At 42.3% G+C, this 125,240-nt stretch overlaps 24 protein-coding genes across 24 annotated transcripts; 15 read left to right on the forward strand and 9 right to left on the reverse strand.

The window, feature by feature from the left end:
- Positions 1-21,365: 21,365 nt before the first annotated feature.
- Positions 21,366-26,244, forward strand: K441DRAFT_556486 (uncharacterized protein; the record flags this gene model as incomplete). Its single annotated transcript, XM_067643329.1, has 5 exons — positions 21,366-21,658; positions 21,896-21,915; positions 22,272-22,649; positions 25,768-25,822; positions 25,947-26,244. Coding segments are annotated over 5 exons (1,044 nt in total), but the record flags the coding sequence as incomplete, so codon positions are not given.
- A 1,516-nt stretch (positions 26,245-27,760) lies between these two features.
- K441DRAFT_695855 (uncharacterized protein) lies at positions 27,761-29,829 on the reverse strand. Its single transcript, XM_067652841.1, has 4 exons — positions 29,610-29,829; positions 29,278-29,562; positions 28,861-29,229; positions 27,761-28,815 (listed from the first exon to the last, which is right to left on the reverse strand). Exons 1-4 carry the CDS (start codon positions 29,758-29,760, stop codon positions 27,887-27,889), a joined length of 1,734 nt encoding a protein of 577 aa, XP_067504838.1. The 5' UTR covers positions 29,761-29,829; the 3' UTR covers positions 27,761-27,886.
- A 942-nt stretch (positions 29,830-30,771) lies between these two features.
- K441DRAFT_556465 (eukaryotic phosphomannomutase) lies at positions 30,772-31,775 on the forward strand (the record flags this gene model as incomplete). Its single annotated transcript, XM_067643328.1, has 3 exons — positions 30,772-30,873; positions 30,987-31,441; positions 31,526-31,775. The coding sequence occupies 3 exons, from the start codon at positions 30,772-30,774 to the stop codon at positions 31,773-31,775; spliced, it is 807 nt and encodes a 268-aa protein (XP_067504839.1).
- Positions 31,740-34,109, reverse strand: K441DRAFT_609721 (S-adenosyl-L-methionine-dependent methyltransferase). Its single transcript, XM_067645514.1, has 4 exons — positions 33,877-34,109; positions 33,302-33,788; positions 32,480-33,231; positions 31,740-32,391 (listed from the first exon to the last, which is right to left on the reverse strand). The coding sequence occupies exons 1-4, from the start codon at positions 33,985-33,987 to the stop codon at positions 32,209-32,211; spliced, it is 1,533 nt and encodes a 510-aa protein (XP_067504840.1). The 5' UTR covers positions 33,988-34,109; the 3' UTR covers positions 31,740-32,208.
- A 1,741-nt stretch (positions 34,110-35,850) lies between these two features.
- K441DRAFT_423818 (ankyrin repeat protein) lies at positions 35,851-36,102 on the reverse strand (the record flags this gene model as incomplete). The annotated part of the gene is made up of 1 exon (XM_067641566.1): positions 35,851-36,102. A coding segment is annotated over one exon (252 nt), but the record flags the coding sequence as incomplete, so codon positions are not given.
- Positions 36,103-37,104: 1,002 nt separating this feature from the next.
- K441DRAFT_557014 (uncharacterized protein) lies at positions 37,105-39,370 on the reverse strand (the record flags this gene model as incomplete). The annotated part of the gene is made up of 6 exons (XM_067643356.1): positions 37,105-37,465; positions 37,528-37,640; positions 37,715-38,503; positions 38,555-38,813; positions 38,848-39,032; positions 39,086-39,370. Coding segments are annotated over 6 exons (1,992 nt in total), but the record flags the coding sequence as incomplete, so codon positions are not given.
- A 9,851-nt stretch (positions 39,371-49,221) lies between these two features.
- K441DRAFT_658766 (uncharacterized protein) lies at positions 49,222-50,564 on the reverse strand. Its single transcript, XM_067648412.1, has 4 exons — positions 50,187-50,564; positions 50,093-50,133; positions 49,970-50,045; positions 49,222-49,923 (listed from the first exon to the last, which is right to left on the reverse strand). Exons 1-4 carry the CDS (start codon positions 50,195-50,197, stop codon positions 49,356-49,358), a joined length of 696 nt encoding a protein of 231 aa, XP_067504843.1. The 5' UTR covers positions 50,198-50,564; the 3' UTR covers positions 49,222-49,355.
- Positions 50,565-50,669: 105 nt separating this feature from the next.
- On the forward strand, positions 50,670-53,646 carry K441DRAFT_609727 (uncharacterized protein; the record flags this gene model as incomplete). The annotated part of the gene is made up of 4 exons (XM_067645515.1): positions 50,670-51,088; positions 51,145-51,897; positions 52,028-52,789; positions 52,817-53,646. The coding sequence occupies exons 1-4, from the start codon at positions 50,836-50,838 to the stop codon at positions 53,644-53,646; spliced, it is 2,598 nt and encodes an 865-aa protein (XP_067504844.1). The 5' UTR covers positions 50,670-50,835.
- A 1,000-nt stretch (positions 53,647-54,646) lies between these two features.
- K441DRAFT_658769 (uncharacterized protein) lies at positions 54,647-55,955 on the forward strand. Its single transcript, XM_067648413.1, has 2 exons — positions 54,647-55,870; positions 55,933-55,955. The coding sequence occupies exons 1-2, from the start codon at positions 54,761-54,763 to the stop codon at positions 55,948-55,950; spliced, it is 1,128 nt and encodes a 375-aa protein (XP_067504845.1). The 5' UTR covers positions 54,647-54,760; the 3' UTR covers positions 55,951-55,955.
- Positions 55,940-58,720, forward strand: K441DRAFT_658771 (uncharacterized protein). The gene has a single exon (XM_067648414.1). It carries the CDS (start codon positions 56,063-56,065, stop codon positions 58,322-58,324), a length of 2,262 nt encoding a protein of 753 aa, XP_067504846.1. The 5' UTR covers positions 55,940-56,062; the 3' UTR covers positions 58,325-58,720.
- A 414-nt stretch (positions 58,721-59,134) lies between these two features.
- On the forward strand, positions 59,135-59,788 carry K441DRAFT_79960 (uncharacterized protein). Its single transcript, XM_067654456.1, has one exon. It carries the CDS (start codon positions 59,159-59,161, stop codon positions 59,378-59,380), a length of 222 nt encoding a protein of 73 aa, XP_067504847.1. The 5' UTR covers positions 59,135-59,158; the 3' UTR covers positions 59,381-59,788.
- A 2,545-nt stretch (positions 59,789-62,333) lies between these two features.
- On the forward strand, positions 62,334-65,745 carry K441DRAFT_658772 (uncharacterized protein). Its single transcript, XM_067648415.1, has one exon. It carries the CDS (start codon positions 62,581-62,583, stop codon positions 65,320-65,322), a length of 2,742 nt encoding a protein of 913 aa, XP_067504848.1. The 5' UTR covers positions 62,334-62,580; the 3' UTR covers positions 65,323-65,745.
- An 848-nt stretch (positions 65,746-66,593) lies between these two features.
- On the forward strand, positions 66,594-69,031 carry K441DRAFT_556230 (Pkinase-domain-containing protein; the record flags this gene model as incomplete). Its single annotated transcript, XM_067643316.1, has 4 exons — positions 66,594-66,645; positions 66,692-66,722; positions 66,772-67,088; positions 67,146-69,031. 4 exons carry the CDS (start codon positions 66,594-66,596, stop codon positions 69,029-69,031), a joined length of 2,286 nt encoding a protein of 761 aa, XP_067504849.1.
- Positions 69,032-70,053: 1,022 nt separating this feature from the next.
- On the reverse strand, positions 70,054-70,834 carry K441DRAFT_79988 (uncharacterized protein). Its single transcript, XM_067654457.1, has one exon. The coding sequence runs from the start codon at positions 70,705-70,707 to the stop codon at positions 70,147-70,149; it is 561 nt and encodes a 186-aa protein (XP_067504850.1). The 5' UTR covers positions 70,708-70,834; the 3' UTR covers positions 70,054-70,146.
- A 127-nt stretch (positions 70,835-70,961) lies between these two features.
- K441DRAFT_556432 (uncharacterized protein) lies at positions 70,962-72,992 on the reverse strand (the record flags this gene model as incomplete). Its single annotated transcript, XM_067643325.1, has 1 exon — positions 70,962-72,992. The coding sequence occupies one exon, from the start codon at positions 72,990-72,992 to the stop codon at positions 70,962-70,964; it is 2,031 nt and encodes a 676-aa protein (XP_067504851.1).
- Positions 72,993-75,724: 2,732 nt separating this feature from the next.
- On the reverse strand, positions 75,725-77,338 carry K441DRAFT_658776 (translation initiation factor eIF3 subunit). Its single transcript, XM_067648416.1, has 4 exons — positions 77,160-77,338; positions 76,976-77,067; positions 76,222-76,916; positions 75,725-76,169 (listed from the first exon to the last, which is right to left on the reverse strand). Exons 1-4 carry the CDS (start codon positions 77,176-77,178, stop codon positions 76,154-76,156), a joined length of 822 nt encoding a protein of 273 aa, XP_067504852.1. The 5' UTR covers positions 77,179-77,338; the 3' UTR covers positions 75,725-76,153.
- Positions 77,339-78,361: 1,023 nt separating this feature from the next.
- On the forward strand, positions 78,362-84,156 carry K441DRAFT_658778 (clathrin heavy chain). The gene is made up of 8 exons (XM_067648417.1): positions 78,362-78,553; positions 78,612-78,632; positions 78,706-78,732; positions 78,791-79,162; positions 79,221-80,648; positions 80,699-83,494; positions 83,543-83,662; positions 83,726-84,156. Exons 1-8 carry the CDS (start codon positions 78,515-78,517, stop codon positions 83,957-83,959), a joined length of 5,037 nt encoding a protein of 1,678 aa, XP_067504853.1. The 5' UTR covers positions 78,362-78,514; the 3' UTR covers positions 83,960-84,156.
- Positions 84,157-85,144: 988 nt separating this feature from the next.
- K441DRAFT_658779 (pyruvate carboxylase) lies at positions 85,145-89,475 on the forward strand. The gene is made up of 6 exons (XM_067648418.1): positions 85,145-85,514; positions 85,567-85,859; positions 86,079-86,653; positions 86,770-87,234; positions 87,285-87,818; positions 87,867-89,475. Exons 1-6 carry the CDS (start codon positions 85,364-85,366, stop codon positions 89,422-89,424), a joined length of 3,576 nt encoding a protein of 1,191 aa, XP_067504854.1. The 5' UTR covers positions 85,145-85,363; the 3' UTR covers positions 89,425-89,475.
- A 1,253-nt stretch (positions 89,476-90,728) lies between these two features.
- On the forward strand, positions 90,729-91,815 carry K441DRAFT_635015 (uncharacterized protein). Its single transcript, XM_067646420.1, has 2 exons — positions 90,729-90,836; positions 90,895-91,815. The coding sequence occupies exons 1-2, from the start codon at positions 90,772-90,774 to the stop codon at positions 91,736-91,738; spliced, it is 909 nt and encodes a 302-aa protein (XP_067504855.1). The 5' UTR covers positions 90,729-90,771; the 3' UTR covers positions 91,739-91,815.
- Positions 91,816-91,982: 167 nt separating this feature from the next.
- On the forward strand, positions 91,983-94,673 carry K441DRAFT_557018 (ankyrin; the record flags this gene model as incomplete). Its single annotated transcript, XM_067643357.1, has 2 exons — positions 91,983-93,296; positions 93,357-94,673. Coding segments are annotated over 2 exons (2,631 nt in total), but the record flags the coding sequence as incomplete, so codon positions are not given.
- Positions 94,674-96,350: 1,677 nt separating this feature from the next.
- K441DRAFT_635024 (mitochondrial 37S ribosomal protein mS41) lies at positions 96,351-97,430 on the reverse strand (the record flags this gene model as incomplete). Its single annotated transcript, XM_067646421.1, has 1 exon — positions 96,351-97,430. One exon carries the CDS (start codon positions 97,428-97,430, stop codon positions 96,720-96,722), a length of 711 nt encoding a protein of 236 aa, XP_067504857.1. The 3' UTR covers positions 96,351-96,719.
- Positions 97,431-97,889: 459 nt separating this feature from the next.
- On the forward strand, positions 97,890-99,170 carry K441DRAFT_556882 (kinase-like protein; the record flags this gene model as incomplete). Its single annotated transcript, XM_067643350.1, has 2 exons — positions 97,890-98,085; positions 98,149-99,170. The coding sequence occupies 2 exons, from the start codon at positions 97,890-97,892 to the stop codon at positions 99,168-99,170; spliced, it is 1,218 nt and encodes a 405-aa protein (XP_067504858.1).
- Positions 99,171-100,382: 1,212 nt separating this feature from the next.
- On the forward strand, positions 100,383-101,452 carry K441DRAFT_80209 (uncharacterized protein). The gene is made up of 2 exons (XM_067654459.1): positions 100,383-100,620; positions 100,688-101,452. The coding sequence occupies exons 1-2, from the start codon at positions 100,484-100,486 to the stop codon at positions 101,061-101,063; spliced, it is 513 nt and encodes a 170-aa protein (XP_067504859.1). The 5' UTR covers positions 100,383-100,483; the 3' UTR covers positions 101,064-101,452.
- A 439-nt stretch (positions 101,453-101,891) lies between these two features.
- Positions 101,892-103,845, forward strand: K441DRAFT_80194 (uncharacterized protein). Its single transcript, XM_067654458.1, has one exon. It carries the CDS (start codon positions 102,016-102,018, stop codon positions 103,756-103,758), a length of 1,743 nt encoding a protein of 580 aa, XP_067504860.1. The 5' UTR covers positions 101,892-102,015; the 3' UTR covers positions 103,759-103,845.
- Positions 103,846-125,240: the final 21,395 nt, after the last annotated feature.

The following is a 125,240-nucleotide window of genomic DNA, read 5'->3' on the forward strand; positions in this document are numbered from 1 at the left end:
CGTACGCTAATTTACTTTATAATAGTTCCATTAACTACTTTATTTAATTAGCGAAGTTATACGCGTTAATTAGTTAAATCCTCTTAATTATAGGTCCTATTGTATTAATTTTAGGTTATAGTTTAAATCTAAGTTAAGGGTCTTATCCGTAGGTTACGTAGAACAGCGTTACGCCTATTAATTCGTTTCTTATATTATTTATAGTAAACTTAGCTAAAGGTAGCTACTTTTCCTAGTTATCTTATAAGTAGGAGCAGTATATTTATAGGTATTATTCTATAATCGTGTTTATAATTTTAGTATAACTATTTATCTCCGGATAAAATATAGTTAAGAGTCGTATTTATATACTTAATTATTTATATAGGGCTTACTAAAAGTCTAAAACGAACTAGCTTCTGTAGTTGGATATTATTAAATTAGAAAGTCTATATAGCTTAAAGACGTACTTAATAAAATATTTAGCTACTAATATTATATTAATTAAGTCTATAGGAATTATATATCGCATTTTTATAAGACGGTTAATAACTACTATAATATTTATAAACCCATTACTGTTAGGCAGGTTAACTATAAAGTTAATTAAGATATCTCGCCATCTTTATATTAGAATTAGCAATGGTTAAAGTACTCCTTGCTTCTTTATATGAGAGGTCTTTCTATATACGCATATTCTGCATACTTAAACGTATTTTTGTATATAGTTGTGCATTATAGGCTAGTAATATACTCGTTAGATAATCTTATAGGTCTTTATACGGCTAGGGTGCCCTACTATTAGGGAATTATATATAAATTTGAGTATCTTAAATTATAAGGGTTTGGAATTTGGGACTACTATCCTCTATTAATAGTATAACCAATTATTACAGATTTCGCATTTAGCGAGTATAATATCCTTATATTACCGTTTCCCTATTTAAATTACTTTTATTATATCTGCTATTTAGGGGTTATTCTTATATTTATACTTTATTAATAATAATTCATTGCTTAACGTCCGATTTAGATCCCTATTAGGCCTACGCGGACTACTCCTTATATATATATAGGGAGAAAACTCTATTTAAGAAAACCCTATAATCTATCTCCCTGCCTTTTGGGACTCGCCTATAAGTCACCTATAGTGCTCCTACTACCTTACTTTTTAACCTCCTTAGGAACCACTGCTGCCGTAATAAGCCTACGGACGCGCTAGTATCGCAAACTTTACTCTACTACTGTAGAGTTATTAGGGGGCGCCCATTGCTCGCCCCTCTACCCTTTATTACTATTTCCTTTATAACCCAGAACTGGTTTAGTATATTTTAGTTAATAAGCCACTAGGTAACCGCCTTAAGGCCTTTTTATATTAAGAGCAGTATATTATAGTTCTCTGTGCCAGCTATTAAGAGTATTACTTTTTAGTTAATATATAAGGGGCATAATAGTATTGCGTGTTTTAGTGTCTATCTTAGCCAGCTATATTTATATCTTAGGCTATCTACTAGAACACCCACCTAGTAGAGCTAGTCTTTTAGTCCTATTATTTCTATTCTTAAGAGTATTGCTATTATATTTTCTGCCTTTGTTAGGCCTTCTTAGAGCCCTAAAGTATTTACCCCTTATAGCGTTATCTATGCTATAGCCTGGGTTCCTCTTACCTTAGTTAGCCTCTGTACCTTTAACTCCTATATACCTCTTTAGCGTTGGTCTAACCAGTATTATATTACAGTAAATAGTTTTCTAGCGTTCTTTTATACTCTACTTTAGCTCCTTTCTCTCTCTTACTATTATTTTTACTAGCCTCTTACGCGTCTCCCTTCCTCCTCTATATGGGCCTGGGCCCTAAAGTAGCACTATTTTTCTTCTGCTTTCTCTACCTATCTCTCTAATATGTCTTCCCTACTTTAGGGTTATTAGTTTATTCTCCTATAGGGCGCCCTAGGGTCCCTCTATAGTTTATTTAGGCGTNTCTTAATATACTTTATAATATTANAGTTNNNTTTATTTTACGCCCTTTATATTNNAGCGGCTTTAATATATAGTTATAGGGGGGGAATATTAGCTTCCTTCTTAAGCAGTGCTGTAGCCGTTTGCTTATATCCGCCTATTATACTTTAGAGGTAGGCTATTTAGACCTTTTAGAGTAGTTTAAGGAGCGACTTAGGGGGGCCTTTCTTAGATTCTCTAATGGCCTAGATACTGGACCTATATGTTATAGTTAGCCAGATAACTTCTATATATAGTAGGCGTAACCTCTAAAAGCATAGACCCTATATAAAATTAACGATCCTAGATAATGCGATATACTATACTTGGGCCTTATAGGCCGCTTACGCCGTATATGCGCTCTACTAGAGCTTGCTGTCTACCTATACTCCTAATACCCTTAGGCTATAAACTGGTTAACCCCTAAAGCCTTAAATGTAAATTATATGCTAAAGATCTATAGATTAGTTACGTTTTCTTATAAAATGGATTAGCTGGTATTTCTCTAGTAAGAATTAGACTTTATATCGTCTTGCCTATTCTATATAGGTATTATAAGCTTTCTCTAGTATTCTGCAATTCTCTATAGCTATTAGCCCGTATATAATTAGGTTTATATTATTAATAAAGCATATCCCCTAGGTCGCCCCCTCCTTAAAGGAGTTAAGTAGGTTGCTTATAAAGAATAAGAAGAGTATAGGTAAGAGGGGTAATTCTTATAGTATTCCTGTTATAACTGTAATAGGGGGGCTCTAGTATCTATTAAAGACTAGTAATGTTTCTTTCTAACCTATAAACCCTTAAATAAATTATATAATCTATTCTAGGAAGCCTTTTACCCTAAGAATGTATAGGAGACGCTCGTGGGGTACGTTATTGTAGGCGCTACTAATATCTAGGCTAAGCATTAATACTATAAAGTCCCTTCGCATCGCCTATGTAGATTTAATAGTAGTAGCGAGTAGCATAAGTACTAATAGTGTTAAGCGGTTTTTTCTTGCCCCTATTTAGCTCTATAGTAGTAGGGCGTGTTCCTTAGCCGTGTCTACTATGCGGTCCGCTATTACCTTTTCTAAGATCTTGCTAAGGGTGTTTTCTAGGGCAATAGGGCGGTAGCTTCCTAGGATTAAGTAATCTGCTTTACCTTTTTTTTATAAGATAACCATTATTATAGATCTTCCAAGTTACGGGTAGTAGCCTATAGTAAAGTATACTCTGGCTATATCTATAAGCTAGGGTGCTATAAGTAGTCCACAGGTCTTTAAGGCCTTATTTAGAATCCTATCTGGTCCTAGTACTATATTATTTAAAAGGCGGCTAATAATTCTAGCCATTTCCTCTATTGTTATATCGCTGTTAACCCACAAGCAAGTTACTAGTATTTTACCTATAATGTTACTAAGGTCTGCTAGAACTAGTTAGGGGAAGAACCTTTTTATAAGGATCTTTGCCTTCTTATTATTATTATTAGTGGCCTATAATTCCCCTACTCTTTGTAAGGGTAGTAGGTATAAGTCTTCTACTAGTCGCCCTACCTTTTTCTTTACCTATTTTGCTATAACCTACAGGCCCTTATTATAGGGGAGGCTTAGGTTAAAAGTATACTTATTTATAAACCGTCTCTAGTTATTCCTTGCTTCTTTTTTTAGGGTATTCTTTAACTAGTTTCTTATGTCTTTATATCGTCTCTTATCTTTAGGGTTATAGCTACTTATATATTTCCTTCTTACTTGTTGTTGGCTAGCTATAAGAACTGTGCATTATACGGACCATGCGTATTATATATAGGGGCTTAAGACCGGGCAGTGCTCTTCTAGCCTATTTTTAATTGCTACCCGGATCCTTTCTAGTCTTCGGTCGATTTCCTTAGGGGTAGCTAATAAGCCTTGCTTGTTTGGTATCGGGTAGATTTCTTCTAAGTTTTAGAGTTGTTGTTTAACTATATTAAGGAAACTGTCTGCCTTAAGCATCCTTATTGCGTATCTTTTGCTATTTAGTTGCGCCTTAATGTCCAAATCTAGCTATATCTGGATGGTTGTACTTTATTAATTTATTAATTTCTATATCCTACTTATTAATTTCTAATTTATTCCTATTAAGCTCCGCGTTTAAAAATATAGGATATAGTTTCTTAAAGTGTTTAGGGGGCAGTAGAATTTATAATTAATTTATAATCCATTTGTTAGAGGCGTTTATAAGTAAGTCCTATAATTATTATATTAATAAGTTAGGCTTCTAATTAAGTTTGCTAGGTTAGTATATAATCTTAAAGTTAAATTATAAGAGGTATTTAGCCTAACGAATTTGGCACTATGTTAATTACTTTATAGTTATAAAGTACTGCAGGTTTTTATAATCCATTAATACGCGTATTAGGAATAACGGTCCTTTAAGTTTTAGACGCTATTATTTAAAGTATCTAATAATTATAAGCAGTTCCTTATTATATATCTTATAGTTTAATTTAGTAGGGGTAAGTTTCCGGGAAAGAAAGGCTACTAGGCGTAGCTTGCCGTTTTTATTATATTGCGATAACACTCCTCCTAGTATATAATTAGATAAGTCTGTTTTAATAATCTATTTAAGATCCGGATTAAAGTAGATAAGAATTGGAGTAGTTATAAAATAATATTTTAGGTTATTAAAAGCTTATTTACATTTAGTAGTCTATTTAAATCTTATATTCTTTCTTATTAAGTTTACTAATAGCTAAATAATTTTTAAGAAGTAATTAATAAATTAATAGTAGAAATTTACAAATCCTAAAAATCCTAAAAATCCTTAAATATCTTATATACTACTAGGACTTTCCTAGTTTACAATTATAGCGATTTTCTTAGGGTCCATTTTAATTCCGTCGCGGGATATAATTAGGCCTAAGTATGTAACTTTAGACGTATAGAACTTATATTTCTTAATATCGCATTATAAGCCCGCGTCTCGCAGGCGTTTAAGGACTATTTAAACGTGCTTCTAATGCTTAGAAAGCAAAGACGAATAGATTAAGATATTATTAATATACGCGGTAATAAATATATTAAGGAATTTACGAAGCGTATTATTAACGTATTATTAAAATATACTAGGACCGTTCTTTATACTAAACGGTATTACTAGGTATTTAAAAGGTCCCTATTGCGTATGGAAAGCCGTATACTTTTTATCTCCTTTATAGACACGGATTTAATTAAAGGCAGCGACTATGTTAAGCTTTGTAAAGTATCGTGCTTTCGCTAAGTAGTTAAGCGTTTCTTAAAGCAGAGGAATTGGATATCGGTTTTAAATCGTAATTGTATTTAAGGCTTAATAATTAATATAGAACCTTAAGCCTCCTTTAAGTTTCTTAATAAATAATATAGGTAAGGCGAATAGTAATTAACTAGGGCGAATAAATCCTTTCTCTAGGTGCTCTTTAAGGTATTATTATATTATAAGCAGCTCTTTTTATAATATACCGTATAACGGGCCGAACTTTAGTATTATACTAGGTTCAAGTTCTATCTTAAAATCATACTCGTCTTAATGTAGAGGTAGTTAATCTATAAATCGTTTCTTAAACGTATTAATTAGATTATAATATTCTTTAGGTATAAGAGGTTAGGGGTTAATATATTGCTTTAGTTTTAACACCTTTTTAATGTCTTCTAATATTATAGTAAAGATCTTATGGTCTTGTTTTCTTATTAATAAATAAAAGGGTGCGGCTTGTACCATATAAAATTTAAGGGGTTTTAATATATCGTCTTCGCATTCTTTACCGTAATTAATAGTTATAACTTTATTGTATTAGTTTAAGGTTTATAGCAAGGGTAATTTATATTATATTAAATTTAAATAGTTATGTACGTATTTATAGGGCAAGTAGTATTTTAAGTAATAACTTCGACAGTAGGTCGTATAGAATTTTAGTATTTCTTTAACCTAGCTAATTAAAGGGTTATGTCGTTTTAGCTATCCGTGTCCAAGTATTACCTTATAATACTTTAAGGGTATTATAAATAAGGAAACGTATTTAAGGTATTTGCCTATCTACATCTTTATAAAAGCGTAATACGTTAGTTCGCCGTGTATTAAAGGCTTACTATTAAAGCCTTATAGGCCTTAAGGCTTATTAAGTTTCTTTAAATTTAAGCGTTAAGTTTTCGCGTAGTTTGTATTAATAAAGCCTATGCTAGTAGCTCCGCTGTCTATAAGAATTTATACTTCTTTCCATTTTTTAAGTATTTAAATTTCGCTGAGTATATTAAGGGAGTTGTGTTATATATTAGCGCTAGAAGAGCCTAGACACTTATACTCTTCTACTTCTTATCTTAAGGCGCAACTTAGCCCTAGGATAATTTGTTTTCCAAGTTAACTAAAGGCAAGATACTTCATAATAACTAAGTACAATTTATAGAATAAGTATAATTTATAAAATAAGTGCAACTTAAGAACCAAGAGGAGCTACGGCGGACTTTTTTAAAAGGGTAAGTTTAACAATTTCTTTAAATATGTCCCTTTTTACCATATCTAAAGCATTCTCTATTTACGGCTCGTGTTCTTTATTTGTTAGTTCCTAAGGGTATATAGGATTGGGTGGCATTAAGGTCTATAGGGTTATATATAGGGCTTTTAGGTCTTAGAGACGGATCGCGCTTTAGGGTATATACTGGTTTTATAGAGTTTTAAACATAAGGTATAGTTGGCTTTAGGGAATAAGTTTATTTATTATATTAAAGGTCCTTATTAATTTATTAATATATTATAGCAAATTCGGGTAAGTCCTTTAGCAGTTCTCTGCCTATTAACTATACTCTAATTTTATCCGAAATAGCTTAACGGGGGGTAGTAACTCTAGCGGCTTTATTCTAATATAGTTTATTAATAAGGCCTAAAAATTCTAAAAAGAAGCTAGTAAAGTCTCGGTTCTGTTATTATAAGTTTTTAAGTTTAATAATAGCTGTGTATTTACAGCTAGTGTTATTATATATTTATTCTAGTAGAAAGATAAAGATTTTAAAATTAACGAAGGTGCCGTTACGGAAGAATAGGTCTATAGTTTATGCAGCGTCTTTACTTAAATAAGATATTCTATAGCTAATCTTGCTAGCTTTAGTAGGGTATTAGTTATAGTTTATTAAAAGTTTAAGATGGAGCTTAGTTATAAAGGGACGTAGGTTATTTTAATTTTTATTAAACATTAGAGGGTTAGAGAGCTTTTTAGATTTTATAATAGGTACTAGGTTCGTTATAGGTACGGGTTAGGCTGCCATTACTAGTTTAGGGTTTATATTTAATAGGTCGGGTTCGCATATAGTTATTTTAATTTTGTTTATAGGTGTTACTATTAGGGTCTCTAATATAAGTACTTTGGCGTTATAGAGTTCTTTATATATTGCTTTAATTAATTGTTAATGCTAAGCTTTTAGTATAGTTCGTTACTAGGCCAAGGCATCTATAAAGGACTATTATATTATATTCATTTATTCCCTAACTAGGGTTATAATAGTTATTGTGGCGGATTTAAGTTCGTTTACTATTTTAAAGGTATTAGTATAGATATAACGTAATATAAGGGCGCGGAAAGACTTTAGGGAAGATTTAAAGGAACAATATAAATTCTATCTAAATTTAAGGGTATATAGCTCTTGCTAAAACCAAGACGTTACGTAAAGAAGAGAAGGGAATAATAAGAGAATTATATAATTAAATAGTTAGGGGCTTAGTGGTCGATGCGTGCGTATATATGCACGCGGTCTTTAACAGACTTTAGTAGAATTTAATTAATCTAGCAGAATTTGGCAGAAGTTAATTAAGCTAGTAGAATTTAGTAGAATTTAGTCAAAGCGTCGGAATTTATCTATTAAGTATTTCACTAAGACATTCCTACTATAACTAGGCTAGTCCCGTTATATTACCGTATATACCCACAGCTTAGCTAGTTGTATAAGGGAGTTTAAAAGTCTTATAGGGAAAAAAATTCCGCTTAATAATCGTATAAGATAGAATAGCTAGTATTTTATGCTTAGTGTAGTGTTAGCGACTCAGTCAATCGAGGCACGAGCACGGCAAGAGGGACGCGTAAGCCTATACGATTGGTAGTCTATAAACGAAGATCTAAAGCTAGAGAAAGGAAAGGAGACGGAGGGCGGCACCGCTTGACGTTATATACGATCCTCTGGTCACGTGACGGCAACTATCTAGAACTATATACAACTATCTATAACTGTCTACAACTGTCCGCTATAATCCACCGGTTTCCACCAGTGCTATAACATTACCCCCCCCCTCCAAAAAAGCCTGCCCTTAGGCTTTATACATCCGTATTATGTCTATAGGGTATTCTTATCTTTATACTTAATAGGCAGCTTATCGTCTTCGCTATTCTAGCACTCCATCTACTTATTAAGGTACTTTAGGGGTCCGGGTTCGTTAGGGTAACAACTATAAAATTCCTAAAGCTTATAGGGGCTACCTATAAAGTTCTATATAGGGTACTAAATAGGGTCTAGGTCGTACCCTTTCTAACTAACACGATATTTTAACGTTCCCCTTACAAGCTTATAGGCTAGTATTTCTTTAATTTCCCATTTATCGTCGCTATTAACTTAAATTAGTAGGGGAGGTTTATTCTTTTATCTAGGTAATAGGTTATTTACGGCTTTCTATAGTTTATCCGGAGAGAAAATAGGGTAAACTTTAATTAAATTTAGGAGCTTTACTTTATACGCGTTACCTATCTTCTTAAGAACCTTATATGGTCCTGCTATCTAATAGTCTAGCTTACGGCTAGGTCGTTCCGTCTTCTAGTTCTTTATTATAACCTAGACTATATCTCCTACGGCAAAGTCAGGCTCTCGCCTATGCTTATTCGCCTACTGTTGCATTAATTTCTAAGCCTTTTCTAAATTTATATAGGCTACTATCCAGGCTTCTTCTAAGCGCTTGGCGTACTGCTGGGCTTCCTTATAAGATAGTTTTCGCGTATAGTCCGGGGTCCTTTTGGTCTTTCCTAGTTAAAGCTTATATAGGGTAAGTAGCCCATTTCTAGCTAGATAGGGGCAAATCCTATAGAATCGTAAGGTAGGGTCGCTTGGGCGTAGTCTATTAGGGGTAGTAGTTCGGCCTAGTTATCTTAGAAGTAGTTAATAAAAGGCCGAAGTCTCTGGTCTAAGTATTAATTTATAATTTCCGTCTAACTATTTGTTTAGGGGTGGTATGCTATAGAAAGCTTTAGCTTAATGCCTAAGATCTAGGTAAACTCATTCCAGAAAGCTAAAATAAATTACGGCCTATAATCGGATATAATAGTATCTGGTAGTCCGTAAATTTGGTAAACGTAGTAGATATATAGTCGGGCCGCCTCTTTAGCATCGATATTTTTATAATAGGGGATTAAGAACGGGCGCTTGCTAAAGCGGTTAACTAGGATTATAACTATATCGTATCCGTTACGGTCTGTAGGTAGTTCGTAAAAGTCTATAGAGATATGCTGCTAGGGGCGTTCTAGTATTAGGAGTGGTTTTAATAGTCCTAAGGTCTTATCTTGTGGAATTGTAGATCTATGGCAGTCGTTATAGTTCCGTATATAGCGGTTAATATCCATAACTATTCTGGGCTAGTAGTAGCGGTCGCCAATAATCTTACGGGTCTTATTTTTTCTAGGGTAGGCCGTAGAGACCTGGGTATGAGCTTCGGCAATAAGCCGGGTCCGTAAGTTCTATTTCTTAGCTACTACTAGCCGTTCCTAGTGCTTAAGTAGTCCGTTTTTGAGGGACCATAGGCTAGCAACGTTCTTTACCTTTTTACGGTACTCCTATAGAGAGGGGGTCGTTTGGTTAGCCTATAGTAGTTTATTAATAAGGTCGAGTTTGGAGGAGTTAATAGGATATATCTCGGCGCCTAAGGAGTCCGTACTTAGTTCTGCCTATATCTAGGGGTTAAGGTATTCTAGTTATAGTAGCGTCTGGGTCCATAATAAGATCTTTATAGCTGTCTAGTTATCTAGGTCTTGCTTACGCCTTATAAGAGCGTCTATACGGTTTATAGCGCCTAGTCTATATATAATTAAGAAGTTAAACTAAGATAGGGTATCCGCCTAGCATACCTGCCGGGCCGTAAGGGCCTTAGTTGTTATAAAGTATTCTAGGGCCTTATAATCTAAAACTACCTTAATCGGCTTAGGGGTCCCCTCTAGCTATACACGCCAGTGCTAAAAGCTAGAGATAATAGCCAGTATTTCTTTATTATAGATGTGGTAGTTTAGCTTAGTATCTATTATAATCTTTAAATAGTATGCAATAGGGTACCACTCTCCGTCCGGTTACTTCTAGGAAAAAATACTAGCTATTGCGCTGTCTAAGGTATTAGTTTCTAGTATTAAGGGCCGTTCTGGGTTAAAATAGGCAAGTAGGGGAGCCGATACTAGCTATTTCTTAAGCTTATTAAAGGCCTGCCTATATATAGCGTTAAAATAAAAGGGCTGGTCTTTTCTAGTAAGATGGTTAAGAGGCTGGGTAATCCTACTATAGTTCTTAATAAAGCGTTAGTAGAAGTTATAAAAACCTAAAAATAATTATACCCCCTTTACGGTCCGTAGGGGTGCCTACTGGTTAATTACGGCCGTCTTCTCTGGGTCGGTTTTAATTCCATTTATACTAATAATAAAACCTAGGTACTTTATGCGCTTAACATTAAACTCTAACTTCTTAATATTAACCTAGAGGCTAGCCTTATAGAGCCGTTATAGGACTTTATAGACATGCTCCTCGTATTTTAGCTCGTTCTTAGAGTAGATTATAATATTATCTAAATAGGCCGTATAGAAGTTGTTAAGGTAATTAAAGAGTACATTATTTATATACCGCTGGTACGTAGCTAGCCTATTAGTTAGTCTAAAAGGGAGTACCTTATATTTATATATTCTATAACGGGTCTAAAATATAATAAGATCTTTAGACCTAGGGTCCATCCTAATTCAGTAGAAGGCCTGGCGGATATTAAGTTTTATAAAAACTTTAGCTCTACTTATTTAGGCCGGAGTCTTATTAAGTAGGGGCAGCGGATAGCGGTCCTTATAGGTTATATTATTTAGCTTATAGTAGTCAATACAGAAGCGGAGTCCTCTATTTAGCTTTTTAATAAAGAAAATAGGCGAGGTAAAAGGGGCTTAGCTAGGCTTAATAAAGCCCTTATTTAGGTTATTAATNANATACTACTTTATNGCCTATAANTNNNTAATANACTNCTTNTAGAGGGGGCTAAAGCTAAGGGTATTTTCCTTACCCTGCTTAATCTTAATCTTATAGTTATACGGTCGGTAAGGTAAAAGTATATTAGACGCTACTTTAGAGAATACGTCCTTAAATTTCTGGTATTAAAAGGGTAGCTTTTATTCTACTAGTTCTTTATCTATAAGCTCGCTTTCTTATCCACTAAGCTTACTTCCCTTTTCCTTAATTATTTAATTAATTTTATATAAGCTTGTTATAAAGGCGACGGTATTAGGCTAAACTAAGTTCTGGTAGAATCCTACGGCACTAATATAGCAGATATTAACTAGTAAAAGGTCCGCTAGTTTCCTTACAGCCGTTTTCCGGACCGTATTTTACGGTCTAGGGTTTATAATCTTTCTTAGCTCCTATTCTATTTTCCGTAGATTATCCCTTTAATCTATTAGTTTAGTATAACGTCCGATATCCCTTACTATTCTTTATAGCTGTATAGGGCCTAAGCTCTCCATAGGGGGCTTTTTTAGGTCACTACTAACTTCCTAGGTCTTTAATGCGGGTGGCGTAATATAGGTAGTCTGGGGGCGATGTAGTATATAGATCCATTGCGAATTAAGCTATATATCTTTCTTAAAGGCCTAGTCCCTACGCATAGCATCGGCCTAGTAAATAGTATTAATCTAGGGCCGTATAAGGTTTTCTATTATAATGCTAATTTCTTTTATAAAGGAAGGGGTTNGGNGTANAGTTTNNGGCTAGNTAAGCNNTNTACTCCNTANGTTAAGCTATAAGCCTAAATAGGCTAGCTATTTTCGCCTTAAGATTATATTATAGCTACCTAGGTCCGTAATAAGGAAGGGGACGTTATATTGCCTTTATCTATTAATATAGAGGTAAATCCGCAAGATAGTTGTAATAGGTGGCCCTATCCGCCCGTTGTACCCGCGGATAGGAATTAGTTTAGGTAGTTCTTTAATAGGTGTATTTAGAAAGTTAGCCAGCTTTATAGCATACTAGGTGTCTATTAAGGCAAAGGCATTTACTCTAAAGTTAGCTAAAGTAGAGGTTAAAACTTAGTATCTATTACGAAATAAAGTATAAGGGATAGTGCAGCTTTTTTTACTAACTAGCTGACCTAGATTAACATCTAATATATTAATCCCTTTTAACCCTAGAGAGGAGTCTTTCTCTAGAGTTTCTCTTTTTCCAACTGTTGGTCATACAGGGTGACTCACCAATAACGACTACTCGAGTAGGTTACAGTGATGTTGGTTAATAAAGCTTTTTAATTGGAATAAGGAAGGGCGAGGAGCTTAAGGCTCCTCGCCACGCTAGTGCCGCGGCGACACGTGACGACCGCTTGCCTCATTCCCGACACTGGCAACTCTTCTTTTGTAGTTGCCATCTATATATAACTACTGCTTGACTAGCGTAACAAATATCGATCCTCCTTACTTACTATTGCCATTGTAATATAAGTCTCGCTATCCTAAAATTTACCTCTTAGCACGTGGTGCTTTCTTACTAAGGAGTCGTTAGTAGATATCGTGTTAGGGTCGTTAGGGCCGCCAAGGCGCTAGCTATAAGTAAGCCAATAGCGATTTTCCATGCCGGGTATAGAAAATCCTAATTAGCTGGTTAAAATTAGGGTCTATAGAGCGTTATGCTCTTACTCCCTTTTAACCTAACCTTTAACTCGTACGCGTAAAGTATTTGTATTAACAAACGTTTCTAGAGCCTTGTTTAGGTTTGCCTTCGTTATTATATCTACTAGGTTATCTTAACCGTTAATCTATTAAATTTTAAAGAGTTCTTGCCGTTTATAGGATTAATAAAGTGCTATAATATCGATTATAAGGCGCTTCTCCTTTATAGTATTAAGCTTAACTAAGCACTTATAGAGGGAGTATAAGTCGGTATATACGATTATAGGGATAATAGGAAGTTTAAGTCGATCTATAATTATCTTTAGGGTAGTTCCAATTATAATTGCTATGTTAACTCCGCTAACTATTCTATATATCTTTAACGCTAGAACGCTTTAAGTAATACACTTACTCTTAGTTAAGCTCTAATAAATAAGATTACCGTAGATCGTGAAGTTATTCTCTCCGGTAGATTCGTTCGCAATAATAATCTTATATCCTAGCTAGGAGCTAAAATCTTTATTATTTATAAATGATCCATTAATAAATATAAAGAGCTTAGCGGTGGGAAGATTAATAGGTACGTAGAGTAGTCCCCAGTTGAGATGGTTTATTTGCTAAAAGAGACACTTATTTAGGGCAAGAATATTATCCTTAGTTAGTTCCTAGTGTTAAGCGGTAATAGAGAGATTAAATAAAGCCTTAGGTTAATAGATAGAAGTAATATAAGCTCTATAAGCGCGTTGCTCTACATATCCTTGTTTTAGAGAATTAACGTTAATAACGTTAATTTTCTTACCTTGACCCTTCTAGCACAAAGTAATAAAATCCTCATTTAGGGAGAGGACACATCTATTAAAGAGTAATGGTGTTGTTAAATTAAGCTTTTCCTTTAGCTTTGCCATAAGATTTACCTTTACTAGCTCGTCTTCTTTAAGAGCTAAGAATTAGTCATCTCCTAAGATAATTATATTATTAGTTTATATGCCGACAATTCCAAATAAAGTTCCTGTAGTTATGATAAGGAAGTATAAATTAAATATAGAAGTAGTTATCAAAAGCTTCTCTTTATAGTGCTTGCTATAGGTAGCCTACTAGTAAGTTCCTACCTCTGCGATTCCATATAATGGCTTAAGTATAACCATAATTATATCTTCAGAGTATTAGTGGCGAATTTACTCTAAAAGGTATGCTAATATTAAGCGCTAAAGGTATATCTCTAATTGGGTATAGGCCTGAGTAATATCTTATAGATAGACTGCCATTCCATTCTTTATTAAGGAGGGAGCTAGTATAATAATAACTCGCTAACTGGCTCGTTAAATTATAGGAGATTATATAAGAATTACCTCCTTACTATTATTGTTATAGCCTTAGATAATAAGCCTTAATTTCTTAAATAGGGCATCAGTAGCTTTGCCTTTAATCTCGTTAACTATTCTTAACTTAAAGATACGAACTTTATTAAACTTAGTAGGGTTATACTTCTTAAATTTAAAAACCCCTCTTATAATAAGACTATCGATCTCCTGCTTATTGGATACTTAGAAAGGAGCTCCTAAAGTTATAATACGACCTTCCTTTTAAAGCTATTTTGCGAGTTTAAAGTTAGCCTTCTCCTTAGCTGTTATAAAGGCTATTAATAGCTTAACTCTATTCTTAATGGCGGTAATAAATTACTCTTTAAAATTAATAAGATATTAGTGATTTTATAATCCCTTCGGGCGACCTCTACCGCGTTATAGTTGCGGCATATCTACTACAATTATATTAGGATTATAGTCGCCTTCTAAAGCACGTTAATCGTAGCTCTTCTTTAGGGTATCTTCTATAGTATCCTATAAAGGCTTAGAACTATTATCTTTATAGTAAGGCTTAATAACAGTTAAATGGAATTAAGTGGGTCTATAAGGCATCTAAATAGTATAAGTTTAACCATTAATTACAATAAGTTAATATAGGCCTAACTATCCTCCCTTTTTACGCTATACGCGTACCTTAAACTAAAGTGGTAGATTAAGCGTAGTTAAGGTGTTTAGGCCATTTCTTATTCCTAATACGTTATTAACCTAGCGTATAGCGTAGAGACATTATACCTCCTTTATTACCTTATAAATAGCTTTAGCTCATTATATAATAGAGGAAAATAGTAGAGAATTGTTAGTTATTTAAGGGTAGGCGCTAAAGACTAGTAATATAGGTACAAGTCCATCCGGGCTAGTAAAATTATTAATAGCTTTAACAGCTATTTATAAGGTAAGTTCTTTACTAGCATCCTCTAGTTTTAAAGAGATAATCTTATATACGCGGCGTAATAGCGCGTAATATCGTTTTACTTTTTTAATACTATTATATACCTTAACAGGGACTTCCTTAACCTTAATTGCTATTGCCTTTATCTATTATTAAAACTCTATAGATAAGAAGTTCTTTCCTATATCATAGACGATTTAATTAGGGGGTCCTAGGTAGATATCAATCTAGCATAATTAAAGGGTATCCTATACGTTCCTAGCTGACATATCCTTTAAGAATTGTGCGGCTTAGAAGGAGGTTAAGAAGTTAACAACTTAGAGTACTGGCTTACCGCTAAGATATATAACGTTAACAATAATATAGAAGTTAAAGTCGTAGTTATCTTTAAGGGTGAACTTAAATCGGCTAGGGAACTTTTAGTTTATTTGGCATTAATAGCAGTACTTTATAAGATGCTTAATTACCTTAACCTTAACTTTATGGCCTACCTGCTAAAGAACCCTAAGTAATTAGTAAACGGATAAGTAGCTAAAACAACGGTATAGTTAACGTAACTCTAACTTAGTTAAATGGCTCTAAGTAATACTCTTTTCTAGTTAATAAAAGAGTAACTAGGGGTAACCCTACTTACGTATAACGGGCACCTAATTATCTCCCTAAATAAGTATATTCTTAAGGTTATTAAGCTTAATGCCTAATTTATCTATATCTTTAATACAAAATAGAAATAGGGTGTTTATAGGAACAACGTAAAAGGTAATATACCCTAAGGGGGTTTGGACCTTAATTATACTAATAGAGATCGTAGTACCCTTACCAAAACGAATTATGTGTTAGCCTACCGTTAAATAGTTAATCTAAACAAAGCTATTAAGCTGCTAAAGGGCTCAAACTTAAGGTTCTCCTATTATAGATACTCCTACAGCTCTAGTATCTAGTATAATACCATAAAAGACATTCGCCAAGTATCTGTTATTAAAGGAGAACGCGGAACTCTTCCTTAGCTTATTAAAAATATCTAACTTCGTAATAAAATGGAGCGTAGATTGGTTATTAAGAATAGTAACAGTTTATATACCATCTACCTCACCATACTTAGTGAAGTATTAGTTAGGTAAGTACTCCTCAATTTCTATATCTATAAGGAGCTATTTAGCCTTATTAACCTCACCCTTAAGATCTTCTACGCCTTTATATTAAACTAAAAAGCTTTAAAAGTAGGCCGTAGTAACCTTATAATTTCTAACGTTTCTTATACTCTAGCGGAACTTATTATATACCTCCTTTTATTTATTAAGAGAATGCCTAGTTAACTAGCAATTCGGTTTCTTATAAACGTAGCACTTCTTCTAGTAATTACTTTAAAATAAACCTTTACAAGGACCTCCACCTTTACCTTATAGTCGTTAATTATACCCTCTACCGTATTACCTACCCCGGCCACTATATGTTTAATTAATCTAGTTATAATCATATTAGTCGGGCGGGTTAATTAAAGTAGGTTAGAGTTAGGCGTTAAATTGCTATACTTCTTAAGAGCGTAGAGCGGTGCTAATAGAAGATCTTAATTAAGCATATATTCCTTTATAAGTATTTACAAAATTAAAGAGAGCAAGGTTATATTCTTTAACACCTTAACATACGCTAATAACTTAATCACGTAGGCTAAAGTCCTCTTAATATAATTCGGATAAACCACACTAAATCGTCTAAAGTTAATTAAAGAGCTTTTAAAGATAATTAAGCCGAGGGACACCTAGGTTTATAGCAATAATCCTTAAAAAGGTAGTCTCTCTCCATTCTAATATATACTACTACTTATTCTCTTCTATTTTAAAGTAGCATCTTAACTTATATATTATGCGGTTAAAATTATATCCTTTTCCTACTAAACGATTATAATAGAAGGTACTAGCTCGGCCCTTAAGCATAACGGAATAGGCGTTATAGTATTAATTAGACTCTATTCCTACCTTCTAGCAATAGTTATAGAAGATACGTAGTTTCGAATTAAGAATATTGTATAATTCCCCGCTAAACTTCTTCTCCTAATCCAAATAGAGCTTCGCAAGCTCTATAAGCAATTTTAAACTACCTCCGATTTAAGATTAAGATAGAGAAAGTAGGAGTTATATTGCAGGCTGCAGTAGGGATATAAGTCTAGTCGGTAGAGTCTAAAGGTTAGTAGATCGCGAAGTAAGGGGATCTTGTACTTACTCGTGTTAAGAGGCAGTAATTAAAGTTACGGGTTAAATTAGTAGATTCTAGGGAACTGAAGATAGAGGTAGAGGCGATGGATATAAAACGGAAGAACTTATGCCTAGAGTAATAGAATTAGAACGCGTCTCTTATAGTGTATTACTTAGATTCTATTATAAGTTAAGCTTCCTTATAGTGCGTAGTTGGTGCTTAATCTCTTATACAGTCTATTTGTGCTCTTCTTTTACGTTAAGAACCTACTCCTAAATATTATCTCTAATAGTACCCCCGTCCTTAGGGACAAATACTTTATTCTCCCGAAGAAAGTTACGGAAGTCCTATACGATATCCTTATTTACGGGGGCCTATGTTTCCTTTGTCCATCTAATAAAGTCCTCCTTTATACATTCCCATAGCGCGGTATTATTATATTTACTGTCCTTATAATATGCCATACGGTATAATAAAAATCCATTTAAGTCTTGTTTATTAGCGTTTGCAAGGTCAATTATAGCTTTATTCTATATCTTTAGGTTAATATCTTCCTTATACTTCTTTAGGTAGGTTAACGCCATAGTAGATATAGAATTAACGGGGTGTCGTACGTCAAAGGTAGGTAGGATTTTCGGTTTTATAGGATCTTGTAGGTTTACTATTAAGAGGTAGGCAATTTAAGATGTTATTTAACGCGTTTTAGACGTTAACTTAGGACCTTAGGTTTAGTAACACTTCTAACCTAAAGTACTCGACCAAATCTTCGTAAACGCGGTTATTCTACGTAATAGACGCAACTTGGTATCTCCTAGTACTCAGTAATACTTCTATTACTAATTTTCCGCAAGTTTAAGGTAGTACGGTATTGCCGGGATCCATTCCATATAAGCGCATATAGCACCCCTACACAAGACTGTCTCTTCTATTTAAAAACCTAGCTACTCTATAGTTAACTGTATATTCAACTACTAATTAGTGTTAGTCACATAGGGTGACTCACTAATAACGACTACTCGAGTAGGTTATAGTGATGTTGGTTAATAAAGCTTTTTGATTGGAATGAGGAAGGGCGAGGAGCTTAAGGCTCCTCGCCACGCTAGTGCCGCGGCGACACGTGACAACCACTTGCCTCATTCCCGACACCGACTCTACGCTATCCTCCTAGATTAATAGGACCTTATCTACTTTTATATTTATTAAATAATTCTTTATATAGTGGCCTTTTTAACCGTAAGAAAAGCAAGCTCTTTAATTACTAAGGGCCTATATACGGGGGTTGCTATATATAGGCCGAGTATTCGCTAGACCTATAGTAGGGCTAACCGCACGGCTAGCTGCTAAATTGGCGGCAGGCTATATAGGTAGTGCTGCGGGGGTTACTAATTATGCTAGGGTATTACAGGCCGTTCTTATATTACTTATAGTCTAATTTAAAGGGTTTCTAGCTTTATACTATTCGGCGCGTGCCTTAATTCGGCGGAGGCCTTAGTTAATAGCTAAGCACTAGTCCGTAAGTTCCTTTAGCGTCTATATAGTAGTAAAAACTAGTAGTATAGCTTGCTATAAGTCTAGGGTAAGCTTATTAAATAGGCCTAGCATTAGATCTTCCTAGGGAATTCGAGCCTAGCCAGCTAGGTATAGAAAGCGGGTCTAAAAAGCTAAGAAGGTCTCCGTTGTTTTTATATTTAGGCTTTTATAATTAAGTCGGGCGTTCTATACTTTAAAGGGGTCCTTATAGATAGAAGATAGGTACACAATTATCTCTTCTCTAGAGAGGAAGGGATCTGCTAAGTCCTATATATATTAAGGACGTAGGTGCGTTTATACGTCCCCACCAGTACGGCCAAAGACGTAGGCCATTTTAGCCTAAGTGGTAGGGAAGTGGTCCGTATTAACTTCAAGCTTATTCTATAATTAAAGCTTCCAATTATTAAATATAGGGTTGGTTCCGTCTATAAGCAACGGGGGGTCCGCAACCTTTGCGGACCGTAATGATGCTAATGCTATACGTTAGGCTAGGGCCTTAAGGACTGTAGTAAGTCTCTAGGTATCTAATAACTCTTCGCTAGGTATAAGGGGTTCTCTAGCTTTAAGCAGCTCTTAAAGTCGTTTAATTTCGGCATTAGCTGCTATAAGCTCTACCTAGGAGTTTAAGTTAGTTGCTATTTTACTATCGGAGGTATTTAAGGGTCCTACAGCTGCTTTACTGGCCGCTATAGTTCTTAGCATAGTAATACGGTTATTAGGGTAACTTTTAGTAGGATTCTTATAGGGGTTCTAGTCTATGCGTGTTCTGTAGATCTTATTATTCTTTTCTATTCTTCTAGTTCTGTTTTATTCTTCAAGTTCTAGTAATAGCCTTTAGGTCTACTTCTGTATTCTATTCTTGTTTATAGTCCGTAGATATTTTTTAAGTTCCTTCTTAGGAAGAAGAGTAGACGAGCTTTAGATAATATTAGCAACTTAGTTAATCGAGGCACGAGTACGGCAAAAGGGACGCGCAAGCCTATACGATTGGTAGTCTATAAACGAAGATCTAAAGCTAAAGAAAGGAAAGGAGACGGAGGGCGGCGCCGCTCGACGCTATATACGATCCTCTGGTCACGTGACGGCAACTGTCTGGAACTGTATGCAACTGTCTACAACTGTCTGCAACTGTCCGCCATAATCTACCGGTTTCCACCAGTGCCGTAACACGTAGCAATTTAGAAAAAGTTTGCCCTTAATATGCTTAAAAAGGACTATCTTAGTCTAAAGGACTAGGAGGCGCTTTATACGATAAAAAGCTTTCTTTAGATATTCTACTAGGCAACCCTAAAATGCTAGGGATATAAAGCAACGCTTAAGAATATACTTTTTATAATAAATGTTATAATTAAGTACCTTAATAAATCCTAGGTTAGTTTATCTCCCCTCTTTATTTCCTAGCTAATATATAATAAAAGGAGTATATATCTAATAAAGAGTTCTCTAAACGCATTAAAAATGCTTAGAATACCTTTAATAGGTATTACTATAAAACGGATAACTCGCCCCTTTACGCTACTGTACTTATTCTTTATCTAGCCCGTTATATAAGATATATTAAATAGGTTTAGAAAAAGGAGTGGCGTAAGCCTGTACTTAATAGCGTTAAAGAGCTTTAGGAAAGATATNNGAATANGAGTTCTATNCCTAGAAGTATATTATTATATAAAAAGCTAGCTCTAGCTTAAGACCTTAACGAGTTTAATAAGATTGCTAAGGATCTTAATAGTATAATGTTTTGACTAAAAAGTTAGGATAAGTATAAGGACTTTATCTCTAAGACGCTATATAAGATTTTAATAACTATACTTTAGTAGTGGTCTTAAGAACAGCAATAAAAACGCTGGCCACGGCTCTCGCTTATAGCAATCGAAATTCTCTTAATTCTAGCAATAAGTAATAAGCTAGAAAGAGTCTTTTTAGGAGGACGTTATATGGTATTATAGGAGAGAATGCAGATAGATTCTGAAACTCTTAAGAAAACAAAGTATTTAAAGAATTGGCATTAGAGAAGAACTATAAGAGAAATAGGTAGTTTTTCTCTAAGTATATAGCTATTATATAGTTAAGGGGAAAAGGTAGATAGGGACCCTATAATACCTTACGCCTATCTATCCCTTTACACGTTAGTTTGCGTCCTACGGTATCAATAAGGGCCTAGCCAATAAGAGGCGCGCATTGGGCGCCCGTGTGTACAGCTGGGCACGATGTTCCTAGGCTTGGCGCCAAGTGTAGGACTCCAACGTGCGAAGGGATAATATCCGCAATATCCGCAGTATCCGCAATATCTGCGATATCCGCAATATCTATAATATCTGCAATATCCGCAATATCCGTAATATCCGCAATATCTGCAATATCTGCTAAATTCTGCTAGAATCGAGTCATATTCTACCTGGTTGGGGTAGAAAAGCTCCGCACAGGGCACTTTTATCCTTATCGATTGCGATATTTATGCATATTCTATTGGATAAAGGATATTTTATGCTCGCTTATTCGCATTATTCAAAACCACCCTGGGTCAGACCAAGTGCGAAAGAACAGGGAGGAGTCCAGATCCCTTTTCTCTGTGACTCACTTTGCTGCATTCCTTGCGAGTGCATATGAGCACTTCTCACAGAAGATAGATGAGCCGTTTGATTTTATCAAGGCTTCCAGGGTGGACAATCCGGTACCACGAGATCTGGATGAGCATTTGACAAATCTACTCAAGCATGTTAGGAATTCTGGAGATCTCATTGAGTTTGCAGCTCCTACTATCGCGTCTAGTCTCTTGCTGGATAGCTATCCTCCTAACTCTCATTGTAGGTCAAACAGCCGTAGTAGCATGCAAACATCTAACAAGTGGATAGTGTTCCCCCCGGAGCAAATATTCGAATCTCTATACAGAGATGCATTTCCGAAAGAGAGAGTAATCTCGTTCGCGGATTCTGAAGACGTCATTCTTCGGAGTGGCCTTATTAACCTGGTCCGTACGCATTTGAAAAGCTTCTTTGAGCAGTTAACACACAGTTCCATGGCAGTCGCGGAGATTCACCGCAGCAATATGAGTCGATTTGAAGATCATTGGCATGGTATCCGAAGCAGCAGCACCTGCCTTTGTTGTCTACGTCGAAGACCGCAGTACAGCCTGTGTTGTGGGTATATCATATGCGAGAACTGCGTCCTAGTTTTTGGAGATGTTGATGAAGACGACCCTTGGATGTATGAAATACATCACTGTTTGCTTTGTAAGGAGAAAATGCCTCAAGAGGCAACTATCAGAATCCATCCTCCTACTGCTGGGGTAGGAATTCTTTCCATTGACGGCGGTGGCGCGCGAGGTGCATTGCCACTTGGGATGATGAAACGTATACAGGATCGAATCGGTTTGCCTATTCCCTTCCAGAAGTTCTTCAAAGTTGCTTTTGGAATCAGTTCAGGTACGCTATTATCATTCATAGATTGAGCTAACTGACCATTCCAGGAGGTCTGATCGTGCTGGCAATGTTTGTTAACGGGCGGTCCATCGAAGAGTCCACCGAGACCTTTGAACGACTCGCGAAAATGGCCTTTAAGCGTCGAAAAGTGTTGAAAATTCCTATCTTTCGTAACTTGATTGAACTTATGATCTCGTACTTTACTGACGGACTTTACGCGCCTGAAAACATTGAAGCGGCGCTGAAACAGGTTTTTGGAGATGATAAGAGCACTCTAGATATCTCGCATGCGACATCTACGGGAACACGCATTGGTCTACCTGTAGCCACCGTTAATGGTATGCCATCTCGCCGCATCTTCACAAACTATAATGGAGTAGGAGAGCGCGAAAAGGGCCAAGGTACGTCTCATTCTGTCGATTTAGGTTGAATTTAGCCTATTACCCTATCCTTGTTCCTATACCGGTTGTACTACTACCCCCGTTTCAGTTACAGACCCCCCCTCCCTTTCCTATTTCAGACACCTACCTCATGTATAAGTAGCTTCTTTTCTTTATAGTTTGAATAGACAGAGTCCTCATTCTTTACTTACTCATCGGTGCACGGACTACCGATCGACACATTCACAGGGTTGCAAATCAATCAACGAGGCTTCAATATTTGTCGAACTGAGAATGACGTACTTATCACTGTTTGTGATACCTAGTACCCTATGTCTCATTACCCCGCTATTTACCATCATATGTCTCATCGAATGTCTAATTACCTGTTTCCACTACCGAATGACGACTACGTTGTCATTCTATTTGTCACCTATCTGGTGTATATATAGAGGCCTTAGAGCCACATTCAATACTACACACGAGTCCTCATTTTCGGACCTTATTTTCAGGTCAACAATATTGAATTGAATTGATTGCCAAGACTCAATCAATTCAACCAACTGAGAGTCTACTGGCTTGGCAACTCAATCAATATGCAAGTCCCGATTGAATTGAGTTGATTGAAAATATTAAAACTTTTTTTATATAGGGGTGTTACTTAAGAGGATATAAGGCGATGCTCTATCCGTGCCAAGGCTTTGGCTTATTCAGCCAAAGTGGACTCGTCCACACTCGCCGCAGGCGAGTGCCTGCACTTAATACGATATTACCATTAATACGATATTTTTGATCAACCGTCTGATTATTATCGCGTTATACAACAACAATAATGTCGGAATTGCAGATCCAGATAGATGATCAGATTGATCAGGCTCTGGAGTCTATAAGAGACGTTAAAAAGCCTAATTATAAGCAGCTGGCGCGTGAGAAAAATCTTCCTTATTAGCGGCTTTTTGCTCGCTTAAAAGGTCGTATAATACATTCTTAACGTCCTTTTAGCACATATAAGTTCTTAGAGGCTTAAGATAGCGCTCTTTACGATTATATAGCTTGTCTTAATAAGCTTAAAATTTGCGTACGGCTACTAATAATTATAGCGTGTACAAATTACCTTCTTTAGCGCAGCCATGACGGTCTAGGACCTCTACCTTTAGCCAATCCACAATAGGCAAAGCGATGGCTTAAACGCAACCCCAAGCTTTATCTTCGCCGTTAGTAATCCCTTAATTTTAATCGCGTAATTACACACAATAAAGAGGCTATCTTTAGGTGGTTTAATAGCTTAATTAAGATTATTAAGCTATATAGAATTACAACTACAGATACTTGGAACTTTAATAAAATAGGCTTCCGTATTAGGATTAGTAAAGATTAATAGGTGGTTACATTTAAACCTTATTAACGCGTCTATCTACCTACACTAGATAACCGTACAACGCTAATAATAACTAAGTATGTTAATGCAGAGGGTAGCGCAATTTCGCCTATGGTTATTATTAAAGGTGCCATATTACTTAAGCGCTACTTCACTAATCTGCCTAATTAATATCTGGTTATATATAGCAGTAGTGGTTACACCAATAATAAGCTTAGTCTTAAGTAGGCAAAGCACTTTATATAAGAGAGTTAAAAGCTTCTTAAAGGAATCTATTAATTGCTTCTGTCTAATAGCTTTAATTTTTATTATACGTAAGAGTTTCTAGAGGTCTTAGAAGACAATAAGGTTATCGTATATCGGCTTTCACCACATACCTTACACTTTCTTTAACCACTTAATATTAGCTACTTTTAGCCGTATAAGCATTGGCATGCTTAGGCTGTCGATTATGCTACTTATATAGGCTATATGTTATTTAATAAGGTCAAGTTTCTGGCTGTAATTGGATTAATTTAAGCTTACACTTTTAAGCCTCGTACGATATAGAAAGGCTAGCAAGATACAGGCTTAGTATCACTAAATGCAGAGCGCATCCGAGAGAATATCTAGCAAGACGTTGCTAAGTTTAATGCCGATTATGCAAATAAAAGCGACAGCGAGGCTAATAATGAGGCTGATAATAATGCTGGCGATATACTACCCCTATAAGAGCTAAGAACTCCATTAACTATCTATACGCTTAAGCGTAATATTAATTATTGCCTTAAGAATAAGGAGCTAAGTAAGAACGTTAAGCGTACGCTATTCGGCGCATATAGTATATCTATTGCTAGCGATTAAGTAGTTAGTAAGCTAAGAACTATAACTTTAATTGTGCAATTACACCGATCTCGCTAGCAACGGTCTTATATAATCTTAAAGTCATTAATAGGAGCTATCTATTTACATATAGTATAAAAGATAGTCTAAAATTGGCTTTAATCTGAAATAAAAGAGCTTTAACTGGAGTATAGTTGGATGAAANGCATGCCAGTCGCTAAGAAGAAACGTTATTTTTAAGCTTATCAGCCAGTATATAATCAATTACAGCTTATTTAGGCGTCTATGCGCTCTACAGGTGCTCTATCATACGAAAATTAATATAATAACTGGCGTGGTTGAAGCGTCAATTAAGGTTAAATCCAGATGGTTGATTAAAAATATCGTATTGATGGTAATATCGTATTGAGTGCAGGCACTCGCCTGCGGCGAGTGTGGACGAGTCCACTTTGGCTGAATAAGCCAAAGCCTTGGCACGGATAAACCTGAAATTTTATTAGTTCTTCTTACTAAAATAAGTTTACCCGAGCATCACCCGCTATCTCCACGTGATATTATCGCCATAGGCGGGAGAGTTTTCATCCGCTACCCGCGGGAAGAAGGAAAAGTACGGGCATGATAGAAACAGCATGCCAAGACTGGTAATAATTACTTATATATGCAGCAGGGGCTGCAGGGAGGGCAGTAGGAAGCGTTTTAGATGTTGCTTGGTATATGCCTAGGTAGGTCCTTCTACATTACCGCCACGCCAAGACTCGTAATAGTTGCTGACTACTAGTTGAATTCAGTTGAAATAGTTGCCAAGATCTCAATATTGAGTCAATCAATTCAATCAACTGAGCTTCCTGCTTACAAAGCTTTCAATTCAACCAACTCGAGGCCTCAGTTGAGTTGAGTTGATTGATTTGCAGCCCTGCTCATTCATTCCATCCTTAAATTCGATGCATCGTCTAACCAGAGTAGAAGACCGCGTCATAAGGCCAGAAGACGGATCTGGAAGCATCCCCTTGTGGGAAATGTGAGTATGTTGAGATTAACACAAGGCAAGGCTGACGTGAGGTATAGAGCACGTTCTGCTTCTGCTGCACTTGGGTATATTGCCCCTTGCTTCGTGTATTCTGCCACTGACACTTGAGTTACAGATTCTTCCCTCCGAAACATATCCCTTCCGTCGGCACATTTCAAGATGCAGGGCCTTTTGTAAACGATCCGTTAATCTTAGCGCTCTCTGAGATGGCAGCGTTGCTTCCCTTGAATGAAAAACCTGACTTTGTCATCTCCTTAGGAACCGGCGAACCGCGCCATACTGACGTATCGGAGAACGTGTCTGACAATACGCGGCAGAAAAGCGTCCTACGGAGGCTAGGCGAGGTCTTCTGGGAGAAACTGCAGGACAAGCAGATTAGAGAAGCGATCCAGACCCGGGTAATTCCTCACTAGAGCCCTAGCTGGCGCGCTTTTAAGAGACGGTAGGAGCCTTGCCCGTAGAACGACTACTACTTGCAAGGCTGCCTCTTCCTCTACGCAACGATCGACTGGTTAAAATAATAAAGCCCTCCATCGAATTGGCGATAGGTAGAAATAAGAGTAATAAGGATAAGGCAGTAAGGCGACGTGAGGAGGCGACGCGTAGAAACGCGACGCGTAGAAATAGGACGCATAGAAATGGCGATGCACAAGCCCGACCCTTAAAATAGTATCCGGAAATAAGGTGGTAGATCTTGACAATTTAGTGGCTTCGGCTCGCGTGCGCTCTTACCCAAATTATCACCACCAAAGGCCTATACTAACTCTACTGGTTTAGCTGGTTACCCGGTTAATTAGAGGGCTTCAAAACCAACCAGCTGGAAGCCAATCAAAGCTCCGAACCGGTTGCGATTTTGGAGCTTTTCCAACCAACCAACCAACCAACCAATAAGCGAACCAGACCAGTTACAGCACTGATCTCTGGACTAATAGACAACGCAGCACATTGCTTAATTGCCTCCTTGTTCTACTTTGAGCTGGACTCGATGAAGGGAAATTTGTATGCTCTGGACGCATCTTATGCTCCTTACCGGTTAATGATCCGGCATTCCGGAAGCTAATGGAACGGCTCTCAGCCGAATCAGCACAGTTTCTGCTAGACGATTGCCCCATTTGTACGGTTGATGATGCTTCCTGCTTGAGTAAAGATGGAAACTTTCGAAAGAGCATCGAGCTAAACACTGCCGGCAAGTTCGCCATTTCACTAAAGAGAGGATAGGCTGAGCCTTGGAATGTTAGCGGCTCACCGTTCTCCATAGAATCGCTGGTTGCGGCACAAGGTTTGAATGCTCCCTTCGGTAGGCCTGATCATCGAAAGAGGAAGGTTTCTGATGATTTTGATCTTCCAAGGACGAAGCGAAGGTGCCTTTAAACACTAACAAAGGAAGGTAGAATGTCATGTGTTTCAATGTGCTAGCCTTCGACGCTCCACATGAAACGGGCAAATTGTACATGTGCATCAGAGAATTTCTTAAGTTCATCTATTCATTCTTCAATGCGAAATTCGACCAATCGTCTTACGATGTCTTGTGACCTCGTAACTTGTTGGTCACCGAATTTGGAATCATGCTCGGAACAAGGGCTATAGTATGTCGATTTCCAGGCTCAAAATGACGAGTTAAGTGATAATTTTACCTTGACCTAGTCGGCGGGACTGGCATACGTGCCCGCTTCGTGGAGAGTCTCCTTTCATGGCCTAATGGACTTCGCATCGCAACAACGCCATCAAGCTTGTGCCACTGTCGAAACTCATGAAAGGCTTTTATCCAATCCTTGGAATCCCACAGCAAAGCTAGGAAGTTATCGTCAGCCTTGGGTTTGCTATGATGCGCAAATTCATGCAGGGCGGCCACGCCGGTCGATACATCCCAGGCGAAGCGATGACGAACCCGGTTAGTGCAGAACGGCGCCGCGCATTTATTACGATCACGCTAATGTTATTTGGGCTTATGCGACAACTGGCTAAGCCTCAAGAGCTGTAGCTAACAAGCCTGACCTTATTTGGCATAGCCAATGTTATTGCGTCAGGACGCTCCAGATTTCACTTGTCAAAGTATTACACTTTTTGATTCTCCAGCTTTCCATTTCCATCCCAAGGCCATAATTTCCGAGCTCGTTCTTCGGTGGCCTCCTCGTTGCCGTCCCTAAATTCATCCCTATTGCAGCTCATCCACTCCTCAAACGCGACTATATGCGCCTCTTCGGCCGCTTCAAACGCTTCGGCCGGACGCCAACCATCCCCGTTTGAGCCTAGTGAGTCTTGTAGCCACAATTTTAATCTCTGCTGGACCCCAAAGTCTTCATATTCCTTCTTGTGCTTCAACAATTCTTCCTGTGATGGCTGGTAAGCGCATTCACCGGGTAATCCAAGTTCTTTCCATTGCTGCATGAGCTCGAACAACTCTTGTCGTATAGCGGCAGCGCCCATGGACCATGAATTCGGCGCAAAACGGAGAAGCCTGAAATAATTCTCGTCGCTGACCTTGGCTGAAAAGAGCGCCGGACTCCAGGCGCGAAGGCCGACTGCGAAAGTCTTTTGGCAAATTTCATCATCCTTTTCCTGCTTGGATTTCGACTCTGCGCTTTCCATATCTTCGAACATGCTCGGGATGAAACCTGCCCTTTGGGCATCGCGCACAGAGGAGTCAATCATATCTGGCTCTTCATTGGCGTAGCTGAAGGCGGGCTCGATACTGGTGGATTGCCAGTCTATGATTGCAGTGATTCGGGACGGGTCCTCTTCAGATACGAAAATGTTCCGGGCGTGGAGGTCAGGATGATAAAGTGTTGGGATCGAAGAATTGCGTACTTGGGGGGCGTTTGGTAGTTGATTGGTGACGATGCTTCGGCATATTTCTAGGAGCCGTAAGTGTTCACTGACAGACCCATGATAAGCGAGTTCATTATCGCCAGCGTGTGGATTATCAGGCACCTGAGCGATGCCGGCATCAACAAGCGCTGAGCTGTATTCCTCGATATTTAACCCTGATAGTTGTCAGATTTCATTTCCGTGATCAAAATGCGGCTTACATGGGCCTCGGTTCGGTGGATTCCTGTTGTATGAGCGTGGTAATGACGGATCACAATCCCAAAAGCGTGTTCCAGTATGTGCGCCGATACAGAAATTTTCCCCCAGGCTAACTTTCTGCGAGGATTCTAAGGAAGTGTTCACAAAATAAATGCTTCCATACGCCGGAAACTCCAATTGAGTCATTTGCTGGATTATCTTGGTGAGGGCTTTGATACACAGCATATGCTGATGTGTATTCATTTTTGGCCAGACTGCATGGAGTTGGATGCCTTGTGCATGCTCCATTATGATGTATTCGCAGCCAATCCTGCTCGTGTCATCGCTCCAGTCTCGGATCCTTGGTATTGGAATTGTCGTCTTCGCTCTTACTATTAACGAATCAGATTGGCCCTTCTCTCAAGCTGGGGCGCACTCACGGTACTCCATTGTTGCAACTTCCGAACTCACTGTGTAACTGCCAGGTCCGGCGATACTGAATGGTATTCGTGCAACAAGTCGCTCGCCATTGTCTAGAGAGAAGACAAACACGCGGTTAAATCCGCCTTCCTTTTTTTCGCAACGATTGATCCTCTGAGCTTTAGGACTCATTTCAATTACCCGCTTACAAAGGGCGTAGAAATTAAACTGCACATGTCGTACTTCGCGTTGAATTCGATCATGATGCAGCCAGCGTCCGTCAGTGTATTCGTAAGGATGTATGGCTGATGGTTTGTGAGGAACCGGCTGAAAACACCTAATGTTGACATACCTTCTTCTGAAAGGGGTGGAGCCAAGAGTGTGGAGGCGACGTTTGAAATTCGGGATGCCTGTGCCCTTGAAAACATGTGTAGCTTCGTTCCCGCCCTTTGACTTAGAAGTCCTTTAAGCATTGTTGATAAAGCTTTGAGAGTTCGCGTCATGGTGGCAGTTGGAAGGTAGACAGTGGACGTCGCGCTTTGGAAGCCTTGATGCCTATCGCTAATAATACTAAATTACACGCTAACACGTAGTATATCCTTGCTCTTACGCGTACCGCTAGGCCTAAGAATACGTCTCTAATATATAACCTAAAGTAGAAAAAGTTTAAGGTAAGGAGGATATAATACTGTCGATCGGTAGTCCGTGCACCGATTGTAAGAAAAGAATAAGGACTCTGTCTATTGAATCGTGGCTCTAGAGCCTCTATATATACATAAGGAAGGTATAGGAAATAAGAAAGAGAAGGGGGGCCCCCTTTGGTGAGCGCCGTATGCTTGGCTACAAGAACCTTGCTTCTGGCGGACTCGAAGCTATTCGCGATCGGCCTTCCTCCGCAGTGTCGTGACCTTTGTCAAATATCGTGAGGGTTCCAACAGTCCGATATTGCCAAATTTTATCGGCAATTGCAGAGACAGTGTTGTATTCGCGTTTTAGCGGAGGCATAGACAAAAGAGAGAGAAAGAGGAAGCGTACATCAGGCAAGTTCTAATTCTCCTAGCTAACCGGAATAATTCACTAGGGCAACCAAAATAAGGGGTCACGGAAAAACTTGGCGTCAGAAAGTTTAGCGCGGTGCTTTTTCTTTGGGTCATCAAGGAGTGGACACAGGGATTGGTGGCACTAACCAATAGCTATCCAATTGTTTTTATATAAACTGTCCAAGGATCACATATTTGAAACCATCTGAAGGAATTCAACCTCAACATTGCCAAGATTTTCTCAGGGTCCACCACGATCCCCACGTTTTCAAAGCTACGCGAGAGGTTGCGGTGAGAAAGCATCCCTGTCACACCACAGGGACGGCCCCTCCAAATCGAGACAAAAAACCAACCACCAGCGCCGCTTCCCCTCTTCACATTCCCAGAGTGCTTTTACTCTTTAGAAAAACATCAATTGGATCTCACAAAGCCCTTCTCTTTCTATCCTCTCAACTTCGTAAACATCCATCCACCATGGCAGAAGCAGGATCCGTCGTTCCGCCCCTCAACCAACGCCCGGTGAAGAACACCGTCTGCCTCTTCGACGTCGATGGCACTCTCACACCTGCGAGACGAGTAAGTCTCTCGAGCCTCTCTGGTCCCGTCTATCCCAGTACCCTAGATATATCCTCCAGCAACCTCTCAATCCGCTTCCCGCACAAAATCTCACCCGGCTAACCCCCAACCAGACCGTCTCCCCCGAAATGCTGCAACTCCTCTCCTCTCTCCGCCACAAAGTCGCCATCGGCTTCGTCGGCGGCTCCGACCTCGCGAAGCAGCAAGAGCAGCTCGGCACTTCCTCAATCCCAGTGACGACGCTCTTCGACTTCTGCTTCGCCGAGAACGGACTGACCGCGTACCGGATGGGCCAGCGGCTGGCATCGCAGTCCTTCATCGGCTGGCTCGGCGAGGACAGGTACAAGAAGCTGGTAAACTTCCTGCTCAGGTACATTGCGGATTTGGATATTCCAGTCAAGCGCGGCACGTTTGTCGAGTTCCGGAACGGCATGGTAAACGTGAGTCCTATTGGCAGGAACGCGACTGTGGACGAAAGGAACGAGTACGAGCGGTACGACAAGGAGCACCATATTCGGGAGAGGATGGTTGAAGTGTTGAAGAAGGAGTTCCCGAATCTGGGACTTACGTGGGTTGCGCCCTTATTCTATACGCTTTGCCCTACCTGCTGGTATTTTTGCTGGAGGAGTTGGGCAGCGCTGACTGCTTCTAGCTACTCTATTGGCGGCCAAATCTCCTTTGATGTCTTCCCCACTGGCTGGGACAAGACGTACTGCTTGCAGCATATTGAAGCAGAGAAAAATAACCCGGAGGGGGTGGAGTATACCACCATCCACTTCTTTGGCGACAAGACGTACAAGGGTGGAAATGACTACGAAATCTATACCGATTCAAGGACAATCGGACATAGCGTGAAGAGTCCCGAGGAGACAATGGCGGAGTTGAAGAAGCTGTTTTTCTGACTGCCAAATGGGGAAAAAGGTAAGGATAGAGGGGCATTCTTATGAGGGGAACAAGAGAAGTATGACTTTATGAGGATTGGCATCGTGGGTTGCGTGCATCATAGACCCTATATCCCGCTACGGCAAAAGTTATTCTAATATGAGGATGAGGACTTGAGAAGCAATTCTTGCGTTGAAGCTGTGTGATGTTCAAATAATCGGCGTTAGAAGCTATTGAAAGCCATTCGAAGCCATTTAGGCGTTCGTTCCCCACCAAACTTCATAGATCCTATCTAAACCCTTAACATGGTCAACCATATTACGCTCCAACTCGGCTTCCTTCTCTGCATCTTCCTCATTTCCATCACCGATTTTACTAAAATCACTCATATACTTCAATATCCTTTTGTCGCACTAGCGACTAAAATATGTTTGACTGCCACCTAGTTTTGATCTATTCCTTCTTCGCCGCAAGCTTGGCATTTGAAGCCTTGAGAGCGCCATGCAGACCAAACTGGCTCGGCACACCTTCAATGCGATGAGTGGAGTTGATGTTCTTGACGAGGGTGATTTGGTAGCAGGTCGCGCTACCTTGGCGGGAGATGATTGTGGAGTACGCAAGGAAGTACTCCCAGATCTGTGATGGTGAATGTGTTAGTCATATCGCCATTACTTAATCTGTGCTCAGTGAAGTATGGGTTGGAAGGAATTTCGACGTATCTTACCCTGAACCATCGTTTGCCATACTTGGCAATTACCTTATCCTTGTTGGCCATCCAGTTTCTATACCACTTCCACAGGGTGGTAGAGTAGTGGACACCGACGGTATCAATCGATTTAATTTCAAATCCTGCGCCTTCAAGCTTGTCGACGAAGAAACCAAGAGGGGTAGAAGCATCAGCGCCGGGGAAAATATACTTGTTCATGAAAAGACCCCAAATCAAATCCTCGTACTGCCAGCATTTTCTCAGACCAGCGATTTGAAGGAAGAAGACACCGTCATCATCAAGCATGTCATAAACCTGGCGGAGGAACGTAGAGAAGTGTCGGACGCCGACGTGCTCGGCCATTTCAAGACAGGTGATCTTGTTGTAGCGGCCCTCAGGGACGGGAATATCGCGGTAGTCCATGCATAGAATTCTGCTCTGTTCTTCAGTGACACCAGCCTTTCGCAGGCCGTTGTTTCCCCAGGCAGTCTGGTTGCGGCCAAGCGTAATACCAGTGACATGAGCACCGTAGTTAGCGCTAGCATATTTAGCAAGCGTACCCCAGCCACAGCCGATATCAAGCATCCGCTCTCCGGGTTGCAATTCAATTTTCTCGCAGACGATGCCGAGTTTATTATCTTGGATCTGCTCAAGAGACTCCTCGCGGTTGACGTCGGAGATGATGCCAGATGTATAGATCATGCGAGGCCCAAGAAACCAGCCGTAGAAGTCGTCGCCACGGTCATAGTGGTCGCGAACTTGTTCTTCGTCTGTATAATATGTAAACCTCTAGCCATTACAAACCATGTTTGACCGTGCGAGTAGTAGGTATTTACGGACCTTGTGAGCGTGTATGCATGATAACTTCTGGCATCATGCCGGTCAAGAAAAACTTGATCAGGCTATACGTAAATTTGAAGTTGGCCCAATCATGGCGCTGCTCCAAGATATCCAAACAGTCGCCATTGAAGTCCACATCGCCGTCAAAGTACATCTCGTGAAAGGTTTCCATTGGGATAGTCTTCTTGCCAAAATATTTCTCGCGGTCCTCCTGCTTGTGAAAGGTGAGGTAGTGATCAATTGGCTTGCCAGGGAATGTAGCCTTCTCGTTCTTGCGAGGCGAGAATGTCGAAGTAAGGATCCAGAAGCCGGCAAGAATGGGGATATCCATAATCATGGCGAAGACTATCCATGTCTTCCATCCTCCACCAACTTTCCAGGCGCAGTAGAGTGGGACGAATCCAAGCAGGGAGAATAAGACAGTATTGGAGAAACTTTCGCTTCCAGGGCCGTCAGCTGGAAGAGTGGCATTCTTGATAGCTAGATACTATATCGTAGCTAGAGTTAGCATCTATTCATTCAAAATCATGCTTCAATGGCTCGGTGAAATTAGGAAGAAATTCAATGAAACCTACTGTAGTCGTTCTAACACCGCAATCTTTGGATGGAGGAGCAGGGCTTGGGGCTGGGGGGGTCTCTATCCACTCGAACGACTCCGCTGAGGGAGTCCCATTCATTTTAGACATTCTGAGAGCGTGGAGAGGGCTTTGGGTGGTGTTGTTGTGGAGGCGGTGGGAAATCAGTATCAGGGTTTCGCCAAGGAGCTCTTGCAGGGATTCTAATTCGGTTACTCCTACTTCCAATTACGGTCGTTGGGGACCTGGACAGATAATCGCTTTGGAACTCTATGTTGGCGACACAAGACAAGCGAAGTCTGCATCGCACTCACCCGCGCGCTCAGCCTCGTCCCGCCGCTTTTACCATCCTCACCCTTCCACCACCGTCCACTCACCCTCTACTCACCACGACCCATCCGGCCCTCCTGCGTCGCACCATGTCTCCGTCGATTATCACGATACCGACACATCTTGCTATCCACCCGTGGCCCCCGCCGGTGATTGGTAGTTACAGTGTGAAGGGTGGTTTACAATTTACCGCAAGGTCTGCTCGTCCTACTCTCCATTCCTGCCTTAATCTCTTCAGTCCCCCCCCCCCCCAAAAAAAAAAAAAAGGTCTGGATCTGTCGTCCATCTACATGAATTCCACGCACGTCATGTGATCCCTAGGCCAAAGGGCTAGTCGCGGGACTAGAGTGCAAGTGAAGCTTTTAAGTAGCTTATGTACGGAGACTAACGGAGACTATACATGTACAAGAACAACAGCATCATGCTCCAAAATTGCATCACGCAGCGGCACTTTGAACGGCGTTGAAATGAGATGGAGAAAATATCAAGAGATTGGCGAAGATATGTCGCTATGAAGGTTGGCGATGCATGACGTCAACATCGACAACGTGGAGGAACACAACCAGGGGTGCAACATTAGAGCTGCTCTTCTTCATGCTAATCAGGGAGGTTTCCAGAAGGGGTCACAGACCATTGCTGCGAGGTCGGTGCAAGTAATATTCCGACGGCTCCTTGGAAAACTTCAGCAGTAGTCGCGACTTGTAGGATACTCACACATAGGTACAGCCAATATATTCCTACAGAGCTAGCAAGCCGTGGCATATTCGCCATTGCGTACGTTCACTAAAATTCCCCAGGGCTGCCGAGCCACCCGAAAACTATGCGCACCGATCTCATCTACTAATGTGAACTAATAAACCATGTAATGAGTTTATTTCTTCCTTCGCCGATATCTTAAGAATTCAGATCTGGGCCTCTTGGTTGGGCATCTAAGTCTCATCATTGGACTTCTTGCAGCCCTTACCTCTAACCTTGCTCTTAAGTATAGAACCAGCACAGTCTGAATGCTAGTCTCGACTCCACGCAACGCGTGCATCTGTCATCCACTCTCAATACCCTTATATTTAGGGTAGTTTTCTACTCACACATTCCGTAAATCGCGGTGCCAAAATAGATAGTATTGATCATACTTTCTCCGGAGCCTCGTATGTTCACTAGCGAGGTTGAACTCGGCGATAGCGGAGATCGAGTGCTGTGTTGAGGATTTCGAAGTCTGAAGTCGGAAAAAGCTGGATAGTAAGCAGGGGTTATGCCATAAAAATTAGAAATTTTCTTTGACTGCGCGAAAGACAGCCGTGGACGGGGAAGACCACTCTATAGTTCACTCGCTGAGGAAACCAGAGTTGTAAACCTAGTCGGCCCAACTCTAGTTCTGCGACCTCAGACTGAACAGGATTGTAATGCCATTGCTGGAATTTCCTCGGATTTCTCAACTGGATCACTGCGCGGAGTGGGCATGACTAGATTGAGGGTTGGGACGCCTCTTGCAGCAGGCGACTCCGACTCCCGCTCCGGCTCTGGAAGTATAGTAACTTCCGTGTAAAGGGGCGTTGCGGCTTCGCATGATGAAGCTTTAGAGGCATCGGCATAGCTTGGCAGAAGCTCCGTCTCCACTTCCACTTGTGTAGAAGGCTCTGGTGGGCACAAAAGCTTCGCAATATTGCCATGCTGGTAGATCTGAGTAAGTTGAATGGGTGTCCAGCCCTCAAGATCCTTCGTTTGAACCTCAGCGCCACGATAGAGGAGAATTGAAACGGACTTGGGATGGTTCATCATCGAAGCAAGGTGTAGAGGGGTTCGGCCGATGACATTCTTTGCTGAAATATTGGCATCGCGATCCAGAAGTAAAGAGACAATAGCCGAATGGCCTTTTCTCGCGGCTAGGTGTAAAGGGGTGTTTTCGTATCTGTCCTGGCTGTTCGCAGACACGCCATTGCCCAGGAGTTTGTTCGTGATCTCAACGAAGCCCTTTTCAGCAGCCCAGTGCAATGGCGTCCGCTTCTCAACGAGATATTGGCCGGTAATGTCGAACCCGTTGTCAATCAGATTGTGAGCTGTCAGGAGGTTCCCATTCTTAATTGCTCGGAGAACTGCTACGCCCTCCTTCTGGGCACCGTGGTTGAGGAGCATCGCAACTAAGGAGGAGTCTCCATTCGATGCTGCCGTGGTGAGGGCCTTAGAAAGTTCAATGGCTGTGAACTTATAAGACCCCTTTGCAAAGAGAAGATCAGCCACATCAGCGTGCTGACAGAGGATTGCCCAGTAGAGATTCTTCGGTCCCGTTGGTGCTCCTTGTTCAAGAAGTAAAGAAACCACATCAATCCGTCCAGTCTTTGCAGCCGCCGAAACAGCATCATAGCCTACTTCTTGAATGCTGATACCATGNTCCAGAAGCGAGGACATGACTTTCATATTCCCCTTCTCCGCCGCATAAACAAATGCCGCTCTTGCCGCGGTTTCAGTTGCGAGGGGAAGCTTGTCTAATCCAATGAGACCACGCGTGAGAGCAATCCAAATTGGGTTCCTCGGGTACAGTCTCGCAGCTTCCTTAACAGATTCTGGTAAATGGTTCATATCCATGACAACCTCACACCAGGCCTTGAATTCTGGGGCAACATCTTGATTTTTGATAAGGAATGATTGGACTTCCGACTCTAGCGGAGGCGCGTGCTTGTATAGCCCACTGTTTGATACATGATCCGGCCAGTGCTCGATTGTGTATTCCCTCAACAAACGATGTTCGACCTCCTCGTTTGAGGCAAAATACTGCAGCTCGTTTCCATCAGGTATCTTATCTGGATCGGAGAATAGATTAACCAGGTAGGAGATAGACGCCGATGCAAGGGCAGCGTTCGTTTCATCCGGGCGGAAATCATTGACTTCGCGTTTAGAGAGGCCCTCTAAAAACTCTCGAACGGACAAATGAGCGAACCGGAAGCTAGTCGCTCCGTCATTGATAACGAGGTTTGCGCAAACGTCAAGGATTTCTGATGGTGTGTATACTGTCCCAGGGTTTCTGCAGCTGATGGATGCAAGCACGGCAAAGTTGTCAAGACTTATGGATGATTTGGCTGATAATAACCATTGAAAAGTCAATCTGGCTAGCTTTGCAGCATGTTCGCCTGATTCTTGGATATATTGGAATATTTCCCAGTAGGATCCCTCTAGAGTCTCTGGGAGGTGACCCAGACGGGCTTCGATATCGGCAGCGACCTTTAGCGTACGCAACGACTGGATCTGCAAATCGACCCATCGGAACCTGATAGAAGGATTTGGATTAGCAACTACCCCTACAGCAAACATCAAAGAGTCAGGTCTCACATTCCGTGCGCTCCGCTGATTAGTGTGGTTGCAATCTTATCTCGGAGTGAACTGGGTAATTTGCCGTGAAGAAGCTTAACAGCATCAAGTCTCTGATTACTAGAAGTGGTCAGCTATTATCATCCTAGCGGTGTTGTGCTCGGCTAAAGGAGATCGTACGAAGAAAATGAATGTTGATAACATACACAAAGGCGTTGATGTCTTTCCAGTTATCGGTAGCGCTTATATAGAGGTTTGGAGAATCTTTGAGATGCATGACGATGTCGATGTTGTCCCGGCTCGATATAAAGACCTTTACGAGGCTCTCTGAGTTTTGGGCAATTTTATTCAGCGCGTCTAGAAGCTCCAAACGGTCCATTGGGTTGACTTCGTCGAGGGCGTCCAACACGAAAGTAACAGATGGGTAGATGTTTATAAGCTCGATCAAAACTTGGGTACTTTCATCACTAGTCCAAGCTTGATCTTCGAACCCTTCAAATCCGTCGATCGCTAATTCATATTTGACACGAACTGGCTCAAGAATAGGAGACTTGGGGGAAGTGGAAGCTAATTGCCTCACCAAGCAATTGAGAATCTTGTCGCATTTGGCCCGTTCGGGTTCCGCAGGATTGCGCATGCAATAGAAGTGGGCCACATGTGCTGAGCTCTTGATGTCATCTATCACCAATGAAGCGAGTTTCGTTTTACCGGAACCCGGAATCCCGTGGACCCACAGGACAGATGATGAGCTCTCAGCGCGCCAATCTCGGTAGGCGGGTTTCTCGAGGAGCCATTTCCCGGATCCCTTTAATCGATCCCGGGCAATAGCCTTATGATGGACAGGATATGGAATGGTAGAGATTGCTTTCAAGATCTTGATCCGCATTTCCATTTGGAGATTGTCATGAAGATCAGATAGGTGCATATCCATCCTGCTAATGGGGGTTTGGAGCTCCTTGAGAAGCTGCGATAGCTTTGCGTCTCGCTGGTCGTGTTCCTCCTCCAACTGTTGATGCTGCGTGAGGAGGGCTTCGACATTCTCTGCGACTTGCTGCATCTTCTCTGCTTCTGCAACCGTGGCAAGTCTTTCCACTTCAGCTTGTTTCTCAGAGACCATTGAAGACCAGGATTCGACGTCTTTGGTGTTAGTAACAATGCTTTTCGCAATCCGTACGGCTGTATTGTAGCCGTAGTAACGGAGTGCTTTGGCTAATATGGTTAGTATAGCGGCATACAGCTCCACAAGAGCTTTTCGGAAGCGCTCCGTGACATCTAATGAACTGCTACTTGATATGAGCAGAGAAGGTCTCACACGAGGAACGTGGATATATGATGCATTACCTTTGCAGATAGAGGCGTTCCATAATGGCACACCGCGCAAGCAGATTTGATATTAATTCAATGGATTGTAGCATAGTGCCATATATTTGGACATCGTTCACCGTCACCTGAAGGAAGAAACGAATGGCCGCCCAAGGCAAGGCTGCATGACCTGGGTCATATTGCATCAACGTATCGCCAACTGCCTGGAGGCATTTATTAGGAAAAATAAACAGAATAACTGCCCTCGGAGTCTTACAATGAATTTTCGGACCCAGATAGCAACCTTTTCAATGATATCTCGCAGGATAATGTTCCTGTCGCCTCGTATGATCTTCCATCGCTTTTTGAGACACTCCGCTTTCTTCTCATTAGAGGCGGCGAGAACATCTTTGAGCAGTTGTTGATATTCTTGCTTTCTAGCCGATGCAACATCAAACCTCTCGCGGTCCTCTTCGCTCAACAGCATAAGAGCTTCCTCCCATACATCTTTCTTCGCTAGTTCCTCGGCCGCGGTACTCGTAGGACTCAAAGGCGGAGACATAGTGACAGTTTACAACAACACAAAGACGGTGGCTGTGATTCTTCTCATTATTGCCGACTATTTGCACGCAACAAAGTGTCGTGTGGAGAATGAGACCCGCGGAGTTGGCTGGTCTTGGCAAGGGAAAATAAAATAATTGTCACTGACGTTCATTCCTTGTTATTTGCGGACAGAACACCCTTAATCCGATCCTGCATCTCCACAGTCACCCCAACCCCTACCAAATATGTTAAAGTGGGTTCCAGTTAGCGTGTATTGCTTCTTGTCGGGTGGAACCTCTAACACTCTTCTATATAATTGTCGCTTCCCCACCCTCTTAGATATATATGCTTAATAAAAATAATCATTAAACTATACCTATTTTAACAGGTTATGAGCCCGGAGACGCTTCTATCGCGTAGCGACCTATATACTACGTCTTAAGATACACCTTAGATATACGCACTTTAGATATTTTAGATATGCGCACTCTAGATACTTTACACTCTAGATACTTTAGATATACGTACTTTAGACTTTTTAGACATGCGCACTTTAGATACTTTATACTTTAGACACTTCGGATATATATACTCTAGATATTTTAAATATACGCACTCTAGATACTTTATACTCTAGATATTTTAGATATATGCACTCTAAACACCTTAGATATACACTGTTACGGCTTGTATAAATGCCTCTGAACTGAAGCTTATAGAATGCTATATTACGAAGATACTAAGCTAAGGAGCAGAGAAGGTTGAGGAAAGGACACGTCTATATATAGGCGCCAAGTCTCCAAGCGAGCCCCTAACTAGGGTCTGTAACGGTACCGTGACATCACCCCCTTCTTTAAGAAAGCCTGCCCTTAGGCTTTATATAAGCCCCTTATTAGAAAAAAAAGAGAAAAAAAAAAAATTTGGTATCTAGGCGCTTGATTGCAATACTGGTTAACCTAGGACTTGCAGCAGTCCTGCAGCTCCTGCTGCTATAGAGGTATATCACTATACCTGGTTAATATGGGGCAGGCAGCCGTTTTGCAGCTCCTGCTGCTGCGAGAGGTATATCACTAGGAGCCCTCCGTTGGTCGTCGTTCCTCCTTTAAAACTTTAATACCTCCTAGCTCTACTATCCCCCCTTTTATTATAGCGCGCCCTAAGCCATAAAAAAAGGCCCCCCTAATCCCCCTCTTATAAAAAGGTAGGTAAAAAAGTTTTAATAAGGGTGGGAGGGTTAGGGAGTTATAACTCGCATACATATCGGCACGAGCTCTTATCCGTTTGGTAGTAGTATAATACCAGCAATAGGTTATTTAGGTGGTAGTATAATGCTAGTAATAGGGTCGTATTCTAGGGAGCAAAGCTCTACCTAGTTATATTTAGGTCGTAGGCGTATTAGCGCGATGGGTTATTAGGGTATAGTTCCGCAAGCATATTAGTATGGTGTCTTATTAGTAGTAGTTCGCAGGCGTATTGGCGCGGTAACTTATTAAGATTATAGCAGTACGGTGCTAGTAATAGGCCGTATTTTAGGGAGCAAAGCTCTACCTTATATATAGGTGTTACCGTAGGCGGAGTAGCAAAAGTCGGTTGGCTGTAGGTAGAGCAGTAAGGGTTAGCTAGCTGCTAATAAAGTAGTAAGGGTTAGTCGGCTGTAGGTAGAGCAGTAAAGGTCTATTATAATAGCAGGCATATTGGCGCTATTATTTAGTTGGGTTTACATTTAAATTACGTTTAGGTAGTATTTAAATCGTATTCAGGTCGCAGGCGGATTATAGGCGTAACAGCACAATCAGTCTGTTGGTTAGACTATAGGCGTAGTAATATAGTTGTTATTAGGTCGTGATAGTAGGCATATTGGCGCTATTGTTATCTAGTTGGTTAGCTATAGGTAGAGCAGCAAGGTATTGTTTGGTTAGATAATAGTACGGTACCAGCGTTAGGTAGTGATAATAGGTCGAATATTCGGAGCTTAATTTATTAGTTGGCCAGTGGATTGCAGGTATATTGGCACGATTAGTCGGTTAGGTATGCATTTAAATCACGTTCAGGTTGCATTCGAATCGCATTCAGATCATAGGCGTATTAACATAATCGTTTAATTAGTTGGCTGTAGGTAAAGCAGTAAGGTATCAGTTCTTATAGCAGTACAGTGCTAGCGTTAGGTGGTAATAGTAGGTCAAGTATAGAGCTCGTCTATCAATAGGTTGTAGTTCCATAGGCGTATCAACGCGAAGCTTATCAATTCAGGTAGCAGTACGGTGCTAGCGGCGGGGTCATATTCCAAGGGGCAAAGCTCTCCCTTATATATAGTTATTACTACAGGTAGGGCAGTAGAAGTTGGTTATAGACTACAGGTAGAGTAGTAATAGTCTATTATAGTGCTGCAAGCAAGGCAGTAGAAGATAGTTTGCCGTAGGCGAAGCAGCGGAGGTTAAATTAGTATTAGCTATAGGTAGAGCAGCTAGAGTTAATTATAGTACTGCAAGCAAGGTAGTAAGGTATTAGTTAGCTACAGGCGAAGTAGTAAAGGTTAAGTAGTAGTACGGTACTAGCATTAGATAGTAATAGTAGGTCAAATATAGAGCTCGTCTATCGGTTAGTCGGGTAGACTATAGGCATATTAGCACAATTATTTAGTTAGGTTTATATTTAAATTATATTTAGGTAGCATTTAAATCGTATTCGGATTATAGGCGTAATAGCACAATTATTATTTGTTTAGGTAGTAGTACAGTACTAGCGATAGGGTTTAGCTTATAGGCGTATCAGCATAAGAGCTTGTTAATTAGGTAGCAGTACAGTGTAAGCGTTGGATTGTAATAGTAGGTTGAGTATTTAGAGCTCGTCTATTAGTTAGTCGGTGGATCGTAAGCACATTGGCATAATTATTCGGTTAGTAGATTATAGGCGTAACGGCACAATCGGTTTGTTAGTAGATTATAAGCATATTAGCACAATTAGTTAGTCAATAAATCGTAGGGATATTGGCACGATTATCGTCTGGTTGTGATAGCAGGCGTATTAGCGCTATTATTTAGTTATACTATAGGCATAGCAGTACAGTCGTTATTAGGTTAAGATAGTAGGCATATTAGCGCTATTATTAGTCAATTAATTACAGGTATAACGGCACAATTAGTTAATCGGTTTATATTTAAATTGTGTTTAAATTATATTTAGATTATAGGTATAACGGCGTAATTATTATCCAGTTCGTCCAAATTAATTTTGTTGTTAAAGCTTACACAGCTTAGTATTAACCTCATTATTAGAGTGTATAAATGCTTAAGGTAAAGCTTATATAACTTAATATTAACCATAGTTATTTCTTAGTATGCGTAGCTTAGTGTTAGTTAAAAAGGATCACCGTAGGTGGAGAAGAAGACGATTAAATCAGTTAGGGAGGTAGTTAATTATTAATAAACTCATACGGTCGTTATTAAAGTCGTAGTTTAAGACGTTGTTAATATTTAAAGGTATTAAAGAAAGGATACGCTTTAATATTTAAGAGTAGTCAACAAATAGCAAAATATGCTTTTGTAATGGCGAGCTATCTTATTTATAAAGGTCGTATAAATAGCTATTAAGAGGAAAGCGTTAATAGTTTGTATAAGGTTATAGAGATAAATAGGCTTATCTATAGAGCTGTTGGAAAGTACTATAAATTGGAATAATTCTCCTAATCTGTTCTCCTAATTAAGAGTGCTATAAATTACTTAAATTCTCCCCTAGGTTCCTAGTACCCCTATATATAGAATATAGATATATTTAGCTGTAAAATCAAAGGACTACCTAGGTCAATAGTAAGGTTCGGGTCGATTGCGTACGGTAGTTATTAATAAGAACTTAATGGGTGTCTATAAGGGCGTTTATAGACAAGTTAGAGAGTTATATTACAGGTATATCAGCGCAATAGGTTATTAGGTTTGCTTTTAAATTATATTTAGGCCGCATTTAAATTACATTCGGATTACCTTCAGATCATAGGCGTATTAGCGCAATTGTTAGTTAATTAGACTATAGGTATATCGGTATAGTTAGTAATTAGGTTTAGGGGTTTAAAGTAGTAGTATAGTGCTAGTAAGTCCTTCTTAGTTAATTTCGTCTCTCCTTATACAGCTTAGTATTAATTAGGGTGGTTATTACAGCGTAGTCTGTATATCTATTAATATTATTTATCGCAGCGTTACGGCTAAGTCTTAATTAATTTTGTTCTCGCAGCCTTAGGGTAAATCTTAACCAAGGTTGTCTCTAAAGCTTATATAACTCCGTATCAGTTAAAAAGGTTAGGGGGAAGAATAAGATATTCTTACCTTTCTAGGCAGTTATTCTTATCCATAAAAGACCTTCTAGCTACTTAAATACCGGCTCCTAGTATTAATGATAGCGACTTAACGCGTTAACGACGCGCAGCTAGGGGTATTCAACGCGTGTCCTCTCAGAACACGCGGAACAGGGGTAGGAGATTATCCAGGCCTTCCCAGGCAAGGTAAAGAGGGAGCTTTAAAATGAATAAAGTCCCCCCTAGGTAGGTAAGCTTAGTATAATATTACGGCTCGTATAAATACCTCTAAACTAAAGCTTATAGAATGCTATATTATAAAGATACTAAGCTAAGGAGCAGAGAAGGTTAAAGAAAGGACACGTCTATATATAGGCGCCAAGTCTCCAAGCGAGCCCCTAACTAGGGTCTGTAACGGTACCGTAACATACATACTCCAGATATTTTAGATATTTAGATATACGCACTCTAACTTAGATATATATACTCTAGAAATTTTAGATATCCTATTAATTAAAATTAGCTTTTCTTACTATATCTTAGTTGCCTATTACTATTTATTAACCTTAAATTAGGTTTTCTATTAATATCTTAGTTATTTATCACTATTACTATTCCTAGTACCATTGTTATTATTATTATTATTATTATTAGTCGTTAAATCCTTAGTACTATACTAAATACTAAAAAGGTAATAGTATATAAGCTAAAGAACATTGTTTCCTACCTTTTTACTAAAATACTTACTTCTCTCTTATAAGTTATTATAGCGATTAAATACTTTAAGTCTAATATTAATCTCTCTAATATTTAGATACTTAAAAGCCCTATAGACTATAAGAAGTAGAAGAAAGGTACTAGGTAGTGGCTAATTAAGAATAACTTTAATTTGGACGCTTTAGTTAACTTAAAAGCTAGACTAGCTATAAACTAACCTTAGGTTAAGAGAGACGCTTATAATAAACTTATTAAAACTTATTAGGCGGATCTTAAAGCTTAAAAGAGAAAGCAACTTAAGGGAGTAAACTGTATCTTTATAACTTATAGCACTTATAAATAGAATCTTATTAAAGACTATATCGAAATTAAGGATGTAATAGAAATTTTATACGTGGAATTTAAGCTAAAAGAAGACGCGATATACGCTAAAATATACGCCAAATGGTAAAACCTTACTCTTGTAAATTATAAGAACGTTAAAGAATACGTTATTAAATTTAAGGAGATATACTTAGACCTTAAGACCTAAAACTATATTATAGACTGAATAGACCTACTCTCTAAGTTTATTAATGGTCTTAGTCCTACTTTTAATAGCTAGTAAGAATTATTTTACCTTATATACTCCCTTACTAACGAGACCCTTACTCTCTTAAAAGTTTAGGGTTTTACCTATATATAAGAGTAACTTATACTCTAAAGTTAACTAGTAGCTTTCTAAGCATACATAAATTAAGCCTCTTACCGCTAGCAGTATTACGATTAGTAAGGCTAATAATAATATAATAGACTATATTATAGGCTATGCAAACGCGTTAGCTACTAGGAAGATAGATACTAGATTCTTTAACCCTACTTAAAGGAGATCTAGCGAAAGGAAAACTTTAAGAAAGCCGCAAAGATAAATACGCGCTCTACTTATAGAAGGGACTTTAGAAAATAATAAAGAGCCTATTAGAGCAACTCTTTATTAGGATCTGTATTATTACCTATAGCACTATTAACAATAATAATAAATGGTAAGCCTTTTACTAAGTTAAGGCAATATATAGGAATAGCTATTTAATTAACTATAGTTTAGTAACGAATAAGGTAGCTATAAAAGCTTTAACTCTATAGTAAGCTAACTAGGCTATAATTATACCTTAATAATCGTGGCCGAAACTCCTATATTTTTAATTCTATTAGATGTTCTTTACTATAGATCTATCCACTCTTATATTATCTTTTATTTGTTCCCTTTAGACTCTTTATAGCTAGCATATTATTTTTCTTTTATAGTCTTTTACTGCTTATATAAATCGCCCTTTAACCTTTACTATTAGTATAAAAACTATTAGCCTACGTATATAACCTATAGAAGAACTTACGCTATTTTATATATAACTTACTTCGCCAACTATACCTTATTACCTATTAGTAGTGGGTTCCCTATATTATTTATATTCCTCCTTACTCCTACGCCTCTAAGCTTACTAAATAACTTTATTTTATAGCTAAACTAAATATTAACCTCTTCTCTGTAATTATTATTAATACTAGGTATACTTAGTATATATTTTAGTTAAGAGAGCTATTTATTACCTATTAAGATCTTTAAGCTAATAAGAAGATTATTATCTCTGGAATTGGAGAAACGTGTTTCCAGTTAATAGGAAAGGGAGATATATACCTAAGACTTATAGTTCTAGGAGTTAAGAGAGAGCTTATTTTTATTAATGTCCTTTATATCCCTAATTTATAAGCCAACCTAGTATCTAATTTACAGCTTATTAATAATTAAGTTTATCTTTATCTATCTAACCTTAGATGCGATTTTCTCTATAACTTAGAGCTTATAGCTTACGCATTTTATAAGTCCGGCCTCTTCTTTCTTTATACTTAGGCCGACTATTAAGAAGGGCTTATAGCCTTTATAGTTAGCTATTAAACCAGCTATATATTATATAGCAGCTTACAAAACCTAGCTAAGAGGTTATAGCATAAAAGGCTTGGTTATATTAGCCCCTAGAACTTATAAAAGCTCTAAAGAATATTAAAAGGGATAGACCTTATTTATTTACTAAACCTTTATAACTGCACCTGTAAAGCCTACCTACGTAGTAGAATACACAATATTATATATTGGGATTCTCTTATTAATTATAATACTAAGCCTTATAAAGTTATATTCTCTAATATTAAAGGACCTATAAAAGTAGCTGGCTATAATAGATTAAGATATTTTATTACTTTCTAAAATAGAGTTAATAAAATAAGTAAAGTCTACTTAATAAAGTATAAGGCTGAAGTCCTGTTCTATTTTTAATAATATTAAATAAAGGTTAAACGACGAGGAAGTCTTATCTTATGGCTATATAGTAATGGCGGAGGAGAATATCTTAAATATGCTTTTTAGCTAGAACTTATAAATAAGGGAATTTAGTTTTTATACTTAACCCTAAAGAGTTAATAATAAAATAAAGCCTTAAAATGACTTAATTATATAATATATAATTAAGCCTTTACCTTTATAAATAATTGCTTACTTTTTAAGAACTTCTGGCTAAAAGCAGTTAAGTACGCTAACTTTATATAAAATATCCTCCCTATTAAATTGTTAAAAATATAGACCCCCTATAAAATAGAGCAAGGCGAAGTCTTTAATTACTCCTAAATTCGCACCTTTAGGTGCAATATCTAGTATAGGGCCGGCAGTTAGAAGAAGTTTAGCTCTTATATAGATAAGAAGGCAAGATTAGGGAACCTTATTAGCTTTAAGGGTAAATATATTATTTAAATTTAAGATAAAGAAACAGGACGGCTTATATATGCCTTAGCTATCTACTTCTAAAAGACTATTTTAACAGTTCCTAGTAGTAATAAGTATTAAATTTAAGAATAATATATTAAATATAACTCTAATACTCTAGATATTAACGCTTAGTTTAAGGGAGAAGAAGCTCTACTTAATTACGCTACCCAACGCAAATAGCATTAAGAAGAAAAACAGCTCCTTAAGAAAGCTTAAAAATTAAAACGCCTTACTACTAATAAGATACCCCTACGGAAGTTAAAACGTCTAGCAGCTACTAATAGGCCTTAACTACCTCTTAAGTATTACAATTCTGTCGACATTAGAGAAAACCCACCTATTATAGTATTCTTAGTACTTATCCACTTCTTAACCCCTTCCTTTAAATACCTCTACGCTATACTTAGTAACTCCCCTATAGCTAAACCTTATAAGCTAAGGTTATAGAAATAATCTACCCTTAACGTTAATAATAATAAATAGTACTCTGCTAGTAAAGATAAAATTAGCTTTTATAAAGTAAATAATACCTAGATACTTATTAACCAACCTCTTAATTATAAAGTTTTTAATACCTAATAGGTTTTTAAGTACAAGCGGGATAGTAAAGGAAGGATTATATAATATAAGGTAAGGTAGGTAGTAAAGGGTTATAAATAATAAGCTAGGGTTAACTTTAATAAAACCTTTGCGTCTATTATAAAACCTATAAGCTATAAAGCGCTCTTTGCTATTACAGCTATATAAGACCTTAAGATTAAATAAATAGATATTAAGACTGCTTTCCTTTACAAAAGTATTAAGGAGGAGATCTACGTTAATTAACCTAAAGGTTTTAATAATAGAACTAGACGGGTTTGTTATCTAAATAAAGTACTTTACAGTCTTAAATAGTTGCCTTAAATTTGGTATTAAACGCTCTTAGAGTTCCTTATAGATACTAGTTTTAAACCCCTTAACTCTAACTCTTTAGTCTTCGCTAAAGGTTTTATATATATTACAGTCTACGTTAATAACCTCCTACTTATTAAACTAGATATTATTAATATTAAGATTATTAAAGCTTAACTTAGCGGATGCTTTAGTATAACCAATCTAGGCCCTATTGCTTATTACCTTAATATAAAAGTAACTTAAGATTAATAACTCCGTAAATTACGGCTTAGCTAATTCTCTTACCTTAAAGAGGCTATTTATAGCGCTGGTTTTTAAAACTATTCCTTTTACTTTATGCTAATAGGAACCTCTTATCTTTAACCGGTAGCAATAGATTATTAGGCTAACTCTACGTTTAAAACTTAATACTAATTACTAGTTGGCACCCTAATATATGCTATACTTAGTACTTAACCTAATATCGCCTTTGCCGTCTTCCTTATTAGTTGCTTTACTTTTAATCCTAATAAGTTTTATATATAAGCTATTTTTTAAATATTTTCCTACTTACGTGGTATACTTAACCTCTAACTTGTCCTCTAAGGAGAGATATAAACACTTTAGGGGTTTATAGACTTTAGCTAGGTAGATAACTTAGAAACTTAAAGATTAACGTTAGGATTTGTGTTTAATATTAGAAGCGGTATAATTAGCTAGTCCTTAAAGCACCAATTTATAGTAGTACTCTTAACCTATAAAGTAGAGTATATAGTATAGATAGTTGCAGTAAAAGAAGCTATTTAGTTATAATAACTCCTTTAAGAACTATCTCTAACTAACGAATCCCCTTACGCAACGATTATTTATACTAATAATTAAGGTGCTATTGCTCTTATAAAAGACCCTAAATTTTACGCTTAAACTAAGTATATTACTCTCTAATATTACTTTATTTAGGAGAAGATTATAGACGGAGATATTAAGCTAGAATATATATAAACAAGTTAATAAATAGCTAATAGTTTTACTAAGGCGCTGCTAAAAGATACATTCTATATATTTAGAGATGCTTTAGGTTTAGAGAGATATTAACGTCTCTTATGACCTTTATATTGTTACCTATATTTAGCTTAAGGGGGGCTGTTGAAGTAGGTTCCAGTTAGCGTGTATTGCTTCTTGTTGGGTGGAACCTCTGACACTCTTCTATATAATTGTTGCTTCCCTACCCTCTTAGATATGTATGCTCAATAAAAATAATTATTAAACTATACCTATTTTAACAAAATACTCCTCTATCGACCCATATTTCTTAATTATATGCTGATGCACCTATGGAACCAAGTCTGTTGGACACCCAGCAAAGTGCTCTGTTAAGCCGATTGATTGAATTTCCTTTAACCTTTCTTCCTTCTCAGGCAAGAGTTCCGGCTCCGACAAGAGGTAGTCTTTCTCTACCGCCTCGATTGAAGCACCCAGCAAGAACAGCACAAGCATGACTGTCAAGCCCGTACGGTCTTTGCCTTGTGTGCAATGAATCATGATTGGCCAGTTGGAAGGTTCTACAAGGACAGTAAATACTTGACAGACCTCATACCCGCAGACATCGAGCGAGTCAATAGCTAGTCCTACTAGCCCTTCCTCCCGCATTAGTGGGCTTAGTACTTTGATGGCTTCAAGACGGTATCCAAGTACCATTAGCCCAACAAGCTTGCCAAATTCAGTCCAAGAGAGCTTGCTGATAAGCATCCGTGAGAATGCGCTCCCGTTGAAGTTGATTTCGTGATAGGTGATACCGGGTATCTTCAAGGGCTCTGCTACTTCATCATTTGTTTGAGGAACTGCCGCTGAGCTCTGGATTTTCACGTCCCGTTTTCGCGCTTGCTCGATGTGCTCGGTCCTGGATAGTTGTGAGAAAAACCTGCAACAGCCACGGCCAAGCTTACTTTGTGCGCAAATCAATAATAGTTCTGATGCCGTATTCATTTACAAGCCTTGTCCGGTCTTCAGGGGAAGCTTCGTCTGCCACTTATTAGTAAACGAGAAGTAAGAGAGTGTGGCATAATTACCTGGCCGAGCGCCACGGTAGAATTTTCCCGTTTTCAATAGGCTGTCCCGTAGAATTAGCAGTCTGATGAGATGATGCTGAAGTTCAAAGCTAACGTAGAATCCATTGTGGTGTTTATCATGTATCCAACATCCCGAAAGTTGAGGATTGTTTTTAGGGGCGACTTCGAGCTCTCCATTCCGAATGTTTAGACCTCGGAAGCAATACAAGAGATTTGCTGAAGATAGATAACAGCCAAAGTTGCACTTCGGATCCTATCGTGCTAACAGCTGTTAAGGTGAGCCTTTTCCGGATTCCGGGAAAGGATAACGCTCGACCAACTTGGTGGCCATAGCTAGAAGTACCTTGCGTCGATCTTATTACTCCAGCTTCAGTAACTGACGCAGTGATATCAGACAGGGCGAGGATGATGCTTGCCCTACGACATGGAAATCTTGGGACCGTGTGGGGTTGCGCTCGTTAAAGCAGCAGTTTTATTGATGATGCTTTAGTAGTAAAAACCACTACACTAGGGTGAAGCTCAATACCAGGTGCATGAGATCCGCGTGGTGATGTCATGACAGTCTTTACTTGAATCTTTCACTACCACAAGATATGTATTACTCACTCCGCCATAAATGCAATTTACTCTACTCTCTAAGGAGGATCGAAGGATCCCAATTCCTCAAATCAGGAGTCCTCTACCCTACCTGAACAAGCTCAGCCTCAAGAGACTACGTCATATTCACTAAACCAGGAAACACAATGGCGACACAAACACAAACGGTGCCCGACGAAGCCACCCACAAACCGATACACGTCAGGACAAACCTTCAAGTGAGCGGCTCAATGGCGCCAAAGGGTATACCTTGTCCGGACCCCTCGGTTCACAATACAAAGAACACAGCCTTACAAGAGCAGGCATCCACCGCTGCGCTGTACGTCACCAACCTATCACGAGGAACGAATGTACGAGACAATTACCCATTGGACGCTGACAACAAGATATCTTCTGCAGGTAACGTTCTCCATCACTCCACGACGATCTTTAACTTTATTGACTTGACTATGCAGGAGCCGCTGCTAGCCTCAAATACGCCCGAGCCCAAGACCTTCCGAGCTTCCCCGTCGTTGGTATCGACACTCAAGCCTCAGCAGGCGCAGCTGCAACTCTAGCGAATGCAAACAAGAAATCCATCGAGCAGTGGAAGCCGGATAGCTCGGAAGCTGCAGGCAAAGCTGCTTTTCTCGCAAAGGACTACAAAACGGCACCGCTCTGGTCGCCCGAGGCAAGCACTGCCGGTTCCAAGGCAGCCCTGCTCGCGCACAGAGATGCAGGGAGATTGAACTTGTGGATACCGGAGGCAAGTGTAGACGGAAATTCTGCAGCCAATATCGCCATGCGAAAGAAGGGTCTCAGCCCAGAAGTGGACTATGGATATACTCAAGATGGCAAGAAGAGAGCTCTTATGGCTGCTACTGGAGCCGTGTCTGGCAGAAGACGGGCGGAGTCTAGCCCTATTCCTGTGGATTTGCCATCTTACCCGGATTCTGCCAATTCTGCTCAGAATGCACTTAGCGCAGCGACAATTGCGCATCGGCCCTTAGTAAATATCCAAAAGGACTCACCGCGTCTCGGGTCTGGTGCTGTAGAAGCAGCTCGGATACAGCATTCAAGAAGCATTCCAAGAGCGATGTATACCGAACATCCTCCTGTAGCCCTAGAAGTAGAGGAGCAAAACCGGCAGAACGCGCTTCGGGCTTCTGCCATATCAATGGCGAAACAAATGTATGAAGTCCAACAAAGGCACATCGGTGAAGCTGCAGGTAGGTCGTCAAGATCACAAGGCCAATCCGCTGCGACTACTGCGCATGCATCGGTGAAGCTGCAGGTAGGTCGTCAAGATCACAAGGCCAATCCGCTGCGACTACTGCGCATGCATCGGTGAAGCTGCAGGTAGGTCGTCAAGATCACAAGGCCAATCCGCTGCGACTACTGCGCATGGCCGACAACCCTCCACTACAGATTCGAGTATCAAGCAGCAGGCAATGCAGTACACAAACCTGCAAGAAGCCGCACAAAAGCTCGCTGCCGAACGTCTTGTCAAGATAGGGACGGACCAAGAAGCAGCGTTCCGCAGCTACTACGGTTATGAGAAGCAATCTCGATCACGGTTATCTATGCGTCGTGGGAGGAGACGAGCTGCTAGCGATCCTGAACTGGTCGACTTAGATGACAAGGAGCAGTCTAGGCGCATCCGCTCCCAGATGTCTCAGTTCAGCACGCAACTTGCCGAAATCGACGTGAAGAAGCGCCAGCAAGACCGCCGGAATCTCCTGGCCGCCGCAGAGCGAAAGGTACAGGTTCAAATGCATGGTATGGATGAGAAAGTGTTCAATGAAACTGGAAAAATGTCACCTGCTATGATAGAAGAATGGGATGCCAAGGCTAGGGCAAAGGCAGCTGCTGATAGTGAAGCACGGATGGCTAATCATGGCAAGGTACACGTCGGTGGTGGTAAGTTCCTTGATCAGTCAGAGATTGATGCTGTTGCGGCGGCAAGGATACAGCCAACCCTAAATGAGATTAACGACGCGGCCGAGAAGCAGAGAGCTAGGGACGAAGAAATAAGGTTGGATCAAGAGGAGCAGAAACACCAAGCGCAAATTGAAAAACAGCGGGCAGCTGAGCTAAAGGCCGAGGAGAAGCGTGTTAAAGGTATGTTTGCTATTCTTCCTAGCATAGGTGAGGATAATGAAGCTAATCATAGGTGTAAAGCTAAGGAAAAGGCCAGCTCACGAACAGAGAAGGAAGCCGAGCGCGCCAAACGTGCGGAAGAGAAGCGAATTCTGAAGGACAATCGCAAATCGAAAGATGCTCCTAAGCCCACCACGGTTGAGCCTCCAGTCGCCACCTCTCCTACTCTCCCGGTAGCAGACACAGGCCCCGACCTTAGCACCTCCGTCGCCGCGGCTGGTGCTACAACTGCCGCAGATAATGATGACGACGAGATTTACCGTGACCCCGAACCGGTAACACGAGCACCAGCTCTTACCGTCCAAGAGCCCGAAGCTAGGGAACAAATACCCTCGGAGCCCACCTCTCCCATCTCTCCTACGAAACCTGGTTCGAAGGGCTTCAAACACTTGTTCAACAAATTAAAACGGCGTTCCAAGCATTCAAACTCTGTTTCCGAACAATCTAATCCGGAGCCTGGTTTCATCGGCGGTGCAGCTCTCACAGGTGCCTCTTCAGGCTCTACCGGTGCGGGTCCAAACCCGAGCACCTCAAATCCGCCCCAGAAGACCAACATTGCTAGCACTGCGGTGAATTCAAACTCGAACCCGTACCACTCCCCAAGCGTCAGCTCGTTATCCAGTGAGGAAGACGATCGCGGCCGCGCCGTGCAGCGCCGCGCTATCGGAGTCAGTGCAGTAAGCAAGGAGTCTGACCTCGAGGAGGCGAGAGATACATTCGATGAGAGACTGGCGCCACCGCCGAGCTTTGGGTCTGATGCCGCGGAGGGGAGGCGGGGGAGCCCAGTTCGCGATTCTAGGTTCCTAGAGCAGCTATAAGGAATGCGGTATTGAGTGAGGTAGGCAAAGGAGGTTTGTATTCTAATATTTGAGCCTGCCGTTAGGCCCGATTGCTTTGTAACATATTTGCTAGTGTTTGATTGCTTGATGGGTCTGTATCTGGATTGGGAACAGGGAATAACAAGGATGGCAGGGAAGGCTTTTGCAATACTGTTTCTGCATTAGTTTATGAGTATATGAAAGCTTTGTAGTGTTCTCTTGTCTAAGTAGTGGGCTCCAGGTGTGTTATTACTCCTGAAGCTATTGATGGCAGATTTGAGTGCTGTCGCTGAGCTATCTGTCGACTTGAAAAAGTTCAGTGAGAAGGGGTCCATTTGGTCATTACCAAAACATGCTGATTTTTGACGAGCTCTTCAAGAGTTTCAGAAGGGATGTACAGAGAATATTATACAAATAAACATCTTAAGGTCCTGCTGCAATCTCTGTAAGCTTTGCTGAATGCCTGAAATGACTAGGCACTCAACGCATGGGCCTCGCCTTATTTTCATTGTCTAACGTCGGTGATGGCGATAGGGTTATGACGGTGGATCTACCGCCTTCCTGACGTAGATGGAACACCAAAATACTGCCGAATGCCTCAGAAGTAGCCGTTGGGTCGTGCACGATATGATGGCGTGCATGACCCAACGGCTACTTCTGAGGCATTTTGGTGTTCCATCTACGTCAGGAAGGCGGTAGATCCACCGTCATAACCCTATCACCGTTAAAGCACTCGTTGACGCTAAAATTGCAGTGCGTTGGGATAGCTCTTATCGATAACAGTAGGACGAAATACACCAGCGGAAGGGATGGCCCACCCTTAACACATTAGGAAGCGGTGACACGCCACCTCGGATTTATGATTGCTTGGCGTGATACATTAACCCTGGAGGAGTTCTCACTTGTGCTATTTGCTTGTACATCTCTACAACTTATTTTGGCTCTACGCTACCTTGGAAGCACGACGCGTCCTATTTGCCCGGGCTGTCGCAAAGATAGACCTGCCATTTCCTTCTAATGGCAGCACACGGGGCACGACTTTAGCACTATCGGCTCAACGCGCCGAATTGGGCTTCTATCTCTACAGCCACTCGACCTCTCTTCTATTCTCACAATGGATCCTGCCCTGGAACGGCGTATACAGGTTCTAATGGTTGGTCTTGACAAGTCTATGCGGTTGGTCAAGTCTGAACTATCGCATCTGATTGCCGGTGAAAGCGAAGGCGGACCGAAACCCCACAACCAGGTTCAATCGCCCTTGAATAATATTACTGCTGACAGCTCCGAAAATGCTACCAATTCAGATTCTTTGAACGGCTTCGATGGCTTGAAAACCCATACCCTCGACAAAGACGGCATCTCCACCCTGTACGAATACCATAAACCTCCGGGGTTCACATTGAAGCAATTCGACCAGTTTGTTCGCTCTTTGTCATACGAAGATGTTCGGGATCTATTTGATGCTATACCAAGGGAAGAAGAGGAGTCTGAAAGGGGAAATTTCTCGCTAGATCAGCTTGTTCAGAACAACGTATCAAGAAAAACTCTAGGGGATAAACTATGGGATGAATACGGTCCATCTTTTGGATTGGATAAGAGCGAATTCTTTGCAGTAGTCAACCTTGCGGCCCCACAGGACTTGGCTGAGCTAGTTATAGCAATGGAGAATGACCATCTCGACGAGCCTGTTCGGAAACGAGCAAAGATCTCTTCTAAATCTCCAGTACTGTTACAGACATCTCTTACTTCACGGTTACCGGTGTCAGAAGTTGCGAGAGAGGTGTCGGAAATAGCATTGCAGAATACGAACATCCCTTCTTCAGCCAAGGCGTCTTCTAGCCTACAACCACATTTTGGAACAGGTGTTGTGGGTATGGCCCAAAAGCGCCGGAGGAGCGTTAGCTTGGATGAAGAAACCCGAAAATTTAATCAGTTGGAAGATGCTATTAGCCCCTTACCAAAGAGCTCATCCACATCGGATGCTGCATTAAGACTCGACGCACGAGCCGGCGATGACTTACAAGGACAGCTATCACGGAAGAAGAGAAAGAGGGCTAAGAAGAAAAGCAACCAGCATGCTGACCCCCTAATACGAGTAATAAGCCACCCAATTCCCGTTGTCCGTATAATCGAAAGTGACCAAGAAGCAACCTCGAAGGCTATTCGAAGACGGAAGAAAAAAGAGCGTAGGCGGGAAAAGAGGCGTAGGCATGATAAGGAACAGGTGAAAACAGCATCCAGCATGGAAACACAAGGCAATGTCAAAGCCGCTGATGCTCTCAAAAGTGTACAATTCTTGGATGATCGACTAGCAGAGCAATCCATCTCTAGCAGCATCCTAACACAATCACATCCAACTCGGCATTTATCACCAGAATTAGGGGATGTTCTAACAGCCGGACAAATTCCTTCAACAATGGAGGTTCTGACAGTAGATTATCATGACTCTGCTTACGAGGAATCTACAAGTGGGGAAGATGGGAATGGGGGTTTACTGCAGGGTATCAATCAAACACAAACCCCGGAGAAAAGAGCGGCGTCAAATCGATACGCATTGAGAATGTCAACACCCCCTCTTCTCACGTTTGATCAAGAGACCGGCGAAATGCTCTGCATTCCGGAGAGCCCTTTTTGTCCAAGTGCGATGGAGGTTTCAGGTTCTGAAATGTCTGATGAAGAAGGCGGTGTTGAAATCAGTCACAAATCACAATCACCTTCGAAGGCGTTGATGAATCGCGTAAATAAGATGTTCGAACCAGATGGACCAGATTTTGAAGAACCGGACGTGAACGGATCTGAAGCCAGTGAACCAGAACATATGGAAGTAGATCCAGGCCAATCTGTCTGTGAGAAGCCCAGGCTTGATAACATTGGACCCGAGAAGACCAGCCCGCCCAAATATCACTCCATAGTGCGGCTAGTGGACGTTGTTAAGGCAGAGGAGCTCCAGGAAGCGGAATCAGATTCGGACAATAGCTTGATCGAAAATTTAGAAGCACCAGAGCCTGATGAAGCTGAGCAGGATGAAGTTAACCATGAAGACTTCGAGCCTGAGGACTTGAATTCTGGGTCGTCTGCACAGCCGAGCCTGCGTTTTGGTCCCATGATCAAGCCGAATTCCGAAGATCAGGATGTTCGCACGTACAATGACTTAGAAGATATGGTGCTTGATGACGATGCATCAATCTCTGCACTTGAGTCAAGCCCAGTTACATATGTAAATGACCAACTTAACCATAACTCTCCAACGGATAATCGTCAAATAAATGTGCATAATATCGATGTGCGCAGCGACAATCAGTATGTATCTGTACCTGATGACGAATTGATCAAATCCCCACCGACGAAGTTCTCAGAGTCTCGTTTAATTGGGCCTGACCAATTCGACAACCAGCCAGCATTAGATTTACAGGATAGTTCTAGCGCTACCTCACAAGGTCGCAAGAAAATCGAAATCCAGTATCCAGCAGCACCGTCTGAAGTCCATCCTGAAGCCGAAAAACTGACTCAAAATTCACCAAACCGAGAAACTGGCAGCCAGTCGCAGTACTTTCAAAGTCCAATAGTGTCACCAAATAAGTCGAAACGGCTTCCAGCAGGAACCTCATGCATTCCGTTCCCGCCCTTGTCTGCTGAGTCTTTTGGTCTGATCCAAGAGAAAGTCGCTCATGATCCCTTCAAATTGCTTGTTGCGGTAACTCTTCTTAACAAAACTAAGGGCACCGTTGCTATACCTATGTTTCACGCTGTCATACAGCGTTACCCCACCGCGACAGATCTGGTACACGCCAATATATCCGATTTAGCTGCAATGATTAAGAATCTCGGTCTGCAAAATAGTCGTGCGAACACTCTTGTCAATCTCGCCAAGGCGTGGATAGAAGAACCACCGGTTAAGGGAAAACGCTACAGGACGCTCAACTATCCAGTACCAGGAGCGGGCAGGGATATACGACCATCAGAGGTGCTTGATGATGATGACGAGCGGCAAGGAGCTTTTGAAATTGGACATCTCCCTGGCTGTGGATCTTACGCAATGGATAGCTGGAGGATCTTCTGCCGCGATAAGCTTCGTGGTCTGGCATCAGGGTATAATGGAGACGGCGCCAACGAGGCCTTTCAGCCGGAATGGACACGAGTGGTTCCCAAAGACAAGGAACTGAGAGCTTTCCTGCGTTGGAGCTGGCTACGTGAAGGATTTGCATGGGATCCACTGACTGGAGAAAAAGAGGTGGCTTCGGCTCAGTTGAGAGACCAAGCAGAACATGGCCACATGTCTTGGAATGATCCAGGACCTGACAACGTCAAACCTGGCTCTCCAATACATAAAGCCACACTCTCTCGAACCGATCACGTGGATAGTTCCCCGCAGATAGACGCTACGGTTGGCGCGTCTCTTGAGACTAAACGATCGTTGGAGGCGTCCGATCGTGGTTCCCTGGAATCAGATGGTGACAGCAGCCGCCGTGGCGTGATTGCGACAAAATCGCCAGTCGCTCCGATTGAACAGAATGATCTTGTCATTTTAAGCCACCCAGTAGAGGAAGAGGGTCCAATCACAAAATTATTGAAGTTATCGGAGAGAAGGATAACCCGCGCTAAAAAGGGAAATACCCCAGGAAAGCGGCGTAGCAAAAGGCTAAGTGGAACTGACAGGGCTGATAGCATTGAAGGCTAGTGCAAGGTGTCACTCGGCGGGCCATGCGATACGGGATCACTTCTACTTGAATTTTACCTCAATTTGCAAGCTTGAGCTCCATTGATGCTGGTTCTAGATGTCGCAGTCGGATGTTGTCTAGGTTATGAATTTTTCGGTGAGGTAGATGGGAGCACCCTTCGATTGGGATTTTGGCGTTCTCGCAAAGGATGCTGTAGAAACTACTAGTTACGATAATGCTTTTATATAGGGCTGAAAGCACCTATTCCCTCTTGGGGTCTTGACTAGCGATTCTAGAGGATTTATTGGGCAGCAGTTCTGATGTCTGGGGTTGAAATGTATTCTTGGTTGTCATAGATATCTCGGCAGAGAATCGGATTATTCTAGATAGGCGCAGGAAATGAAGCAAGCTGTATCCCAGTGTCTCTAGATTTGAGTTCGGGATGTGAGATTCCATTGGATGGGAAATTTCCTGACTGACTCTGCTGGCGCACGAATGTGGCCGGGCCGGCGAACCTGTACAAGGGAGTGTAAGAGAGTGTACTGCAGAACCAGCGTGCCGGATTGTCGCCAACCAGTGTTCTGGCATCGCAATATGGGCTTTCTTCGCGGAGATTGATGGTTTGACGGTTTGACAGTTTGACGGGTTGACAGTTTGACAGTTTGACAGTTTGACAGTTTGGCGGATTGACGGATTGACGGGTGTTGAGCATGTAGCAGCAGAGTAGATAGATTCCAGTACCGATTAGAACAACAGTCAGGGTGCAGTCGTACTGTATGGACACTTGGTGCAGACGGTGAGCGCACTGAACGTAAGCTTGTATTGGTACAGTCGCTTCGGAAAAGGACGATCAAATGTCAGAAACCATGATCAAAAACAGAAATTTGCCGAATCCTCACCAGTTTGAACCCTTTTTCTGTACTCGCGCATGCCACCACCCATCACCTTATTATTACCTTATATTTGAAGCCATGGGTAAACCTACTTGGTTGATTGAACAGAAGTCGATTATACAAGCTCTAATTAACCTCGGCAACAACAACTTCTATATAGAAGTTAAAACCGGCGTTCCTTAACCTACTCTTCGACGCTAGAGGGTGAATTTAAAGAGATATAGCCAGATTAATCCACCAATTAAGGCAAATGGTAGGCCGCTGCTGCTTACGGATAAGGCCCTAGATGTATAACGTTAGGTGTTATTAATGTTAATTTATTAACGCGTACCTTAGGGCCTTCTTAAATACCTCTTATACAGCCTAAACGCCTATTTTAAAGAGATGCTCTGGTTTCTATATAATAAATATAATATAATAGTGGCACGGAGTACGCTATCAGCTGGATTAAAGCGAAGGAGATGGAGTAAAAAGGTTATAAAAATAATTATATAATAATGTAACCTAGGCCTAAGAGATAACTAGATCGTTTAAATCTATAACTATAGGCGTAATTAGTTTATTTTTGTTAACAAATCGGCTTATAATGAGAAGACAATAGATAGGAAGTANGGGTGGGCACCTATTAATAAGCCTACTAAAGGAATATTAGAATTAAAGAGATTTAAAAGATAGAGCTTGCTGCTAGCGTATACCTAGTAGGGCTATATACCTAGTTAGTTAATATATTAAGGCGCCATTAACGGGTTAATGTTTATTAAGTGGATAAAGAACGAGGTTCTTACTTATATACAGCCTTATCTACAGCCTNNTTTAGTTCTAGTAATAAATAATACATTAATCTATCGCAATAAGGTACGTGGTAACCATAAAGGATAGGCGCGTTAACGCTGCTGCTTACTTAAACCTAGGAAGTTTAACGCCTCTATAACGCTGCTAGTGTTAAACTTAAATATCTTCCTCCTTACTTACCCAATTTTAATCTAATTAAGGCTTCTTTTTATGACCTAAAGCAGTGGCTACGTACTTATTAATTTAAAGCTAAACTATGGAATAACTTTAGCGACTTTTTAAACCATACGGTAGAGTAATAAGGATTTAATAAAAGGGCAAAAGGTCATTTCTTACGGGTAGGTATTAAGAAGTAGATAAAGGGAAGGATAAGGTTTATTATTATATAGAGCGCCTATTAATTAAGACATTAAGTAAGGCCTCTNCTNTAGTATTATAACGTCGCTAATCTATTCTAAAGTCCTCCAAGTTATCTACCATGCGATTAATAAGCCCGTATGTTAAACTAACCCTATATAGCTTTNTATGGCCTATATTATTATTAAGCAGCGCCTNCTTAAGCATCTTAAAGGTGTAGTACTCGTCAACTAAAATTAACTCTACTTTAGTAAAGGCGTGTATAAAAGCTAGATAATGGCTTTATAGCCATTTAATAAAGGCGCTAAGCTTATTATCTAATTGTTTGATATCGCTACGGGCAGGGCTGCTAGGTAGTAGGCTAGTAGAAGGCGTATTTAAAAGTAGATAGTAAGGACCGGTGGGCGTTTTAGAGGATAGAGTAGAATCGGATAGAGCGCTCTATAAAGAAGGCACTGAAGGTCTTATATTTAGTATAGGATCCACTATAAAANAACTGTTGGCGATGGTTAGTAATATAGAAGAAGGCAGTACTGCCTATATAGCACTCTATAACTGTTATAGCGTCTACTAGTTCTGCAACTGGTTCTACTGCTATATTTGGCTCTGCTACTGTATCTAGTTTATCAAAAGCGTTAATGCCGTTAGTAATAGATCGTGTTAAATAGGATTGGCTGGTGATTATATAACTATAATATAAGCCTCCCGTCGCTGCCGTCGTTAGGGAGGGGAACTTGATTTGTCTGTACTATAAAAGTTACTTTAACGGTGCTTATAGCTACCCAAAGACGCCTTTATATCTTTTTTATCCTCCTTATTCTATAGGTACTTACTATACTTAATCTTTAACAGTAAGGACAGATCTNGTATATTAACCGTGGCTTTCTTCTATTCTATTACCTCNAACTAGCGCGTTAAGTGGTAAAATAGTATTAGGTAGTGCTTTAAGTCGAATTTAAGATAGTATATAGTACCGTGCTTTTTGTTCTTATAGTGCTATTAAAGGCAGCGATGGCGTTTAAGCAGCGCATATAGATGCTTGCCTTTAGCTTTTGTACGTTTACGCCGTTTAGCAGCCTCTTTCTGCATTTTAGTAGTAGTTGATGCCCTCTTTTTACTAATAGCTTTCTCTACTACACCTTCGTGATCCTCGCCAGAGGACTCTACCTCTTTATTAGCCGCTGCTTTAATTGGAATACCTCTTACTTAAAGCGCCGTATTAATAGCCGTAGTAAAATCAGCGTCTTTAGCATTAGCAGACGCGTTAATAGGTGCAGTAGCGGCCTTATATTTAACTGTAAGATTAACCCTTTATGCCCTCCTTATGTACTTTAACTGTGCCTCTATTATTCCCTCTACTTCGCGCCATTCGTCTATATTGTTTACCTCTTTAGGTATTATAGGATCCTTCTAATTTAATAACGCAATAATAGCAGTTAAATAATTAAGCTAGAAAAAACGAAGACCGTAATATTCGTTAGCTTAATATGTATTTTAGGTAACAAACTTTTGGTATTTAAAGGCTCCGAACGGGATGGCTAGAATATTACTGAATATCTTTATGGTATCGGCGTATACGATTATATTTAGAATAAAGGTTTAAGGGTCTTTGGACTATTCTATAATAGTAGAAGGTGGTATAGGTTTGATAGTAAGGTCTACCTCTTTAGGCGCTTTAGAAGTGTTCTTTACGGTATTCTTAGGTGCTTTGGCTCTCCTCCTATGCGTCATGGCGCTAACTAAAATAGGAAATAATATAGGCTTTGAATAGCTTCAAAAATAGGCGACGGCGATATATTAGCTGGGAGGATGGGTGGTGGCATGCGCGAGTATAGAAAAAGGGTTCAAACAGGTGAGGATTCGGCAAATTTCTGTTTTTGATCATGGTTTCTGACATTTGATCGTCCTTTTCCGAAGCGACTGTACGAGGCCTTGGCACGAGCCTGGTGTGGAGCCTACCCTTGGATTCGCCTTCACCTGCAGCCTCCTTACACGTCAGTCTAGGTCCGCATAATAATAGTTCCATCTACCCTTTATTCTCTCTCTCTCCCGCGCATTCCACGCATCCTTCACTACCTACCCGTTCAGCCACTAGCCATGGACGGCGGCGTGCCTCGTTGATAGGCGCTCCTATTTCCGCACATGCTCCAATAAGCTATTCCTCTAGCCGCGCTGGAACGAGGCAGATCCCAAAATCTAGCACCACCACGCCTCTTTATGCCCCTCCCGCCACAATGTCGAGCATAGTGGAACCTAGACGACGAAAGACGATCGACCGCGACCGCGACCGCGACACTCCCAAGTCGAAGGACAAGGACAAGGACAAGGACAAGGACCGCCACCGCTCTTCACGCCGGAAAACATCCTCCTCCTCGACCAGGGACCGAGACCGTGATACAGCCAACCGGGATCGCCCACGCACATCCGCCTCTCACTCCTCCCGGTCAACACGCAAGATGGCCGTGGTACCAGAGATGGAGCGCCGCGCCTCCACCTCTTCTCCTAACGGATCCAGGACCAGTCTACCGTACCCGTCGTTCTCGAAAGAACATAGCAAAGAGGTTCTTCATAGTCGGGAGGATGTAATTGATCAGAAGAAATCTCTTCTCACTCCAGATCCCACAGATCTGAGCCAGGAAGATCCAACTAAGAAGCCTGAGCGAGTTGAAAGAGCTCTATCTCCTGCTCGTGGTGCAGCACCACCAAGCCCTCCGCTCACCGCGACAGCAGTTGATCCGGGACTAAAGAGGGCGGGTAGCGGAAACAGTATGAGACGAGACGCTCAGGCTACACAAATGGGAATGGAAAATGGCAGAAGACCGAGTGTTGATAGCGGGTCTCGGATCACTCCAGGGCCAAGGTTCTCGGCATCTAAATCAAGTCTCCGGCAAACCTCAACAATTGATGAAGGCACTCAAATAACTTCTAACACCGAAATATCACAACCTAGTACCATCCGAAAGGACAAAACATCCAATGCGGACGCCCCAAAAGTCAGGCCTGTCACTCCCAATGCAAGACCACCTGGACGAACAACATCTGCCGGATCCCATAAGATATCTGTAGTTACGCAATCTACCGACTCGGACGCAACTTCGATTGCACCCGACCAAAGGCCTTCCCACACGCCGCCAGCTGTCCTTTCAAACTGTGGATCGTCTCCAAATTCCATTGTGGACTCTTCCCCACGAACTCCAACTCCTAGAGATGCGCATTTTCCATCGGTTGAGCCTGAGCTCAAGGAGCCTGAGCTCAAAGAGCTGCCTATGGTCGAGGTATTTGGTGACCTACCTTCCAGGCCTTATTCCGTCGATCCAGCATACTCTGATTCCCCACTTACTCCCCCGCCTCCGCCACCCCCCCCGGCAATGACAGATGCACCGCGTGTTGACTACCTTCTACAAAATGGCGGTCTCTCGCACCCTGTACCAAGGAGTCTGTTAACGGCTGTCACGAATCCAGGACCGGCCCCTGCATATCAGCAGTATAGCTCACCAAGAGTTCCTCCCTCGCAGAATACCGATGTGGGAACCGTTTTTGCTCCATTGCAAAGCCTGTTGGACGATTACACTCAGGTCATGGCTAAACATGGATCTATTGCGGTTGCTACCGGCTATCGCTCGGTAGCACGCCGCCTTCTGGATCGCCTCGAAGCTGTCTTTGCCCGCAATATATCATCAGAGACTTGTAACTGCATAATGTGCCTCGGACATGCGCAGTTTAAACAACCGACTGAAGAAGAAACTGGCGTGAGTTGGGGCGAGATTCTCGAATATGTTTCAGGGCGACGCGAACTCCCTCAATGGCCCCCCTTTTCGATTTCCCAACACACCGAGCTTGGTCCTTTGGATATGGAGCACCCGGCAGCACCAATGCAAAAGCTGGACATTGATGTGCCTGAAGAGTACCGTGATCATTACGTGCGTCAGGGAAAGAAGACAAAGCAAGCAGTCCAGAGCTGGCTTGCCAGCCAGCCCGAGGAAGCCACAAGCCCGCCGCAAGAAGTTGATGACGAAACGTTAACATTTGCTATTCTTACACACCTCGAGCCGGAAAAACGCCAGCTTTTCACAGCTATCCTGCGCGGTATGTCGACTTTACCCGGATCCCGCGCGCAAACTCCTATGGAAAAATTCAAAAACGACATACTGGCGAAGACATCGCTTGCCCTCCAGCGGCTTTATCGCCTGAGCAGCCTTCCGCGGGACCCAGAATCCACAATATTCCTTCTCAAAAACCCGGATCTTCACGGTATTCTTGCTACGCTCGCGGCAGTGAGCAGCGGCGAATGGGAGATTCTGGTATCAGGAAGATTTGATGGATTCTTGTGGTCTGGCGCTGAAAGCGTATTTCCCAGTTCCTATGTTGGATCTTCTATATCACGTGGACCTTCACGCAATACTTCTAGAACACCGCTGTCTCGAACAACAACACCATTTAGCATGGGCGGTGGGCCATCCCGTGGACCGTCTCGCGGTCCTACCCCGTTTAATGCTACTAGAGGAACCACTCCGGCTCCCAGTTCTTTTGGTGCGCCTGTACAGATGGACGAGGAAACGGAGATTGCGGTGTTAGCAGAAGTGGAACGCGAGATCTACCTGGGCATGGAAGCGCTTGAAGATGCTTTTGAAGCGCTCCACTGCAAGGCGGAAGCTGTTCGTCGTGGCCTCCGAGAGCGCAGCGCAGGGCTAGCCATGGCTGCGCAGGCGCGGCGTGGCTCGACAGCCGAAGGGATTGAAGTCAGGCTCGGTACTCCCGCGTCGACGCTCAACGGATGGTCAGGCCTAGGGTGGGACAGCGAAACGGACGACGGTATCGACGAACGTTCGGAGCTTGCGCCTGACGACTCGGCAAGCAACATTAGCTTCAACAGACGCAGACGACCAGAGCGGCGGACGGAGAGGAGAACGCCTGCACCGGTGGAAGAGGAAGATGAGAGTTCGGTGACTCCTGAGGCAACGAAGAAGAAATGGTAAATTCATTATTTTGTGTGTGCTTTTGTCAGCGTATTATTTAGGGCTTTGGGCTGTATTTCTCGTATTCTCCTTCTTCCCCCAAATTGACGATTGGATGTGGATTGGTGGATTTCTATCTGCATCTTGGGCTCAATGGCGTGCTTAGCATTGCAGCGTTTAGGCGGCGTTTTCAACGGACGAGCAATCGACATTAAGCAGTGGCAGCATCAAACGATACCCAGGAGTCATGAGTTTGTGTGGCTGAGCAGCGGTGAGCAGCGGTGAGCAACAGTGAGAAATGAAGTAACGGAGTGCAAAGCATCTTTACGTTTAATTGTAGTAGCATGTATATGTAATTCTATTACTGGGTTATGATTAGGCAGCACGAGTGTGAGAGAGTTTGTGGTGGACTTGTGCAACGAATCACATCCTTCTTGTTTTGGGAAGATGAAACAAAAAGTTCCCCTTCAACGACTTTGACTGGTGATGGCGGCACTGGCATTGGCAGCAGCACCGCGGTGAACACGTAGCAAATCCCAATCGCCCCAACCACGCCAACATGATACCAATCGAGAGCTCATGCAATTGTTACTCATTCAAAGAGGCCCACGGTGCAATTGTTTTGGCACTGCTTAGATTGCTTGCGCCTTTTGGTGAGGGTGCAGGAAAAGGAGGCTCCCGCAACGATGCTACCATTCAACCCCAGGACTCCTCCATGCCGCATGCCAGCCCATCCATGACAGCGTGAAGTAAACAGGCCGTGCGAATGACCCCTATTACTTTCCCACGCCCGCTGCTGCTTACACTCGTGCTATCATATTACCCTCCGCCGCTGAAAGAAGCTGCAATTGCTAGCTGCCCGTGCTCCGCGACTGCACCCGTACACGCCGCACTTGTTTACTTTTACAAACACCCCAGCAACTTTCTGTAAGACGCCCCGCGACCGTCTGGCCTTGTATTTGCTTGCCCTCCGGAACATTCTGCCAGCCTCTGCGCCCTCATTGGGCCGTGTTCCCTGTGCATATACATTTTGTGCTCTGAAGACATCCATAGCATCAATGTCAGCTAATAGAGCGCCTCCAGGAAGACCCATTCGGTCCCCCCGCTAAGGCATTTGCGACTGTGAAGCTTCCCTCTACCATTCACGGGCCTCGCCGATTATTGGAGACCTCTCCAGAGCCTCCTCCATCTCTCGCACGTGTTTATCCCGCCAAACCTCCCCTTTCTCACCGCAACAAATTGTTCTGGGAGCTTGGCCGCAAGCCGGAGCATCTAGTATGGCTGGAGTAGTAATGAGCGGGGCTGTCGACCCAGAGACATTGTATACAAAGCAAGCTTGCATTGGTAAGAGGTCAAGGCTACGTATTGGTAAACGACTAACCATGGCCAGGTGGTGGGAGCTTTGGTAAAGTGTACAAAGGGTATTGTTTGACAACCGAACCACAAAAGATATATATTAACGGCCTCTAGCGTTCACAAACGGACCGGCCAGTCTGTAGCCATCAAAGTAATCGACGTCGAAAATGCAGAAGACGAGGTGGAAGATATTATACAAGAGATTGCTATCCTGTCGGAGCTTAATTCACCCTATGTCACCAAATATTACGGGTCATTCCTGAAGGGGTCAGATCTGTGGATTATAATGGAGTTCTGCTCGGGCGGAAGCTGCGGCGACCTTATGAAACCAGGACTGATACCTGAGGAGTATATCACAATCATACTTAGGGAACTGTTGATGGGGTTGGAGTATCTCCACGCGGACAACAAACTTCACAGGGATATTAAGGGTGTGTCAAAGGAAAAATTACACGCCGGAGTCTATTGAAATACTGATTGGGCTCTAGCTGCGAATGTTCTCCTGGGATCAAATGGACAGGTCAAACTCGCGGATTTCGGCGTCTCTGGACAACTCTCCGCCACGATGACGAAGAAGAATACTTTCGTAGGCACCCCTTTTTGGATGGCACCCGAAGTCATCAAGCAGTCTGGTTACGATCATAAAGCAGATATCTGGTCCCTCGGAATCACGGCTTTGGAACTGGCGCTTGGCGAACCTCCTTATTCGGATATACACCCCATGAAGGTCCTCTTCTTAATTCCCAAGAATCCGCCGCCGACGCTGGAAGGAAACTTCAGTAGACCGTTTAAGGATTTTGTCGAGGCGTGTCTGAAAAAGGAGCCCAGGGAGCGGCCTTCAGCCAAGGAGCTTCTAAGACACCCTTTCATTCGGAAGGCAAAGAAGACTACGTATCTAACAGAGCTGATTGAACGAAACGAACGGTGGCAGGCACGGCATGGAAATAAAGATTCAGAAGACGATGAGGATAGCTCTCAAGAGACACCACAAAAGAAGGAACCCGTGAATGAAGATTTGTGGGACTTTGGCACGATCCGTCCTGTGAATGGGAGGAGCCAGGGCCTCAAGGCTATGAACGATGCAGCCGCAAACGCACGAAGAGGACAAGAGTCGACCATCCAGCCCTGTTCCCCACGAAAACCTGTCCCATCACGAAGCGGTTCGGAAAATTCTGGATTCAAATCTACCGGAACAATACGAGCGTCCAGTCCGCCTGTTCAACTCCCACCATCGCCGACAAAACGGCCAAATAGACAACCCGCAGCAGCTTCATCACCATCCGCCGCTGCAAAAGTCCCACTACCACCATCCCCAGTGAAGTCCTGCAATCCCTCGCAGCAGTCGCCCGTACGAGAACCACCACAGACGCCACAAAAACCGCTCCCCATGCCCCAAACCAGCAAATCCCTCTCTCACGACTTCGACGACTTCATCCAGCAATCCATCGCGGCCGACATGGCCTTCCTAAACCCCAGCCCACAGCACCAGCGCGCCGCCTCGCCGCCCAAACCCGCGCCTTCCCTCCTCACCTCCCCGCTAAGCTTGCAAGCCATCCCCCCTTTCAAGGGCCACAGCAAATCGCAGCGCCACGAGCGCACCCCGCCGCCACCAACACAGCCACAGCACTCACAACATTCACAACAGCATCAGCAACAACAGCAGCAGCAGCATCAGCGGCAGCAGACAACCGAGAAATCCCTCCCACCCATCTCGCAACAGCCCCTCCCAACCTTCTCCCCGCCTGCCCCCGCACCCCCTCCCCACGCCCCCACCCCCACCACCGTCGCTCCCCCGCCACCCCAGCACGACCTCCTCCCCCATCCCGACCTCCCCCTGCGCGCCCGCCTCTCCGGCAGCGGCCTGCCGACCCGCCTGTCCGCCGGCTCCAACCGCCTCAAACCCGCCCCGCGCTCCCCGGGCCTGGCCACGGCCTCCTCAGGCGCCGGCGGCACAGGCGCAGGCGCGGGGATGCCCAAACCGGCATCCCCCGGCGCTGGCGCGGGCAGCGGCGACATCACGGCCCTCGGCGGCGTCGTGCTCCCCGCGCTCGAGTCCGCGCTGCACCGACGCAGCTACAACTTCAACTTGGCGCAGAAAGCGGCGGCTGCGGCTGCGGCGGCGGCGGCGGCGGCGGCGGGGGAGGCTGGGGATCGGGAGGGAGCGGAGGTGGCGGAGGCGGCGGAGGCGGAGGCGCGGCGGCGTGGAGTCGCGCACGAGAACGTCAAGCGGCTGGTGCAGAAGGCTGCGCGGCTGTTTCGCGAGATCGACATGTGGGATGAGGAGGCGCCGGTTGGGATGGGGGGTGAGGTTGTTGGGTTTCTCGAGGGGTTTCTGGAGGAGGTGCTTGTTAGGGTTGAGGCGGAGGATGAGTAGAGGGGTTGGGTGGGGATGGCGAGGATGGCTCTTGGCTTTGTTGCTGATATGAGTGGTGGAAGGTTTTATGTCCTTCTCTCTGGCTGACTGTCTGACTAACTGTCTGGCTAACTGTCTTGAGTGCGTGTGTCGCGGCGGGGTTTGTGATACCACCGTTTTCTCTGTTTTTTTGTTTTTTTGTTTTTTTGGGTTAGAGCATTGACATCCATGTATGTGTGTGTTGAGCGCAGGCAGGCAAGTGGCTGGTTGCTGCGGTACCCCTTTTTTCTCCTTTGTTCTGGGCCCCGGAATTGGGATGGATAGATGCCGTGTAGCGCCCCTCCCCCGAAGACTGGATCTGATTCTTGTGAGATGGTGTTGTCCGTGGTTGGTGTGTGACTGTCGTGTGTTGTTGCTGTGTATATAGGGGCTAGTGAGTAGGTGAGGCGGAGAGTTAAGCCGCGGCGGGATGAAGAAGTAGTTGCTTCTCCCGTTTTCTGATGGATGATGTAGCTGATATCCTAACGCTGCCATCTTGGCGATCCGTCACCGTGATAGCGAAGCCCATGAGGTCAGGGGATTCGTATGTTGTAGGATAAAAACCTAGAGAAAACTCAGCCTACGTTCTAGTACAGCGCTCAGATCAGCTCTAAGAAGCTCTGCTTATTATTCAAATGCGCCCGGAAATCGTGTCCGGCTCCTCCAGCATCCCTCTGGATAACCTCACCAGAGCTGACTCTAAGCGCATTCTATACAGAAGCCTCGAAGGGCCCAGCACGCTCGGCAGCGGATCGGATTGATGTCCTGATACATGCAATATCCACACCACCTTCACGAAGTCACCCAGGTGCATGAACGTTCCTCCCAACCACTTAACCGCACATCCGGAGCACACATAAAGGAAGCAAAATTCACTAGTCCACACGACATATTTAGAAAGGGATTCTGCATACGGCCTGATCAGCTATACACTGCACAACCAGACACGCGCCAAAAAGAAAAAAAATCCAAGCATCAGGAGTCCCCCGCATTCCAGCGCCAGCGAAACGTAAACAAGGTACGAGCATCCCGCCTGTATGCACGCACGCTTAGAGGAACAGACAAAAACGGTACGAAGAGAGTAGTATACAAGGGGGTTAAGGAAGACACGCCGCGAGAATAATGATAGAGATAAAAATCAGGGTAAGGGGTAGGGGAGGGGTTTGAGGGAAAAAACAGAGTCGTATCTTACTTTCCCCGGCCGTGTGAATCAGGAGGGGAACAGTACGCGGTCTGAAAGAGAAAAACGACGAAGGGGAAGAAATGGATAGAAAAACTCGAATGTTTAGGACAGCGGAATTTATAGAGAAGCCTTCGGTAGAAGAGAAGCAAGCAGAACTGGTAAACACCTCGTTTTGCTCCAAACCCCATACGATTCCATAGCCCAAACCTACCATCAAAGTCAAGTAGAAAGTAAAGGAGGAAACAAAATCTGGGGAAATCGGGGAAGAGTTACAGAGAATAGAAAACAACGCCCATATCCTTGTCACGCCCAGCGCAAAACAAATGCCCATTTGCCCTTCCGTCACGAGTTCCGGCCAGCCAGGCCCAAAAAACCCCCGGGGCTTACTCCAGAGTAAATAACAACTCATTTGTGAAAACCCCGTCCGACGCCTCCCTCCGGGGCCCCTTCGCCGTGGTAAATTTCCCATTTCCATTATTTTTTAAGTCACTATCGTGTACTGGACTTCTTTTTTCAGACAGCTGCTCTTATATGACGCCTTGTGCAAAAAAGCCTGATCTGGATCCCGTTACGCGTAACGCTTGAGGATGCAAGACTCCCCCCCNCCCCCGCCGAACCCGGCCCTCCCGGTTTGGTGCCACATGATAATACAGATTTGAGAGGGAACTTTCGTAAAGGGACATGACAGCCTCAATGGCATCTGTTGCTTTGCTATTGCCGTGTCCGTTGCTAGTGACTCGGCTGTTGTTGTTGTTGTTGCTGCTGCTGCTGCTGCGGCTGCGTTTGCGCGAGTTGCCCTCGTAATGAGCTCACCTCGTCTTGCAACCGCGCCATCTGTGCTTGATGTTCTTCCGTCATTCGCGCAAGTCTGTTCTCCATATCCCGCATGTACTGCCAGATGTCGATGTCTCGGCCGCCGAGAACGTCGCGCATGCTCCCGGCACTGTTGGTGCCGTGACTTGACATGCTGCCTTGATTAGACGCAGTACCGGGAGCTGGAACTGGTTGGTGCTGAAGCATACTAGGCCCAGCACCGTGAGTAGGACCATTGCCCTTCCCACCTTGCTGTGGGCCTTGTTTTGATATGGGCATTCTCATATCTGGCGGACCCAATCCAGGCAAAGAAGGCAGTTGAGGCACATTCGAGTTTGCGGGTGGAGCTAGACCCATAGGAGAGGACCCCCTACCGACTCCGCGTGCGAATTGCTGCTGGTGTATTTGTTGAGACATGCTGGGAGAACGTCCGCCAGGTAGACTTCCACCCTCTGAAATCCCCAGCCTGTGCTGCGAATCCGTTTGGCCCGGTGAGATTGGTTTGGGGCTTTCAGTCATTCCGCCTTGCGCAAACACCCCAGATTGGTTGGCATTGAAGTGTAATGACGAGAGACTTGACGGTGCTCCTTTCGGGCTGATGTTGGTTGGCTGGTCGCGTGAGGCCGTCGTACCGCTTGAACTGGGTGGGTACAGTGCTCTGACGTTATTCCCCATTTGAAGCCGACTTGCGACGGGAGGGTAGGTACTCGAGTGCTGGTGATAAGATCCCTGTGTTGAGCCTTGGGTGTTCTGTCTTTTACGTGCAGGCTCACTCACTCTACGTCGACTCTCTGCATCTGGCTCATCTTCATCCATCTTGTCATCATCCCCTTGATCTCCATGGTAGAGTACGCCATCCATGCTCTCATCACCTTTACCGTCGCCCATGTCTTCGTCAATGCCAAAGCTGGATCTTCGCCCGGCGCATCCGCCTTGACCTTTGTTATGTCTTGCTAATGCATCTCCGCGAGCAAACCTGCGACCACATTTAGGGCAGGTATGTGGCCGCTCGCCTGTGTGGAGTTTTGTATGGCGTTTCAGGTCGTGTAACCGCCGAAACCTAGCTTGGCACGTAGGACATTCATACGGCTTTTCTTGGCTATGTGTAAGGAGATGACTTTTGAGATTATGATGCCTTGTAAAGTCAGTTGAGCAATATGGACATTTATGTCGCTTGGCAGACGGTGATTTTGGACTGTTTTGAGGATAGCCCGGAAGGCTCATACCTCGCGATGGTGCGCGAGGATCTTGCTCTGGCGGTGCGGGGCCTGGAAAGGTAAATGCTCTGCTGGTAGGGGTATCACCTGGCCCAGCAAAAGACGCGTTCGCCGTATTCTGCGAATTGGAAGCCTCCTGCACTGGTATACTACCTAGCGCGAGGGGGCCAGAAGTTGCTTCGGTAGCAGTCGCAGTCGGTGCTGTTGTGCTATCCGCAGACCCAAAACTTGACAAGCTGACGGGGCTTGTTTGCATGTTATCAACGGTGACTTGCTCTGGAATGACGATGCTCTTAGCCACTTTTTGCAGAGGTTCACTCATCTGATTTGGCGCAGGGGGAGCGTCCTTTGGTCGACTCATGGCTGTCTTGTCAGTCCCAAGAAGGTTATGAAGGACGTTCGCCGCTAGATTTGGGCTTGTCCCTCTGGGTTGTTCTTTTGCTTGCTGTTCTCGCAGACGACGCTCGTCTGCCATAGCAGCTGCCCCGGTAAGAGGCTGGGGAGAAGGTCTCGGCGATAGCCCTGGCCTGGGAGATCTGGATGAGAGGTGCACGCCTAAGCCGTGTTTCGTGGTTGAGGCTGAGCCAGGATTTAGAGATATGTTTGGATTAGGATCCTTCGCGCCAATTGGCTGCGCTACTGAGGATATCGATGTGGGTGTGTTCGGCGCATTCGCCGCAGAGAACGGACCTGAATGTGTTGGGGTTATAGCTCGAGTTGAAGCGGCCATGAGCAGATTGTTGAGAGGTTTTAGTTTCTAAAATGGAATGTGATCAAGTGATGATCTAGAGTTCAAGTCAGTTAACATGTCGCAAGAATATTCAGTACAACAAAATCGCAATTCACGCAAATATCTAAGTCTTATCCTCACGTCATTGACCATTGCGAGACCTGAGCGCATCACACTTACGCACCTTCGTTCGAGGATGCACACCTGCCGAGATAGCAGATATGCACAACGCAAGCGGTGACAAAACCCCTCCAAATTTTTTTATTTACCTCAGATAATACACATGACAGCGATCGCGACCATAGAAGTTACGATAGACTAAGTGTCAAGGGAAAGAGGTTTCGGGGGGGGGTGTTAGGCGTGGTCGTGAGATGCTGGCGGGCTTTGGTATGAATTGCCTGGAAAGCAGCGGTTGCAGATGCTGCTGGACCGGGTCAATCGTTATGGGTCACCAGGAGAGAGCAGGGAGGAATAATTGCGCGGCGCAGGAGCGTTCGCGTGAGGATTTGCTCCACGAAAGGGTTCGAGCGGGCGTGGGCCGCTGGAGCCTCGATGCGACGGGATGCGGCAGAGCGTGGAACTCGGCGCTGACCAGCGGAGAAGGCTGCTGGGTGCCTCGGGGAGGCTGGGAGCTGAGCAGGGCGGACACGCCGGTGCTTGGGTGCCTTCGCGCAGCTAGAAGGTTTGCGGCGTGGTTGGAGTTGAGAGTGCCCGGGTGGAGTTGTGGTGGTGCTCGAAGGGCTCTGTTGCCGATGACGAGGTCGGCTGGAAAGCTGTGGCTGGCCAGACTAGGGAAGTTTTGTGCTGGGCGACACCCTCTTTCGCTAACAACCATGCGCTAGCTGGGAGAGGAGAGGATCTTAGAGATGGGGAGGAGGGCTAGGAGGGCTCCGCTCTTGGGCAGATTGGCCTTCGCCCAGCGCTGAAGCAGGGCGTGGCTGATTTGAATTTTTCCGCCCGAAGCCTCACGCGGCGTGCGATGGTTCGTCGTCGACGGGCTGAGGAGCAAGCAGGCTGTGCAGGAGCTTACCTGGAGGGCGAGGGGTGCAGGGCCGGGAGACGGCAGCTACCTTGCACTGGCCTTGGACTGGCCTTCCTGGGGGTGGTCGAGTCGCACGAGACAATACGAACGCCACAGCTCACGCCCGACTCCCCACCGTTGTTCCTGTGCTTCTGGGGGGACTGTCCCGGAGACCAGAGAAACGCAGAAGGTGCTACCGCCGCCCTGGTCGCCCTGCCGCCGTGGCCGGTGGGGGTCAGCACGGCGTGTGAGGAGTAAGCCGCTGGTGCGAGTGGAGTGCAGGCTTCATGCGCCTGTGGTGAAGAGCTTCGAAAGCCCGGTTGGACAGTGCGGCACTCGTACGATGACAATGGGGCATGGTGGTGGTGGCGGAGCTCCTGTCAGAATGGAGCAGCATCCGAGCGCCCCAAAGGGATTCGAAGTCCACTCATGGGACCCCCAGCCTCAACCTGCCTCTTGACGTCGCTCCCGTTGACATAAGGCCCACTACAGGCCCATCGCAGCCCGTCACCGCAAATACAGGCTGATCTTGAGGCGCCGACCACCGCTAGCCAATGGCACCGGGCCCGCGATGCCACTAGCCCGTCCAATCTGTGGCTAACCAAATATCGCGGCACACCCTCGCCACATTTATTCCCTCCATCCCTTCAATCCCTCCAATCCCGCCGTTGCTCCCATGCCCTCCAATACCCTTTCGATACCCACGGCAGCACATTCAGCCTTCTTGCGAGCGAGCAAGAAAGCCTCGCAGCCAGTCGTGGCGTTAACGACATATTCCTAGAGGTTGGCAGGAGACGAGGATCGCCGATTCCGCCAGCCCATCCTCTCGGTTGCACCAGCTGCCGTCTTATTGAGGCAATGATGGGAGGATGGGAGAGTGGATGAGCGCGAAAGCGGGCATTGCGGCCCAGCCATGGCTACGTACTGCTATGTCTGCCAACCTACAAAGCCCTGACGGAGCGCCGTATTCCTTTATTTACCTCGGTTGAGTAAGACAAGCCCTCAGCCACCAGGGTAAGACTTTCCTAGCCAAAGTGGCCCGCCACGTCTTGGTCGCGCTCGTCATCTCCATCGCGATCGTCAGGCACGTTCCCTGTCTCCATGTTTTTTGCTCTGCTTTTATCGCGCGGATGTCCAGCACTTATTTCTGCCCTCCCTCTTCCATCAACCTTCGCCTCATGCAAAAATGGCAGACATGCAATCGAGCAGTTCCCCTCCCAAAAACATTTCCCAGAAGCAGCCAAACGAATGCTATTATTAGATGTTTTTCGGCTTGATATGCAGGGACCGTCTCGCGGTGTGCTTTCGCTTCTTGACACGGACTTCATCCCCGCAAACCGTGGACCACCAGGCCATCTATATCGAACATAAAAGCTGCAGGGCTATAGCATAACTAGGCCGAAGACGGTCAGTTCCTTGGTGCATCATTGAACGTCCCTGGTGTGGCTTCAGCCACTTCTGCCGTCGTAATATCTCATCTCACAAACCAAAACCTCACATAAACTTGGAACAATCATGACCGAACAACATTCCTCATGAAACCTCTTAGGTGGTCTAGACTAATTTTCTAAGCCCAAAGAAACCTAGAAAAATAAGGAATGGTCAGCAAGAAGAGCACATTTAGCAACCAAAAGTTTAAAAACGCTTGCTTAACACTAGCCTCGTGAGGGAGTAAGAAGATAACAACTAGACACATACTAGTCGTAGTGCATTACGGTAGCTTCTCGGTAGTTGATCAGTAATTTGTCATGCAGACGCAATAAATTGGTAATGACTACTGGATGAAACCCTTTTGCATTCCAATTAATAGACTATCTATGTTTGCACAAATGAATTCTGCTAAGTTCTGGGAGACCAAACTAAAACCAAGAGTAATACATATGCTTAACCGTAGTCCCTGGCGCCAATTTCCACAAAACAAATTTAAAGCCGTTAAAGAGGAGTAATAAGGTGGGTGGATGGAGATCTACAGGATCCTAAGTTGCCCGTGTGACGGTGGCGCTGCCTCGTCATCGCCTAGATGGGGCTGCTCCGTTCTTGACGCCACAGTTGCCAGATTCGGTGGCTCGCCCGAGGTGGAGAATCCATGTAGAGAGGATGCGTTACTGCATAAGGGGGTGTTTTGGACCGTCGTTCAATTTCACATAAAATCATCACTAAAGAGTCAGAAAAGAGCCCTATGCACATTAAAAGTTGACATATACTCACTCTCCAAGGTCATCATATGCTGTCGTGTCTGCCTTATAAGATGTATCTCGGGCTGCGACAAGAGCCACCTTGGTCTTTGCGGCCTTTGTTTTCTTTCCGCCCTTCTCTGCAGCCTTTTCCTCCTTCATCTTCTCGTTTGATAGCGTAGTCAAGCCGCTTGCAATCTTCTTGATCTGATCACTTGGAAGGTCCTTTGAAATTTGCTTCGTGAACTCCTGCAAAAAGAGCACATACTGGGCTTTCTTCGAATTTGACGAGATCAAGGGGACGAGGGACTCTCGGAGTTTGAGGAACTGATCCTTGGTTTGAGGGTTGAAGATGCTGAGGGAGGAGAGTTCGATGGATTTGGTGGGATCGCTCGAGTCTTGCAAAGTCACAGGCTTCGGTGCGGATCGATTCTTGGAAACTCCAATGTCGCCGAATAGATCTTCGGCGTGCTTGAGATCGGCATCCTGCTCCGTCTTACGGAGTCGTGCCCGCTTCTCTGCTTCATCTTCTTCCTCATCACTGCTCTCATCCTCTTCCTCCTGCTGTCTCCTTCTCATGGCCTCCATGCGTTTTTCTTCGATTCGCTCTGACCGAGACTTGTGATTTGCTTTTGCCTCGGCCTCTGCCTTTGCTTTTGCCTCAGCTGCTTTCTTGGCCTTTTCCCGCTCTACCTCAGAGTCCTCTGCAGCATCCCACGAATCCAAAACCTGGGAAGGGTATTAGCGGGGGGCATGCGACCGCATCGCAGAAAGATGTCTGGACGTACATCGCTCTCTTCTTCTTCTTCATCGTCAAATTTGCGGCGTGCAATGGGTGCAGGCGGGGAGGATGGAGGAGTGCTCTCCTCTTCGTCATCGTCTATAGCAAGAGAAGTGTTAGCTGTAGTTTACCAAAAATCCGTTGAGGGCTTGTGCCAAGTGTGCACAAATTTATTTCGAGGAATGACGTACCCCATTTAGACGGCGCCATAGTAGTCAGACTGAGGGGAGGTAAGCTGCAGGTATTGTTCGTTTCTCAAGTTGAGAAGTCAAAGTGTTGAGTATGTATTCGGTCGCGGAAAAGTCTTCAGAGTGAAATTCTAACACTCTTTTGAAGTGGGTCGAGGGTTGAATGTTAAATGTTAGGGAATCCAGAGGAATCACGCTGCAGAACAATAACTTTGGGCTCGCCCAGTGTGACTTCGCTTAGCCTCATAAGTGATGCCCAATCTCATTGGCAGCGCGAGCCGTTTTAAAAAGTGCACTACCGTGGACCGATCTCATAAGGCAGATTTCACATAAATTGCTTTTTTTTCAAAAATTTCCATTGAGCACAATCCTCCGAGACGGCCAACTGCAATATCCTCCTAATAGGTGCAGGAATGCGTCAGAGGCTTCTGCCTGTGATACAAGTTTCATTGGTTGCCTTCTTCTCCATACCAACTAAGATATCCAGAGCCATAAGTGTACATTATCAGGCGTCCGACAATGGCTAGTGTCGTGAAAACCATCTCACTGAAAACTGCTCCAAAAACTAAAAGTCCCAAAGCCCCATCAATCACCGACAGACCCGGGAAGCCCAGGATCGGTTAGTGTGAACTTGTTTAAGGCGTCGCTAGAGGTAATACATGCTTTCGATAAATGCTACAACTCAACGAAACAATCGAGAGCAGCTTTGAGAAGACAACTCAAGCTCCAAGGGGTTATACACCTATAGGAAAAGATGGGGGCAGATATGATATGAAAAAAATGGAGATATGCGATTGATGTCACTGCATTGTATTTAATAGTCTCCACGCACTTTATTTGAAAAAAGACTTCAGAAAAAAAGTTTCAGTCACCGTATTGCCTGTGGTCTTGAACGTGTGCGCTTAAACCTGCCAGCTTCGTGAGATGCTTCGAGATCCCTTCCCTTTCCCGTTTAGATCATAAAAGGAGACATGGCAAATGACTTCCACAGTGCATTAGCTCCTAAGCTTCTGTCGACAGCCGTATGCACATACTCCACCTATCAGATCTCAACTCAGGTCCATTTTAGTAATTGAGGAAACCAATTAATGAGACGGGTAAGCCTAGAGGAAATAGCTGACGTACCCTGGCTCCACGTGACAGAGCTGAGTCTTGGCTTTGAGCTTCCTCCACGTTTTGTTGGAAGCCAATTCTCCTGAAAACATCACCACACACAACCTCATTTCCCTCCATCTTCTCTGCTGCGCTTCCGGCGTTTAAATTCTCTCAGGTCTAATTCTTCTTCTGCTCTTTTCTGTCTACCTAATTCTCGGGGGCTGAGTGCAGATTGATGAGGTCGGACTTGGCCGTTCGCAAACATGGCTCCTCTACCCATAAAGTTCACTGAGCTTCTCCAGGTATTTTCATCATTCCATTAGGCAGCCTAGAGCAGTACTAACGCCACCTTTTCAATAGTTAACGCAAGTCGACATCCTCGTACGTTATCTCCCATTCCGTTGAGCTCCAAGTGCGACCTGCAGCCTAAGACTCTCACTAACCCAACAAACAGCCAGCGTCGATAGGATTCAACTCATGTGTAAGTGACAATCCATCTCACGCTCCTGTCACAAGATTCGGCGCTGACGTTGTTTCAGACACTAGAATCCGATCACTACATCTGTGTGCGACAGAAGGTCGATGAGACCGCATCACCAGAAGTCATCATCATTGATCTCAAGAATGGCAATAATATTATTCGGAGGCCTATCAAGGCCGATAGTGCGATCATGCACTGGACCAAACAGATCATCGCCTTGAAGGCACAGTCGCGAACACTTCAGATCTTCGACTTGGCGCAAAAGGCTAAATTGAAATCCACCACAATGAACGAGGACGTGGTGTTCTGGAAATGGTTTAGTGAGACGAGCCTTGGCTTGGTCACGGATAACTCTGTTTATCACTGGGATATTTTTGACCCAAGCCAAGCTGCGCCGCAAAAGCTGTTTGACCGGAATCCCAATCTTTCGGTATGATCAAAGCTAGCCAGTATCTTCGTCAATCTTGTACTGACATACAAACCCGTAGGGTAACCAAATCATCAACTACAGAGTTAGCGCGGACGAGCAATGGTCGGTGGTAGTTGGAATTACGCAGCAACAAGGTCGCGTTGTTGGAAACATGCAGCTTTATTCTAAGGCGAGAGGTATCAGCCAATCTATCGAAGGACATGCGGCTGCGTTTGGTACCGTCCGCCTGGAAGGTGCTCCTGCAGATACAAAACTGTTCACGTTTGCTGTCCGCACAGCAACTGGTGCAAAGCTTCATGTCGTCGAAGTAGACCATAACGCGGCAAACCCTCCGTTCCCGAAAAGAGCTGTCGACGTCTACTTCCCAAGTGAAGCCACGAATGATTTCCCTGTCGCAATGCAAGTATCCCAGAAGTACAACGTGATCTATCTTGTCACCAAGTACGGCTTTATCCACCTCTACGATCTCGAAACAGGCGCTTGCATTTTCATGAACAGAATATCAAGCGAAACTATCTTCGTCACTGCCCCAGACTCAGAATCCTCTGGTATTATTGGAGTGAACAGGAAAGGTCAAGTTTTAGCTGTTAGCGTAGATGAGAACACCATCATTCCATATCTCCTGCAGAATCCCGCCAACGCAGAGCTTGCTTACAAGCTGGCATCACGAGGCGGCCTTCCTGGAGCCGATAATTTATATCAGCAACGCTTCGAGGGTATGCTCGCTTCTGGTCAGTATATCCAAGCTGCACAGATTGCCGCAAACTCCCCACGGGGCTTCCTACGGACACCTCAGACTATTGAGAGATTCAAAGCGGCACCACCGCAAGCGAACCAACTATCAGTCATTTTGCAATACTTCGGCATGCTCTTGGACAAGGGTTCATTAAACAAATACGAAACGTTGGAGCTTGTCCGACCTGTGCTGGCACAGAATCGCAAGCACCTGCTCGAGAAATGGTTCAAAGAGGACAAACTTGACTGTTCGGAAGAGTTGGGAGATATTGTTCGGCCACACGATTTGAACTTGGCACTTAATATCTATCGACGGGCTAACGTACATCAGAAAGTAGTCGCGTCTCTTGCAGAACTCGGCCATTTTGATAAGATCTTGCCGTACAGTGATCAGACTGGATACCGACCAGATTTCAACGTCTTACTTCAACACATCGTCCGTGTCAATCCCGAGAAAGGCGCAGAGTTTGCTACCAGCCTCGCAAAGCACGAAGCCGGACCCCAAGTGGATATCGATCGGGTTGTAGACATTTTCCAATCTCAAGGCATGATTCAACAAGCTACCGCTTTCTTGTTAGACGTACTCTCAGGTAACAAGCCCGAGCAAGGCCATTTGCAAACCAAGCTCCTCGAGATGAATTTGTTGAATGCACCACAAGTTGCAGACGCCATTCTCGGAAATGAGATGTTCTCATACTATGACAAGCCACGCATTGCGCAACTTTGCGAGAATGCAGGTCTTCTGACTAGGGTATGCGCATTTTATCAATACAAAAGAAGCATGATCTAACAGTTCATCAGGCACTCGAGCATAATGATGACACCGCCGCTATTAAGCGCATAATTGTCCAAACCGACAGGTTGCCTGAGGAATGGTTGATCAACTATTTTGGTCAGCTCACGGTCGAACTCTCTCTTGAATGCCTGAATGAGATGCTGCGGGTAAACATTCGCCAGAACCTTCAATCTGTCGTTCGCATCACTCAGAAGTATTCGGATCTTCTCGGGCCTACGAACATCATCGATCTATTAGAAAAGTACCGGACTGCTGAAGGTCTTTATTTCTATTTGGGTGCAATTGTCAATCTTAGTGAGGATAAGGACGTGCATTTCAAGTATATCGAAGCTGCGACCAAAGTCGGTCAGCTCAACGAAGTTGAACGCATCTGCCGAGAGAGCAACTTTTACGATCCGGAAAAGGTAAAGAACTTCCTGAAGGAATCGCAACTCACTGAACAACTTCCTTTGATTATCGTTTGCGACCGATTCAACTTCATCCACGACTTGGTTCTTTACCTCTATAAGAATCAGCAATTTAAGTCGATTGAAGTCTACGTTCAGAGAGTAAACCCATCCAGGACCCCAGCCGTTATTGGTGGACTGTTGGATGTGGATTGTGAGGAGAGCATTATCAAGGGTCTCCTTCAATCCGTTAATCCTGCTTCCATACCTATTGATGAGCTTGTTGCCGAGGTCGAATCGCGTAACCGTCTAAAGCTTCTTCTACCCTTTCTTGAGGCTACTCTAGCAAGTGGCAACCAACAGCAAGCTGTCTACAATGCTCTTGCCAAGATCTACATTGACAGCAATAACAACCCGGAGAAGTTCCTCAAAGAGAATGATCAATACGATTCATTGGTTGTTGGCAAATACTGCGAGAAACGCGACCCGAATCTTGCGTACATTGCTTACAGGAAAGGACAAAATGATCTAGAGTTGATCAACATTACCAACGAAAATGCCATGTTCAAAGCCCAGGCCCGGTACCTTTTGGAGCGGTCCGACTTGGAGATTTGGGAGTATGTGCTAAGTTCCAATAATATGCATCGGAGATCTCTGGTAGACCAAGTCATCTCAACTGCCGTTCCTGAGTCACAAGATCCAGACAAAGTCTCTGTAGCTGTCAAGGCTTTCATTGGCAGCGATATGCCGTCTGAGCTTATTGAACTTCTTGAGAAGATTATTTTAGAGCCTTCAAGCTTCAGCGATAATGCCACTCTCCAGAATTTGTTGATGCTTACCGCTGCAAAATCCGATCGAGGCCGTATGATGGGCTACATCCATAATCTAACAAACTACACTCCTGAGGACATTGCCTTGCAGTGTATCGAGCTTGGCATGTATGAGGAAGCGTTCGAGATTTACAAGAAGGACAACAATCACGTTCAAGCATCAAGTGTTCTCATCGACCATATCGTTAGTATCGACAGGGCTCAAGAATATGCTGATCGCGTGGATCTTCCTGAGGTTTGGAGCAAGGTCGCTAAAGCACAGCTTGACGGCTTACGCGTTAGTGATTCCATTGAATCTTATATCCGTGCTCAAGATCCCTCAAACTTTCTCGAGGTAATCGAAATTGCCACTCATGCGGGCAAGGATGAAGACTTGATCAAATTCCTCAGAATGGCAAGGAAAACTCAGCGCGAAGTTCCTATCGATACGGCTCTAGCTTTCTGCTTCGCTCGAACAAATCAACTTCCTGAGCTCGAAGACTTCTTAAGAGCGACTAATGTTGCGGACGTTGAGGCTTCAGGAGACAAGGCATACGAAGAGGGCTATCACGAGGCCGCCAAGATTTTCTTCACCAGCATCTCAAACTGGGCTAAACTTGCGACTACCCTTGTTCATCTTGAAGACTACCAGGCTGCGGTAGAGTGCGCCCGAAAAGCAAACAGCACCAAGGTGTGGAAGCAGGTTAACGGAGCTTGTGTAGCTAAGAAAGAGTTCCGTCTAGCTCAGATCTGTGGCCTGAATCTGATCGTCCACGCTGAAGAACTTTCAGATCTGGTCAAACAATATGAACGCAATGGCTACTTCGACGAGCTCATCAGTCTTCTTGAGGCTGGTCTTGGTCTTGAGCGGGCACACATGGGCATGTTCACAGAGCTCGGTATTGCGCTTTCTAAGTATCATCCGGATCGTGTGATGGAACACCTCCGGCTATTCTGGTCTCGCATCAACATTCCCAAGATGATCCGTGCTTGCGAAGAAGCGCACCTCTGGCCAGAATTAGTCTTCCTCTACGCTCACTACGACGAGTGGGATAATGCAGCACTTGCTATGATGGAGCGCGCCGCTGACGCCTGGGAGCATCACTCGTTCAAGGACACGATTGTAAAGGTTACCAATTTGGAAATTTATTATCGTGCACTGAGTCACTATCTGGAACAACAACCATCGCTGTTGACCGATCTTCTGCAGGCACTGACACCTAGAATCGACGTCAACCGCGTGGTGAGGATGTTCCAGAAGTCCGACAACATCCCGCTAATTAAACCATTCCTACTCAACGTCCAGCCACAGAATAAGCGAGAAGTGAACAACGCAATCAACGATTTGCTAATAGAAGAGGAAGACTACAAGACCCTGCGGGATTCAGTCGAAAACTACGATAATTACGATCCCGTGGATCTCGCTCAGCGTCTGGAGAAGCACGATCTAGTCTTCTTCCGCCAAATTGCCGCTAACATCTACCGTAAGAATAAGAGATGGGACAAATCGATTGCGCTGTCCAAGCAAGACAAGCTTTTCAAGGATGCTATCGAGACTGCTGCGATGTCTGGCAAGTCGGAGGTCGTTGAAGAGTTGCTACGCTACGTAAGACTGTGGCTCATTTCCTTTAGAATTTGACTAACAGTATTTTAGTTTGTCGACATTGGCAGCCGAGAATGCTACGTTGGTATGCTTTATGCTTGCTATGACCTCATCCGTCCCGATGTTGTTCTTGAAGTGTCATGGCGCAACGGCCTGACCGACTTCACTATGGTACGAACTCAACTCTTTCAACAGATTGTTATCTTTCATCAATTAAGTACTTACTGTTATTAGCCATACATGATCAATTTCCTGAGTCAACAAGCTGCGACGATCGAAATGCTTAAGAAGGATAACGAAGAGCGGAAAGCCAAGGAAAAAACTCAGCAGAAAGATGAAGAGAACGCTCCCATCCTTGGCTCTCGTCTGATGCTTACCCAGGGCCCAATTGCGTCGGCTCCTTCGCCAGGTCCTTATGGACAACCTAATGGCATAGCTCCCCAGCCAACCGGCTTCCGGGCCTTTTAAGCCTAAATTTGTTCAATAAACTGAAACGTATTTTGCCAAGTCCGACCCGAGGTTCATTTGTCATGTTGGTCTGAATCATGCGAGGTGGTGCTAAGACTGCACACATACCTTTCCATCTTGCGGGCTTGGCGGGTGAGCGGGGGTGGAGAGCGAGGGAAGGGCTTCCTGTATTTTGATGAGCGTTCACGATGGGTTATGTGCGCTCATCTGTGCACTAGTTTTCACCCCTTGTATTCTAGTTTACCTCATCTGGTGATGTTAATTGCTTCTTCCTTCATGTGGTAGTAATGAGACGATGGCGGTGAATGCATGAAACACTTGTCCCCACACCCAAGAAATATTTTAATAGCATGTGGTGAGACACATCCTAATACGCGAAATAGTGGGCGATCAGGGCGATCAGGGGTCCCACGGCTTATTCGACCAGGCGTACCTACACCATCTCGTCAATTCCGGTGGTTAGCGCAGCCACGTCCGCACGGCCTTACTTTCCCTTAAACAGCAAAAATACCAAAACTTCCCCTACAAAAAGGCCGTGCAGACGTGGCTGCGCTAACCACCGGAATTGACGAGATGGTGTAGATTGCGGTGCACACGGAATCCCACGCAGTTGGCTTGTACGCCCTCCTTCGGGCATGATGTCTTTGTGGTTGAGTGTGCCTCGTGCAGGGTCCGTTCACCGGCTACGTAGTCGTGCCCAGACAAGACCGAAGAAAACCGCGCCCAGCCTATTCCGTTCCATCGTTATGCCTAGCTTATGATCGGGATATCTCACATTCACGCAGAAAATAGGTACTTAGCAGTGCCCGTGATACGGAGGGGCACAGGGCCGGAGGGTTAGTAGAAGACGGTTCCCAGTACTGTTGCCGTACGTAGAGCGTGGATAGAACGGGGACATACGGGGGTTGGATGCGTGGTCATTCAGCCCAGAACAAGCAGCACGGGGGATGTACACCACCTTGGCGCATCCGGTTGAAAGCGCGTGTCGATCGGATTTATACCCAAAACACGTCAAAATGGTCGTGCTTATTACTTTAAAGGTATAAAATTGTTGCCGTTTGATTGCCAAGATCAACACGCGCTTTCAACCAGATGCGCCAAGGTGGTGTAATAAAAATGACATGCGGGCGGGCGGACATCAGCCAGGTTGTGTGGAGCAAGATGTCCCGGAAAGAGCTTTATCGATTGTAATCGACGCACCAAGGGTACAGGGCGCACGTTCTGGAGGGGTAGGGAAGCTCTGGCCTTACCGTGGCTCTTACTGTAGCTTATTTCTTTTGCTTTGGGAGAAAACCCTCCTCGTCATCTGCCCGAAGTCGATAAAATCTTCGATAAATTCCTCTTCCTTCTCCCCACCTTCTCTCCCTCTCAATCAATTCCTCTGCTCAGTGCTTGCTACCCGTCATGGATCTCGCCATTGACAGATCTGTCAGTCAGTCCCAGGCCGTCATTGAAGATGAGTATGATGAGCACCATGAGCACCATATCCACCGAAACTCGATCCACCACAGGCTGCGGGCAAGCAGCTCTATCATGCAATTGAAGAAAATTTTGGGTGCGCACACGCTTTAATTAGCCCCATGAAGCTCCCTGGCTAACTGAATCAGTTGCCAATCGTGGAGAAATTCCTATACGTATTTTCCGTACTGCTCATGAGCTGTCCCTCCACACGGTCGCTGTCTACAGCCATGAGGACCGCCTCAGCATGCACCGGCAAAAAGCCGACGAGGCCTACGAGATTGGACACCGAGGCCAGTACACTCCCGTCGGAGCATACCTGGCCGGCGATGAAATCATCAAAATTGCACTTCAGCACCAAGTTAACATGATCCACCCTGGCTACGGCTTTCTCTCCGAGAACGCTGAATTTGCAAAGAACGTTGAAAAAGCTGGTCTCATTGTAAGTCATCCACCATTACCGAAAACCATATATGCTTTTTTACCCGCAACTCCGTTGTTGTTGATTTTGTTGAGGCGCTGTTCCAGTTTCCCGACATAAAGTCCGGGGCCGGGATATGCAAGCTTACCGCAGCTCCGTCTCACCCTTGACTGCTTTTGTCGATCGGTTCAACAACTGATGAGAGCGCTCAGATGCACTACCAAGCTAACCAAAACATAGTTTGTAGGACCTACTCCAGAGACTATTCAAGCCCTAGGCGACAAGGTGTCTGCGCGTAGGCTCGCAATCAAGTGCGAAGTTCCAGTTGTGCCCGGCACCCCTGGCCCCGTGGAGAGGTATGAAGAGGTCAAGGAATTCACAGATCAATATGGATTCCCGATCATCATTAAAGCTGCCTTCGGCGGTGGTGGTCGAGGCATGCGAGTGGTCCGTGAGCAGGCCAGCCTCAAGGACGCCTTCGAGCGGGCGACATCAGAGGCTAAATCGGCCTTCGGTAATGGCACCGTCTTCGTCGAGCGCTTCCTTGACAGGCCGAAGCACATCGAGGTACAGCTGCTGGGCGACAACCTCGGCAATGTCGTCCACCTGTACGAGCGAGACTGCAGCGTGCAGCGTCGTCACCAAAAGGTCGTGGAGCTGGCTCCCGCTAAGGATCTGCCGCAGGATGTGCGTGAGGCTATCTTAAATGATGCCGTCAAGCTTGCCAAGTCGGTCAACTATCGCAATGCAGGCACTGCCGAGTTCTTGGTCGATCAAAAGAACAGATATTATTTCATTGAGATCAACCCTAGAATGTAAGTTGGCTTTAGAGCTAGTCAAGCCCATGTAACAACCGGCCATCTGCCTCTCCGCAACCATACCGATCCCGTAATCCTAAGTACTAAGCTACTGTTGCTAACTTCTCCCTTAGCCAGGTCGAACACACCATCACCGAGGAAATCACTGGCATCGATATTGTTGCTGCGCAAATTCAGATCGCTGCTGGCGCCTCACTTGAACAGCTTGGCCTGACCCAAGAACATATCTCTACTCGGGGCTTTGCCATTCAATGCCGTATCACAACCGAAGATCCAGCCCAGGGTTTCTCTCCTGACACGGGCAAGATTGAAGTATACCGTTCCGCAGGCGGAAATGGAGTCCGTCTTGATGGCGGTAACGGCTTCGCAGGTGCTATCATCACCCCACATTACGATTCTATGTTGGTTAAGTGCACTTGCCACGGCTCTACCTACGAGATTGTTCGACGAAAGATGCTTCGTGCCCTTGTCGAGTTCCGTATTCGTGGTGTCAAGACCAACATTCCATTCTTAATCAAGCTTCTCACACATCCCACTTTCATCGAAGGAACTTGTTGGACTACCTTCATCGATGATAGGTTCGTAGAGTGCCATGTTCCTTTGAATAACGTCTGCTAATCCCCATTAGTCCTGAACTGTTTGCTCTGATTAGCAGTCAGAACCGTGCCCAGAAATTGCTCGCGTACTTAGGTGACCTTGCAGTCAATGGCAGCCAGATCAAGGGCCAAATCGGCGAGCCTAAGTTTAAGGGTGAAATAATCAAGCCCGTCCTCTATACCTCGGCTGGCAAGAAGGTCGATTGCACAGAGCCTTGCCAGAAGGGATGGAGAAACATTATTCAAAAGGAGGGTCCGGCAGCCTTCGCCAAGGCCGTTCGAGCTAACAAAGGCTGTCTCCTCATGGACACAACGTGGCGTGATGCTCATCAGTCTCTCCTCGCCACTCGCGTCAGAACTGTCGATATGTTGAACATCGCCAGGGAGACCAGTCATGCGTACGCTAACGCATGGGCTCTCGAATGTTGGGGTGGTGCTACATTCGATGTCGCCATGCGCTTCCTCTACGAAGATCCTTGGGATCGGTTGAGGAAGATGAGGAAGCTAGTGCCAAACATCCCCTTCCAGATGCTTCTCCGAGGTGCCAACGGTGTTGCCTACTCATCGTAAGTATTTTATGCCAAAATACTAGAATTGCAAGCTAACGGACGTAGGCTCCCTGACAACACTATAGTCCACTTCTGCGAGCAAGCAAAGAAGAACGGCGTCGATATCTTCCGTGTCTTTGATGCATTGAACGATGTCGACCAGTTAGAAGTCGGTATCAAGGCCGTCCTCAAAGCTGGTGGTGTCGCTGAAGGCACCGTATGCTACAGCGGTGATATGTTGAACCCCCACAAGAAGTACAACCTCGAGTACTATATGAACGTTGTTGACAAGATCGTCCATATGGGTGCCCATGTCTTAGGTATCAAGGATATGGCTGGTGTCCTAAAGCCCAGGGCAGCTACCATGCTGATCGGTGCGATCCGAGAGAAGTATCCCGATCTCCCAATTCACGTCCACACCCATGATTCAGCTGGTACCGGTGTTGCCTCAATGATTGCTTGCGCTCAAGCTGGCGCCGATGCGGTAGATACTGCTATTGACAGCATGTCTGGCATGACTTCGCAACCCAGCGTCGGTGCAGTACTAGCCTCGCTCGAGGGTGGCCCTCACGATCCGGGCCTTGACGGGCACCTGGTCAGGCAATTGGACAGCTACTGGGCACAGGTCCGACTGTTGTACTCTCCATTCGAGGCTGGTCTTACTGGGCCTGATCCGGAGGTTTACGAGCACGAGATTCCAGGTGGTCAATTGACCAACCTGATCTTCCAAGCCTCTCAGCAAGGTCTTGGTGAGCAGTGGGCACAAACCAAGAAGGCTTACGAGCAAGCCAATGACCTCCTCGGCGATATTGTCAAGGTCACACCCACTTCCAAGGTCGTCGGTGACCTCGCCCAGTTCATGGTCTCCAACAAACTCAGCTATGACGACGTCCTCGCGAAAGCCGACCAGCTCGACTTCCCCAGCTCTGTGCTCGAGTTCTTTGAGGGTCTTATGGGCCAGCCGTACGGTGGCTTCCCTGAGCCCCTCCGCACGCAAGCGCTCCGCGGCCGCCGCAAGATGGACAAGCGGCCCGGCCTCTACCTCAACCCGGTCGACCTGGTCAAAGTCAAGAAGGACCTCAAGGGGAAGTGGGGCGACGCGACCGAGTGCGATGTCGCCAGCTACGTCATGTACCCGAAGGTGTTCGAGGACTACAAGAAGTGGACGACCAAGTACGGCGACCTCAGCGTGCTGCCGACGCGCTACTTCCTCGCGCGCCCGGAGATCGGCGAGGAGTTCCACGTCGAGCTCGAGCGCGGCAAGGTGCTCATCCTCAAGTTGCTGGCTGTTGGCCCGCTGTCTGAGCAGACGGGTTTCAGAGAGGTCTTCTACGAGATGAACGGTGAGGGCAGAACCGTGACGGTCGAGGACCAGCATGCGGCGGTCGAGAATACGAGGAGGCCGAAGGCGGATCCCTCGGATACCAGCCAGGTTGGCAGCCCGATGGCTGGTGTTGTTGTCGAGGTCCGCGTCCACGACGGCTTGGATGTCATGAAGGGCGATCCGATTGCTGTGCTCAGCGCTATGAAGATGGTGAGTTATATTCCCGCATCCGTGGAAGCCCCTTGTTTCTCCATATATTCACATCCGATATGTTGTTCGTTCTTTTTGGACAAGGGCTAATGCAATTTACAGGAAATGGTCATCTCGGCACCGCATTCAGGTAAGATCGGCTCGCTGGGCGTGCGCGAGGGCGACTCCGTCGACTCCCAGGATTTGGTGTGCAAGATTGTTAAGTAAATGGAGGGTAAGAAGATTGTAAGCGTGTGTGTGTTTTAGGAAAACATGGTATCTAGATATCTAGTAGGGAGACGGAAAGTATTGTTTGGTCCATAGATCTGGGAGCTGTTGAGTGTGCTTGTGGAGTAGCTTTAACGCCCAAGTGTGATTATATAACGACTTCTATTTGTTTCTCTATGGTATGCTTCTAAGGCTATTGGGAGTCAACGTGATGGCTTACCTCTACGAGATTCAACTTCGTTTCCAAATTCAACGTGCACCCAGAGACACTTAAGCAACACGCCTGGTTGTTTGAAGTGGCACCCTTGAGATAGATACTCTTATACCTACAGAAAGAAGCCTTAGTAAGACAGTTAACAGCCTCTACTAGGGTACTGAAGTGTCCCAGCGGTCGGGCGGCCGAGGCGCCCCGGAATTGTGCGGCCGCAGATTGCACCTCTTCTACTTAGGCTGAAGCTTCTACAACTTCAATTCTTCACGTTCTTTGTGTCTAATTGACGTCTAGATATATTATATACAAAATTCTAGCATTTTTAAGGCTCTGTAGAGAGTTTTCTAAGGAAATATCCTAACTGCCTAATTGGGAAGTGTAGTCGATTGCGACACCGGTTTCGGGTTTAACCCAATTTAACTTAGTACTCCGGATAACCCGAAATGTTTCCGAGCCAGGACGGGTCCCGAATCGGCTTCCGCGTTTTTGCACACAAGTCTAACACGATATCTGAATAGCCGCGCGGGCCGTTACAAGAACCAAGATCAGCATCCCGTAGTTGATCTAGAGAGGAGAGGGCTAATTTAACTTTATTTAGACGTCATAGATAACATGCCAAAAAACACCATAGAGTCGGTGTTTTCCAATCGCAGAGCAAGTGCATTTCTATGTCACTGTTGCAATTACCGATCGATGCTACAGTATACCAACAGGGCCCTTCTCCGCGAATTTACTGCATTGGAAAGGATTTGCACAGCCATGCAGACTGTAACTGTAAAAAGGCCTGAGCTGACAAAACACGTAGCTCCAACCGACTGTGATGCGTGCTACGAAGCTGAGTTAATACTGACCAATAGATTTGTTGCCCACGTTACAGCCAATCGTACGGCTGAGAGAAGACTAACGGCAGATGCCGCTTGGATCAGTGCGGCGTCTACCTACCAGCTGCGCCCAACGCCGCATTGCGGCAACAACTCTTTCATTCAAGACTCCTACGAAAACGACGTCGATAACTGACAATGGGGATGGATGTAGCGCGAGTTGGACTAACTCTCTTAAGCAATCCCCAGGATGCAGTAGTTGAGTGAGTTCGGAAATCTCCGCCTCGCTCAGACTTTGGGTGAGAAACTAACCTAAATTAGCGTAGTATTCGTCCACGGCCTTCAAGGGCATCCGCGCGAGACTTGGTTCTCGGACCCAAAATCAACTCAGAGGAAGTCAAGGGAGACCTTATCTCCGTCGTCTGAAGTGTCCAGAAGAGACAAACTTCGAGTAACTAGTCCTTTTCGCTTCCTCTCGAACCACAAACGCAAGCAGTCTAGAAGAAAGGTTGAAGTAGGACGCTCAGACAATGTCGAAGAAGAAAGAAACGAGGAACCGGAGGCCAAAAAGATCTTCTGGCCGGAAGATCTCCTCAAGGCGGACTTTCCCAAGGCCAGGATAATGACATTCGGTTACGATACAAAGATCACACAAGGTTACCAAGCAGCAAATCAAGGCAACATCTTCTCCCATGCAAGGAATCTCTTATATGATTTGGAGGCAAAGAGAAGGCAAGCACCGAACGGTGACTTAATCTTCGTCGCGCATTCTCTTGGTGGCATATTGGTTAAGGAAGTCCTCCGGCGCTCCCAGGTAGACCCAGACGTAAAGATCAAGAAAATCTTCGACTCCACCACCGGTGTCTTCTTCTTCGGCACCCCTCATAGAGGTAGCAGGGACTGGGCCTCATTCGGGGAAGGCGTCGCTACCGTTGCAGGCCGTCTACTAGGAATTGATGTGAATTCTCAGGTCATCCATGCTTTATTGCCCACTGGCCCTGAGCTCGAGATTTGTCGGGAATCATTCACTGCCCAATGGGTAGAACGTAGGGACAATCTTACTGTTAGGACTTTTCAGGAGTCCAAGGGCGTTATGGGCGTTCGATTGGGAGGGTTCAATAAGCTCGTACTACAGTGTCCCACCTCAGGTGTCGGAAGTAACTAATAGTCCAATAGATTGTGCCCCCCGACTCCTCCACCCTAGATCATCCTAACCAGCGGGCGAGAACAATAGACGCAGACCATATCGGAATGGTCAAATTCAGTGGGAGAAACGACAAAGGGTACGAGTGGGTGAAAGAGGACATCGAGGAACTCATTGCGAAGGCGGAAGACGTGGCGCGGGATCCTATTCCTAGTATGTAGTTAAGTGCTCTTAAAGCCTTTATAATCTAATTTTTATAAAAGAAAAACAGGACAAGAAGAGAGTGGAATTGAGTCAAGAGGAACGCAAATGCCTACAAGTGTTGCGTACTTCAGGCTACGAACAATTTAAAGACAGGAATCCCGATCGACTTAAGGGGACTTGCCAGTGGTTTCTACAGCATAAGCATTTCCAGAAGTGGCGAGAAAGTAATTCCTCGAGTCTGCTTTGGGTATCTGCAGATCCAGGATGTGGTAAATCGGTTCTGTCCAAATCCCTTGCAGATAATGACTTAAAAGGCACCGAGGCTCGCGTTACTTGCTACTTCTTCTTTAAGGATGATAATAAAGAACAGAAAAGTGTTACCAGCGCGCTCTCCGCATTATTGCACCAGTTGTTCTCGCAGAAACAGTTACTTATCCATTATGCTATGCTAGATTACACAGCCGAAGGAAATCGACTACCACAATCATTTCACAAACTATGGAATATCCTTATAAAGGCTACAACCGATCTAAAAGCCGGCGAAGTCGTCTGCATTCTAGATGCTCTAGACGAATGTGAAGAATCAGGGCGATACGAAATCATTAGTGCCCTAAATGCTTTCTACAAGAAAGTCACTTCTTCAAAGGAAAACCTATCCAAGCTTAAATTTCTTGTCACCAGCCGCCCTTACCTTGACATTGAACGGCGATTTACAAAGCTGACACATGACTTTCCTACAATACGGCTACAAGGCGAGAAAGAATCAGAAGCGATTAGCCGCGAGATCAACATTGTCATTAAATGGAGGATTGCGAATCTCGGACCGGAACTGAACCTTGATGATTTGGAGCAGTCAACCCTCGAAGACGGGCTCTTAAGCATGACCAACCGGACTTATCTCTGGTCAAAACTCATTTTTGATATAATCCGGGACGAAATTGAGCTCTCGAGTACGAAGCTAAAAGAGATCATCGGTACCCTTCCGAGCACGGTAGACCAAGCATACGAGGCGATTCTATCCAGAATCCGGGACAGAGAACGACCCCGAGCACAGAAACTTCTCCGCATCATTGTCGCAGCGAAACGGCCACTCACCTTACAAGAGATGAACATTGCTTTGGCCATTGAAGACCACCACAGATCGTACGAAGATCTTGACCTTAAAAGTGAGGCAAGGTTTGAAACCACAGTCAGAAATCTCTGTGGTCTCTTTGTGAGTGTCATAGATCAGAGGGTCTATCTGATCCATCAGACCGCAAAAGAGTTTCTTATTGCAAAGAGCGAGGCGGTTGTTGACCGATGGCAGCATTCTATCGACCTAGTGGCATCAGAGCTTCTTATGGCAAGAACCTGTATCATCTATCTCATGTTCACTGTCTTTAACGATGGCTTCGTTGGCGAAACGACAAGTCGTAAATCTGCCATCAAGCAGCAGACAGAAAATCATGGCTACCTTAGTTATGCCGCACGTTTTTGGGCTACCCACTACCGACAAGCGCAGAAAAGAGCAACTGACGAAATATTGCAATCGGTTCTCAAAATCTGCGACACTCACAGCCCGCGATTCCAAAATTGGTTCAATGTATACTGGAATATGGTTCACCCATATATTTCCACTCCGGGGTTCACAAGCAGTATTATGGTTGGGTCATATTTTGGTCACGACGCCGTAGTCAAACTGCTGCTCGAGACGGGTAAGGTCGAAGTCGACTCGAAGGATAATGAATACGGTCAAACGCCGCTATCGTGGGCCGCCGAGAACGGGCACGAGGCCGTGGTCAAGCTGCTGCTCGAGACGGGCAAGGTCGAAGTCGACTCAAGGGATAATGAATACGGTCGAACGCCGCTATCGTGGGCCGCCGAGAACGGGCACGAGGCCGTGGTTAAGCTGTTGCTCGAGACGGGTAAGGTCGAGGTTGACTTAAAGGATAACAAATACGGTCAAACGCCGCTGTCGTGGGCCGCCGAGAAGGGGCACGAGGCCGTGGTTAAGCTGCTGCTCGAGACGGGCAAAGTCGAAGTCGACCCGAAGAGCGGGTCCGGTCGAACGCCGCTATCGTGGGCCGCCGGGAACGGGCACGAGGCCATGGTCAAGCTGCTGCTTGAGACGGGCAAGGTCGAAGTCAACTCGAAGGATAAATGGTCCGGTCGAACGCCGCTATCGTGGGCCGCCGAGAACGGGCACGAGGCCGTGGTCAAGCTGCTGATCGAGACGGGCAAGGTCGAAGTCAACTCGAAGGATAATGAATACGGTCGAACGCCGCTATCGTGGGCCGCCAAGAACGGGCACGAGGCCGTGGTTAAGCTGTTGCTCGAGACGGGCAAGGTCGAAGTCGACTCGAAGGATAATGAATACGGTCAAACGCCGCTATCGTGGGCCGCCGAGAAGGGGCACGAGGCCGTGGTTAAGCTGCTGCTCGAGACGGGCAAGGTCGAAGTCGACTCGAAGGATAATAGGTCCGGTCTAACGCCGCTATCGTGGGCCGCTAAGAACGGGCACGAGGCCGTGGTTAAGCCGTTGCTCGAGACGGGTAAGGTCGAAGTCAACTCGAAGGATAATGAATACGGTCAAACGCCGCTATCGTGGGCCGCCGAGAACGGGCACGAGGCCGTGGTTAAGCTGCTGCTCGAGACGGGCAAGGTCGAAGTCGACTCAAAGGATAATGAATACGGTCAAACGCCGCTATCATGGGCCGCCTGGAACGGGCACGAGGCCGTGGTCAGGCTGCTGCAGTCATTTTGCTCTTCATAGTTGGTTCTTTATATTATGTTTAGCCCACCACAGTTGCACACCGCGCACACCCCCCACCAAACAGGCGTAGATTCTTCCTCTTCAGGTTAGAACGTCACGTGTGTTTGACTTGTATGTATCTGCATCAGCGCCCAACTGTCGCGCGCCCATACTCAAATCACCTCGCATTTGCATACTTTTACCTACATCTACAATGGCTCTCAACCCTTTGTTGAAGCTGTATGACTGTGTAAACTTTGCCCTCGATGATATCGACGAAGTTCGCCAAAGGGCAGGGCTATGCGGTGTCAAAGAATGGTGGTAGAAGCCAAGATGCCTTTGCAGATGGCTTGCCAAGTGTTAGCGGCAATATTTCATAGGCTTATAGTGGTCGTGGGGCCTTACCCTTTTANCATGACTTTGCTAAGGGGTCCTTTGGTGCATTCCAGCCTTAATTTAAACTCTACAAGTTATAATATAGTTAAAATTAAGACTTGATTCTGATGGTACAGTTACAGAAGTTGCATTCTCAAAGTTTAATTTTCGCGATGCAGATGCATACAAGTCAAACACACGAGACGTTCTAACCTGAAGAGGAAGAATCTAAGCCTGTTTAGTGGGGAGGTGTGCAACTAGTGGTGGCCTATGTTTATTGTCAAAGTTTTTTTATTACCTCCCCGCCCACTACGTCATCACCCGACTTCCTTATATATTCTACAGAGATTCACTAGAATGTTCTAATACTTTGAAAACATTTCGATTTATCCTAGATTGCTAAGTTAAATCGGGTTAGAGCGGAAGCCGGTCTTACGGACAGCATTTTAACGGACTCTGATTCAGAAAGTATTTTACTCTACTCCTGCAAGCTCCAAGACGATTTGGGTAAAGCCTATGCCAAGATCTGCAGGTAGGTAGGTTTAAACTTTTGTGTGCGCGAAAAAGCGGAAGCCGATTCTGCATGCGACTGCGGGAGCGAATCGGGGTTTCGTCGATTGGTGCATCAGACCGGATGGGGTGGAGATTCTCAGGTGGTGTAATAATTCATTGGGTATTCTTTGTTCTTGCGATATCACCTTGGTAAAAGCCATCGCAAAGGCACCTACAAGCCACACAGAGCCTTTGTACGCAGAGCCGTACATAGAGCCGTACATAGGGCCGTACGCAGAACCGTACGCAGAGCTGCACGTAGAGACGTATGTAGAGCTATCGTACGACCATACGTAGAGCTGTAAGCAGGGCCTCTACTCAACGACGACAAATAGTGCCCTCCACCACAGAGCTTTATGTAGGGCTTCCTATAGAGCTTTATAGTTGTGTTTGAGTTGGTAGAGGCCTTTAGGGGGCCTTTAACGGTTTTTAGGTGAAGATTTATGTATCCCATGCAACGCTGGCGTCCAACGAGAGTTGGTCCGTGCGCGAACACCATTTTCAAATGCAGTCTTACCTCATCACGGCTCATTGATCCTAACGATTTGATTGGCTGATCCTTATCGATAACCGTTGGACGCGAAGCAGCGTTGCATGGGATAGCCCTATTTTAGCATTAGGACGCGGATAAAATGTAGTAGGAACTGCCACTCTACTAATAATAATAAAAGCAACCTCTGAATCGCCTCAATAAGCTGATAAACGTAACGTCGAGCTTTTATTAGTAAGGGGGTTAGTTGGTAGTAGAGTTAATAATTTGTGTATTTATATGGCGCTAACTTTTGTATGAGAATTACATACAAAATCTCGTTAACTACTAACAAAAATTCTAGATAACCCCCAGACGTCCACCACCGTAGATAATGTAATCAAGAGTTGATTAGTGGACGTCTGGTTACGAGATAAAGGGAATCGTGGAGAGGGCCTGACAGGTCAGGTATTGTAATATTGATTGATTTTGAGATTTCATACGGAATTTGAGAATAAACCATAAGATCATCCGCATTCCTATGCCTGGCCCTCTCTAACTCCATAAATGACAAGTTTCCGGATACAAATGAGGCTTTTCCAGCGCAGTTGACATACAATATGATACAATTCCTTCGCCTAAACAGCATTGCCATCCCTAGCATTTTTTCTCTACCTCCTATTCTCCTTATTCTCCTCAGCCCGTTTCTTTGCCCTGACCTCTGCTCTCCTCCTTTCGCCTCCATCAACCTTATGTCCCCTCCGCACCTCCCAGAGACCCTCTTTAATCTTGAGCCTCACGCCCAATCCCTGGGTTCCTTTAATTGGCTCAACATGCGGTCCGACGATCATCCTCGCGCCCTTAACCTTCACACCCGCCACAGGCTTAACCTTGTCCAGCGGCTCCACCGGCGTCGTACTCCCCACAGGCACATTCACGACAAGCTTCCTCGTGCCAGGCGTATGCGTCGCCGTGGCCACCATCGTCTGCCGCGAGGCCCTCCTCGCCGGCACGGGCGCCTCAACCAGTCTCATCTCCGCCACGCCGTCGTTGACGTGCTGCAGCTCGCCGCCGACGCCGTACTCGCCGTTGCGGAACTTCTCGCGCCACTGCAGCAGGTAGCGGCGGCTGCGCGCGGGCTCGACGCCTAGCTCGCGCAGCTGCTGCGAGGACAGCGTGAAGAGCGCTTCCCAGGAGGGGATCTTGGCGGCGTGTTGGGCGAGGCCGCGCCCGATTACTGTGAGGAAGGTTTGCGGGTCCGGGACAAAAGGCGTGGGAGATGGTATGGGCCGAATGGGGATGCGGTGGTGTAGGTGCCGGAGGCATTGGTGGAAGGGGTTTGAAGGTGCGGTGGTGAGTTTGAGGGTTCGTCGGAGGATCATGACTGAATGAAAGGCCTAGAAGGGTGAGTGATTAGCATTGGGTGTGGTGGAGAAAAATTGGGGTTGCGGTGTACCCCAAAGCATAAGGTTGTTGGCTTCAATGGCCTTGTGATAGAGGTGGTGGTGTTAAATGGCGTCGAAGGTCGTGCTGGAGGTGTTCCACATGGACCGAGCGAACTTTTTGAAGATGCCAAGCCATGAGGACCTCAAAGACGAATTGTGAATCGGATTCTTCAGCATCAAAGCCACACAACACCATGTTGGGAGCAGGACTATAAGCATCCAGGACCGTTTGAGGCCGTCTTTGCTTGTTCACTCTTTTTTTGTGCTCTGAAGCATGATATCGCGGAACAGCCTTCCTGAGCGCTTGACGTTCCGTCTCCCTTCGTGAATTATCTCCGCCACAGTGTTTCAATAATCAGCTCACCCTCTGAGATCCTCCTTCCTTGTACTACCGCCATGGCTTTATCACCAGCAGATGCTCCCAAGCCTGCTCTCGCCAGCGCTAGAGCGATCCCTGCAAAGGCAAAGGCGCTCACGATCTTAAATAATAGCAACAGCTCCGCTCCATCTAACGCGCCTACTCCGAGCAGCAATGGCCCCCAAGATTTGTCTGAGCAGCTTAACGCTCAGATACGACAAAATTATGTACAAGGTGGGCAGACCTGTTCTCTCAAACACCCTAGGATACCCTTTACACCATATTAACGGCTCCAAGGCGGTCGCCTCGGCGAGGGTACCTACGCGGTTGTCTACTCTGGCCACCTCGTATCTGACCCTTCCAGCCTTGTTGCTATCAAAAAGATAAAAGTAAACGCCGAATACAAAGATGGTCTCGCTATGGATGCTGTCCGTGAAGTGAAACATTTGCAAGAACTTTCTCACCCCAACATCATCAAACTACATGCCGTCTTCTCCACCCGCGACCAAAACCTCAATCTAGTCCTCGAGCACCTACCTCTTGGCGACCTTGAGACACTTTGGAAGAACAAAGACGTCAGCTACGGCCCCGCTGATGTGAAAGCATGGGCAGGGATGCTGGCACGCGCTGTGTGGTTCTGCCACGAGAACTACGTGCTGCACCGCGATATCAAGGGGAACAACTTGCTCATCGCCGCGGACGGCGAGGTCAAGCTTGCGGATTTTGGTCTTGCGCGCAGCTTCGCGGATCCGTATAGGAACATGACGTGTAACGTCATCACACGCTTCTACCGCCCGCCAGAACTACTATATGGCGCAAAGCACTACGGCGGAGCGGTCGATGTCTGGAGTATGGGCATCGTCATCGCGGAACTAGCGATCCGCGAGTTCTTCTTGCCCAGTGAGACAGATCTCGAGCAGCTGGACCGCATCGCCGAGGTGTTTGGGTCTCCGACGGAGGAGGTATGGCCTGGTGTCTCAAAGTTGGAGTACTATGTTGCTCCCTCAAAAGAACAGATTAAGCGCCCGCTGCCCCCGGCCTGGTGGAAGCAGAAATTCGGCATGCTAGGTGATGACGGTATCGACATGCTGCGGACAATGTGCACGCTAGATCCGAGGAAAAGAGCCACGGCGCGCCAGGCGCTAGAGCACCCATATTGGCAGGCGGCACCGAAACCGACACTGAAGCAGAACCTACCGCGCAATGCGGGCGGACCGAAGAAGACGGCGGAGGATTTGAAGAGGAGAGGCGGCGAGATTGAAGAGGGCAGGGCGGATAAGGTGGCCAGAAAGTTGGATTTCTCGGCCATGAAGAAGTGAGCTTGAAGAGCTGAGGAGCCGAAAATCTCAAGATGCTGGCGTCAAGGAGGACATTCTACAAGAGCGTTTTAGTCGCCATTGGCACGCCACTAAAGTAGCTCTCAAGTATGATCAAAGATCAAATTAGAGTTTAAGAAACTACGTCAATTTGTGTATAATGGAGTGTGCCAATTGCACGCAAGATGAGAATATCACGGTCAAACTGGCTTTAGAATCCGGAGCTCGACCTGCCTAGAAGGAAAGGCGTATCAATTCCAGCTTGAATAAAATCTTCAAGAGCTGAACCGCAATTTGAAGCTTGGAAATATTTCAAAGAGGATTGGATTCAAAATAGAGAGCTGAAGACCTCCAGCATGCCATCAGTAAAGTGTTAGATTTCGCTGTGCTGATTGGCAAGGTGTTAGAGATGATATTTTTCGAAAGACGCTTCGTTTACCTTCTTACACCCGGGGTTCACTTTATTTTTTCCTAGTGTAATGACAGTCTTTTTCAATAATTCGCATGCAATTTCTGCCGGTATGTGGTCAACAATGGAACTACTCGGGAACATACCTTCATTTCCCGTTCCGAGTCACAACTGGTCACATTCCAGCTTATTGCCCGGTCGACGCAAACATCACTAGAGTGCGATATGTCATCTCTATTTGTTAGTCTTTGTCCCTGAAGTTGTATCTATACCTTCTTCGCTGTGCTCAGTTTTTCACGTTGCAAATTCTGCCTTTGCCGTATGCTCATACTGTCCTCGGTTACCAAACAGGATCATATCTGAAAGTTATTCCAGCCTTATCTTACAAGCGTACTTTGGCGATAGTTTTATTGTACGAGGATACATTCACCTTATCGGAGATATAAATGCTTAAAGGCGGCGCGGTGCCTATCCCGCGTTGGATTCTGGTGTCCCGCTTTTTGCAGCTATTTTTCGCTTTCCTCATTATCGCACTCATAAGTTTATCGCTCTCTGTCAACGGTGGCGGCCCAGTGAGTTCTACTCTACACCACAAGCTATGATTTACTCTTTTTCTTATCGCAGCTACATTTTCCGTTCTATACTAACACATCAATAGCTCCAGCCGGGACTCATTCCTGTTCTGGTAATTGCACGCCTTACCATCCTACCTAGACTGGTCTTTACAACACCTCTACATTTGGCTCAACGCCGCATCTACGACCCGCGCATTGCTCTATGTATGGACGGCATTGCACTTCTCTTCTAGCTAGATGCCTTTGCCGCCCTAGCAGCATACCAGCGGATCTTCAAGGACTACGGTTTTGGTATCAGCGGGTACAGTAAACGCAATGCACATGTTCCGTTGATGGGATCAAATCGAGCAAGAGCCCTTCTAGCGACTAGAAACGACGATGGGGATATCCTAGACTGCTACGGGCACGGGAGGTGCGCGCGGACATGGAAGGCCGGGGCCGCTGCGGCGTGGTTTTCCGGCGTTGAGTTGTGAGTTACTCTATCCATTTCTCTGTAATTAAATTGAAGTAGTTGTTATTGACGCCGTTACCTTCAGCTTCTTATTCCTTTTGACGACGCTTATCTTCCTCTACTACTATCATCTCCATATGGCAGGAGACCCTATATCCGCCACTAGCGGTACTCGCAAGACTGAGCAGGGAGCTATCGTTGGCGCCTCTCCCAGAGCAGGAGCCACTACTGCGGCTACCAGGCCCGGAGAATACCCAATGCATTCCGTTCCTGAGAATGGCGAACCCGCCAGCACGCGTGCTGGCATGCGCACGGGTGTCCATAGTGGGCCTAGAATTGTGGAAGGTGGGCCTGACGCAACTAGCGGGGCTAGAGGCACCACTGGAGCCCATGCAGGACAGAACGCGACTATGCCATATCCAAATCTTGATTTATTAATTTCTTCCTTTTCCCTATGGTAGGCGCGCTTGAGAAAGGGCTTCGTTGAGCTATCAAGAAGACTTAGGGTACGTAGTGATAGTTTTACTTATTAGAGACTCGGAGTTTTAAATCGATATATATGATGATTTGGATTGGTATGGCAAAATCGGACTGGATCTGAGTGAGCTCTTTAAAGTTACACTTTCGATATCTCCTACACAGCTATTTCAAGCAATGGAAAACAAATACATGTGCAGTCAAAGCGAAACTAGCCAACCCACCATATCTCAGCCTTTCAGTTTTACCAAATGCCTAGTAAGTTGTATCTCGATTTTATAATGGATGTAGCTCTCAAAAACATCTAACTAAAACTCACTGGCAGTCTACGCGCGCTGGAGCCACAATGACGAACCCAAATCAAACAGTTGGCATGGTAAAGGCATTGGGACCGTAGCACACTACTCTGACATCGGATTCTATGGGATGTATACCGATAGCGGAGTGCTTGTAACTGCTCATTGGTGGCTAAGCCACCGCCACAGGTGCATATACTGCCACCGACGGCCGGCCGTATTTTCAGCCTTGTCCCTTGCGTGTTCTATGGCCAGTTATAGTCTAGAAGTTTTATGTCTAGAAGCATCTCCGGTAATCGATCTCGCAACTCGGCACGATTTGACTTGTCAAACGTCAATTTCAATACTACAGCTCACCACCTGCAGACGGAAGAAGAAAATTGAACCCTAGCGCAGCCTGCTTGTTTTTTTTTTGTCTTTAGACCTTTTAAGAGTCAAGCAGGCTAAAGTTTTACAGTAGTCATGCATTTTATTCTCGTCCCTTTTTCCGGGCTATCCTGACTGGAGTTTCTCTTAGATATCTTCTTGAAAGCCACTCTCCGTAATTGCAACTCGGTTAAATCCAGTTTCAATACGGAATACCCCCCTGCATATAAAGTTGAAGCTCCTGGACAGTCCTAAAGGCCTGAATTCCTTCGGAATGGCTCCTATTATAAGTTCCAGGGCCTTCCTGACATGTCTTTCTCTCCTTTTTCAATGTGTACAAGCACGGAAGGGTTGCGATCCGCCAACTCCTCTGAACGTTACTTATAAGCCAGACTTCGCAGCTTGCTTAGCCACCGTCAATCAAATGATCAATACCACCTTCATCGATCAGGCCAAGTTAAATCAATGGAACGAGAGTGGGTGCTTTGATGGAGATCCAACAAACGGCGTACTCTCACTCTCGGGTTGCTACCACATTTGCGGCAAGACATATGACCTATGGCCATGGAAGGACACATTCGATCGCCTTTCGCTTTGGATCCTCCCAGCGATTATCTTAATATCTCACCTTTCTTTCCCCCCGCTGCGTTGGTATAACTACGTCTTTGTCATTCTGCGCGCTATCGGCAATCCAATTGACAGTCTTCGGAGCCTCTTGACACGGCTCGAGACGCATCGACGGCTCCGTCGCGTTGCTAAGAGCACTTTTTCCAGGGAGCTCCAAGTTTCAGAGCAAGTCGCAACTGTTTTCGCAGCTTACGAGGAGCTCGGCTGGCAGGATGTATCAGAACACTTCAAGAAAAGTTGCCAAGCTAAGGAACTTGATGAGCAGGAAATACGCATCATCAGACAAGCCAGTTATGAGTTGTCTTCGATGCGACTGGTCTCGATGCCTTCAACTCTAGTCGCTATCATAACCCTAGTCGGAACTCTTGCAACGGCGATTATTCGAACAATCAAACAGGTGGAGCTGGAAAATACTCGAGTTTCCAATGAGACGGCCCACACCATCGCAGTAGTCTGCATTCTCTTCGTTTCAATACCGCAAGCATGGCTCAGTTCCAGACTTGGAACTTTTACGACAGTCTCCAGCGCAATAATCGCAATGAATACTATGAACAAGAGGTTGTGGTGTATAGGGAATAAACGCAAAATACGGCTTTTTCCTCGTCTACAACTTACGAGTTGCCCTTTATCGACCCCTTCCTGCCATCCGCGGCTCTTCCCATGCCTTCTACAGCTCAGCTTGACAGGTAGTGAGGAGCATTCAACCAATATATATCGCCAAAGCTGGCCGAAAATGGCAAGCTACTTAGGCATGAACAGCTCTTGGCGCCCATGCAAGCACATGCATGTGGATTCGCGTGGGCCAAGGCCTTATCAACTACTGTTTATCAGTTTCGTCTGGGTCGCCTTTGGGGCATGCACGCCGGCTATTTTCCTCTCCGCCACGAACCGTGCGAATAAGATACCAGTAGGCCCTGGCTGCCGCTCTCTGACATGGATGGGGATTTTAGGGGTCTGGATTTTTAGTTTCTTATGCGACTACGTCCTTCGATGGTACCTCTACTACTCCTCCATCCTGCCAAAACCAACCGATAAACTCAGGTGGCTTTGGCGATGTTCTCTTGTTAAAGATGGAGTCGTTACTAGTGGTATAATAGCCGCGATCTTGACCGTTCAAGTTGGACGTTACAACTCCTGTTGGTGTCGGGCGTCCTTTGCCCCTACGGTGACACTGGTGCCTTATACGACCACTCAGTGGAAGGCGGCGCAGGCTCTGTGGGCAGCCATTCCTTCGTGTGGCCTCATTATCATCCTCGGACTTGTTTTGTTTGTTGAATGGCGGGGAACGGAGCCCAAAGGTTCATTTGTATGGGTTTCCTCAAAGCATGGAAGCCCTTTGTGTAAGAGCGAAGAGCAGATGCGGAAGGAATTAAATTTGCTTGCATGGTGATGATCTTAGTTTATGGCAGGGATCCCAATAATCGATGTAATCATAATCGACACCTAGATTTCAATTATCTGATAATTAAGGCCTTCGATTTCGACTATATTATATAGATTATAACCCAGTGTGTCCAATAGCTAGCGTCGCTGCCAGCGACGCTGCCAAGAAGCTGATAATATAAGCAGCCAGCGAGCGGTCTTTATTTTTAGAGTCAGCGAGCGGTGAAGTCACAGCGCGCTATCAGCTCGCTGCCTTAGTAGTAAGGTAAGGAAGAATTTTTGGTGTCTTAAAGCTTTTTATAGATTATAAGGATATTCGGCCGATATTTAGAGGATTAGCTATACGCCAAGCAGTAAGAAACCCCTGGGAAACTCTCGCTTATCTATAGTAAATATAGCATTTTCCCCGATTTCTCTATGCACGCGTAAGGGTCCTCTACTTAATATCTCACTAAAAGTTAACTACTACTATATAAAGAACCTTACTTTCTACGCGTTAACCAGGTAGTAGAGCTTCCTCTTTTACTTCTTCTTTATCGTCTCTACAATCTACGCGTTAATTAAGCTCTTTAATATCTAGGCTTCGTTAATTAACTACTTCTCCCCTTTTAATTAATAATAATACTAAATTAGGCGATTAAAACAATTTTTCCTCCACTGGTATATTATAAAAGCCTCCTCTAGCTAATTAGAACTACGGCTATGTCTTTCCTATTAACTAGGATAATCTCTACCTATAAAAGCATGGTAAGCTTACTAGCAAATATAGATACTAGGTTCTTTATAAGCGGTTAATATCTAGTAAAGCTTTAATATTAGCTATTTAGCAGTATAGAGCAGACCTTTTTTAGGATAGTCCTATAGGTATAAAGAGACTCTAGCTATATAGAATCTGCTACCTAGCTTAAAAACAAAGTTCTTTACTTATAATTAACGGCAACGATTATATTATTGGCCATTTAAAATTAAAGTATAATATTAATATAGGCCCTAGAGGCTATAAGAGTAATATATAATCACTAATTCCGTTAAGCCCGTTTAAAGTAGCCGCTTAAGCTTTATTTGCTTTAGGAGGTAGCTATAAACGCCAGCTGTTTTAGGCAGCTAGCTATATTTAAGCATATATTAATTAAACAATTCTATAGAATATTACCTTTTGTTAAGCCACTAGTACTTATACGCGCGCCCTACTTATATTTAATTGTCCTTAGATATAGGAGTGTCTTATAAAGGCGCCTATGTTATTAAGCGATTGGATTAAAGCCTTATTTAAATAGCGATATATTAGTATTAAAGACCTCCTTCTTACCGCGCTTAGTAAAATCCACCTTAGCTATAATATCTAGACGTCTATAAATAGAATGTTACTACTTAGTATAGTGGCTTATTTCATTAATAAAGACGGTAAGCTTTAATTAGTACTTTTAGGGCTTTTACGGCTGCGAGGATTATATACTACTAAGAATATTATAACGGCTTTAGCGGAGGTAATTAAAAAGTATTAATTTAATTATAAGCTTGGTTGCTTAATAACTAATAATGCTAGTAATAATAATAACCTTTATACTTATCTTTTACAAAGCCTCTTAGTGCCTAAAAAGGAATGGCTTTGGTGCGCTAGTTATATTATTAACCTTATTATTAAGGCCCTAATATATAGCAAAGGCGTAGGCAAGCTTAAATACCTTCTAATTAGTGTAAGTAACTAAGTTAAATTCAACCTTATACGGCAGAAAGGCTTTATGGGCAAGGTTTATAATATTATTAAATACATTATGCGATTAATAGGACGCCGTAAGGACTTCGCTAAGAATTAGCTTAATGCCTATATAGAGGATAAGCTATTTAATTATATAGAGCTTATGCTTATTAAGGACGGAGGTGTTTAGTAGAATTCTACCTATTTTATACTCTATTACGTATTACTTCTTTATAAAGCAATTAATAAATATCTGCTTACTTAGAGGAAACTAGCTAATAATAGCTACGATCTAACGTAGGACTCGCTTACTAATGACGATTGGAAGCAGGTAGAGTAGCTTATTAAGATCCTAAAGCCTTTTATATTAGCCATTAAGCGTATAAAAGGTAACGCTAATAGCCCTAGTGTTAAAGGCTTATATAGCGCTTTATAGGAGTCAATTACTAATATAGAGCTCCTTTATTAAATTCTCTAGCAAACTTAGTAAAGCCTTAAGAACAAAAGCAACTCCTTCCTTAAATTGGGCGTTAATATAGCTATCTAAAAGATTAATAAATATTTTAATAAAATAAAGGATAAGAGCCCTTACTACTTTACCGCAGTAATCCTTTATCCGTTACTTAAACGAGCCTACTTTCGCGATAAATAGAAACGGTGGCCTTAATAGTGGAAGCACGCTAAGTGGTGTATAGAAACTATATTTGCTAACTATATTAATAATTAAGAAGATAAGGAAGATAAGGAACCAGTTAAGCTATAATATAGGAAGGTTCCTTATAAATCTAATAACAATTTAGCTGATAAATATACGCAGTCGTTAGTTATAGATAAGAGCCTTATATTCTCTAGGCGCAGTTAAAAGCATATTAAGCTCGCTAGTGAGCTTAATTACTACTACAACGCAGGCCTTAAGCTCATTAAGATCTATACTAATAATGGCGATAAGGTAAATAATGTTATTCCTAACCCTCTTACCTGGTAGCTTAAAGTTAGTTAAATCCTCTATCTAACGCTTACTAAGATTGCTCTTAATATCTTCTCTATACTAGCTATAAGCTCTATATATAAACAAGTCTTTAGTTAAGCTAAAAAGATTGTTACTAATAAGCGTAATAGACTATCGGCCGATATAATTAAAGCAAATTAATATCAGAAATGGTGGCTGCTTAAAGGCCTTTTATTAAGCAGTTTAATTAACTACATTAATACTAATAGAGCCTTAACTACGCCCTAGTTAATAAGCTTTAATATTAATCTTACTGGCTATAAGCTTCATGCGGAGGCAGAAACACTAGCTTAGTAAGCTTCTTTTACTTAAGCTTTATATTAAATTAAAATTTAATATAAAAATAGAGCCTCCGGAGCCCTTACTACCTTCCTTATTACCTACCTTATTTAAGCCTCTATACGCGCTAAGCGGTTTCTATTATATTTAAACACTATACTAGATAAATTAAGGAGGATTTTTAATTAGGTAATGTCAATATTATATATATAGAGGTTCTGCCAAAAAATCTAATGTAAAACACTATTCAATCCCTATAATTTGCCTAATTAGGAAATTAGGCTGACAGCAAACAGCGAGCCTGCCTATTTTAGTGCAGCGAACAGCAAGCGATTTAATTGGTGGCCCTAGCTCTCGCTCGCTGCCAAGAAGCTCGCTGGGCGCTGGCTGTTGGACACACTGTTATAACCATTATATAACGATTATCTAATACACTAAGGAGAAGTCAGTAGGAGCGCTTAAGTATAGGATAAAAGCCTGCGGAAGTCTCTACTTACTACTAATTACTACCGCGCCTGCTAAATATCTAAAAGAGAAAGTCGGTAATAGACTTCTAGTATCAGTTATACTCCCATTCATCCTCCGGTAACTTAATTAAGTTATTAACCGTATTGCCCTTTATCTTATTTAATTCTTTAATATCTAATACCTTAGCGGCTACGTCAATTATTATAAAGCCACCTGCCTTTACTACCTAATGAATTTAGCTCTTTAAGCACTCCGTTTATTCTACTACCTCTACTCTAAGCCTTAAGCGTTGCCATAATATTATTTAACGTGTATAACGGAACCTTATAGCAGGAACTACGATGGGCTCGTTAATAGGCTAGGTGTATAGGAAATGCAAAGACAGTAGTCAACAACGTAATAATAACTGGTGGAGTAGTTGCCCAATAGATTAACTCTAATTATATTCTAAGAATTACTACAAGGAAGGAACTATCTAGGTAGGGACTAAGGGTCCTTAAATACACAACCGTACTCCTATAAAATCCTCCTTATACGTAAGGTACGTATACTCTATCTACTCTATCACAGATTATATAGATCCTATAGATTATACAGATTACATTATATAACCTTAGTTACTATTCCTCGTTACATAGCTCTACCAGATCTATCCTAGACCGTACTCTTATTAACCAACTAGCTTCTTCCAACTCCTCTCCTAGTAGTTATAATATTGTACTTAAAGCGTCCGTAACACCATCTCCCTCCTCTTTATCTTTATCCTTAAAGATCCTTAACATCTCTAAGTCGTTTACTAGAGGTATAATATCCGTCTAATTAATTTAGTTAATATTATTACTCATTATACCTAAAGCAATTTCTTCTTCTTTAACCCTTTATTATGCGCGTACAATTGCCTCTATACTATTGCTAGGTAAAATAATACCGTCTCTATATTCTCGTTATGTAAAAGAAGGGTTAGTTTATATTACTCTAGCAAGTCCTTTATCTTAGTAACCTTCCTCTTATTTAGAGTGCACTAAAGTAAACATTTAATCGTCCTACGACATTCGCTTTATTCCTAACGCTAAGTATACGCGTCTTATAACTCTTAATAGTCTTTAAGTTCCCTAAGTAATTTATTATAGGGTCTTATATTTAATCTGCTGCTGCGAAGCTTAATAATAAGCTCTCGGTTATATTGGCAGAACTTCGCCGTTCTTAAGATGCTGAGAAAGAGGCCGCTAATACTTAACAACGGGCCCTCAAATCTCGTCTTGCTACGTCTACTCGGCTAATTTGTCTTAAAAAAGTGCATAAGAAGGTTCGTTTTAAGGAGTAGAAACTTATAAAATAAGGTTTACAGAAACTAGGTAATAAGAGAACTAACTCTCCTCCTATAGTAAAGGAAACAACTCTAAGTAGTTTAGCAGTCGCTCTTCCTAGATCCCCCTTAGGTAACTTATTCTTTAACAATCCTTCTTTATTAATATTACCTAACCTATTTTCTTCCGATACTCCTATACCTTTCCTATAGCATTCTTTAAATTCTCTAGTAGCTCCTAAGTAGTCTTAATATAGCCTATCCACTTAACCTTATACCATATTTTATTGTTAATATCCTTATAACTAATAATCTTTAAAACTTACTATTTATCTTCTTCCTAACCTCTATACGTATCTACTTTATAAACTAGTGGCTTAACATTCCTATATACTAGCTCTAGCATCGCGATATATTATATAGGGTAGATCTTCATTTTAGCTAGTAGGTTTAACTTAAATATAACCAGTAAAATCCTCTATATAATTTTAAAAGGTCCTAGTCTAATATAGTCTAACTCCTTACTTAGTCGTTAACTCTTAAAATTTTTATATAGTAGCTATATTTTATCTCCCTTCTTAAGATCTAGTCCCTTAGATCTCTTAGCATTATAGTATTTTTTTTATTCTTTGCTATACTACCTTAGCTATTTCCGTAAGGTTTATATAAAGATTTATTAAAGTCTCCATCCTTTACTTAACTCTATTACTTATTTTCTTTACTTAACATAGCAATAATAATGTTCTTAACTTATATCTATAATTCGCCTTAAATAGTAACGTACCTATTCCTTCTTATAGTGTTGCATTATATATAAACTATATAACTAGTAATAACAATACCTAATTATTCTATGCATAATTAATATAATACCTTAAATACTGCTCTAGTGTCTAGTTTAGTCTTTCTATTTAACCATCTGTCTGCGGATAATATACGGTAAAAGTTACTACTTAAACTCCTTATTCCGCTAAGAATACCTCCTAAAATACTACTATAAATCTTAGATCTCTATCTAATATAATTTTATTTAGTACTCTATATCTTATAAACACTTCCTTAATATAGATTCTAGCAATATCTTCCGCTAAGATTTCTTCCATGCATACTATAAAGTATCCCTACTTTATAAGCTTATCTACTATTACTAAAATTACGTTATAATCTTATCTGGTAATAGGATCTCTTAACTTTAATAACTTAACAATAAAGTCCTATAATATAACCTCCTATAGTCTTTCTAGTATTTTAACAGGTTATAGCCCTCCATACGGCTTATATCTTATTAGTTTATTCCTTTAACAATTTAAACACTCTTTAATGACCTTCCTAGCTATCCTTTAAATTCCGTTAATAATATACTCCTCCTAAAGTCTTAATACTAAGCCTATAACTCCGTTGTGTTCTTAAGTTAGTCCCTTATAAAAGTCCTTTATAAACTACTCTACTATACTTCTTAGGATATACTTTACTTCTTAGTTTTTGTATATATCTAATTATAGATCTTCTAACTATACTTTTAGAATTCTTTATACCTAAAAGCTTTCTAGTATCTTATAGACCTTTTCTAACTTATTTTCTTAAGTTGCTATAATCTTTAGATAATTATACCTAATTAGTTTATCTATATCTTTTCGCAGTAAAGCCCCTAATAGCTTATCATCATTTTATAGTTTAGCCTTTTAACTTAACGCATCAGCTCGCGTATTATCTATACCCTTAGTATACTAAATCTTAAAATAGTATTCTGTAAGCATCTCTACCCATCTAACCTATCTTTAGTTAAGTTCCTTTATTATTAGGAATCCTATTAGGTTCTTATAATCCGTTTTAACTATAAATAGTTTTTTATACCTTATAAAAATGCTCTTTATTCCTTTAGTACTATAACTATACCTAACAACTCCTTATTATAGATGTTATAGTTCAACTCTAGTAATATTATCTTCCGACTATAATATGCCACTAAATACTATTTATTTAGATGCCTTTATATAAAACATACTCCTAATATAAAGTCTAATGCATCTATTTCTACAACCGTCTCTAGTTTTAGTTAATAGATCTTAAGAACTAGCTCCTAGGTAAATAACTCCTTAACTTTCCTAAAGAGTTCTTACTGTTCCTCTCCCCATGCCCATAGTTCTTCTTTCTTCGTTAATTACGTAAATAGTTTAATATCTTTTAACTATTGCGCTATAAACCTTCTGCAGTAATTGCAAAACCCTAAAAACAATCTTAACTACGTAACGTTCTCTAGTTCTTACCAATTCACTATAGCCTTAATCTTCTTTAGATCTATACTAAGTTGGCCTAGTTTAATAATAAATCCAATAAAATCGGTCTTCCTAGTAAAGAACTCGCATTTATTCTTCTTATAGTCTTTTTAAAACCCATTTAATATATTCTCCATATTCTTCCTTATTTATTAAATAGATAATAATATCGTTAAGGTATACCATAACAAATTTATCCAAATGTTTTCCTAATACATTGTTAATACGCTTCTAGAACATTGCTAGTACGTTTATAAGCCCAAATTATATAACTAATAGTTTATATAGTCCTTCCTTTAACCTAAAGGCTGCCTTCTATTTATCGCCTTCCTTAATTCTAATCTAATGGTACACCCATCTTAGATCTATCTTCGTAAAGATTTACACATTGCCTATCCTATCTTAGATTTCGCTAATTAAGGGTAAAGGATACCTATCCTTTTTAGTAATACTATTTAACTGTTTATAGTTAATACACAGCCTTAGTTTACCATTCTTCTTTAGTACGAACAGTACTAAATATCCCGCTAATAACTATAATAGTCTAATATATCCCTTTCATAGGTTTTCTTAGATAAACTCTTTTAATACTCTACCTTCTTCTTCGGTAAGCTTATAGATTAGAAAAAACCTTAAACTTATTCCTTCTTCTAATTCTATCTTATAGTCCCATGCTATATACTCTAACAGCTTTTTACTTTTAGGTAACTATAGTTTCTTACCATACTTATAGTATCTCTTTAGTACATAGCTTAGCCCTTTTTCCGTTTCTTTATAGGTTGCTCCTACTTAGTACTATACCAACTTAGCTTATTATTACATCTTACGGCGTTAAGTATCCCTAATATTAACCTAACCTATAATCCAATCAATCTTTAGATTATATTCCTGTAACTAAGGCATTCTTAGTACTACCTTATTATTCCCCAATAGTAATATATCGAAAGACATCTTAATTTATCTCCCTTTAATAGTTAGCTAAATAGGTCCTATTTTAAGATTAATAATACCTCCTCCATAGGCTATCGGATCTCCTAAAATTATCACTAATAGGTAAAGACGTTCCTTCTATCTATATAGTAACCCCATTTTTTTTTAACTACTACTAGTAAGATATAGTTCCTTATTACTCCACTATCTATTAATGCCTTAAACTATTAATCTTACCATTTAACTCGTAAATTTAGGTATTATCCTTAAATTCCTTTAAGGGTCTAAGGCTCTACCACTAGCTCCCTCTAATCCCATAGGCCTCTACTTTTCCCAACTATTAGCTACTAGATCCTATTTATACTTAATTTAACTTAGGCCAATACTTAGTTCGTTTTTTATCTTTAATATGCTATAAATAGGTATTCTCTAAATATTCCCACCATTATCGTCCATCTAGGCATTCTTCCGTAAGAAATCTTCCTAGTTAAAATATTAAGTCTCTTTATTCTTAAACTTCTACTAGATACCAACTATATATATACTTAGCATTTTAATACTTCGCCTCGTCCGTCATCTAATATATCCTTATTAAATACTTCCAATTTTTATCCTTTAGTGCTCTATATATGTTACACATATTATCCATATATACTATCCACAATAGTATATAATATACTTAGTATCTTAGGTTAACTCTCAGCTTATCTTTATCCTTAAGTTTAAACCTTTCTTATATTAATCTAAGCGTTGCAACTTTATTTACAGGTACTAAGATTCGCCTTTCACTTCTCTAATCCTCTAATTACTCCTCTAGATCCTTTAATATTATAATTAAGGCCCCCTTAATATAAGTTATAGCCTTCTCTATAATTAAATAGTCTTAAACAACCTTTTCATCCAACTATATATAGAAATCTTCCCACTTATCATTGTGTCGTTACCTATACTACTTTTAATACAGCTACTTAAGTATATATAGTTCGTCCGTAAGAAAATATCTCTTTATTACTACATTATAACAGCCTTTAGTATATCATTCCTCGAACCTAGTAGGAATCCCTAAATCCTCTTCTTATTCCAGTTTAATAAGCCACTTAGCTTTTAATGTACCTACTCTAGGCCTATTAGTAATTCTTCGTACTAGCGCTCTATCCCTTATACGTCCCAATATACTAAATTTCTTATCTAGTTTCTATTCTTACCATAAGGTAATTCTTACTCTAAATTCCTCTATAGTTTCCTTTATATTGCGTCTCGTAAGTAAATCCTTAAAGTCTTCTTACTTCTTAATCTTAGTATTAACTTTTCAATCTTTAGGCCAAACACTACGTTCCCCTAGTAAGTCTTCTAGGTCTATATATCTGTCTCCTAATCTAATCACTATTTACGCTATAGATTCTCTAATCTATAAAGAAGCTCCTTGCCTCTTACTTATAGGTGTCCTAATTTATACTCCAAATTCTTAATCCCTTAAATTCTTTAATCCTAAGCTTACTTTTAACTTAAGTTTAGCTCCCGCCTTAGTCCAACTAGGCGTCTATAGTATTCTCATCTCGTCTTAAGAGTCTTATGCTATTAGGAATTCTTATCCCAAGCTCATTCATATATCTTTAAACTAAGCTACTACCCTACTCTATCGGTTTTCGTCTATTATGGGTCCTTAGGTATACCTTATCTCACTTTAAAAATCTTAGTTATCTCTTATCTCGTCTTAAAAATCTTAAGCCTTTAGCCTTTTACCTTTATTAAGTGCTAAAGTAGTTTGCTATCCTACTTCTCTTACATCTTATAAAGCAATAGACATTATATCTAGTAGGGTTTCAATCCCTACTAATGTTCCCTATTCTATAGTGGAATTATCCTCTACCTTTAGTATAACATCTCTAAGGTCTATATACTTCTAGTAAGCTGCTTTTATTACCTTATTATTATAAAATGTTTCGCCTACGTTAAATTTATTATCCTTAATATCCGATCTGCAAACTAGTTCATTAGTTCCTCTATATCCTATAAGTATTAGCTCCTATAGCCAATAGCTTACGCCATACTTAGCGTCTTTATAAATTTGGTATACGTTATTATAACAAAACGCAAAACTTCTAATTAAACATTCTTTTATTCCTTATAGTACACTATTATCCCTCTATACGTATATATCTTCTACTATTAGTCTAGTTCCCTTCATTATATAGTAACTCTAACCATCTTTACAATCCCTCGCAAAGTAACCTTATTTTCCGTAATTTATATAAGCTCTATTTCTAAACCATTAACTTTATTATAGAGTCCGCCTAAACGTCTTCTACTACTAAAATCCCTAGTTTAGCCTCTACTCCTTAGTCCTATAATCACTAAATCCTTAACCTCTAAGTTTCTATAGTTTCTTACTCTATCTCTTATAGGCTTCTTTAGTACCACTTAGGTCTATTAGCTCTACGCCATACTATAGTTTCTAACTTAGCTTTAGTCGTTACATACTCTACGTCTTATATAACTATAAAACTCTATCCTAACCTTTTTTGGTCTATTCCCTTTAGTAGATTCTATTATTAATCTTTATTACTTAATCTATTAGTTCCCTTAAGGTATCCACATCTTTCATTAAAATAATTACATCCTAAACTTTAGCCTTAAGTCCCTATTTATACTATGCTATAAGCGCCCTATTATTCCACTTAACTTATATTACTAATATTTAAAACTATATTATATACTTAATTACTAAGGTTTACTACGTAATATCTTAGAGTTTTCCTTTTACTATAGTTACTGCCTTTAGGTCTCTAAACATTTATATAAGTTGCTCTATAAATCCGTTCTAGCTTAAAAACATAAACTATACCTCTTAGTTCGTAGTTATTATTCCGTTTACTTATATCTTTATAAGGTAAGGCTTAAACTATTTAAGTGCTCTTCCTATTAAGAATAACCCTATATACGCTATTTAATCCATAGGTATCGCCAGCTTTACTCCCTCTTACGCAACTTTAAAATGCATTTACGTAAGAAATCCTTTAAGCTTTAATCTCTCTCCTAAAAATCTTTTAATCAATAGTAACTTAACCTTTACTGCGCCTATCCCGTTAATCTTTTATTTAAGTGCTTTAGTATTTTCTATTAACTAGTTAACTATTTCTTATAATTGTCCTACCGTCACAGGTTATTGCAAGTCAGTGTCCGCTATACTAGTATCACCCCCTAACCTTAATATAGTTACCGCCGTCAATAGCGTCATAGTAGCTACTTTTAGTGGCATATTATTTAACTTTCTATATTTAATACTATAACCGGGTAGTAATTATATAACGGAACCTTATAGTAGGAACTACAATAGGCTCGTTAATAGGCTAGGTATATAGGAAATATAAAGACAGTAGTTAACAACATAATAATAACTAGTAGAGTAGTTGCCTAATAGATTAACTCTAATTGTATTCTAAAAATCACTATAAGGAAGAAACTATCTAGGTAGGGACTAAGGGTCCTTAAATACACAACCGTACTCCTATAAAATCCTCCTTATACGTAAGNTACGTATACTCTATCTACTCTATTACAGATTATATAGATTCTATAGATTATATAGATTACATTATATAACCTCAGTTACTATTCCTCGTCACATAGCTCTACTGGATCCATTTTGGACCGTGCTCTTATTAACCAACTAGCTTCTTTCAACTCCTCTCCTAGTAGTCGTAATATTATACTTAAAGCGTCCGTAACAACGTGCACTAGAAAAAACTCGCTTAGATTTAGCCGACATAGTAGGTATAGAGAGGATATTAATAGCTATATATAAGAGCCTTAGTTAGAGTTTTTATTACAAAGGCTTAAGCTACTAGCTAAGTAAGGAGTCGGTAATTAAAGTTAAAGGAATTACCTGCTAAAAGCTAGTGACGTTAATTATTATAAATAGTAAAAAGGTGTATAAAAGGGAGGTTTAACTTACTGTAATAAAGCGCTTAAATTTATTATTAGTAGAGGTTCGCTCTAGCTACTTTTTATACTTCCACCTCTTATATACATTCTTAATAAGATTTAGATTAGTTTACTAAACTTACTTACTATTAACTAGCTTATATTTATACTCTTTCTTCTAAAGGCTCTATACTGCCTTAATTACTTACTTAATTATACCTAGATCTCGCTCCTCTAACTATTACGGACGCTTTAAGTACAATGTTACGACTACTTAGAGAAGAGTTAGAAGAAGCTAGTTAGTTAATCCAGGCACGGTCCAGAATGGAACCGGTAGAGCTATGTGACGAGGAATAATAACCGAGGTCACATAACGTTGTACGCAGTATACGCAGTGTACTTATCTCATAAATCAGACGCTCCGTAGTAGAATTTTAGCCAAATTCAGTTAGATTAGCACGTGCATAGTTACGGGGCAGGTAGGGCAGAAAATCACTCATATCTGCTCCTTATATTTTAAAATTCTAAAATAGAGTGTCTGAGAGCTTATGGGCGTCGCTTTAGTGTAAAATAAATGTTTTAAGAATTAATTTTTATCGCTTTTTATAGACTATAGCCCAACCACGATAGTTATAGTAGGTTTGTTTGATATATTAGAATCTCTAAGTAATTATCTCCCTCCCTAGATATATTAGAGCCCTATATTTGTCGTATTAAGGCATAAGATACAGCATTGCAGACGGAGAGTTAAATTTTAAAAGGAATCTTCGTAAATTTTAAACCGATCACCTATATCTAACTTTTAATATAATATAGTTACGATATAGCTACTATATAGAGGAGATAGAGAAAACGGAGAGCTTATACCTCGTAGTATTTTTAAAGTAATTAGACGTAGGGAAGGTAGTAAGGTTTGGCAGTAATTTGGTAGTGTAGCAAGTTTGGTAGTTAATTTTGCGACTATAACGCTCTCAGACCCTCAGTAGAGAATTCGTTGGTTAATAAGGAGCAGTATGCCCGCACGTACGCGTAGTGCACGTACCAACGGTCCACCGGGGGTCTGATTTATGAGATAACAGTATATAAAGGGAACGTACGTACAACACGTATAACACGTACCTCACGTACAAAGGGGATTTCTTAGGAGTACGGTTGTGTATTTAAAGGACCACAGTCCCTACCCAGATAGTTCTCTCCTTCGTAGTAAATCTCAGAATACAATTGGAGTTAATCTGTTAGGCAACCACTCCACTAGTTGTTATTACGTTGTTGACTTCTTATTTACCTACATACCCAGCCTATTGACAAGTCCACCGTAGTTCCTGCTACAAGGCTTCGTTACACTAACGCCTACTAGTAATTATCTAGATATCTCTTTTAAAGCGTTAGATTAAGAAGAAGCGTAAAGGCGTAGGTAGAAGTCTTATTAGTTAGCTTATAATACTTATTAAAAGCAAACTATATAGTTAAAAGCGACGCTAAGAGGTTTATATCAGCAGTATATTCCTCCTACTTACTTTTAACGTATTTAATAAAGAAATCTATACTCCACAGAACCTTATTTAGAGTCGTTAAGTCGCTTTCTAAGGACTTTATTATATCCTTAAAAGGCCTTAAGATAGCAATAGTCTCGCGAACAGTATCCCATTTATTACGGCTAAGGTTATTCTTCTATATAGAGTCCTAGTTTTTATTAATAAAGACGCAAATAGCGGTTTTAAGCTTAATGGCTGACTCCAGTATAATAAGCCACAAGTTCCACCTTATATTATTATTACGAGAAAGCGTCTTCTTAGTAAGCGCTAGAAAGGCTTAATATTGCTCTATTAAACGCCTTAACTATATAGCAATATTATAGATTTTACTAAGGGCTCCTATTTCTTGCTATTTAACCTATATAGCTTTGTTTTAATTATACTCATATTCCAAACGGATATTTACCAGTTACTCTTCTTATTAGAGTTATTCGGCTACCTAGATTATAACCTTAGCGGTTTTTTTATCTTTATAAAAAAGGAAGGCTTAAATAGTAAGGTTAATTATATAGCCTATATATTAAATTTAGTATTAAGTAGCTAACTAGAAGGGAAAGCGCTTTTAGATTAAACGGCAAAGCTTATTATTACTGCCGTAATTATTACCTATTTACCGCTAGAATTAGATAGAGATCTAGATTAATTAATAAAAGTATACCTATTATATAGCCAATCTGGCTTTCCTTAATATCAAATTCTTCTAATACCTTAATTAGTACCTCTACCTACTCCTCACTACTATAAAACTCCTTATACTCCCGCAAAGCAAGCGTCACCTTTAAAAGGTGGCCAGCTTCGTTAATAAAGTAAGCAGTTACTACCTAGAAAGCTAACTTATTTAAAGCCGTCTAATAGTTAGTTATAAAATAGACTTTTAATATTACCTTCTTAAGTCTTTTTTTTACTAAATCCCTATAAATTACAAATGTTTTACTAATAAGTAAAGGCACCAAGCTGGCAGATTTATAGAGGAGGTTATTAACTATATAATTGTAAATATAAAAGAAGGCTCTAAACTCTAGCCACTTAATAATTATATAAGGAAAATTGCGTATAACTATAAGGTAATAAAGGGCGTTTATAAAGTCAGTCTTATTTACCAAATCTCATAGGATCTTATCAGCTTTAAAGTGTTACGGACGCTTTAAGTACGATGTTACGACTACTTGGAGAAGAGTCGGAAGAAGCTAGTTGGTTAATACAGGCACGGACCAGGATGGAACCCGTGGAACCATGTGACGAGGAATAGTAAGCGAGTTATATAATAGTTAAACGTATTGGCTGCGTTAAATGTAAGGGACGTTATGTTTAATACAGATAAGACGTATATTATATATAAGAAGGATTTTATAGGAGTACGGTTGTGTATTTAAGGACCTTTAATCCCTACCTAGATAGTTCCTTCCTTATAGTAATTCTTAGAATATAATTAGAGTTAATCTATTAGGCAACCACTCCACTAGTTATTATTACGTTATTAACTTTTATATTTGCATTTCCTATATACCTAGCCTATTAATAAGCCTATCGTAGTTCTTGCTATAAGGTTCCGTTATATAATTACTACCTAATTATAGTATTAATATAAGAAGTTGAATAATATGCCACTAAAAGCAGCCACTATAATGCTATTGACGGCAGCAACTACTTTAAGAATAGGAGGTAATACTAGTATGGCAGATACTGACTTATAGCAACCTATAACGGTCGGATAGCTATAGGAAATAGTTAACTAGCTAATAGCTAATAATATAGTGTTAGAAGAAAGACTTAACGGGATAGGAGCAGCAAAGATTAAGCTATTATTAATTAAGAGATTTATAGGAAAGAGGTTAAAGCTTAAAGGATTTCTTACGTAGATATACTTTAAGGTCTTATAGGAGGGAGTAAAGTTACCTATACCCGTGGATCGGATAGCCTATACAGGACTATTCTTATTAGGAAAAGCACTTAAGTAGTTTAAACTTTACCTTACGGAGATATAGGCGAACGGAATGACGACCACTAACTAAGACATGCGATTTATATTCTTAAGTTGGGAAGGATTTATAGAACAACTTATATAGGTATTTAAAGACCCAGAAGGAACAACTATAGCGAAAAGAAAACTCTAGAACCTTATGTAATGAACTTTAGCAATTAAGTATATAATATAGTTCTAAACACTAGCAATATAAGTAGAGTGGAATAATAGGGCGCTTATAGTATAGTATAAACAGGGACTTAAGGCTAAAGTCTAGGACGTGATTATCCTAATGGAAGATGCGGACACCCTAAGGGAACTAATAGATTAGGCGATTAAGATTAATAATTGGATCTACTAAAGGGAATAGGTTAAGAAAGGCTAGGATAGAGTTCTATAGTTATATAAGGCGCAGAGTACGCAACGATAAAAGTTAAGTTAGAAACTATGGTATGGCGTAGAGCTAATAGACCTAAGTGGTACTAAAGAAGCCTATAAGAGATAGAGCAAACTATAGAAACCTAGGGGATAAGAATTAAGTAATTAAAGGTCTAAGGAGCAGAGGCTAAATTAGGGATCTTAATAGCAGAAGACATTTAGGCGGACTCTATAGCAAGAGAAATGGTTTAAAAAAGGAGCTTACATAAATTATAGAAAATAGGGTTATTACGTTAGAGACTATAAAAGTAGGCAGAGTTACTACGTAATAAAAGGTATGAGACTAGTAGACGATATATACGTATAGAGGGACGATAATATACTATAAGGAACAAAAGAATGTTTAATTAAAAGTTTTACGTTTTATTATAATAACGTATACCAAATTTATAAAGACGCTAAGTATGGCGTAAGCTATTAGCTATAAGAGCTAGCACCTATAGGATATAAAGGAACTAACAAACTAGTTCGTAGATCGGATATTAAGAACAATAAATTTAACCTAGGCGAAATATTTTATAACAATAAGGCAACAAGGGCCGCTTACTAGGAGTAAGTAGACCTTAGAGATATTATACTAAAGGTAGAGGATAATTCCACTATAGAATAGGGAATATTAGTAGGGATCGAAACCCCACTAGATACAATGTCTATCGCTTTATAAGACGCAAGAGAAGTAGGACAGCAAACTACTTTAGCACTTAATAAAGGCAAAAGGCTAAAGGCTTAAGATTCTTATAGCGAGATAAAAGATAACTAAGATTCTTAAGACGAGATAAGGTAAGCTTAAGGACCTATAATAGACAGAAACCAATAAAGTAGAGTAGTAGCTTAGTTTAAAGATATATAAATAAGCTCGGGATAAGAATTCCTAATGGCATAAGATTCTTAAGACGAGATAAGTGAGATTTAGGACTTTTAAGACGAGATAAGTGAGATTTAGGACTTTTAAGACGAGATAAGGACACTAATAAAGCCTAGTTAGACTAAGGCTAGAGCTAAGCTTAAGTTAGAAGCGAGCTTGGGATTAAAGAACCTAAGGGGTTAAGAATTTAGAGTATAAATTAGGACACCTATAGATAAAAGGCAAGGAGCTTCTTTATAGATTAGAGAATCTATAGCATAAATAGTAATTAGACTAGGAGACGAATATATAGACCTAGAGGATTTACTAATTAAACAAAGTATTCAGACTAAAGATTAAAAAGTTAATACCAGGATTAAGAAGTAAAAAGACTTTAAGGATTAGAGCGTAAGGCGTAAACTAAAAGAAACCATAAAAGAGTTTAGGTAAAGAATTATTGCATAGCAAGAATAAAAACTAGATAAGAGATCTAGTATATTAGGACGTATAAAGGACAGAGTACTAGTACAAAGAATTACTAATAGGCTAAGAGTAGGTATACTAAGAGCTAAGTAGCTTACCAAACTAGAAAATAAAGAGGATTTAGGGATTCTAATTAGGTTTGAGGAATAATATATAAAGGGCTATCACGATGCAGTAATAAGAAGATACTTCCTTACGGATAGACTGTATATACTCTAGTAGCTATACCAAAAGTAGTATAGGCAAAGGCACAATAATAAGTAGGAAGATTTCTATATATAGTTGGATAAAAAAGTTATCTAGGACTATCTAATTATAGAAAAGGCTATAATATATATTAAAGGAGCCTTAATTATAACGTTAAAGGATTTAAAGGAATGTTTAGAGGACTAGAGAAGTAAGAGACGTATCTTAGTACCTACAAATAAAGTTATAACGTTTAGATTAGCACGATAGAGGTTTAAACTTAGGGATAAAGATAAGCCAAGAGTTAACCTAAAGCACCTAGCATACTACACGTTATTATAGATTATATACGTGGACGATATATACAAAATGCATAAGAATCCAAAGGAAAAGAATTGGAAATACCCTATAAGGATATACTGGATAATGGATAAGTAATAGTACAGGAATGCCAAATATATATATAGATGGCATCCAGCAGAGGTCTAAGAGGAAGGAAGTTTAATACTTTAACCAGGAAGATTCCTTATGGAAGAATACTTAGACGGATAATAGTAGTGGGAATACCTAGAAAATATGTGTCTATAGTATATTAAAGATAAAAAGCGAACTAGGCATTAGCTAAAGAGCGAGCTAAGTACACTAAGATTAAGTAGCTAATAGTTAGGAAAAGTAGAGGCCTATAGGACTAAAGGGAGCTAATAGTAGAGCCTTAGACCCTTAAAGGAATTTAAGGACAACACCTAAATTTATAAGTTAATTAGCAAAATCAGTAGTTCAAAGCGCTAATAGATAGTAGAGTAACGCGAAACTATATCTTATTAGTAGTAGTTAAGAGAATAGGACTACCTTATAGACAAAAGGAGCAACCTTACCTATTAGTTACAATTTTAGGAGATCTAATAACCTATAGAGGAGGGATTATTAATCTTAAAATAGGACCTATTTAAATAACTATCGAAGAAAGACGAATTAAGATGTTTTTTAATATCCTACTATTAGGATAGGATAAGGTAGTATTAGGTATGCCTTAGTTACAGGAATACAATCTAAGGATTAATTAGATTACAGGTTAGGTTAATATTAGAGATACTTAACGCTATAAAATGCAATAATAAGCCAAGCTAGTATAGTACTAAGTAGGAGTAACCTATAAAGAAACAGAAAAAGGACTAAGTTATATACTAAAGAGATACTATAAGTACGGTAAGAAACTATAGTCACTAAAAAGTAAAAAGCTGTTAGAATATGTAGTATGGGACTATAAAATAGAATTGGAACTAGGAATAAGTCTAAGGTTCTTTCTAATCTATAAGCTTACCAAAGAAGAAGGTAGAGCGTTAAAAGAGTTTATCTAGGAAAATCTATAAAAGGGATATATTAGACCATCGCAGTTATTAGCAGGTTATCCAGTACTATTTATACTAAAGAAGAATAGTAAACTAAGGCTGTATATTAACTATAGATAGTTAAACAGCATTACTAGGAAGGATAGGTATCTTTTACCCTTAATTAGCGAAATCTAAGATAGGATAGGTAATGCGTAAATCTTTACGAAGATAAATCTAAGATGGGCGTACTATTAGATTAGGATTAAGGAAGGCGATAAATAAAAGGCAGCCTTTAGGTTAAAGGAAGAACTATATAAACCATTAGTTATATAATTTAGGCTTATAAACGCACTAGCAATATTCCAAAAACGTATTAACAATATATTAGGAGAATACTTAGATAAATTTGTTATAGTATATCTTAATAATATCATTATCTACTTAATAACTAAGAAAGAATACGGGGAATACGTTAAATAGGTTTTAAAGAGACTATAAGAAGAACAGATACTAGTAGCAATTAAGAAATATAAGTTCTTTACTAGGAAGACCAATTTCATTAGATTTATTATTAAACTAAGCCAACTTAGTATAGATCTAAAGAAGATTAAGGCTATAGTAAATTAATAGGAACTAGAGAACGTTATACAGTTAAGATTATTTCTAGGGTTTTACAATTACTATAGAAGGTTTATAGCGTAGTAGTTAAAGGACATTAAGCCATTTATGCGGTTAATAAAGAAAGAAGAACTATAGGCATAGGGAAAGGAGTAAAGAGAACTCTTTAAAAAAGTTAAGGAGTCGTTTACCCAGGAGCCAGTTCTTAAGATCTATTAACTAGAACTAGAGACGGTTATAAAGACGGATATATTAGACTATATACTAGGGGCGTGCTTTATATAAAGGTATTAAGATAGATAGCACCTAGTGGCATACTATAGTCGGAAAATAACACTACCGGAGTTAAACTATAACATCTATAATAAGGAGTTATTAGGTATAGTTGTAGTATTAAAGAAATAAAAAGCATTCTTATAAGGTATAGAGAAACTATTTATAGTTAAGATAGATTATAAGAACCTAATAGGATTCCTAATAATAAAGGAACTTAACTAAAGATAGGTTAGATGGGCAGAGATGCTTACAGAATACTATTTTAAAATTTAGTATACTAAAGGTATAAATAATACGCGGGCAGATACTCTAAGCCGTAAAGCTAAACTATAAAATAAGGAGAAGCTATTAGGGGCTTTATTATAAAAAGATACAGACGGATTAATTAGGTATAATTATCTAAAAATCACAGCAACTTAAAAAGATAATAAACTAGAGAAAGTCTATAAGATACCGGAAAGCTTTTAGGTATAAAGAATTCTAAAAGCATAGCTAGAAGATTTATAGACGGATATATACGAAAATTAAGAAGTAAAGTATATCCTAAGAAGTATAGTAGAGTAGTTTATAGAGGACTTCTATAAGGGACTAACTTAAGAATATAATAGAGCTACGGGCTTAGTGTTAAGACTTTAAGAGGAGTATATTATTAACGGAATCTAAAGGATAGCCAGAAAAGTTATAAAGGAATGTCTAGATTGCTAAAGAAATAAACTAATAAGGTATAAGCTATATAGAGGGCTATAACCTATTAAAATACCAGAGAGACTATAGGAGGTTATATTATAGGACTTTATTATTAAGTTACCAAAATTAAAAGATCCTATTACCAAATAAGATTATAATGTAATCTTAGTAATAGTAGATAAGCTTATAAAGTAGGGATACTTTATAGCATNNATANAAGAAATCTTAGCNNAAGATNTCGCTAAAATNTANNTNAAAGAAGTNTTTATAAGANATNNAGCACTAAGCAAGATTATATTAGATAGAGATCTAAGATTTATAGCAGTATTTTAGAAAGTATTCTTAGTGGAGTAAGGAGTTTAAGTAGCAACTTCTACCGTATACTATTTATAGACAAATAGTTAAACAGAAAGATTAAATTAGACACTAGAGTAGTATCTAAGGCATTATATTAATTATATACAGAATAATTAGGTATTACTATTACTAGTTATATAGTTTGCATATAATGCAACACCTTAAGAAGGGATAGGCATATTACTATTTAAGGCAAATTATAGATATAAGCTAAGAATATTATTATTACTATAGCAAGTAAAGAAAACAAGTAGTATAGCTAAAGAAAGAATAAAGACGTTAATAAATCTTTATATAGACCTTATAGAATTAGTAAAGAAAGTATAAAAAAAAATAAAAAAGTATTATAATGCTAAGAGATCTAAGGGACTAGATCTTAAGGAGGGAGATAAAGTATAGCTACTATATAAAAATTTTAAGAGTTGATAACTAAGTAAGAAATTGGACTATATTAGACTAGGACCTTTTAAAATTATATAAAGGATTTTACCGGTTACGTTTAAGTTAAACCTACCAGCCAAAATAAAGATTTACCCTATATAGTATATTGTAATGCTAGAGCTAGTATATAGGAATATTAAGCTACCGGTTTATAAAGCAGATACGTATAGAGGATAGAAAGAAGACAAATAGTAAGTTTTAAAGATTATTAGTTATAAGGACATTAACAATAAAATATAGTATAAGGTTAAGTAGATAGGCTATATTAAGACTACCTAGGAACTACTAGAAAATTTAAAGAACGCTATAGGAAAGGTATAGGAGTATCGGAAGAGATTAGGTTAGGTAGTATTAATAAAAAAGGATTGCTAAAGAATAAGTCACCTAAGGGGGACCTAAGAAGAGTAGTTGCCGAACTACTCGGATCTGTTTCCTTCTC

This window comes from Cenococcum geophilum, assembly GCF_001692895.1.
Source record: "Cenococcum geophilum 1.58 unplaced genomic scaffold K441scaffold_17, whole genome shotgun sequence".
In the NCBI taxonomy this organism is placed as follows: domain Eukaryota; kingdom Fungi; phylum Ascomycota; class Dothideomycetes; order Gloniales; family Gloniaceae; genus Cenococcum; species Cenococcum geophilum.

Excerpts from the sequence above, each read along its gene's own strand:
- K441DRAFT_658772 (XM_067648415.1), top strand. The coding sequence starts at position 62,581 with ATGTCGAGCATAGTGGAACCTAGACGACGAAAGACGATCGACCGCGAC.
- K441DRAFT_695855 (XM_067652841.1), bottom strand. The coding sequence starts at position 29,760 with ATGACGCGAACTCTCAAAGCTTTATCAACAATGCTTAAAGGACTTCTA. Across the intron at positions 29,563-29,609 it reads TCCACCCCTTTCAGAAGAAG|CCATACATCCTTACGAATAC; the intron begins GTATGTCAACAT and ends ACAAACCATCAG. Across the intron at positions 28,816-28,860 it reads TCCACCGAACCGAGGCCCAT|GGTTAAATATCGAGGAATAC; the intron begins GTAAGCCGCATT and ends GACAACTATCAG.
- K441DRAFT_609721 (XM_067645514.1), bottom strand. The coding sequence starts at position 33,987 with ATGTCTAAAATGAATGGGACTCCCTCAGCGGAGTCGTTCGAGTGGATA. Across the intron at positions 33,789-33,876 it reads GCGGTGTTAGAACGACTACA|TATCTAGCTATCAAGAATGC; the intron begins GTAGGTTTCATT and ends GCTACGATATAG. Across the intron at positions 33,232-33,301 it reads CATGCATACACGCTCACAAG|ACGAAGAACAAGTTCGCGAC; the intron begins GTCCGTAAATAC and ends CATATTATACAG.
- K441DRAFT_658779 (XM_067648418.1), top strand. The coding sequence starts at position 85,364 with ATGGATCTCGCCATTGACAGATCTGTCAGTCAGTCCCAGGCCGTCATT. Across the intron at positions 87,235-87,284 it reads ACTACCTTCATCGATGATAG|TCCTGAACTGTTTGCTCTGA; the intron begins GTTCGTAGAGTG and ends AATCCCCATTAG. Across the intron at positions 87,819-87,866 it reads AACGGTGTTGCCTACTCATC|GCTCCCTGACAACACTATAG; the intron begins GTAAGTATTTTA and ends TAACGGACGTAG.
- K441DRAFT_79960 (XM_067654456.1), top strand. The coding sequence starts at position 59,159 with ATGTCAGAAACCATGATCAAAAACAGAAATTTGCCGAATCCTCACCAG.
- K441DRAFT_658776 (XM_067648416.1), bottom strand. Across the intron at positions 76,917-76,975 it reads AAGAAGAAGAAGAGAGCGAT|GTTTTGGATTCGTGGGATGC; the intron begins GTACGTCCAGAC and ends TACCCTTCCCAG.
- K441DRAFT_80209 (XM_067654459.1), top strand. The coding sequence starts at position 100,484 with ATGGGATCAAATCGAGCAAGAGCCCTTCTAGCGACTAGAAACGACGAT. Across the intron at positions 100,621-100,687 it reads TGGTTTTCCGGCGTTGAGTT|CTTCTTATTCCTTTTGACGA; the intron begins GTGAGTTACTCT and ends CGTTACCTTCAG.
- K441DRAFT_79988 (XM_067654457.1), bottom strand. The coding sequence starts at position 70,707 with ATGGAAATGGGAAATTTACCACGGCGAAGGGGCCCCGGAGGGAGGCGT.
- K441DRAFT_658766 (XM_067648412.1), bottom strand. Across the intron at positions 50,046-50,092 it reads CTACCGTGGCGCTCGGCCAG|ACGAAGCTTCCCCTGAAGAC; the intron begins GTAATTATGCCA and ends AATAAGTGGCAG. Across the intron at positions 49,924-49,969 it reads ATTATTGATTTGCGCACAAA|GACCGAGCACATCGAGCAAG; the intron begins GTAAGCTTGGCC and ends ACAACTATCCAG.
- K441DRAFT_658769 (XM_067648413.1), top strand. The coding sequence starts at position 54,761 with ATGGATCCTGCCCTGGAACGGCGTATACAGGTTCTAATGGTTGGTCTT.
- K441DRAFT_635015 (XM_067646420.1), top strand. The coding sequence starts at position 90,772 with ATGGGGATGGATGTAGCGCGAGTTGGACTAACTCTCTTAAGCAATCCC. Across the intron at positions 90,837-90,894 it reads CCCCAGGATGCAGTAGTTGA|CGTAGTATTCGTCCACGGCC; the intron begins GTGAGTTCGGAA and ends AACCTAAATTAG.
- K441DRAFT_658771 (XM_067648414.1), top strand. The coding sequence starts at position 56,063 with ATGGAGGTTCTGACAGTAGATTATCATGACTCTGCTTACGAGGAATCT.
- K441DRAFT_658778 (XM_067648417.1), top strand. The coding sequence starts at position 78,515 with ATGGCTCCTCTACCCATAAAGTTCACTGAGCTTCTCCAG. Across the intron at positions 80,649-80,698 it reads ATGCAGGTCTTCTGACTAGG|GCACTCGAGCATAATGATGA; the intron begins GTATGCGCATTT and ends ACAGTTCATCAG. Across the intron at positions 83,663-83,725 it reads GCCTGACCGACTTCACTATG|CCATACATGATCAATTTCCT; the intron begins GTACGAACTCAA and ends TACTGTTATTAG.
- K441DRAFT_80194 (XM_067654458.1), top strand. The coding sequence starts at position 102,016 with ATGGCTCCTATTATAAGTTCCAGGGCCTTCCTGACATGTCTTTCTCTC.